Source organism: Delphinapterus leucas, chromosome 17 (genome assembly GCF_059928025.1).
Source record: "Delphinapterus leucas isolate spDelLeu-1000000601 "Yukka" chromosome 17, BTC_Dleu_Yukka2, whole genome shotgun sequence".
Classification (NCBI taxonomy): Eukaryota; Metazoa; Chordata; class Mammalia; order Artiodactyla; family Monodontidae; genus Delphinapterus; species Delphinapterus leucas.
The window spans coordinates 72,457,405-72,579,300 of record NC_143145.1 but is presented as its reverse complement, the minus strand read 5'-3'; the positions used below and the strand labels follow the sequence as shown (position 1 = coordinate 72,579,300).

The following is a 121,896-nucleotide window of genomic DNA, read 5'->3' as shown; positions in this document are numbered from 1 at the left end:
TTCAGGTTATCAGTGATGGTTATGCTCTTAGGTGTTCTGGCAGAATAATAATCTGAATTATTAAATAGAATTAACAGTACTTTTGGGGATATTCCATTCTTAACTAGTGCATGTTTCTACTTAAGTAGTTCATTTAAAATACAGATGAGAAAACACTGGGACTTCCCTGGTGGCGCAGTGGTTAAGAATCCGCTTGCCAATGCAGGGGACACGGGTTTGAGCCCTTGGCCGGGAAGATCCCACATGCCGCGGAGCAGCTAAGCCCATGCACCACAACTACTGAGCCTGCGCTCTAGGGTGTGTGCCTAGAACCCGTGCTCCAAAACCTACAACGAAGAGTAGCCCCCGCTCGCCACAACTAGAGAAAGCCTGCGCACAGCAATGAAGACCCAATGCAGCCAAGATAAATAAATAAATTTATCAAAAAAAAAAAAGAAAAAACACTGACACCAATAAAGATATTATGAATTACAGAAATCCAGAAAGTGGCGAAAGAAAAGGAAATCTACTCTGTTGCGGTCTGCTTTAGGATAACTGCTCCCTTCATTCTAACTTTCATGTTTACTAATATAAATCTTTTTATTTTGATAGCACATCATGGTTAGGAGACAGGGAACTCATCACTGGAGGCCTCAATGATTGCTTTTTTTTGTTTTTCGTTTTTCCACAAGAAAGAGCTTGTGAAGGAACCTCTGCTGTCTGGAGATCTTCCCTCGGAAACTGCTGCATAATAAAAAGTTACTGGCTAAATCTGAGGAGCTCAGGAAGCATCTATAGGAAACATCGTTAAGTGCACTAGCGTAGTATTTGAGATGTAGCTATAGATATATAGCCATAATTACGTGTGGGTTGTAATCCACATAATTATACGAGGATTAGGAAGGCAAACTGGGAGGGAGGGCTGGCTCGCTTCCATCTCTTCTTCCTGTCAAAAGCTAAAGGTTTGCCCCAGCCTCTGGGCGTCTGCACCTTGGGAGTTTCCGGCTGAATTCTCCTCCCGTCGACTTGCTCCAAGCCAAGCCAGACCACCTGAAGGAAGGCAACTTCATGTTCGTGGCAGACCCTCAGACTCAAGCACCTTCTTACAACTCTCCCCATCTCGGACCCTGAGCTAGCGGGGCAGCGCAGCAGGTGCGAGGAGAGGCTCAGAAGGGGCGGTGGGGACGACCCCCTTTCGAACTGCCTTTGTAGCTGCCAAGGAGTAGCCAACAAGCGCCAGATTTATGTGCACTTTGAAAGAAGCACCTTCACCATTGGCTTTCGGAGCGGCGCTGTCGCTAGGGAGCAGCGGGCAGGGCGAGCAGAGACTGGGGAGAAGCCCGGGCGGGTGTTCCCGTAACCTGGGAGAGCGGGCACCCACCGTCGGCGCGGACACGCACGCACACGCACGCTCCCCGCGAGTTCGAGCCCCGCGGCCCCGGCCCGCCCGAGGGCGCCCCCCTGCGCCGTTCTAGGCAGAGCCGCGCCTCCCGGCTCGCCTCCCGCCCCCTGATTCCCGCCGCTGCAGCCCAGAGAGAAAGGAACCTGGAACCTCTGCTCCAGGTGCCCCCGCGCGGGCGCGGCGGAGAGCCGTGGGGCTCGGGGAGGAGGAGAGCGCGATGAATGAGTGCTCCCTTCGCCTCCGAGTTGTCTGAGTTGGCGGCGCCGCGCCCCGGCTTCCGGCTCTCGGCGCCCCACGCGCTCGCGGCTCCAACGGCTGCAGCCCACGTCCGCGCCGGGAGCCGAGCTCGCCGCGCCGCGCCGCGCCGCGCCGGGGGAGCCCGGGCTCCCGAGCTCCTGTCCCAGCCCGGGTCCAGGGGAAAGCAGGGGTGTCCCCGGGCAGAGGCGCACGGCCGCGCGGTCTCCCGCACTCTCCGCGGCCCATCGGTCTCTCCATGGCCTCTCATCAGCAATCCCGGATCCAGGCTTACCTGGAGAAGAACAAGATCGGTCCCCTGTTTGAGGTAAGGCGCTGCAGGTGCGGGCGGTCCCGTTTGTCTTTGGGGGGTTCAGGACACCCCGGAGGGAAGGAGGGAGACAGAAGAGATGCGCGGGAGGGACGCCCCTGTGGCCCCAGTTCTCTCTCTCTGTCCGGGCCAGGTGTCCTGGAACGCGGCCGCGCGGGCGGTTCTTCGGTTACTTGGGCGCGGACAGGTAAGCTCTGGAGGGACAAGCCTTATCCTGGCATGGCAAGTTTGAGGTGTCTGACTGTCTTGCACCTTGCAACCACATGCACGGGGCCCGGACGGGCTGAGACAGACGGATGCACACACTCAGCCTTACACACGCTCACTTTCTTCCTGGAATTCACACTGTCTTGCGCGTTTTTCCCCAAACGTAGGCAGTAGTAGAACCCGTAAAAGGTGGAGGAAGTGCTTAGCAATGGGATGGAATAAGGTTACCTGGGAGAAAACTGAACTGGTAGGAAGTAGGCTTCGGTAGGTGCGGGCGTGTGGAATGAAATTGCCAAGCTGAGGCGCTGACATTGGTCTCTGGATGAAAGGAGAATCCTTTGCCTTGCGGCCCCCCTACCTGTGTTAGGGGGGGAGAGGGGGCAGAGAAAGGTTCGGGAAAAGCACACGCGTATTTATGGGAAGGAGACAGCTCTGAGCTGTTTTCTCTCGCCATCAAAGAATTGATGACAAAAATACAGTAGGAGAATGGAAAAGTGGGAGAACAGGAGAAAATGAGAACGGGGGACTGAAACCAGGCACCGGCAAAGCGTCCCTCCGGTTGCCAGGGCGCTGGGCAGCTGCAGAGGCCAGCGGGGAGGGACGCCCACGGTCCCCTCCTTTCCTGTCCAACCGTCCAGCTGGGCACGGACCCGCTGCGAGAGGACGTGGGAGGGTCGAGATCCCCGCCCGCCCCCCCCCGCCAAAAAAATCCGTTGTGGTCATACTTGGGCGTTTACATGACCGCGGTGTCTTAAGGCTGAAACGAGGCAGGAGGAAAGAGATAGCAGAGGATGGAACACCTTCTCCAGGACTGAAGAGAGGAGAATGATAATTGCAGAGAAAATAAGACTGCGAATTAATGTCCCAGCACAAAAAGGGAGCGGACAAGGGTGTGATCGTAACGGGTTTCACATAACCAAGATTTGCAAAATCCCTTGTTTTTCTGACCAACTTTTAAGTTAACCATGTACTGTCTTGGGAGATATGACCATTATTTCAACTGAGAATCACTGTTGTATAGTCATAAAGTCCTACAATATATGTCTTGATTCTTGTTTTTGCGAAAAGTGTTAGCAAAGGAAGTGCATATACAAAAGCAGAGTAGAATTGCTGGAGCTACTGGAATTCCTTTCTTTGCCTTTAGTGTAAAGATTAGAGACTATACACTGTATTTAAAGGAGAAATATAATAACCCTCTGTGGCAGTGTGTTAATTGTATCAAAAGAAACATAAAATAAATACATTTAGAGGGTTTCTTCTCTAGAATATAAGTACATTTTCCTAGGGAGAATACATGAATTGTTTTTAATAGATGCTGTCCTCATTTGCTGACTTTTATAATTCCCAAGATTCTCTCCAAGTGACAGTAATAGAGTTTGGAATGTATGTAAACTTTCTATATACATAATTAGGAAATAAATCCAACTTGGTTTTAAATGCTCACTTTTTCAGTTCCACTGCTGAATCTTAAGGGATGGCAGAATTGTTTCATAAAATCATTAGACCTCCTCACTAAAAAACAAACAAGGACAAAAGTATATGCTTTGTATTTTATTCATTTTTGGGGGTAACATATCACATACATCCCCATTAGCTTGGATTGCAGTGATGAGTAGTTAGTTTGTAAGGGTTGATGTGCACTTTAAATAATTAAAGGGAGAAAATGGATAAGTTCTCTTCTACTGAAATCAAGTCCTTATGCAACAGTTTTGATCATGAGAGAGCTTCGTTTTGAGAGTAGAATTACATGTACTTTACAAAACTGGCAAGTCTCCTCATACTTGAAAGCCAGTGGAACTAGTGTAAAATGGACATATTGATCTATCATTCTCCTCAAAGCTCCCAGGCCTTTGGTTAATAGTTCTCATAAAAATTGCTTCAAGAGATCAGAAGAGAAGCCTAGGAACCTGAATTTAGTAAGAAGTAGCACAAATGATGGTCACATATTTAATTCCTGGGCCACATTGTAAGAAACAGTGACATAAGCTAAAATCTCCATTTACCAATTACAAATTGAAATAGGTGGTACCAAGTTTTATTATCTGTGCTTTGTGGTGATTTTTTTTTCGTGCTGAAGCACTGGCATTAGTGACATAGCTTTACTTTAGTTTTGAAAATATATAAGACCTGACAATATGTTCCCTTTACAGATTTTGTTAGCTAGGTCTGTTTTAAGAAAACTCACTGAAGCGAGACACTTTAAAGAGAGCACATGAATGTTATTTAAAACAGTAGCAAAGGGCTTCCCTGGTGGCGCAGTGGTTGAGAGTCCGCCTGCCGATGCAGGGGACATGGGTTCGTGCCCTGGCCCAAACAGTAGCAAAGGCAACATATACTGGTATTGAGGATACTTACATCTCATTTTTTTTTAAACCTGTACAGTTTACTTAGTTTAGTTTATTTCTTACTTAGTTTATTTATTTCTAACATTTTATCATTTGAGAAGCTTATCAGAGTGCTGCACACAATATGGTGTTTCAAAAACTACTTTAGAGTGAAATTAATCTTGTTTCCAGGTGATTTAGAAGTATACATTTATACTACCTTTAACTATGTTTGAAGATATTTTGAGGCATTACAAAACCATGCCTAGAAATCGTTGCATTAGAGTCTTGGGTAATGATATTTTAATTAAATAGTATGAAGCTATAAGGTGAAAATGGCAATAATGACTTAGATTCCACAAACTCTTTGAAATGTTTGTAAGATATAATACTTTTAGTGCTCTCATTGGCTTGCTCAGGGCAGGCAAGTAGTTAGCAGTCTGGCATCAATCTATAACGAATGCTTGATGTTGCTACAATAAGTTAGAACTATAATCTTAATATAGATTTCACACATAGCTCCTCACTTAACTGGCAAGATGTGAAATGGTTTGGCTGCCACCAAAGTAGAATATTTTTGCAACATACGTAGGTAAGATACATGGGGCAAACGTAAGACTGATCTCAAAGCCTAGGGCTAGGCACCTAACAGTCAAACAACTTGGTGATCAGAAATTCTGTTGCTTATTAGGATCAAGCCATCTACTTTGTTTATATTGTAAGCAGTTTAACTTAATTCTCAAGAGGTTATATGATGTGAAACGTTTCAATAAATTCATTATTTTTAATACAAAGAAGTATACAATTTTCAGTTTCTCTCATCTTGTTAAATAGGATAATTATTTGAAAATTATGGGTTGGAATGGTGCTCAGGGCGGCCATATGTCTTGGTTCCGGCCTAGTCACACTCACAAGAGTGGGAAATCCTGCACCATATGATATCACTTATATGTGGAATCTAAAAATTGATACAAATGAACTTATTTACAAAACAGAAACAGACCCACAGACATAGAAAACAAATTTATGGTTACCAAAGGGGAAAGGGGGGAGAGGGAGGAATAAGTTAGGAGTTTGGGATTAACAGATACACACCACTATATAGAAAATAGATAAACAACAAAGTTATACCACAGGGAACTATACTTAATATCTTATAATAACCCATAATGGAAAAGAATCTGAAAAAGATTATATCTTGATAAATATATATGAATCACTTTGCTGTATACCTGAAACCAATACAACATTATAAATCAACTATACTACAATTTTTAAAAAGCAGAATGATGCGGTCTTCATACAATCTCCATAGAATTTTTAGATCTCTGTCTACTGAAGATGTGGCAAACTAAGTTCACTGCTTTTTCCCAAATGTGGTCTGACCCACTCCAAGTAGAATGGAATCACTTTATAACCTTCTGTGTTTAGTGCGTCTACTCACATAGTCTGCGTTTGTGGTAACTGATTTGGCAAATATGTTATGAGGTGGACCCATCAAATGCATGGTGAACCGTAGCAGCCAGATTTGTGTTCTAAACGATATTCCCCATTAAGTGGAACCAGGCATCCTTGGAGAAATGGTTAATTCAGGGCTTGGCACTGGGAAACACAAGGTGAACCTGGAACATCTTATTACGCTAAAAAGTAAGGAAGTGGTCAAAGAATGAAAGGAACATGTCCAAAGGACGTAGAAGCTAGCTTGAAGAGGCTCCTATTAACTAAATCTGGGACAATTTAAGAAGCAAAATAAAGAATGATAGTAACATTATCTTACTGTATAAAATAGGAATATTTTATTCCACACATTCATGGGATACATGAATGTGTTCAATTTATAGGGAGAAGAGAAAGCTTTACCTTATTATAAGTACAATGCCAATTAATAAAACTGGAAGGGATGATGGAATTAGAAAATCACTACTTGGCAACCATCTTAGTAATAATTCAGGCAAGAAACATTAATCAATGCTAAAACTAATGGGTGAAAGTTGGGTGAGGAATGAGATGTTACATAATCTCTAGTATCTTTCCACAAAATAGATGTTAATTATAAAAGGGAAAAAAGTAACTCTGTAGTGAAGAAACCTGGCAGACGCTACTTTACTCAAGTGTTGTGCCCCCTCTTAGGATGCATTTAAAACAACATGGCATCACTTCTGTAATATTCCTGCCCATCATGCATGACTTGAATTGAATAATGGGAAAATATCTGATAAGCTTGATGGGGAAATTCTGCTTATCTGGAGTCTTAAAAAATGTTAAGATCATGAAAGTCAAGGGAGGTCTCAGACTGAAGAGACGTGACAAGTAAGTGCAAAATATGTTTCTAGAGTTGATACTTTTGCTATGAAGGACATTTTTGGAAAAGTTGGCGAAACTTGAATGGGGTCTCTAGGTAAAGGGTATATGGAGTCCTTTGTGTTGTTCACATACTTTTTCTGTAAGTTTAAAATTATTTCAAAATTTTTAAAAATATTAAAAATAGAAAAGGACATCTAGGAAATGAGCATTTACAAAATAATTCATCCATTGGGTTTCTTTAAACATTAAATTATGTGAGTGTAGTTAAGAATTGTTATCAATGATTTATACGTGGCAACCAATGAATAATAAACTAAAATTCTGAGTAAAGAAAATTTACAATTCTGGTTAATTAAGCATATGCATTTTCCTCTACTCCCTCTCAAAATTTTATTGAAATATCAGCAAAAATATTAAAACAATAAATGCATAAGAGTGCTGGAACACAAGAAAGGGTACTGAGACAGAGATACTGTTTCTGTTTGTTTATGAGTGGTGGCATCTCCTTTGCACCTACATATGATCGAGTGTCATAGAGTCAATGATATGTAGTGGAAATGTTTGCAATTTCCTGGAAGGTACCTAAAATACATGGACTCAGCTGGGACATCTTCTCATATGCCTGTCCTCCTTCCTGCTGTCTGGAATGCCTCTTTGTAATACCTCCCTCCTACCCTTCTACTTCTTCCACATCCCCAGGCAACCACTGATCTCCTTTTTGTCACTAAGGTTGGTTTTCCATTTCTAGAGTTTTGTATAAATAGAATCACACTCTATGCTCCTTTTTTGGGGGGAAGGTGTATATCACTTTGTACTTGACATCATTATTTTGCAATTCGCCCATGTTGCATCCTGTATCAGTAGTTTACTTCTTTTTATTGCTGAATTAGTATTTTGTATGGATTTATACTTTTGTTTCTCTTGGGGACCTGGAATAGGTTGGATGGATCATATAGTATATAGTAGGTGTATGTTTAACTTTTTAAGACATTAGCCACTAGTTTTGAAGCTTGTACAATTTTACGTTCCTACCAACTGTGTGTGAGAGTTTCAGTTGTTCACTATTCTCACCCAAACTTGATATCATCTGTCTTTTTAATAATAGCCATTCTAACTGGTTTGTGTGGTATCTCATTGTGGTTTTAATTTGATTTTACATTGTTGCCTCACTCTTACCCCCGATCTGAGGCCAATGTCAGTGAAGACCATGTGAGAAGCCTGGCCTCCTCCCACCCCTGACAGTAGTAAGGCATTCCTCTCCCTCCCCATTGGGGTTGTGTCAGAAGAGGCCTAGAGAAGACTCAGGACTTGTGGTCCAGTGGTAACAAGGCCACCCCTGCCATGAAATCCGTGCCAAGACACATCGAAATTAAATTTCTGGGGAAGAAAGACAAGAAAAATCTTGAAAGCAGCCAGAGAAATGCAACATTCTACCCATAGAGGAAAAAGCAATTAGAATGACACCGTATTTCTCATCAGCCCATGGAGGTCCAAGGGAAGTGGCACAATATTTTTCAAGTGCTGAAAAAAAAGAAACTAGGATTCCATTAGAGAAAATATCCTTCACAAATGAAAGGGGAATCAAGAGAATTTGTCACCAGCAGGCCTTCCCCAAAAGTATGGCTAAAGAAGTTCTCTAAACAGAAAGGAAATGATGAAAGAAGAAGGAAGTTTAGAACATCAGGAAGGAAGAAAGAACATGGAGAGAGCAAAAATATGAGTAAATATGATACGTTTTCCTTCTCCTCTTGAATTTTCTAAATTATGTCATGATTGAAGCACAATTATAACAATGTCAGATGAGGTTCTAAAAGTATGTAGAGGAAGTACTTAAGAAAATTGTATTATAATCAAGGAAGGGTTAAGAGGTGCAAAGAAGGCAAGGTTTCTATACTTCACTTGAACTGATAAAATGACAATACCTGTTGACTAATTGTATATGTATAATGTAATACCTAGAGCAAGCACTAAAAAAACTATACAAAAAGATGCCCTCAAAAACGGTAGATAAATAAAAATGGAATTTAAAAAATGTTCAAGTAACCACCAGGAATAGGAAAAAGAAAAAACTAAAGCAGAGAGAACAAACAGAAAAAAAATAAATAACATGGCAGACTTTAGCCCTAATATGTCCCTAATTCAATTAAATGCAATGGTCTAAGTACACCAGTTAAAAGAGATTGTCAGAGTGGATTAAAAAAGATGACCCAACTAAGAAACTCACTTCAAATACAAAGATACAGGCAGGATAAAAGTAAAAGAATGGAAAAAATATTATGCAAACATCAAAAGAAAGCAGGAGTGGCTATGTAAACGTCAGATAAAGTAGACTTTAGAGGATAGAAAATTATCCGAGACAGGAATTGTCATTTTGTAATAATAGAAGGGTCAACCCACCAAGAAAAAGAGCAATCCTGAGTGTGTATGCACTGAGCAGCAGAGCTGCAGGACGTGTGAAGCAGAAACTGATAGAACTAAGAAGAGAAATAGACAAATCTGTAATTATAGTTCAAGACTTCAAAACCCCTCTCTTGACAATTGAGAGAACAACTAGGCAGAAATTCAGAAACACCATAGAAGAACTCAACAGCACATCAGACAACAGGGTCTAGTTGACATTTGTAGACCACTCCATGCAACAGTATCAGAATGCACATTCCTTTCAAGTGGCATGGAATGCATACAGAGATAGACCATTCCCTGAACCACGAAACAATCCTCAATGGAAAACATACAAGGTGTTTTCTCCCACACAGTGGGATGAAACTAGAAATCAGTAATAGAAGGAACACAGGAAGATTCCCAAAACACTGGGAAACGGTGCAACACACTTCTACATAATCTACTTGTCAAAGAAGAAATCACAAGGAAATAAAAACCCATCTAACAATGAAAAGGAAGGTGTGTCAAAATTTATGAGACACAGCTCAAGCAGTGGGGAGAGGGAATTTCACAGCACTAAAATGCATAGGATAAAAAAGTGGACTGGGACTTCCCTGGTGATCCAGTAGTTAAGTCTCCGAGCTTCCAATGCAGGAGCCACAGGTTCGATCCCTGGTCAGGGAAATAAGATGCCACATGCCATGCAGTCAAAAAAAAAGTGGACTGATGTGTGTGACTGGTCTGAATAGGGCCTCTGCTTTCTATACCATTTTTCTGTGCACTCCCAATAGCACAGCACAGTCTATCCAGAGGGAGAGAGGACCGTTCCACAGTGAAGGATGTGTGTGCATCAGTAATCTGCAGACAATAGGTATCAGTTCATATATTATGTCACGTCTTGTATCTAGAAGTAGATATTAAATTTTTATGTATTTATTTATTTTGGCTGCATTGGGTCTTCTCTGCTGCGCGTGTTTCTCTAGTTGCGGTGAAGGGAGCTACTCTTTGTTGCAGTGGGCGGGCTTCTCAGGGTGGCGGCTTCTCTTACTGTAGAGCACGGGCTCTAGGCCCACAGGCTTCAGTAGTTGTGGCTCGCGGGCTCTAGAGTGCAGGCTCAGTAGTTGTGACGCACGGGCTTAGTTGCACCAAGGCATGGGGGATCCTCCTGGACCAGGGCTTGAACCTGTGTCCCCTGCATTGGCAGGCGGATTCTTAACCACTGAACCACCAGGGAAGTCCCCAGCATTACTTTAACTGTCAATCCTAAACCCAGTCCATTCCTGGTGGCAAGAATCGGACCGTCTATTATTTATTTATTTATTTATGGCTACGTTGGGTCTTCGTTGCTGCACGCGGGCTTTCTCTAGTTGCAGGGAGCTGGGGCTACTCTTTGTTGCGGTGCGCCGGCTTCCATTGCGGTGGCTTCTCTTGTTGTGGAGCACAGGCTCTAGGTGCGTGGGCTTCCGGGCTTCCGTAGTTGTGGCTCTTGGGTTCTAGAGTGCAGACTCAGTAGTTGTGGCACACCGGCTTATTTGCTCCGTGGCATGTGGGATCTTCCCGGACCAGGGCTTGAACCTGTGTCCCCCCGCATTGGCAGGGGGATTCTTAACCACTGTGCCACCAGCGAAGCCCCTGACCATTTTTTGATTGGATTGTTTGTTTTTTTAGTATTGAGCTGCATAAGCTGTTTATATATTTTGGAGACCAATCCTTTATCCATTGATTCATTTGGAAAGATTTTCTCCCAGTCTGAGGGTTGTCTTTTCATCTTGCTTATAGTTTCCTTTGCTTTGCAAAAGCTTTTAAGTTTCATTAGGTCCCATTTGTTTATTTTTGTTTTTGTTTCCATTACTCTAGGAGGTGGATCAAAAAAGATCTTGCTGTGATTTATGTCAAAGAGTGTTCTTCCTATGTTTTCCTCTAAGAGTTTGATAGTGTCCAGTCTTACATTTAGGTCTCTAATCCATTTTGAGTTTATTTTTTGTGAATGGCGTTAGGGATTGTTCTAATTTCATTCTTTTACATGTAGCTGTACAGTTTTCCCAGCACCACTTATTGAAGAGGCTGTCTTTTCTTCATTGTATATTCTTGCCTCCTTTATCAAAAATAAGGTGACCATATGTGCATGGGTTTATCTCTGGGCTTTCTATCCTGTTCCATTGATCTATATTTCTGTTTTTGTGCCAGTACCATACTGTCTTGATTACTGTAGCTTTGTAGTATAGTCTGAAATCTGGGAGCCTGATTCCTCCAGCTCCGTTTTTCTTTCTCAAGATTGCTTTGGCTATTCGGGGTCTTTTGTGTTTCCATACAAACTGTGAAATTTTTTGTTCTAGTTCTGTGAAAAATGCCATTGGTAGTTTGATAGGGATTGCATTGAATCTGTAGATTGCTTTAGGTAGTATAGTCATTTTCACAATGTTGATTCTTCCAATCCAAGAACATGGTATATCTCTCCATCTGTTTGTATCATCTTTAATTTCTTTCATCAGTGTCTTATAGTTTTCTGCATACAGGTCTTTTGTCTCCTTAAGTAGGTTTATTCCTAGGTATTTTATTCTTTTTGTTGCAGTGGTAAATGGGAGTGTTTCCTTAATTTCTCTTTCAGATTTTTCATCATTAGTGTATAGGAATGCAAGAGATTTCTGTGCATTAATTTTGTATCCTGCTACTTTACCAAATTCATTGATTAGCTCTAGTAGTTTTCTGGTGGCATGTTTAGGAGTCTCTATGTACAATATCATGTAATCTGCAAACAGTGACAGTTTTACTTCTTCTTTTCCAATTTGTATTCCTTTTATTTCTTTTTCTTCTCTGATTGCCGTGGCCAGGACTTCCAAAACTATGTTGAATAATAGTGGCGAGAGTGGACATCCTTGTCTTGTTCCTGATCTTAGAGGAAATGCTTTCAGTTTTTCACCATTGAGAATGATGTTTGCTGTGGGTTTGTCATATATGGCCTTTATTATGTTGAGGTAGGTTCCCTCTATGCCCACTTTCTGGAGAGTTTTTATCATAAATGGGTGTTGAATTTTGTCAAAAGCTTCTTCTGCATCTAATCAGATGATCATATGGTTTTTATTCTTCAATTTCTTAATATGGTGTATCACATTGATTGGTTTGTGTATATTGAAGAATCCTTGCATCCCTGGGATAAGTCCCACTTGATCATGGTGTATGATCCTTTTAATGTGTTGTTGGATGCTGTTTGCTAGTATTTTGTTGAGGATTTTTGCATCTATATTCATCAGTGATAATGGTCTGTAACTTTCTTTTTTTGTGACATCTTTGTCTGGTTTTGGTATCAGGGTGGTAGTGGCCTTGTAGAATGAGTTTGGGAGTGTTCCTTCCTCTGCAGTTTTTTGGAAGAGCTTGAGAAGGATGGGTGTTAGCTCTTCTGTAAATGTTTGATAGAATTCACCTGTGAAACCATCTGGTCCTGGACTTTTGTTTGTTGGAAGATTTTTTTTTTTTTGTGGTACGTGGGGCTCTCACTGTTCTGGCCTCTCCCATTGCGGAGCGCAGGCTCCGGACGCGCAGGCTCAGCGGCCATGGCTCACGGGCCCAGCTGCTCTGTGGCACGTGGGATCTTCCCGGTCCGGGGCATGAACCTGTGTCCCCTGCATTGGCAGGCGGACTCTCAACCACTGTGCCACCAGGGAAGCCCTGTTGGAAGACTTTTAATCACAGTTTCAATTTCATTACTTGTGATTGGTCTGTTCATATTTTCTATTTCTTCCTGGTTCAGTCTTGGAAGGTTACAGCTTTCTAAGAATTTGTCCATTTCTTCCAGGTTGTCCATTTTATTGGCATAGTGTTGCCTGTAGTAGTCTCTTAGGATGCTCTGTATTTCTGTGGTGTCTGTTGTAACTTATCCTTTTTCATTTCTAATTTTATTGATTTGAGTCCTCTCCCTCTTTTTCTTGATGAGTCTGGCTAATGGTTTATCAATTTTGTTTATCTTCTCAAAGAACCAGCTTTTAGTTTTATTAATCTTTGCTATTGTGTTCTTTGTTTCTATTTCATTTATTTCTGCTCTGATCTTTATGATTTCTTTCCTTCTACTAACTTTGGGTTTTGTTTGTTCTTCTTTCTCTAGTTCCTTTAGGTGTAAGGTTAGATTGGTTATTTGAGATTTTTCTTGTTTCTTGAGGTAGGATTGTATTGCTATAAACTTCCCTCTTAGAACTGCTTTTGCTGCATCCCATAGGTTTTGGATTGTCGTGTTTTCATTGTCACTTGTCTCTAGGTATATTTTGATTTCTTCTTTGATTTCTTCAGTGATCTCTTGGTTATTTAGTAACATATTGTTTAGCCTCCATATGTTTGTGTTTTTTACATTTTTTCCCCTGTAATTGATTTCTAATCTCATAGCGTTGTGGTCAGAAAAGATGCTTGATATGATTTCAGTTTTCCTAAATTTACTGAGGCTTGATTTGTGACTGAAGATGTGATCTATCCTGGAGAATTTCCATTTGCACTTGAGAAGAAAGTGTAATCTGCTGTTTTTGGATGGAGTATCCTATAAATATCAATTACATCTGTCTAGTCTATTGTGTTTTTTAGAGCTTGTGTTTCCTTATTAATTTTCTGTTTAGATGATCTGTCCTTTCGTGTAAGTGAGGTGTTAAAGTCCCCTGCTATTACTGTGTTACTGTCGATTTCCTCTTTTATAAGTGTTAGCAGTTGTCTTATGTATTGAGGTGCTCCTATGTTGGATGCCTATATATTGATAATTGTTATATCTTCTTCTTGGACCAATCCTTTGATCATTATGTAGTGTCCTTCCTTGTCTCTGGTAACATTCTTTATTTTATTGTCTATTTTATCTGACATGAGTATTGCTACTCCAGCTTTCTTTTGATTTCCATTTGCATGGAATATCTTTTTCCATCCCCTCACTTCCAGTCTGTATGTGTCCCTAGGTCTGAAGTGGGTCTCTTGTAGACAGCATATATATGGGTCATGTTTTTGTATCCATTCAGTGAGCCTGTGTCTTTTGGTTGGAGCATTTAATCCATTCACATTTAAGGTAATTATTGATACGTATGTTCCTATGACCATTCCATTTTCTTAATTGTTTTGGGTTTGTTTTTGTAGGTCCCTTTCTTCTCTTGTGTTTCCCACTTAGAGAAGTTCCTTTAGCATTTGTTGTAGAGCTGTTTTGGTGGTGCTGAATTCTCTTAGCTTTTGCTTGTCCGTAAAGCTTTTGATTTCTCTGTTGAATCTGAGTCAGATCCATGCCGGGTAGTGTAATATTGGTTGTAGGTTCTTCCCTGTCATCACTTTAAATATATCATGCCACTCCCTTCTGGCTTGTAGAGTTTCTGCTGAGAAATCAGCTGTTAAACTTACGGGAGTTCTCTTGTATGTTATTGTCGTTTTTCCCTTGTTGCTGTCAGTAATTTTTCTTTGTCTTTAATTTTCGTCAATTTGATTACTATGTGTTTCGGTGTGTTTCTCCTTGGTCTTATCCTGCCTGGGACTCTGTGTGCTTCCTGGACTTGGGTGGCTATTTCCTTTCCTATGTTAGGGAAGTTTTCCACTATAATGTCTTCAACTATTTTCTCGGGTTCTTTCTCTCTCTCTTCTCCTTCTGGGACCCCTATGATGCAAATGTGGTTGCATTTAATGTTGTTCCAGAGGTCTCTTAGGCTGTCTTCATTTCTTTTCATTCTTTTTTCTTTATTCTGTTCCACGGCAGTGAATTCCACCATTCTGTCTTCCAGGTCACTTATCCGTTCTTCTGCCTCAGTTATTCTGCTATTGATTCCTTCTAGTGTAGTTTTCATTTCAGTTATTGTATTGTTTATCTCTGTTTGTTTGTTCTTTAATTCTTCTAGGTCTTTGTTAAACATTTCTTGCATCTTCTCGATTTTTGCCTCCATTCTTTTTCCGAGTTCCTGGATCATCTTCACTATCATTATCCTGATTTCTTTTTCTGGAAGGTTGCCTATCTCCACTTCATTTAGTTGTTTTTCTGGGGGTTTTATCTTGTTCCTTCATCTGGTATATAGCCCTCTGCCTTTTCATCTTGTCTATCTTTCTGTGAATGTGGTTTTTGTTCCAAAGGCTGCAGGATTGTAGTTCTTCTTGCTTCTGCTGTCTGCCCTCTGGTGGATGAGACTATCCAAGTTCATCTATTTTCTTTCCTTCCATTGCTTCCATGGCTTGGACCTTCCCTTCATTTCTCTTTGCAGCATTATCTGATTCCTTCCACATGTCACTGATTCCTGTTTAAACAAAGAAACACATATTAAAAATCCAAAAACAAACCCCAAAACTGACCAGTGTAGGCCACTTCCTAGAAACTAAGAAAAAGCAAATTACTGTCTTAGATACAGCTGTGCCAGCGTACCTTCTGATCCTCATGGGTGCATATGTCTACACCTCACTCTTTGTCTTGTTGTATATTAATTCGAGGCTCTATGGTTAGAGAAAATACCTTCAGAGCCTTTGAGATTTTTAAATATGGTCCAATATGCCTTTAAATGTACTTGATAAAATTAAAAAATATTAGCTGCATTTTTCCCTGACAGGAACAAGATGTACTTGAAAGAGAAATTGAGTTTCAGTTCAGAAAAATAAGTTGTAGAGAATGAAAGAAACATGAAGAGAAATCTAGCATTTAATTATGTTTAATTGTCACTGTGGAAATTTCTGTTTACAGTATTGGCATTTAAAAAAAGATATTTTCAGAAGTGACATTTTGATTAGGATAATTTTCTGCTTCCAACATAGTGTGTTTTTATCTTTATTTGGCTCCGTGGCTGTCAAGGCAGCAAAACTGTTAATAAGCTTTTTTAGATTGGATGAATGCAGGTCCCAGATGTCTTGGTTCTAACTGGGGCTTGTTGTATACATTGCTATTTCATTGACATAAAAAACCACTTTATGCCGCACTAACTGAATTCAGTTGTACAACTTGGTGGATAGATATACTTAAGACATTGGTGAGCTCAGCAAATATTTTATATGTGTGACAATTTGGAAGGAAACTCAGGATTGAAACCCAGGCTGGGAAGAATTCAATTCAAAGCAATCAAAATTTACAACACATGTCCTTGCTTCAGCAGATGTTTTTGGGAAAAATCTTTGACTCCTTTTTGAGTGTCAAATTATGCCTTGAGGCTAAATTCCACCTGAGGGTCAATATTAATAAATTAGGTAAAAAGTGTAAGCAAAAAGATGGAAGCTAGTAAGATAAGTTATCCTAGAGAAAAGAAGGCTTTGAGGTGACGGAATTACAATTAAGAATGGTAGAAGAAACTATCATGAACTAAAGTGTGAAGGATTTCAGTTTTTTAGTACAAGAATAGGTTAATGAAAGAATACTTCAGCATTTTTTCAGCATAATAAGAAATGCAACAAAAAGCTTGACTACCTTGGCTAGTTTAATTGTCGCATTATCTGAAGGAGGAAGATTAGGCTATGATTCTCTCCAAAGAGAAAACAATAAACTTCATGAATCTGTATTCAAAAGCCCCGCTCTAAGTTTGAATCTTCCAGAGGGCCTTTGTGGGTTAACTAACCAGGCTCTAATTAATCCACCAAATCCCTGCATTTCATGTGTAGTCAGTACTGTATTATGTTGTTTTATGCTTTTAACAACGCTATTGTTTTATCATGCCTGTTTCCCATGTGAAGAATCTTAGCTCTCTAGTGTTGACATAACTTCCCCCAAATATACAGAGCATAAGTGGGGGAGATGATGTGAACCTGGGATATGTCTGAGTCCAAAGCTTATACTTTTAAATTTTTTCATTTTTAAAATATTTTCAGCTTTATTGAGATATAATTGACATATAATATTGTGTAAGTTTAAGGTACACAAAGTGTTGGTTTTATACACTTTTATATATTGTAAAGTGATTACTACCATAGTGTTAGCTAACACCTCTATCATGTTACATAATTACTACTTCTTTTTTGTGGTAAGAACATTTAAGATCTACTCTCTCAGCAACTTTCAAGTATATGATACAATGTTATTAACTATGATCATCATGCTGCACATTAGAATCCCAGAACTTGTTCATCTTACGACTGGAAGTTTATAACTCTTTGATCAGTGTCTCCCCAATCCTCCATGTCCCTTCTTCTGGCAGCCACCATTCTACTCTCTGTTTCTATGAGTCTGGCTTTTTTAGATTCCACATATAAGTGATATCATACAGTATTTGTCTTTCTCTGACTTATTTCACTTAGCATCATGCCTTCAAGGTGCATCCATGTTGTGGCGAATGGCATGATTTCCTTTTCTCATGACTGAATAACGTCCGTGTGTGTGTGTGTGTGTGTGTGTGTTTGTGTGTGTGTACACCACGTCTTCTGTATCCTTTCGTCCATGGACAGATATTTAGGTTGTTCCCATATCTTGGCTATTGTGAATGATGCTGCAGTGAACGTGGGAGCGCAGATATCTCTTTGAGATCCTGTTTTCATTTCTTTTGGATATATACTCAGAAGTGGGATTACTGGATTGTATGGTAGTTCTACTTTTAATATTTTGAGGAATGTCCATACTGTTTCCATACTGGCTGTACCAGTTTACATTCCCACCAACAGTGTACAAGCGTTCCCTTTTCTTCACATCCTCACCAACACTTGTGATCTCTTGTCTTTTTGATGATCAAAGCTCATACTTTTAGCTACTAGGCTAGTTTGCCCTCTATCTGCTTAGACTCTCCACACTGTCCAATACAGCAGCCACTAGCCACATGTGACTGTTTAAACTAAATGAAATGAAATTAAAAATTCCGTCCTCATTCTCACTAGCCGTATTTTAACAGCTCAGTAGTAACATGTGGCTGCTGAATTGACCACAGCAGACATAGATTATTGCCATTATTGCAGAACATGTAATTGGACAGCATTGCCTTAGCTTCAGAGGTATCTCCTTTTCCCATTCTCCCTGGCCTTCCAACTATTCCACGCAGTGAGATGCTGTTTTCCCTGGGCTCCTGTAACACCATCCTCTCCTAGTTTTCCTTCTGCCTCTTTAAGCCATTTCTTCTCTGTCTCCTTTGGGAACTCTTCCACCTCCACCTCCTCTTTAAATGTTGAATATTCTCAGGGCTTAGTCCTAGAGCTCATCCACTTCTATGGATTCAAATTTCGATTTGCTGACAATTCTGAATTTTCGACTTTCACTTCATATCATGTCTTCTGATATGTCTCCATCCTTGCCATTTGGATTTGTTTCCAGTTCCACCTTCCTGGGAAAGAAGGCCTCATTAGACAAGAATTAGAAAATGAGAGGATGACTCTAGTGATTAGAAGAAGAGTATTATCTTTCCCTTTGGACCAGACATTGGGTCTGGATATCTATGAAGCTATTCAGTGCAGCAGAGGTTAAGGACGGCACTGGGCCAAGAACTAGGAAATGCAAAAGACAGGCAAGATGTAGCTGTCATCCTTGGTCCAGTGCACACTTGAAAGTAAAATTATCTGAGATCATTATCATGACTGTGTTCATGGTTTTCTTACTTCATAATCTTTAGTAAAAATGTTACTGAAAATTCTGAACCTATTTCAACAGTACTGTATGGAACATATTAAGGAGAGAAACTTTTGCCTAAATTTGGGTAAGAGTTAACCATGAAATTATGTCTTCCATCCCTCCATCCTTTCATCTCCTACTTCACACCCATGTGGCAGTGACTGTGATTATCATGAGTTGCTCCAGAGGTCTATGTCTTGCTTTTGTGGTTCAGACCTTTCCCCATCATGAAACTTTCCTTCCAGTGTTAATATTGAAGTTTATAGTTTTCAATATTACTAAAAATGCACATTCCTCTTAAGCTGCCTACTGAGAGGAAATATATTTGTGTCTGGAAGATTTCTTCACGGTTTTAGATCTAATATATACATCTACACCTGCGATAAGAGGATGATGAAGCTTCTAAGTTATCACATTAAATTTGTGCTTCAAGTTGTAGAGTGTGCAGCAGAGCACCTTTCTGGGAAGAAATTAGGAAAAAACTCCCTCACCTTTCCTCCCCTTGCCTCCACCGAGCCTATCCTGATTCTTTCTATGGTCATATCCTTTCTATGGCCATCAGTATCTCCATAAATACTTTGCAGCAGTGTGCCCAAGAGAATTTTCTGGCAGTAACTATATGCTGGAAGACTACTGAATGAAGGAATCCAGGTTTATATCATTAGGCAGTCTAAATGAAGCTGTGTAGCTTTTCCAGTAGGGTGGCCGGTGTATTTCTGTTTTACTAAAAGCAACATACTAGACTTTGGGATCGATATGGGTGTATTTTAAGCAGTCTGCCATTCAGATGTGTGTCCTACTTATAAGGAGATACTTAACCACAGTGCCCTTTCCCAGCAGATACAATAGGATGGGAGGTTTTACCATTTTTATAACTTGAACTAAAGCTAAATCTTTACAGACAGAAATTGTTCAAATTCTGCTTTCTGAAACTATTAATTTAAAATTTTGTTTGCATCTCAAGTCAACATCAATTTAGACTTCTCAGCCCATTTCTTTGAAGTTTTATTGGGTTCCTTAATTACAGAGGGAACAGATATCAGCAAAAGCAATGGATCAGAAGAACATATATTCAATGACTTTTGCCAGTTTAGTATTCTACATCCAAATGTATTGCTGTTTGTATCAATTCTAGGAGATTTGCTGAGTGGCCCCAACATCATGTTTGGAATGAATGTGTCATCTGTGGAGCTGGCCTCTGCTTCTGGCTCCGTGCTTTTGTTGCCAGTGTATCACTTTACTTGTTAAATGAAAGGAGAGAAGATTAATTGGTTAATATTAAAATTCTAAGGTTTATGGTTAAGCGTGGTATAATAAAGAACACTGCGTACTAAGGAAGAGAAACAATGCTCAGTGGACGCCAGTATGAGTTTACTGTGTACAATTTACCCTTTGCTGTTGCTGGTCACTATTAGATTAATTGGCTAAAGCTGGTTGCTGAAATACAGAAAAATACTTTGACAAGGAAATTGATTCAGTTACTATGTGTAGACATCACTATTATTTCCACCTAGCCAAAGGTATTGTTCTCTCTCTCTCTCTGCATATATTTTGAAAGATTGGAAGTACAGGTTCTAATAATGTCATGGTGGGAGCAGATGGTGAGATTTTAGCAGATGACATGGAAAAAGTAGAATAATTCTACCTTTATTTTGCTGATATATTTCCTATCAAAAAATGATTATCTTTAAAAAACTGCAAAATTGGATGTTCTTGATTAAGAGGAAGCTGAAGATCTAGAAATGAGAAAAAATAATGCACTATACTTTTAATCAGTTAAAGGTTTCTTGTTCCAGAGCATTTATATCCTTCTGAATTTAAAGAACTTGGATTGAGGTCATAATAAGCTGACATCTAACCACAATTACTATGTGTCAGTCACTATTCTAAGCACCAGGATATATCTTATTTGATTCTCACAACAATCCTAATTTGTTAGCTCCATTTTAATGATAAGGGTATTGAAGCAAAGAGAGGTTAACTTGCTTAAGGTCATACATCAATCACATAGAGGAGCTAGGATGCAAACCCAGGTATTTTTATATCAATATCCCTGCTCTTCATCCCCATGCCAGACTTGCCAAGCTGGAACATAAAAGTGCCAAAGTATGGGAGGCAGGAAAAGGATTTTTAATTTTCAAGGTAGTAGGCTAGGTATATTCAGCAGAAGACAAGAATAATTGTTCTATAGTAAACTCAGAGAATTTATGATGAAATGTTGATTAATAAAATCTGTGTGCTTAGAGTGGGAAATCTGTGCCACTGAAGCCACTATGAGTTTATTGAAAACAAATCATTTCACTCTAGCTCAATCTTCCTTTCTGTTATAAGATAACTAGGCTCACTGATACGATCCATTTAGGAGACATAGCCTGAGATTTTTTCCCAGGCAATTGGAAAAGTCTTCCATATGCATAAGATGGTTATATATAAGGTAGAGAAATGTGGATTGAGTGATAGTACAGTCACTTGGAGCTTGTTGGACCACCCTATCCAGGAGGATGCACTGGTGACTGATGGGAGCCTGGAGGGCAGTACTCAATGACTTGCTGGTGCCAGAAATGTCCTGGTCAATATTTTTACCAATGACTTAGGTGATGAAAGGCAAGCTATATTTTAAAGATTCATGGATGATATAATCAGAATTTTGAAAAGCAGAGCCTGGAACTTAAGATGAACAATATGACCCTTCATAGGAATAAAGATGAAGTTCAACATTTAATTGGAAATAATCTAAATGCAATTGTCATTGCCATAATGGCTAGGATAATGAGAAATGTTTGAAATATTTAGAAATACTAAATTTAAGAAATAAAACTTAAGGGGAACATCACCTATGTCTTCAAATACATGAAAGATTATTGTATGGAACATATATTTTTGTCTGTATATGTTCAGGAGACAAAACTGGAATCAATGGGTAAAAACAACATGACAACTTCCTGATGATATTAACTGTTTAAACATTGAACGGTTTATTTTTTCCTTCTATAAGCTCCTAAGGGTTTATGACATAAGAGATTGGTTTTAGGTAACTGCCAATTCTACTTGGATCTCTGTTATGGTTTGAGAAGTGTTAAGGGATTCCCTTCACCTCTTTCCAAAATGCCTTTTACCACTCGAACTTCCGTAAACCTTTAAGCTTCCATCTTACTTATGGCATTAGGGCACGGTTTCTCAGCCCCAGCACTGTTGACATTTTGGACCAGATAATTCTTTGCTGTGGGGGAATGTGTTGTAGGACATTTAGCAACTCTACCCACTAGATGCTAGTAACACTTCTCCCAGTCGTGGCAATCAAAAATGACTCTTGACATTACCAAATATGCCCTGAGGGACAAAATCACCACAGCTTGATAACCATTGCTTGAGGGAAAGGCATTAAACGTCTTTGCAAAATGCAAATGTTCGTAGGAGGTATATAAACCAATTACCAGTCAAGAATACAAGATGAATGGGACTTCCCTGGTGGTCCAGTGGTTAATACTTCACCTTCCAACACGGGGGGTGTGGTTCAATCCCTGGTCAGGGAGCTAAGATCCCACATGCCTCACGGCCAAAAAACCAAAACATATAACAGAAGCAATATTGTAACAAATTCAATAAAGACTTTAAAAATGGTCCACATCAAAAATCTTAAAAAAAAAAAAAAGAACACAAGATGAAGGAAACATGATTTTTGGTTTTTTTCCCTAGCAGAATAAGCTGCCTCCTTCTCTAGCCTGAAGGCCCTTGCTTAGTGCTTTCAATAGGTCTTCGGAAAGTGTTCTTTGTATTACTGCTAATTATGTTTTCTCTTACCCTCTAATTCAATTAGAAGTTTATTGAGGGCAGAAGTTGTTCACTTGGTCACACTGCCCTCCCCTTCCTGCTCTACCTCAGCATCTCCCAGTGTCTTGTCCAGTAGATGCTCGAAAAAGTAGCTGTTGAGTGAGCACATGAATGAATAAGTGAATGAAGTTGCATTTGGGATGAATCTTGAGTTAGAAGAGTTTTCAGCACAGTAAGAGATTTGGGAGGTGACGGAGGCGTTCCAGGTCAAAGGATGGCATGATCCAAAGATGGGCTGCTGAGACTGGAATGTTTTCTCGGAGGAGCAGTTCGGTGTAGTTGGCTCACAGTACACGTGTATAAGGATGGTGGATGATGGTGATGGGACAATAGACTGGTCCTAGACATGTATCAACTTTAATGTCAGGCAGGAAGTAAGTACTTAAGTAAGTTACCAACTATTTAAGTTGGTATTAAGACTGGCTAGTATTTGGACTAAGTATTAAGTTAGTTAATATTTAAGTTGGTATTAAGACTAGCTAATATTTAGACTAACTATTAAGACTAGCTAATATTTGGACGTGGTCGTGCGCATCAAATTGCTGCTTTAGGAAGATACATCTTATAGTGGTGTGTGGGGTGGCTGGGATGTAGAGAGCACTAGTTGGTGTCAATTACCAAGGGAAAGATGACGATGACCCAAACTAGGGAGATGGTAGGTGCAACTGGAAAGGGAGGCAGCAGGTGGGGGCTATTAAACAGGACATGCAATTGAATAGTTGTAGAGTATGTGAGGGTTGGGTAGGAAGTTATGGAGTATGTGAGGGTTGATCAGGATCAAATGTGAATTAATGTGGATTAAAAAGGTAATGTTAGTAATAAAAATAGAGAACCTGGGCAGGGGGTGGGTGGGGGGTGGGGGTGGGGGTGGGGGTGATGCTCAGTGCTGGTGGTGGAGAGGATGATGAAAAAGGTCCTGAAGAGAAACAGAGTTCCTACAGAAGAAGACACTGAATTAGATGGAGATTTTCCACAGACTAAGAGAATTCGATTTGTGGTACTGTGTGTCTATACTCCATGTGATTTTTTTCTAAAGAAAAAAATCATACAGAAAGCCACTCTTAATGATTGGGCAGAACTAAAAACAATAAAAAGTAGCTCTTTCTTTGAGATACGTACTTCATTGTTTACTGAAGTCTAAAATAAACGCAAAACAGGCAATGGAGCACGAATGTGACATTTCTAGTGAGTGTTTCTTTTTCCTTTTTAGCTCTAATGTGTGTATTATATGTTATTTCCCCTCACTCAGTGTTTGGGCATTTAGCTTCAGTTAGTAAAAGCCGCTTCATTGCCCACAAACTTGAACTTTCTATGATAGTTGTAGGACTTCTTTGACATTTAGGGAGCTACTTTCTGACTTGCACCAACTACATTTCCTGGTAGCGAGTTCATGGAATACTTAATTGCTTTCTACTGTTGACGGTTATTTTCCACTGATCATTTCCAATAATGAGTTCCATGAAGATTGCCTCTAGTTTTTAATCCCCAAGACCAATTTTGAGGGTTTTTTTTTTTCGGATAAAACAGACAATTTATGTTTCTCCCCCCTCCCCTTTACTTATTATTCCATGGAGAAAATTCTTCACAAAGCTTGCGACAAGAGTTTGGGGATAAAATGCAATTGCATATATATTTTATTTAGCAGCTCCATCCTTTAAGCTTGCTTAACCTCATTGTGTTTTGCTCCAGAGCCTCAGTGGAGTTGAACATAGCTGTCCTTCCTTATAGCGGTCATAAGAAGTCTCATATGATCTCCTCAGCTGTTCAGCCAGCTGGAAACAACTCCTCCTCTGAGGTATAAAGTGTCTGGAACCACTTACCACCCATGTCACTATCGTATGCATTTTGATATGAGTATTTTTTTCTCTTCTATCAAATTTTAAGTTCCTTGGGAGTAGAGACCTGTTTTCCTCCTCCCCTCCATTCCCCACCTGCCCCCCCCACACACACATCGTTTAGCAGACTGAGGCAATATGGTGTTGTGATACTGAATCTACGAAGAAATGAACAAATGGGTATACATACAGTTATCTTTAAAGTTATTCTTTCTGGATACAGGTCAATGCCTTGTTGCCAAAACACAGTGCAGGCAAAGGGATGCTACAGAGGGCCAGTAACGTGGCCTGTGCTTTAGACTATTTTGAGGAGTAGAAGGACGTCATATCCTTCAAACCATCTTCCGTGGATATTGTCTTGCTAAACTGGCAGTTCTCAAAACTTGAGCGTGTATCAACGTCATCTGGAGGGTTTGTTAAAGCACAGATTCTCGGTCCCGTTCTCAGAGCTTTTGGTTTAGTGGCTGTGAAGTGGGACCTAAGAATCTGCACGTCTGGTTCCCAAGCATGTGGGTGCTGCTGGTCCAGGGATCCCACTTTGAGAACCACTGCTCTGAACTGAGCTTTAATGAGTGCCATCAGTTTCACGTTAGCCATTTCTGATGAGGAACTGTACCATAACCCTTCTGCATAGTCTATTGATAAAGTGTGCACGTAAATGATCAATTACCGAGTGTGCTGCCCACCAGAAATTCAGTGAATTGAAGCCTTATCACTGCTAATAAGATCTGGCATCCAGATTTTAGTATGCATTCCTTATATAGGGGTTTATTAAATCCTCTCTCTCTGCTGGAAAATGCAGATAGACTAGTGAGCAAAACGTTTTCTTCATGGAACCTGTAATGTATCAAGCTAAAAGGATAGTAGGTAGACAGTTATCAAATCTGAATATGCAGCTTCCATCTCAGTGATCCAGCATGACCTAGGATCAGGATCACAATTCCCACATCTGTGATGATGACACTTGCATAACTTCCATGAATTAAATGAGGCATCATAAAGTGCTTGTATACTGTCAGGTGCTACGCAGAGGTGAGGCACAAACTGTAAGAAATAAGGATGCTCCTAGTACAGGTAGGAGAGACCATGAGAGATAGAAAGAAAGATGACTGTACAGCATTGTGGTGGTGACTTATAGGCACATTTTGAGCACATCCAACACCTAAGTCTACTTGTGATCCACGTTGCTGTTCATGGCACACAGGCCTCCCTCTTTAAAGGTATGAACTTATTTTGTAATTATTATATTGTAAAAGGCATGGGTGACAATATCCTTTTGAATTATTGCTTAGGAACTCAGAACTTATCAGGCACTTGGAGACTTATTTATCCAAAGGGTTATATATTAAAAATCGAAGGTGAGACCAAATTAAAGAAATACAGTAATCTTTTGATACATAGAAGAGATGATTTGACAATTTCTCTTCTATATTTTAAAAGTCTTGGTGAACTTATGTGGATAGAAATATATTTACTTTTCACATAAGAAGAATATCTGGTTCAAGGACGGTGTCTTTAGATGGAAATTATTTTTAGGCTTATGCAATCCTGATGATGACCACTTGTCTTTGAACCTCTGTCCTAAGGTGCTTTTGTATTAAGGCATGTGAGTAAGCATTTTGGTGACCTGTTTACTCTTGAAGTTATCCCCACAGCTATAAGTGAAAAGGTGATTCCACCATTACCCCAGATTTGTGCAACTTGTTTCAAAGTTGAATGTGTTTTCCCTTTTCCCTTGCTGTTGTATCTTTCCTTTTGGCGTGGGGTCTTTTGCCATGGAAGGAATGAGGAGGAAGCAAGATTCAAGGAGAATACACTCGATTGGAGATGAGAGAGTCATGGGTTCTGCTTCTGAGTCTGCTAGTCTGTCTCCTGGACCAGTGTCCTAAAATTTTAATACCTTGGATTCCATGTCCATGAGTTAAGGACCATGAACTGAGTTTTTTCTCCTTGGAAAAGAAAAGTCTGAGAGGTAGCCAGATTTCACGGATTACATCTATGAAGTTTTTTGACCTAAGAGCTGGTGTCTGTTGCTTTCTACATAAACCACAAATGGGTCAAGAAGAAATAGCTAGCATTAAGATAATGTGTACAAAGCAAATGCCCTGGTTGTGGAAGTTAGTACAAATCAGAAGGGATCATGAATGGAGGCTGTATCACATAGAATTCTTTAGGGATCATGAATGGAGGCTGTATCACATAGAATTCTTTAAAAGTGGGACAGACTCTTGTTTTTCATCCCTGTCTATTTCTTTTTTTCCTTTTTCTCTTGCACTATGGGAATTTTAGCCAGTGTTAGAAACCCAGCTTGAGTATCTCCCCCAGGCCACAGGCTTTGGAATCATGGCATCCGAATTGAATTAAATTCTGCTGCTTATCAGTTTAGTTGTTGTTGTTTGTCTTTTATCTGTAAAATGGAGAGGAAGGTTACCTGTGAATGTGGTTGTAGTCCGTATCAGTCAGGGTGCTCCAGAGAAAACAGATCCGTTAGAGATGTATTTTGAGGAATTGACTCATGCAGTTGTAGAGGCTGGCAGGTCTGAGATCTGTGGGGCAGGCTGGCAACTTAGGCAGGAGTTGGCGCTGCAGTCTAGAGACAGATTTCTCCTTCAGGAAACCTCAGTTTTTGTTCTTAAGGCTTCAGCTCATTAGATTAGATTGTACGCGTTAACCACGTATGCAAAGCATCTTTACATGATACAGCCACTGTGGAGAATGGTATGGAGGTTCCTGAAAAAAACAAAAACAGAACTACCATACGACCCAGCATTCCCCCTACTGGGCATATACCCTGAGAGAACCGTAATTCAGAAAGACACATGCACCCCAATGTTCATTGCAGCTCTAGTTACAATAGCCAGGACATGGAAGCAACCTAAGTGTCCATCGACAGAGGACTGGATAAAGAAGATGTGGTACATATATACAATGGAATATTACTCAGCCATAAAAAGGAATGAAATTGGGTCATTTGTAGAGATGTGGATGGACTTGGAGACTGTCATACAGAGTGAAGTGAGTCAGAAAGAGAAAAACAAATATCGTATATTAACGTATGTGTGTGGAATCTAGAAAAATGGTACAGATGAGCCTAGTTCCAGGGCAGAAATAGAGACATAGATGTAGAGAACAGATGTGTGGACACAGTGGGGGAAGGGGAGGGTGGGATGAATTGGGAGATTAGGTTTGACATAAATACACTATCATGTCTAAGATAGACAGTGGGAGCCTCCTGTATAGCACAGGGAGCTCAGTTCGGTGCTCTGTGATGACCTAGATGGGTGGGATGGGGTGGGGTGGGAGGGAGGTCCAAGAGGGAGGGGATGTATGTATACATAGAGCTGATTCACTTCGTTGTGCAGCAGAAAGTAACACAACATTGTAAAGCAATTATACTCCCACTAAAAAAAAATATTGGTAACTGACAGTAAAAAAAAAAATGTACCTTTACAGCAACACCTAGATTAGTGTTAGATTAAATAATTGAGTACTGTGGACTAGCCAGGTTGACACATAAAACTAACCATCACACAGTTGTCATGTTAATGATAGTTAGTATATGGTTACTATGTGAGCTACGTGTTCACATGGATTAGTTCATTTAGTTCTGATAAAAACCACAGGAGGAGCTATTCTTATGATCTCAGGATAAAACTTGTCATTTTCCCACAGTAACTTACACAAGCATGGGAGCCAGGCCATGCATGGATCAACCAGAGTCCTGTCCCCCAAATTTTCAAATTTAAACTGGAAAAGATAATGTTTTCCTTTACCATCTCAAAGCTCAAAGCTGAACCGATGTGCTGATGGCCATGAAAGAGGCTGGTTTAAGAGCATGAGGCCAACATGCTTAGAGAAGATGACAAGAGTCAGAGAAAAGTAACCATCAATGTTTCAAGAGGTCATTCCTTTTATACGATGTGACCTTGTTAACTAGTTGTTGCTTTTCTTCCCTTAAGCAACTTTGAGTTGGGTTTCTGTCACTTGCTATCAGAGTCCAGCATGATCTGGTCATATTGCCATCCAAGTGATGGGTAACAAACAACAATAAGATCTCAGTAGCTTAAAGCACAAAAGTTTATTTCTTACAGTCAGTGGTGAGTTCTGGTTTTTACCATCTTCACTCGAGAGCCTCCACTTTCTGAAATATGACTGGCCACCGCGGCAGAGGGACGAGAGCATGGAAGATCGTGCACTGGCTCTTCAGGCTTCTGCCCAGAGTGACATAATCACCTCTCACATTTCATTGTGCAAAGTAAATCACATGGCCAGCCAGAACTGGGAAGGTGTAATCCTACCACATGCCCAGAAGGGAAAAACCAGAAAAATTGATGACTATCGCTAATACATACTGAATAGTTCATACAACTTGTCACTCATGTAAAACATATTGGATAATTTTGTTGGTAACGGGTAACTGATTTGAAGAGAATATAAATTCTGATTTCAAAATTATTAATTTCTCCATTTTTTTGCCATGATTTTTGTTTCTTATCTATAAAATATTTTCCTTTTCTGAGGTTATAAAGATTTTTTTCTTATATTTTCTTCTAATAGTTTTTTTGCCCCATTTAAGCTTTTAATAAATCTGGAGTTTATTTTTACATGGGGTTTGAATTAGGAATCTGATTTTATTTTTTTATGTATAGAAAGCAAATTGTCCCAATACCCTTTTTTAAATTGTCCATTTTTCTCCTCTGATATATAAGGTCATGTCTAAAATATATTAAGTTCCCATCTTTACTTGGGTACATAGGAGATTTTGATTTTTCTTTGCAGTGTTCTACTTATTTTATAGTAAAAAGAAAAAACTGGAAACAAAAATAATGAATGTTACTTTGGTTTTGAGTACAGATGTTTGCTGGATTAATCTTTGTAAATTTTTGTATATTTTCCCCAAATATAAAAAGTCATTTTCTGCCAAAACTGTTATCTTGCTTTTTAAAGTCGAAGATATTATAGATAAACTTCCATTACGGGGACTTCCCTGGTGGCTCAGTGGTTAAGAATCCACCTGCCAATGCAGGGGACCTGGGTTCCAGCCCTGGTCCGGGAAGATCCCACATGCCCCAGAGCAGCCAAGCCTGTGCGCCACAACTACTGAGCCTGCTCTCTAGAGCCCGTGCGCCACAACTACTGAAGCCCGCACACCTAGAGCCCATCTCTACAACAAGAGAAGCCACCTCAATGAGAAGCCCGCACACCGCAACAAAGAGTAGCCCCTGCTCGCCGCAACTAGAGGAAACCCACGCACAGCAACGAAGACCCAACGCAGCCAAAAATAAATAAATTAGGACTTCCCTGGTGGCGCAGTGGTTGAGAGTCCGCCTGCCGATTCAAGGGACACGGGTTCGTGCCCCGGTCCGGGAAGATCCCACATGTCGCGGAGAGACTGGGCCTGTGAGCCATGGCCGCTGGGCCTGCGTGTCCGGAGCCTGTGCTCCGCAACGGGAGAGGCCACAACAGTGAGAGGCCCGCGTACCACAAAAAAAAATTAATTAATTAACGAATTAATCAAAAAAGAAGATCCCACATGCCAGCGAAGATCTCACACTCAGCAATGAAAATCCTGCGTGCTGCAACTAAGACCCGGTGCAGCCAAATAAATAAATAAATAAATATTTTAAAAAAATTCCATTACAAATAATTTTGCTTACCAAATACTTTTTATCCCCAATTGTACATTACTTTAAAAAATAATACAAGTATTCCAATTAAATATGTAAAAAATGGGTAGCCTCTGAGAATCCATTTTAAAGGAGATTGACCCTAGTTCATCCTCAGTCCATTCTTGGTTTGAAGAATATGCCTGTTAGGGACTACGGTCCTATTTTCTTTCATAGGTTATTATGAATTTGAAAAGAGATAACATCATGTTCTTGGCTTCAGGAAATAAAGACTAAGCTTTGGAAAAAGCCCGAGGATTGAATGTCGACCTTGGAAATGTTTCCTAAGGGAATATATTAGAGAAACACATTACTTTCTTAATTTTGTTTAATCCACTAGCCAAAATTTCATTTCATTTGTAAAACAATGCTGTAGTTCTCACTTATGCTTTAACCTAATTATTTGGGGCTGATGAAAGATGGAAATGCTGAAAACAGAAATGGTGTATATCCATGTATTAATATTTAGTGAATTTCCTACAACTTAATAGCCTTTTTGTGAGTAACATGAGTTGAATTCAGGTATTAGTGATGGTTGCTCAAGTCTAGTCCTTCTGAAACCCAGGGAGAGTTTCAATCTCATTCTGTATATGACAAGGAATGTTGGCTATATTAATAGGATCTGATTAAATATAAAAATGTGGAGAATTGACACATTCCTCTAGGCAGAGTTGTTCATTGTTGATGAAATAAGTGGAGGATATCCTGAAGCAAAATAAAATTCACTAATAATCTCACATCTTTTGTAGAACAAGGTATGTGAGCAGATCAGTGAAAAGTGAGGCATTTTGCAGTGAACCTTCCTTCCCACCATTATGCAACAGTACTAGGTTGCAGTGACAAATCAGAAGTTATATCACAGCCTAAAAGTCAAGTTTCAGCATGACCTTTTCCCTCCCTTGGCATCCTAAGAATGGTGTAGGGAAGGAAAATGAACATTGTGGCAAAAAATAGAGAAAGGACACCTTTAGAAGATTTACCAAAGGAAAGAAAATATTTCAGTGCAGAGTTTGAGAAAGAAGTGGCAGGAGATGAAATTAGAGAATTCAGCACGAATCAGTTCACGCAGGTCCCTACAACAATCCGTGGGAGATTTTACTTGATTCTGAAGGTGATAGCAAGCCATTGAAGGGCTTTGAATAGGAGAGTGAAATAATTAGATGAGAGCAGTACAAACATGCTCTTGCTTCAGTTTGAAAAAATGGATTAGAGGGGAACAAGGCTGAAGGTGGCGATACCTGTTAGGAGAGCATTACAGTGACCTAGGGGAGAGATGATGGTGGCCAGGACAAGGGGGTGGCATCTGGATTGGAGAGGATTGATTAGATTCGAGATCTAATTATGAGGTTCTATCAGTCAGACTTAGCATTTGACTACCTGGGGGTGCAGGTAAAGGAGAAATCAAGAATAGTGCCATAGTTGAGAAATCAAGCGGGTAGTCATGCTATTTCTGAGAGAGGAAACATGTGTCCCTTAGCAATTATTGCATGGATTTAAGTGCCAACTATTGTACAAAGTAATTTTGTTTCTAAGTTTATAACACTTCCTACAATTTTAATGAGGAATTCCATCTTATTTTGGACTTATATGCTTTACAGTAAACTCATAATTTCTCATTTTAAGTAAAGGCAGTTATCTCAATAATTTAGTTCTGAAAATAATGGCATGTCTGCTGTTACCATCTAGTGGCCACCGTTAGTTATGGTACCTTTCATTTAATTTTGTGCTCAAGATTTCATTTTTCCTCTGAGGAAGAAGTAAATATTAACTATTAGAGGACCAGCATCTTTGAAAATGCAGTAGGTCTCCCTGTAGTTGAATGAATTATACCATGTATGATGTTGAGTGTTAGTGATATGAAGATACTGTTAAATTTTTTAGCTTAAATTCTACAGTTTTTCTAGAGTAGGACTTGAAACAACTTATTTTAACAGCTTTAGGGAGAATTTAGCAAAACATTCAGCAATAATTTGAACTCTTCCATATCATGTCAAGTAAGAGGATATACCTCAATGGCAAATATGTGGAAAAGGTACAAAGGGATTTTTATAACTATCAGTGTACAAATACGTAGTGAACAACTTTTGTGTGCCCAGGGATTAACACTGTCGTACTCTGAGGGACAAAAAGAGCAGAGCCTGGGATTTTCCCTGGACATCTAACTTTACAGGGGGAAGGTATTAAAATATATTACGTTTGTTCCACTCCTCTCTGAATCTAACTACTACACGCACACCTTCATGTTCTCTCCTTCTCTCTGTCTCTCTCTCTCCCCCCAGCCAATAATTCAAGATTCTGAACATCTGGAACGGGGCCTCCTGTCCGTGTTTAGATTCACTGGTCAAATACTAATTGTAAACTCCTCCATATGTCAAGGAATGTGTTCTCTTTTCTACTTCTTGTGCTTGCCTCACCGTGTCAAACAAACAAACAAAAAATTAAAACAAAAATTAACCGTCCTACTTAATCAGTACAAATCACTGCTATGTACTAGGAGAAATTTACAAATATATATGAGCCCAGATCCTTGTGGTTTAGGAACTTATGGTGTATTAAGGGACAGCCCTGTGGACAACTATTATATTAGAACTATGTTATGAGGACAACTATATGATAGAGGGGTATTGGAAGGGCCAATTAGGAAACAAGTCATCTTCAAGTATCTATGCTGGAGGTTGGTGCTGTGGGGTAGAAAACTAACATCCACATTTTGTCCAACGTTTTCAGTGCTATGAAAACTTACAGATTCTGAAGGCAGAGAAATAGAAAGTGTGCTGGGTACTTTTCATGGTACATGTTATAAAGCCATATCTATTCCTAAGTAGACAGTTCATATTTAAAGATTTCTTTCAACGTGGACCATTTTTAAAGTCCTTATTGAATTTGTTACAATATTGCTTCTGTTTTATGTTTTGATTTTTTTGGCCATGAGGCATGTGGGATCTTAGCTCCCTGACCAGGGATTGAACCTACATCCCTTGCATTGGAGAGTGAAGTCTTAACCACTGGACCACCAGGGAAGTCCTGGCAGTTCACATCTAACTGCAACAACTTTGTTTTTGTTTTTTTTTGTGGTACGCGGGCCTCTCACCGTTGTGGCCTCTCCCGTTGCGGAGCACAGGCTCCGGACGCGCAGGCTCAGCGGCCATGGCTCACGGGCCCAGCCGCTCCGCGGCATGTGGGATCTTCCCGGACCGGAGCACGAACCCGTGTCCCCTGCCTCGGCAGGCGGACTCTCAACCACTGCGCCACCAGGGAAGCCCCCAGTTTACTGGATTCTTATCCTAAAAACCATAAACGAACACTCTGAGTGGTGTTTTCATTTAGCAATTTAACTTGTAGAAAGATCCATATGAGTACATATAAACTGCTTTATTTTGCTTAATAATTGTAAAATATTCCAAAGTATAGTGTATAATTATTTCTTTAGCCAAAATCTTATCAAAAGACTTATAGTAGTGCTCAGTAAATATCCATGTATATTTCTGATTTTTGAATTGCTAGATTGGGATTCACATTTTTACTTTTGAAATGCACTGCTAAATTGTGTTGCAGTGTTTAAGAGCCATTCCTTTTGTCCTGTGAATTGTCTCTGCATATTTTTTATTGGATGTTTTTAGTCAATTTTTTTCTTTTATTCCTGGTGTATCTTCTAAAGAAAAGCAAAATAGGGCTTCCCTGGTGGCGCAGTGGTTGAGAGTCCGCCTGCCGATGCAGGGGACACGGGTTCGTGCCCCGGTCCGGGAAGATCCCACATGCTGCGGAGCGGCTGGGCCCGTGAGCCATGACCGCTGAGCCTGCGCGTCCGGAGCCTGTGCTCCGCAACGGGAGAGGACACAACAGTGAGAGGCCCGCGTACCGCAAAAAAAAAAAAAAAAAAGAATAGCAAAATAAAGAAATTTACAGCCCTGAAACATAGATTATAGAAATAAAGATACTAAAATATAGCCTATGATTTTTCTGCAGCCACTTTAACTATTAGAAGGCTACAGGGCCTCTTAATTAATTTAAAAGCCAAATGGGTATGTTTAAACAAAGCTAATTAAAATTCCCTTGCAAATGAATGAGTGATTAATATCTCTGACCACTATCCTATTTATTTTAAATATATGCTCACAGGTTGATTAGCATAGCCTGAAAGGAATGTGTAATCAAACACTTATCAGGAGCAAAGCATAGTATACTGAAATCATATTTGGAAAATCCAGTGGTGTTATCACAAAATAGAGTTATTGTTTTGGCACAGAAGAATTTACTTACATAATCTAACATCCCTATCAAAGAAATGATTTTTTAGCAGTTTGAAAAAGTTTCAAGTACTTGAGATGTTCATGCTGTATTTGAATTGTTTTGCTGAATATGCACTTTTAGCATTGGGGAAATTTACTGAAAAAGCAGTTTATAGCACAGCAGTGTCTGACTCAGCAACTCTTTACATTCCTGTAGCCAGGGCTGGCTTCATGGGCATGTGCCCTGTGCAGTCACACAGGGCCCTACATTCGGAGGTCCTCACTCTTGGTTTAATGCTCTGCTCTCACTGACTTGAAATTCTTAATAATTTTTGAATAAAGGGCTCCACATTTTTGTTGTGCTGGACCCCACAAATGTTACAGCCAGTCCTATCCTTAGTATATTTTTCAGGACGAAACTGTTTATTCGCATGTATCCTTGAATCAGTATTCATCCTAATTACAGTGAAAACTTTGGAACGAAATCTGTATGACTACATCTATTCTATTGGAAACCAATGGCCAACGCATGATGATGGCAAATGAAGTCCTCATCCCTACAGGGTCTGTGGGAGTAACCCCTGCCACCCCAGCCTTGTCTGTCTCCCCTTCCTGGTTACTGAGAAGCATCAGGCATTGGAAACCCCTTGATGAGGTTCCCTGCTAATCCAGGAGTTTCAAATCTATGCAGTTCAGTGTCTCCAAGTGCCAAATTACTGCTTGAAGACCCTCACTCAACTGGGAGCAGACATCAGTAAGGAGCTTTGTGATGTTATCTTTGCAGAAGAGGAGGTCACACCTCTTCTGTGATGTACTTTTATGCCCCTGCAGGAGGCTGTAGGGAGACAGGAGTGCCTGAATCACAGGGTGTGGTTCCCGGGGCCACCTGGTCATGTTCCATCCCTTGCTGGCTTGCTCGTTCTCACCACTGGCTGCTCTTGCGCTTAACTTTCTGGGGTTTCCTTTTTTCCCCCCTTTTTTGGAAGCCTCAGAGTTACTACGCTGAGTGAGTCAATTTGTCTTTTGACTCTGCACATTCTTTTTTTTTTTTTGCCGTACGCAGGCCTCTCACTGCTGTGGCCTCTCCCGTTGCGGAGCACAGTCTCCGGACGCGCAGGCTCAGCGGCCATGGCTCACGGGCCCAGCTGCTCCGCGGCACGTGGGATCTTCCCAGACCGGGGCACGAACCCGGGTCCCCTGCATCGGCAGGCGGACTCTCAACCACTGCGCCACCAGGGGAGCCCTCTGCACATTCTTAAGGTGATTTGAGGATCATCTGTCATTTGGGGGCTGTCATCAAAGTTAGCTTAGACTGGGCTTATTTTGACATAGAGATCTTATGTTGGATCTTCACAAGGAGCAAAGAAATACGGGTCTCTTAGGACACTTCAATCTTGAGAGCTTGGGAATACTTTCAACTTAAGAATACGGTTTATTCTAGGATCACTGGGTCTACCCAGGTCCTAAAATAAAATATTGTAAGTCTGTTACCTAACCTGATCTCCCTAAGATATTGTAAATTCAAAGGTGTAGGCAGCCTGAGTCATGGCTTTTTAGGACAGTTCTCATAGACTTGCTGTGAGAACTTGACGGTGGATTCAACTCTGGACTGGCAGAGAACATACAGCTGGCTGATTGGTTATGTGATGGGTTACAGTTCATACATCATCTAAGGTGTTTTCCAGAGAGGGTCATTTACCTCTGACAGTATTCCAGCCTATAACCACCTGCATCACATACACAGAGGAACAGCAAGACAAACACATAGGACAAAATCTGGTTATTTACCACTACTGAAAACTAACCCAGAAGAAAATAAACATTCAATTTTTGTTTCCAGTTTAACTTCTTCCCGTAATTCCTTGAAAAATTAAAATAAAGGCAAATCAACTACTTTTAAAAAATCACAAAGCAAATAAAATAAACTCTCTCTTGTTTTCCTGCTATAATGAAACCATTAGAGAATTCTTATTGTTGGATTTCCACTTTCAGATTTCCTGAATTTGTCTGACTTCTTTGGCCATGAAAAATACCAAAAAGGGCACAAAAATATTGGCTTTTGGAGGAAGGAATCAAAAGTATGGGGACAGAAAAACCATGTTACCAAGGAACAGGCACAGAATAAGATTGACAGAAAGTATTTCATTTACAGGGTGGAGAGTTGAGTGTTAAGAGGAAGGGAGTGAGGTTCTGAAACGTAAAGCAGGAGTTGGTGCTGGGGACCCAACCATGAGCTAAACGCCTGAGTGGACACAGAGAGGAAACAAGTGGGAGGAATAACATGGACTATTTGATCTGCTGGTCTGCTGGTGGCTTTAGTTTCAGTAAATTTAAACATGGTTTCCATCCTTCTTTCAGTGTACCATCATAGAACGTGGTGGAAGGGTCTGGAATCATAGAGAGGGGGTGAAGATAGGTTAGATTTGTGAATTTACAGAAGACTATGGGTATGACAGTCTGGGCACTAAACTGGGAGGCTTGTGTTTCTGTTGATGACACAGTTGGGAGAGGTGAGGCATGATGGTACCTCCTGAGAGCCTTGTGGGTGAAGGAAGGTCATCCAGTTACACTGGACCTTCTTGGGCAACACTGTTCTTTCTGCAGATCCCAGTGTTGATGTCTTGGAAGACTGCTTCTTTGGCTGGACTGGAGTGTAAGGGGCTGTGGGAGCATCTTCTTTGGGTGGAGCTGTGGTGTGGGCTTCTCAGGGAGAGGAAAGCCAACCTGCCCCAGAAGTAGGACACTGTGGAGGCTAAGCACGAGGTGTGGGGCCGCAGAGTCATGTAGAGTGACTATACCCATAAAAATGGAAAAGTAATCACCTCTTACTAAAATATTATTACCTGAAGAACTTACTAAAGGTCAAATTCTACATTAAAAAATTCTTTCTATCATTTCACCATATTTCTGAATACCTGGCTGCCTTTGGTTTTTATATTCATGTTATGCTTTTACTTAGATTCCTTTTCTATCATTGTAGAGCATTTCTTTAACTTTTTTTTTTCATGGAGGGGGGAAATAAACTCTCTGAATTTCATGTCTGAAAATATCCTTATTCTTTCCCACACATTTGATTTATATCCTGGTCCATTCATACAATTCTAAGGTCATGTTCCCCACTCACCCCAGGTGAGCATCTTAAAGTTTACAGCCCTTTTGTTTTTTAACATTGAGTTTTACTGATGAGAAGTTTAATATCACTCAGATTCTTTTTATTTTATAAGGCAGCACTTCTCCCCTCTGACATCTTTTATTATTTTATTTTTGTCTGTGAACTCATAACATTTCATCAGGGTATTTTTAGTTAAGGGTCTTTTGATTAATTCTGAGCTCTTTCAGTCTGATGCTTTGGGTATATCTCTTTAGCTTAGGGAATTTTTATTGTATTTTTCTTTGTTTTCTTATCTGCATTGTCAGTGTATTCTTCTGAAATGTTTCTTAACAGAGTGGTGGGCCTTCCATATCTTGACTTCCATACCTCTTAATGTATATTTCCCGATTTTTGTATTTTTATTTCATTTATCATTAGGTTTATTCAACTTTAGTCTTTAGATCACTACATTGCCTTGAATTTATTTAGTCCTTCCATTTATATTTTGATTTTCGCAATTCCATTTTAATCCTTATCGACGCTATATAATATTTTCCTTAGATTTCTTATTTTTCATGGCAGCAATTTCTTGTTTTATAAATGTAACACTCTTTCCAGTAGTTCCCTGAAATTGCTCTATTTCTTCTCGTCTCAGTTGTCTTGCTTATACACTTGCACAATTTTTCCTAAAATTTCTGGTGATTTCTGGTTGTCGATTCATCTGTATGAATGAAAGATAAGATTTCTTATTATAGGTAGCTTGTGTGGGTTCCTCTGTACTTGAGTAGATTCCCCATCTGACCTCTTCCTTGACTGGGAAAGCTGGGTGAATGGGCTTAGAGAGCTTAGCAATCAGACTTCCTTGTACAATATGCAAGTGGAAATCCAGCGTCCCCAAGAAAGAAGGGCCCTGCTCTGGGGGTAGAAAGCTTTCCTGTAGTTCATTCACCGGACTCTGTCCTCACCTTCCATGAGATGTGGAGCCCAGGGTTACCTCAAGTTGTACTCTGCTGCTTCTTGGAGTCTACGGCTATTCCTAGAGTCCATTCTTAGATGGATGGCTTCGGCAAAGAGTTCTCTGGGGACTTCCCTGGTGGTGCAGCGGTTAAGAGTCCGCCTGCCAATGCAGTGGACACAGGTTCGAGCCCTGGTCCGGGAAGATCCCACATGCCGCGGAGCAACTGAGCCCGTGCACCGCAACTACTGAGCCTGCATGCCACAACTACTGAAGCCTGTGTGCCTAGAGCCTGTGCTCTGCAACAAGAGAAGCCACCGCAATCAGAAGCCCTCACATCACAATGAAGAGTAGCCCCCGCTCTCCACAACTAGAGAAAGCCCGCGCACAGCAACGAAGACCCAATGCAGCCAAAAATAAATTAATAAATTAATAAATTAAAAAAAAAGAGTTCTCTGACCTCACTCTATGTAAAAGCCCCAGCTGCCAACAACATCCCTTAGAAGAGGGAGATGGGTCTCAACAAGCCCAGCTGCTCCAAATGTAGTTCTTTGATGCATTACACTGATGGCTTCTCCTCGGCCTATGGTTGGTGCTTTAGCTGGAATGGTCTCTCTGGCCCTCTTGGGAAGAAGAGAACTTCCTTCTGGTGTCTTGGGCTGTAGTGTCTCGGCTGTTCTAATGTAACCATTAGCCTTACCCCATCTGCTTAGTTCTTCATGCTTTAGAGTTTCTCAAAATTTGCAGTCCATTGATGGCACTCTTTCTTGTTTTCCCATGCTATTGTGCTTTCATTTTTTACATAACATCCTTTCTGTTATTCTAATAGGACCTTGGGGCATGAGGCTAGTCATTGTGTAGCTTTGTAAGGTCATTCCACTGTATTATACAAGAAACCAACTTGTATTTAACCTGTTAAACATTACAGAGCCACCGCTTCCAAATAGTGTTTGTGGTCTAGGTTCAGTGTTGAGGGAAAATGTTTTTGGTCAAATAAAAATATATAAGCATACACGGCATACTTCATATGTAAAACCATCTTGACAACAGCTGGCAAGATTATTCATTGCCTCAGCAGAAAATGGATTTTATTGAGTGATTGTGAATCTTTCTAAATCACCTTGTGATTTACCAGCTGCAGGGAGCCTAGTCGAACTCAGTGCGGGTTTATTGAAACTGATTGCTGTTTATTGTTCATTAAGGAATTAAGTCTTAAACACATGATGTCTGTTTTTATCAAAACATATATAACTCTATAAAGCCTACATAGAGTGTATATATATATATATATATATATATATAATCTCTCTCTCTCTCTCTAGACATATATATAGATAGATATAGGTATATATCGAGAGAGAGAGAGAGAGAGATTTTAGCACATACCTTCTGTGAATGGGGTATTAGGTGTCTGTAAAATAGAAATTTATTACCAGCAATGACTAATGATGTCAATTTTCTCTTTTACCTTCCATAAACAGTAGAGAATAGTTGATGCCAGCATGCTGCTAAATTAATTTATGTAAGAATTTCTGTCTATGCTTAATGCCATGACTTTTACTTTAATGTTGGTTTAGGACTAAATGCCTTACCAGTTAACTTATTTTTTGGTACATTGACTTGGTGTTCTGCATATTAGCTATAATTTTTCTTTGAAAATGAATATATAAATTTGTATATTCATCTAATGTTTTATAATCTTGGATTTTAATAATAAATAGTATGGTTTTTTTTCCTAGCTGAAAAAAAATTTTTTTTTAACTTTTTAGTTTATATCGGAGTGTAGCCAATTAGCAATGTTGTGGTAGTTTCGGGTGCACAGCAAAGCGACTCAGCCGTACATATACATGTATCCATTCTTCCCCCCAATTTTTTTTGCTGATGAAATATTTCTAATAAAGAGGAAACATTCGTACTTAAATGTTCTAGACTTACTGGATTTAAGGAAAAATTTTAAAATAGACCTATCTTTCAACTGTGTCATCAGATTATACTGCCTACCACCTCAGTTGTAACTTTTATAGACCCCTGGGTGGCTCCCCTATATTCCTCAATAGTTTTAACTCTATAGACGTCTGGGTGGTTTCCCTGTTTTTCTCAATAGCTTTAACTCAATATATTGCCATTCTTTCTAATACTACATCTGTGTTCATTCTTGCAATTTTTGTAGACATGTAAATGACCTTTCCATCACACTGCCCTCCTTGTTGAACTCCTCTCACCCAGCGATCTACTTTTCACCTTATTTCCTGTCTTAGCCACTCCTGTTGTTGTTACTCAATAACTGCAGTTCTCCAGAGTCTCACTTTCAAGCATCCTTCCCTCCAACCATCTTCTCCTCTTTATCTAGCTCACTGCCTCTAGTATCCCAACCCCAACTTTTCCTTGACCCCACCTGGATGTCCAATCCATTGATCCTACCACATTTTCATTTTCCCTTACCTCTTTGATGTCCTTGCTCAGCTTAAATTCTGGGGCCAGTGGCCAGTCGTCATAATTGCTCCATTGCACGTACTCCCAAGTATTGCTACCTTGCCCCTCTCTCAGCTCATCCTACTCAATTAGTTACACCATAAACCTGCCTAAATACAAATTTTTGCCTCTTTCATGCCTACACCTATGCAGCTGAACAGGGCTGGGAGAAAAACATGCTACCACACAAACCTGTCTTACTTTAAATTTGTGACAACAAATCTCAAGTGGCCAGGTAATCCTACACTCCTGGGTCACTATTTTTCATTTGTTTCCCTTTTCTCAAAGCTCCCAGTCTTCATCTCGCATTCTGTTTCTGCTGTTGACACTTGTTTCCTACTTCCAGACGATTTGAGGAGGAAACCCACAGACTGACAACTGCAGAGCAGGGATACCATTCTGTTTTGTTCACTGACCATCTGCAATGCACAGTGTCTAGTTTATAGTGAGCGCTCAATAAATATCCGATACACAAATAAAAGAGAATGATGGTCATTCTAATGTAAGCATTGAAAAATATTAATTGAAAAATTGCTGTGAACACTATCTGTCTCTTCTGTCTGGCTAGTTCACAGCTCCTTTCCCATGGTCATGTTGGAACGCTTGGTCTCCCACCACTGAAGCATCCCTTGTTCATTGCTCCGTATTATAGTGAATGGCACTGACATCAGCTCAGTCATTCAAACCCAACACCTGGGTGATTCATCTTTTTTTTTTTTTTGCGGTATGTGGCCTCTCACTGTTGTGGCCTCTCCTGTTGCGGAGCACAGGCTCCGGACGCGCAGGCTCAGCGGCCACGGCCCACGGGCCCAGCCGCTCCGCGACATGTGGGATCTTCCCGGACCGGGGCACGAACCCGTGTCCCCTGCATCGGCAGGCGGACTCTCAACCACTGCGCCACCAGGGAAGCCCTGGGTGATTTATTCTTTAGGCTGATTTGACCCACTCCTCGCCGGGTCAGGTCTACTTTTAGAAATTTATGTATAAAGTCAGGCCATTGCTTTGCACCCTCACTTAAAACACCACTATATAGTTCAGGAGTCCCTGAACAGTTTCGGCACATCTTTTCAAAGGGTGAATCAATTTCATTTCCTTAATTAACATCATTCACTAGCTTTGCATTCCGTTTAAAGTAATGTTCAGTCTATATGTCAACCGACAAAGCCCTGCAAGTTCTGGCGTCTGCCTACCTCTTCAACTCACTATTCCCTGCTAGCATTTGATAGCTCTTTAGAATATACCAAGCCCCACAACGCCCAGGACTCTTTGCATTTATTCTTCTCTCTGCCTGAACTGCTAGATTTTTGAAGGTCTGGTTCTAGTTTTACCCTCAGGTCTCAGATCAAATATCATTTCCTCAGAGAGGCTTTCTTGATCACTCCCTGTAATATATCTTACCTGCATTTATCTAATATATTCTCTGCCTTTTTTCCATAGAACTTTCCAGAATCTATATTTATTTTACTTATTGATTTTATTATTTGTTTATTGTCTTACTCTTCCAAAGAATGTAAGCTCCCTAATCCCTGGGCCATGCCAGTCTTGTTTATTCTGAGATGAGAGCCTACTATAAACATGTGATATGAAAATGAAAGATGTATCAAGGGAACTTTTGCTCTCTGTAGAATCTAGAGCATCTTATCATAAGAGATGAAACCACAGGTTGGGGACCATGTTTAGGTAGTTTTGAATGCTATGAAGGGAGGTATGTGGGGTTTGTTTGTTTTTTGTGGGGATTTTTTTTTCAGGTAATAATGCAGCTACAGAAGGGTTTTCGTAAAGTTATTGACATGATTTATTCATTTATTCATTCTTTCTTTTAGCACATGTGCCAGGAACTGTTCTTTGATCTTGGGAAACAAAGATGTCTAAGACATGTTTCCTGACCTCAAGAACTCTTCAGAGAGCTGAACTGGTAAACACATGATTTAATACAGTGGCATGAGTGTTGTGTACAACTGTATTTGTAATATTATTCAAACACTTACTATGCCTAACTAACTCTGTTTGGAGCTGATCAGAGCCTTTTTTTTTTTTTTTTTTTAATTCCATGTGGTTCCTATTATGCTGGTGACTTCTTTGAAGCTATATTTAGTAGGCATCTGTGTCATCATTTGCCCACAATTCCTTCTTCTTTTAATAAATGCCATTTTTAACATTCACATGGCAATTAAAAAGGCTATAATTTTCTTCATGTCCTTACGACTCTAGCCTCAGTCGGATAGCTCCAGGTGGGCGCCTGATCAATACGTCCACTCTATCTCTGCTGGCAATATTTATATTTAAGACCCAGAGACTCAAAGTTCACTTCTGTCTGTTGATCTAAGATGTAGTAGCTAAGTAGGTTGGCTGTGTGTGACTGTGTAGCACTGCAGTCCTGGAAGACCAGGAATCATGTTTCCTAGCAGGTGGAGAAAGCCAGATGCAAAGAAAGATAAAGGATGTGGCGAGGTGAGAGATGGAGAGAGACACGTGGCAGGTTTCAGGTGCTTGCCTCCACTTGTTCCTGAGACCCAGCATCATCACTGCACTTCCTGTAGATTGGCTGTCCAACCCATTCCAGAATCCATAAGCCAAAATATTCACCTATTCATCCAAGCTAGAGATTTGACTGAGCCATACTCTTTTTCCAATATTATCATTGTTCTCAGTTTTATTGTGATTTAATTGACGTACAGCACTGTGTAAGTTTAAGGTGTACAGCATAATGCCTTCACGTACATATATTGCAAAATGATTACCACAGTAAGTTTAGTTAACATCCATCATCTCATATAGTTACAAAACAAGAGAAAATCTTTTTAAAATCCCTAGGAAAAGCTAGATTTTTTAGAAAGAAATATGATTGAATTCCCAAAAGGAATAATGGGAAAAAAATGGAAAGTAATCCCAATATATAGATACAGTGAAATTATCTTCAAGTTCAAAAAGCAAAAAACAGACATTTCTGTGCAAACCAAAACACACAGAATTTGTCACCACTAAAAGAAAGGTATTCCTGGGCTTCCCTGGTGGTGCAGTGGTTGAGAGTCCGCCTGCCAATGCAAGGGACATGGGTTCGTGCCCCAGTCCGGGAAGATCCCACATGCCGCGGAGCGGCTGGGCCCGTGAGCCATGGCTGCTGGGCCTGCGCGTCCGGAGCCTGTGCTCCTCAATGGGAGAGGCCACAACAGTGAGAGGCCCGCGTACCGCAAAAAAAAAAAAGTATTCCTTATGCTGCTGAGAATAATCCCAGATGGATGGTTAGAGATGAATAAAGATATAAAAGCAATAAAAATGGTAACTATGTGGGTACATATAAATGTATGCTAATGGCATAAAATAAAAGTAAAAAATGCCTTGTGGGGTTTATGTGTATATATTTCATATATAATAAAATATTGTATATATATATATATATATATATATATATATATTACATATGTAATTATAGTACACAACAATAAAAATAAAAGCCAGGGGTGATAAGTGGTATCAAAGTATTCTAAATTCCTTGCAAAATCTGAGATGAGGGAAAAATACCAATTAATACTTAATGTAGATAAGTATTAATTTTATAATCTCTGGGTAACCACTAAAAGAATCTTAAAAGTGTGTATAACTTTCAGACTAACAGAGGGAAAAGTAGAATAAATTTCAATCAACCCAAAGAAAATAAGAGAAAAATGAACATAATCTTGGCAGAATAACTAGAAAGGCGATAGAAACAAAATAGGATGATTTTTTCCACAAGACATTAGAGTTATTGTATAGCTCTAGTCATTAAGATATTGCAATGATGGTATAAGATTGACAAATACATTAATGAAATAAAATGTAGTTCTAGAAATAGGCCCATACGTATATGGTCCCTTTGATTTATGACTCTTTTAGGATAGAATCAGAGTAAGGCTTACTAAGTAGTAGTGTTCACCTAGGATGGTCCAATGTATCCGTAACCAATTTGAAGATATCCTTGCCATAGAGACAGAAATGTGGACATCCTTTCCTTAGATCATCAGTTCCAAAAGGAAGTGCCGGGTGTGCACTATGAAATTTCTTCATTATTCTGTCATGCTGAGCACCCTGTTTTAGTTACACATTATTTATAAATGGCAAAAGGCTAAAATAAAGTAATTCTTACTCAACTGAGGGACAGCCTCCTTACTCAACTTCTACGTACATCTACTACTTCCATCATGGATTGATTTAGTTATTTTCTTTGAGTCATGAAGTGCTTACCTATTTCTGCTGAGTTTCACCTCTATTGTACTCCTACAGACATATTTTCAAGACGGTGGAAAGTCCTACCTAACATCAAAATAGTTGCGTTGATAGACTATATATTGAACAATATAAATTCCTTAACTAAAAGTATTTCCATATAGTATGCTAATATTTCTCTGGAGACCTTGATGTTTGTGTGGAAATTTAACTACAAGCTTGTACATTTATATGAAAACTGTTTCAAAGTGGATACTAAATATTCAATAATTAGATTAAATACTAAATCTACTTTAGCATCTCTAATATAGAGATGTCAGAGGAGGAGGGATTAATAGGTATTAGGCAAAATATTCTGTCACTTGTCATCTGCTGGTTAGATTTATTATTTGTCTATATTATTAAAAGCAGAGAGAATTTAGTATCCAAAATTCAGCTCTAGAACTTAGAATGATTATTTTTTAATTGTCGAATTTTCATTATTCTTAATCTTCATTATAAAACTACTCATTTTTTTTTTTTACTTTCCCTAACTGGATTATATTCTATAATATATAACGAGGTAAATTAGTTGCCTTTTACTGCGTATTACAAATGAGTATCATAACCTAATTTTATATTAAATGATATTTAAGAAGGGCCAAAGAGTCTTTCAAACCAGGGGTGAGAATTTCTTATTCCCTGGGCCTGTATGGTTGTGTTTGGATGCGTGGCTAAGATTGTTTGCATCGGTGGGTTGTTGGTGAGGGGCAGGTGACCTGAAATAAGCAGGGAGTTAACACACACCTTTGTAAAAGTGCATATATCCTAGTTGGGTTGTGCATCTTGTATGCATTCCTTTAATGTATAGTGAGTGGTTAAATCTATGGAATATACTTGACACTTGTGCATATCAAACTCAATAAATAACTGATACTTTGAATTATTGCTATGTTTCCTGTTGAGCTCAGCCTTCCAGTGAAATCTTAGTTCTGATTGGGAATGAGAGAATGTTTAGGGTGGGCCTGGGCATGGTCCTGAGGTGGAGGAAGGTTGAGTAACCAGAGGACAGTTTGAGTTCTGTGAACGGAAGAGTCTGACCGGAAAACATCAAACAGATGTCTGTCCCCTTCTCACTTGTGCATGGAAACCTAGATGCTGCATTGGAACCTATTTGTTGCCAAAGCCAAAACTCGTAACAGAGGCTAGAGGTGTAATGAAGCAGAAAAAAAAATTTCCTCCATTCTACTTCTATTTAGAAAAATGGAATGAATGAAAAGGCAAGGGTTCTGGTGGGGGTTTAAACCAAGTGGGATTCTATCAGTTGGGAATGCTGACATCAATTTAAAATAAGGCTGTTTCAGAAAAATAAGCTACTTTGGAGACAACTGATTTTCAAGTTGATAGTCTCTCATTTATTTGTTGACAATTCAATGCCCATTAACTACCTATTTATGAAAAACAGGTGGTGGTGGAGACGGTGAGTGTTTGGAAGGTTGTGATCTCATGCAAATTTTTAATAAGACCTAGTTAAAAAGAGAAAATTGAAACATATGCAGATTTAGAATGAATTAATTCAGCCGTCAGATCTTAATGCCAGCTTTGAACTAAAATATTCTACAGATGGTAATGTGCCACATGCCAATTAATATTTAAGATAATTATGGTGTTGAGTAAAAAATATATTTGATTGACACCACCTCCATTATTACTATAGTGTAATATCCTGTATATTTATTGATTTAACAAAAAGACTATATGATGAGAAAGTCCTGAGATTTTGGAAATGGTTTTAATTTTGTTTCCTGATAACTTTCTACTGAGGCTAGTACTTACCTCTCAGGAAATGAAGTAAGAAGTAACTTACTCCCAAGTAAGAAGTTAAGTAAGTAAGTAAAGTTTTAGGCAGAATGCCATGCTGTCTGTTTGCTGTGTGACCTGAAGCAAGGATTCTTAACCTGGAGTCAATGAACCCTTAGAGGGTTAGCCCATGGATGGGTAAACACCCAGGAATATTATGTAAGATTTGATGTTTGTGTGTATACATGTACTTTTTGGTTTTTTAACCAAGAGATTCCATAGCTTTCATCAGATGAAAAGAATCTATTAAAATGTTTTCTACTGTTGCCTGATTACTCATTCCCTTAACTACTCACACATTATTTAATAATAAATGACTATGATGAGCTACCAACTCACTCATGGTTTTGCTTTTATCTAGTGGACGTTAAAATTAAAATGTATTTTGTGACAGTCATTATTGCTATTTAGTTAGCATTCATTCTCCAACTTACTAATTATGGCCATGCTCTATATAGTACAAGGTTATAATAGCCCTAACTTCCATGTATTCACATGATGTATAATACAAATTTGCAGTCAGTAATTAATGATTTATGTTCCCTAGATTGTCTTTCAAAATTTTTAAAAATGTTATCTTCCTATATATTTATGTTTTAAAAATAAATATATTTGAATTGGTAACAAAATTATAATTAACAAAAAAGGAAACATATCAATGCAGGGGCTGTCTCAATATTCATGAAGTTAAAGACTGCAGTTTATAATAAACTGTATTAAGAGAGCATTAATTAGTTTTATAATCAGAAAAAGTAAAGCCAATAAAAAGATGCAATGTACATAGTCTATCAAAAACATATGCTATAAAAATATCTGATAAAAATGGTAATAACAGTAGTGGTAATAATAAACATATAAATATATAAAAAAATATAGAAATATATAAAAGCAATAATAAACTTGAAAATAGTAGCTAACACCACCTTTGGGTAGATCATTAAGGGGGGTTTAGTCAGGAAAACAGAAGCAGCTCCGTATCTGGGTCATATAGGGTTTAATACAAATAAGTTTGCATGATGGAGAGTTAGAAGGTCGGGGCGCAGAGGCCAGGGAAATGCTGTCTGTCACCAAAGGTGGAGGAGCCCACCCTGAAAATCACTACCTGGATATCCAAAGCAAGTGGTTTTCAATTCCTTGCCTGGAAGCTGCTGCAGTTCTCCAGTACTTTTGTACCATTCCCACAGCTATCCCAGTCTGCAGTGGAGGTTTCCACAAATTTGCTGGGAAGCTGATGTGAATCCCTCATCTGCCGTCACATCTGCTTGCAATCAACTCCAGAGAATAATTTCTTCTGCTTCTCTTACTTTCTAAGTCTTCTATGAATTCCTCACATTGGGATACTGTACTCTAAGCCAGATCATATAAAGAAGATTCTGGGAAACAGTTCCCAGCCTTAGAAGAAAATGTTAGGCCTCCCATCACAATAGGCTACATATATCCCAAGCACTTTATGAATGCTTTACGATCATTATCTTATTTAATCCTCCTGGCAACCGTATCATGTAGGTACTATTATCCACATTTAGTAGATGAAGTATTGAACGTTAAAGTGATTGAGTTTCTTGCCCAAAGTCATACAGCTACTAAGTAGAAGACGAGTGATTTGAAAAAGTGTCCATAAGATTTCATTCAAAACTTCTGTGTCTAATCGCTGGCTTATCCTGTTTCTTCTATTGCATCTTGCTTACATCGGTAATATTATTGATATCAATTAACTATGAGTTAAACCCTCTGTTGAGGACAGCTGCTAATATATTTTGTTTGCAACTTGAATGCCCCACCTTTAACTAGCCTTTGAGTGCAAACAGGGTCACATTAAAATTAATACCTTTATTTTTATCAATTCCCAAGCCTTTGGCCTAAAATTTCCACAAAGTTTTTGTTCCAGGACAGGAGTGCTATTGCCATTTCCATTGTTTCAAGTTATTTATGCCCACAGCCAAAACCTCCCAGGGATTCTCGGCTAAAGGAAAGCTTGAAAACCACCGAAGGCGCAAATGAGGAGGCGGCCCATACTACAGGCCTGATTCCTGGTTGACAGGCAAGGGTATTTGTAGAAGCTGTTCAGGCGGGGACCCTCCAAACCTTCTGGCCAAAGTTCAGGGCAGCCTCTGAGCCTAAGGCCTGAGCTCTGGGGAGGGCTCTCGTCAAGGAACTGTCAGGCGGGGACCGGGCCCTGGTCCTCCGAGCTGGGGAGCATCCTCATTGAGTCTGAGGCTGAAGTCTCTGGTGTGGGCAAGGCAGGAGGGTGGGGTTTCTGGCTCCAGACACGATTCAGTACATACAGGGATACCCTGGCACACTGCGGCCAGCTCCCGGGGCGCTGGGGTCGCCATCCAGACCGTGGCAGGGTTCCCGGGCTCTGCAGAGGGCGTCCCGGGACAGGCTTGGGGCAGCGGCCCAAAAGCCACGTCGGTGTATCTCCCTCGGGACAGCTGCGGGGGCGACTGCATTCCGGGGCAGGAAGAGGATGACACCCCAGGGACCCTTGCTGGGGAGCCTGCTCTCAGGCGCTCGGGCACCGCTAGAGCTCGGGAGTGGCGGGCGGGATTCCCCGGACCCGCCTCTGCGCCCGAGTCCGCGCCCCAGAGTGCGCCTGCGCGGGGCCGCCGTCCGGCAGAGCGGGCGGCGTCGGTCGAGCGCGTTGTTGCCGCGCCGGCTGGCGTCCGCGCGGGCGACGGGTGGCCCAGTAGGGGGAGGCCGGATGCAGCGTCGCTCTGTTGGTCAGGCTCTGACGCCCAGGAGTTCCATGGCACAACTCTTACACTCAGGGTAAGAATAGTAAATGAGCCCCGCTCTCCCTCCCCGGAAGCACGGAACATTCCCTAACGGCGTTCGGCCTCCATCCCCGACATTGGCCCGCGCTTCTGGAATACTCTTTTCCTTATGGTGGCCGGTCCCTGACCACCTTCTGCGGTCGGGTGTCTCTCTTCTACCTGACCTTCAAGGTGCGCGGCTCCTTTCTCATCTCCTCGATCTGTCGGCCCCTCGGTTCTATCTCTGTGTGTCTCAGTCCTAGTGGGGAAACCAGTCTTTTTATTGCCGGTAGCATCTTTGCAAATCTAAGGATTTAAAATGTTCACGTCTGGGAAAGAGTTTAAGTCCTCAGAATCATTAAAGTCCGAATGCCAGTGGATATACATGGATTGAGTGAGAGGCAGGGTAATTCCTCTTATAAATGCAATAATCTAGGACTAGACTCTTGATGAACCAAGATACCCAATACACCTTATTGCAAACATTAGCTCTTTTCATTTTGTTTGTGACGGTTTTTGTCCTGTGTTTTTAGTCTCGTATATTCATTCATGGAATATAAGGGTATCCAAAACTAGCTACTAGACGGATGCTATTTAAAAAAAATTAACAGTGACTACTTGGTCTATTATGACTGTATGGTCCATCTCCTAAAGACAACGTAGGGACACTTCAGTTTATTTTAAAAGGAAAAAAACCCAGAAACTTTCCATCTAACTTGAAAGTTAAAAAAAAAAAATGTGCATGAGATCTTCAGAGATTTCAGGGTAGAAATTGCTTTAGCTTTAAAGCCCTATTATCTGACCTAATTTTGCTTTATCGGAGTGCCCAGGCCTTCTGTGACAAGAGTAATCTAGTTGGTCCTTCTATTTATTTTTCTCTCTATTTTCTCATAGCTTTTGTAATGTACAGTTAATTTAAATAGAATATAATGCATCTTTTCTACAGTAGCAAAATCTAAAATGTTTTAAATTATGTTCCACTTCTGTGTAATTTTTTAATTGAACCTTGCATTGCTCTACCATGTAGAGGAATGACCTCTTAAGTTATAACCATAATAATTGAGACTTTAAATAACAGAAGTAAAGAAGACCTTTGCCAACTGGTTGTTCGCTCACCTGTTTTTTAGAATATAAAAACATCTTACGTTTGTCTGACAAATATTTTGCTTCACAGTGTGTTCATAGTAGAAATCGTTTCCCCTTTTTAGTTCCAACTTTATGTTCAGTCTGCACATTTTTGAAATACCTTGAATTACTTTATCCATGTCTCTGAGATCAACTTGGAATCTTGTCATCTATAAAATCCATTTAGCCTCTACTCAGATAAATCCATGTGCTTCTAGACTATTATAAATGTCAACAAATATCCCTGAGATATGACAGCAGTTTCTTGTGTAGGAGTTCAGAAGAGTGTGTTTTGCCGGGCTAAGAAATCTATGGATGCTTTAATTATTGTTTATTAGGACAATAAGGGATTTTAATTTCTAATATTTACCTGGGGTCAGTAAACCAAATGTTCATTCATTCATTGAACACCACCTATGAACTAGGTAGAATCTAGACCCTTAGGAGAGAGTAGAGATCAAACCAGGCCAGTTCTTGGTCTTAGTGCTGTAGTAGCAGGGGAGAAGAGTCAGGCACAAACTGATGAGCAAATATTAAATGAGATGATTCTGGAGAGTTGCTAAATACTGCGAAGAAGATAAAGAAGTGATAAAAGCTTATGAAGATTCATTAGGGTAAGCTTTTTTCAGAAGATATCATTAGAGACTGAATGATGACAAGCCAGCCATCTGAACGTCCCGGAAAAGAGCATTCAAGGCAAAGGAAATAGGCCACCAACAGAGAAAGACAATGGGATGGGGAATTTCCAGTATCCCTTCCATTAGCAGTCCTAATACCTGATACCCAGTGTATCACTAGAACCACTGCCTCTCACAGAATCTGAACTTAAAATGACAATTGACAGACTAGAATTCTGGGCTAAACCCAACATGATGAATTGTGACTAATATGAATCTAAAGTGGTGCATGCCAGTTCGCAAACCCAGTTGCACAGCACAAAGTGATGTTCAGTTGGCTTGGCAGCTGTTCATCGGAGAACAGTCTGGGGATTCTAATGGACCATAAATTGGCACTTGCTCTTGCTGTTCCTGACTGGCAAAAACAATGTGTAGATATTACCCTTAAGCAGATTTCTCCCCAATTTAAAGCATCCTTAGAGCTGTCTAAAAATGGGACTCTCCATTGCTTCACTCATTAAAAAAAAAGAAAGAAAGAACAAGAACAAGAAAGAATGAATACCCATCAGGGCTTTTGGAAAAAGGAATTTCTGATGGAGAACCAGTTGAAGACATTTTTTTGGTTTCTGTGAAGCTGTGACTTGTTACTTTCATTCCAACAACATTTTCTTCATTGAGGGATATTTATATATAGTTAAAGAAAAATGATATTGGTATATAAGGCATATGGTGAGGTTTATTGAAAAGTTAATATATAATGGCATCTCTCAAAATAGTAATGTGAAATTGAAAATTCTTTTTAGAATACATTTCTAGTATGTTTTGGGACAAATATAATAATAAAAATAAATATATCTTGGCTTTGCCATGTATTAGCTGTGTAACACAGTTTACTTCTCTGCACTTCAGTTTCCTCAGGATTTGGGCAATACCTTGTGCCTGCCTGAAAAGATTATTATGAGGATTAAATTAGTTGTAGCGCTTGGCAGTAGTAAGTTATATATACGTGTTTGCTATTGTTATTAGATGTAAACATATGCTTTACTTTGCCTTCAGGAATTAATGACCAAGTTAATTACTGAGACACCTGACCAGCCAATCCCATTTCTCATTGACCATCTTCAGTCTAAACAAGAAAACCGTGGACACCTTCAGAGAACTTTATCTGGATCTGCAGCTCTCTGGGCAGAAAGTGAAACATTAGGTAAATGAAAAATATATTTTACAGTTAACGTTAATGCATTTAAACTAAAATTTACGAAAGTCTTTCTCTTTATGATGAGTAAATCTAGGTGGTTACCTAGGGTTTCACGTATTCATCAGAGACTTCATCTGTATGCTAAAATTTGTCAAAAAATATTCTTGAATTTGAGTATATTGTTATGTATTAGCTTCAAAATATGAGCATCTTTGTATTCAGTCTGAATAGAAATAAGATTCAGATTTGCATGAAAAGCTTTCATTTCATATGAATGAAAACTAATTATTTTAAACTTATCTTTTTTTTTTAACTTCTTATCTTTTTATGAAGAATTTGAATTAAGTGCTTATGGAGCTCATCTGTGTAGAAAGGTAAACAGTAGATTTCTACAGTTACCTTTTTTGTAGCCCAAATGGATAATTACACTCTGTTTCCCTCAGTTCTTCTTTTTTTTTTTTTTTTTTTGCGGTACGGGGGCCTCTCACTGCTGTGGCTTCTCCCGTTGCGGAGCACAGGCTCCAGACGCGCAGGCTCAGTGGCCATGGCTCACGGGCCCAGCCGCTCCACGGCATGTGGGATCCTCCCAGACCGGGGCACGAACCCGCGTCCCCTGCATTGGCAGGCGGACTCTCAACCACTGCACCACCAGGGAAGCCCCCCTCAGTTCTAATTTTACCTTATATAGTAAGTTCAACCTGAGGAAGCTTTATTCACTCTATTGGGGAACCAGCCTTACCAAGTATACAATAGCCTTACCTCCCCAATAAGCACTAGTGATACAATTGGGTAGACGTGACTTCGATTTTTATTTATAAAATGTGTGTCCGACAGCTTATTTCTTCTACACCCTGGTCTGTTCGTTTGTTATTAGTATTTACTTCCAAACCCAAATCCCCACTCCCCCCAGACCTGCTGCTTGGGTAGCTGACTCCTCACCTGACTCCCATGGTATCTGACTGACAGGATTCCAGATGCTCCTGGGGATAACACCATCGCTTCTCTTCTCTTCATGCTGTATGGGATCCCATGAAAGGATTTTGGTTTTCTTTGGCTGTGTTCTCACATTGGTGCCTGAAGTGGGTAGGGAATAGGGTATCCTCTGAAGAATGTAGACCACTCTGGTGTTAGTTATCCATACAGAAGTTCTCTGCTGCACACAGGAAACTAGAATATGGGCTTCTGGCGTACAAAAGAGGGGACTCTTGGTTTCTCTTGGCCTCACTGTCTTATCGTTAGATTCTTAGTAGGGTGACTCTTAGGCATAGGCTCTGGTTTGTAGCTGCACAGAAGGCACCATTCTTCTGAAGGTGGACCAGATAAACATCTATGAGCTCATTGAAGCTGATATGAGCCCATATTTATAAATTATCATATCTGGAGAGACAGTAGTGTATTAAATCCTGTAGCTTTAATCAGCAGACATTTAATATCTCACATTTTTCACAGGTCAGAAGTCTGTGCAGGGTTTAACTAAATCTTCTGTTTAATCTGCAAAGCTGCAAATCAAGGTGTTGGAGGCTGGAATAGAATCTGCTTCCAAGCTCATTCAGGTGGTCGGCAGAATTAATTTCCTCGCAACTGTATGACTGAGGTCCCTGTTTTCTTGCTGGATCTCAGCCAGGGGCTGCTCTCAGCAAATAGGTACAACCCACAGTTCTTTGCTACGTGACTCTTGCATCCTGGCAGCTTATTTCTTTAACAAGTAAGGGAATTTCTTTCATACAAGTTTACTAAAATGGAATCTTATATAATACAGTGTAATCATGGCATTGACATCCCATTACCTTTGCCATATTCTGTTGGTTTGATGCAAGTCAAAGGTCCTGTCTACGCTCAAGGGGAGGGAATTATTTAGGGCATAACATCAAGGGACAGATATCAGGGGGGATCGCTTTAGAATTCTGACTAGCACAAGTACTTAATGACTCATTGCTTGGAGAGGGAAGGAGATTATTATAACTTCCAGTTTACTAGGGTAATGGCATAAGTGCTTGTTTAATAAAGCAAGATGGGAACACAGGACTAAATTTATGAAGACCCATAATAAGTCCAGTTCCTTTGGATGAATTTGAATTTCTTGTGGGGTATCTTAGTAGACAATTCCAGCAGGCTGTTGGATATGAGTCTAAAACTCTGGGAATGGGTTAAGGCAGGAGTCGCAGGTATGGCATTCAGGATTGTACACAATAAAACCATGTGAGTGGGAGAATGGGGGAAGTTGTGGTCAAATTTAGAATAGGAGATGGACTAGGGGAAGGCAAGGGTCTTTTGCCTTAAATTCTGCCTGTTTATTAGGAAGTGAGGTTGTTTGTTGAGGCCAAGAGGTTTGGGGATTGAATAGGGGAGATTGAAGTGAATGATATTAATTGTGAAAAGTCACCATGGGGAAGAAAAGAAGAGTTGGCAAAGGAAAATAAAAAAGACTAAAGCAGTTCTGGGGCTTCTCTGAAGTTCAAGACATGAATTAATCATGGAAACCATGGGCAAGATTGTGATTTTTTTCCCCACAGTGCCCAGAAGTGCTGGGAGGAGGGACAGAAAAGCCTTTTGAGAGACTGATGAGAACTGTAGCCGTGCCCTAGTGAGGACGGAGGGTGGAAGAGCAGTTCTGCGAAGGAGCTGAGGGTATTTGTGGGTAAATTGTGCAGGTGATCAAAGCACATGGTCTGGTATGAGAGGGTAGGGAACAAGGAAACAGTGTAGACATAAAAAGCTAGTCAGAGAGCTAAAAGCCTTTGAGAGGCCTGTGTAAGGGGAGGTGTGGTGAAAACGTGAAAGATTGAGGAGGACAGGGAAACGGTGATATTTGGGATCAAGGCCTTTGAGGTGGAATGATTCCAGATGATGCTGCGGCAGTAATGAGGATGCAGTAATGAGGATGCAGTACTGAAGATGCAGTAATGAGGATGCAGTACTGAAGATGCAGTAATGAGGATGCAGTACTGAAGAGGGGTGAGCAGTAGAGACAGGCAGCACTTACCGCAAGAGAGGAGAGACTTTGAGCTTAACTTGGACGGACCAGAAAAACGCAGTCTGTGGCAGGTGACACGTGGAGGAATGGACACCCTCCATTCCAGGAAACTGCAGAGGAGGGAGTGCCCTTGTGGAAAGAATGAGTGGCTCTCCTGACTTGAAGGAGGGGATTTGAAGATAGAGGGCTGTTTGTTTACCGTGGAACGTATGCCCCAGAATGTGAAGAGGAAAGATTTTAGAGGGAAGGGTATGGCAGGAGGGAGAAGGAAAGCATAGACTAATTCTTGGATGTGAATATTAACTGATGAAGTTTTAATTCAGGTGACAGTAAATAATGCCAGTTTAAACTGTAACTGTAATTTTGAATTATTTCTTTTGGTGCTTTTTCTGATTAGTTAGAAAATGTCTCAATCGTCAAAATATATAGGTCAGTACTTTTTGAAAGTTATCTGAAGGTGCCCGCTTTTTGCTTTTAAATGTATCCAGCATCTTGGGACATAACATCTTCTCAGAAGTCTGTCATTTAACGTCTAGGAGAAAATTGAAAGCAACGTTGTTTTTACTCATTTTTCGATATTCTGTTATTAAATACTTATGGGATTTGTTTTTTCTTTATTTCTGATATTCCAAAGTTTTACTGGGACTACATCTAGATGTTTTGTCTTTTTTCTTTAATTTTTCATTTTATTCAGTGAATCCTTTCAATTAGCAAACCCAGGTCTTCAGCCTAGAACAGTTTTCTTCTTGTGTCCTTAGTTAGTGTTTCTGTGGTGTTTGTTTTGATTTCTTCTTCAAGAAAATCAACTATGTATAAATTGAGTTTTCTTTACTTTATTGATAACTTCTAGGGAGGTTTGTCAAGCATGTTCTCTGTGTCACTGATTCAGTTTTCTGTAGTATTGGTTTTCTCTTTCTGGCTTTGTACACAAATTTAAATGTTGGTACGTATTTGCATTTTAGCTTCCTGTCAGTGTTTCCTTATCTTCTTTAATTTCTCTTAGCAGTTATATTTTTGTAGTTTTATCTCTTTTCTCATTTCTTTTTGCTTCACAGAGTCTGTTTTCTTTTAGTTTTATTAAGAAGATAAAATAGCCACATTCTAAAATTTAAAGGTTTTTTCATGGTAACTCTTTCCTCAAACTGTGAATTTCCTCTGTATTTTGAATTATGTATTTTTGTTTTTTATATTAAATCTTCCTTCTTAAAATGATATTTATTTTCTGTTTGTTTGAATTTAAATGAGGAGTGATCTGTCTAGTTTAAGGTTTGTCAATAAATAATGGAGGTAGATTCTTCTTTTTTGTTCGCTCACCATATAGCTTGGAACCGTTTCGTTTTCAAAAATTTGGGGGAGACAGGTGAAATCATGGTTGCTACTAAAATTTCCAGTATCAGTCAAATCCTGTAGGTCTCTGCTAGACTGACAAGTGACTTTCTGTTTCTCATCTCTTTTTAACCAACCAAATAAGAACAATATCATTGCTGGAATATTTAAATTAATGTGGATTTGTTTTTCTTTCCAATAGTGGAGAATTTAAAAAGCCACAAAATCCAATATATCATTGTTTCTGGCTCCTTTTAGTTTTTCTTTGTATCATGAGATGCTATGTTTTGTGTCCATGATTCTTTGTTCTTTTAGCTGTGTTGCACTAGAAGAAAGTACGGTTCTAGTTTGTATGTAAAACGACAAATTCTGATAGATTGTGAAACAATATAAGGCGATGAATCTGAGCTAGGGGCAAGCATTGTGGATGTCTAGAAATTTTTCAGTCTCCTTCTGATATGCCGATCTTTTGTCTTAATTCTATGTATGGAAATACTTCCTGGGTTCTGGCAGAATATAGACCAATATTTCTGTTCCCAGTGTTTTAGAATATTTATGCCTCTTTTGATATTTAATGGGATGTTGGAAGTAGAAGAATTGGACAACAGCTCATTAAGTACAAACTTAACATGAAAATTTGAGGAATCCCTATAATATTTCATGATGTCTACTTGGTATTTATAAGTGGGTAGTCAGAGAAAGATTTATGAGTCATCCATAGAGCTGAGATGATTTGAAGCTGTTTAAATTTAAACAAGAAGGCAGAAGGAAACCAAGGAATGTCATACAGATGAAAGATAAGGAAGCATGAATAAGACAGAGAAGGAACAGTTAAGATAGGTGATATGGGGATGAGGAGAATGTAATGCCCTGAGAATAAGAGAAGAAAAAATTCCACAATATAAGTCTGTCTAAAAATATGGAATGCAAAGAAGTTAAGAGAGATGAACTCCTGGAAAGATCATTTCATTTGGAAGTTGGTATGACACTGACCACCTTTGAAGGGGAACTACAGCTTTCAGTAAAGGTGGTTGAACTACTCTTTCTTGAACAGAACAGTGGAAAAAATGAGGGATACTGTGGAGGAAGTGTAGGTGAGCACCAGTGGTTTTATGTGCTATAGTGAATACAGATAAGGTAGCATCAAATGAGTAAAATTCACTTTAACGTTTAGCTATTTTTATTTACAACAGAATACAAGGCTTTATTCCATGACGCCCATTTATACAGTGTTATTTTAAGTAATCTGTGCCTTAAAAAGACTTTCAAATAATTTCCCAGTTTAACATGATCTTAACCATATTAATATATAAGCTAATTCATATCAAATTCAAAACAAATTTACAGGAGAAATAAAGCAAGTAATACTTTGGGACATTTGCATTATTTTGATATGAGGTGACGTAGCTTTTGCCAGGTATATCTTAATTACTTCATGGATTTAGTTTTTGACCAATCATGAAATCACTACTATTTTTATATGTATTTTTTTTTGTTTTAACAGAACATAAAGGAACAAGAAAGGAATTCAGAAACTATGATAAACCCTGGCAGTTAAATGCAAAGAAGCCTAAAAAGTCAAAAAGCGACCTTGCTGTGTCTAGTATTTCTCCACCATCACCAGAATCAAAATCATGTAAGGAAGTTTGTCATTCAGATATTACTTAATGTATGTAAGTGTGTGTTAGTAAAATGAAGAAAAGGTAAGAATTGAAGCCAAATTTTTTATCTGATATTCTGGCTATTCTAATGAATTTCACATTTGTTTCAGCATTAACACGGAGCTTTATTTATATATAGCTACTCATATTCTCAAGCATATGTAATTGATTTAGATCTTTTGGAGTATAATATTCTTTTAAGAATGTAAACTGCGTGGAGCAGGTCCCTTGCCTCTCATGAATAGTTGCAGTGTTTTATCACATTCAGAGCAATACCAACCCTACATTTAATAAAGGACATAAAAGCAAATTAAATATCTTAGAGGGAAAGCAAAGAAGATTTCTGTTCAAAACATTTAACAAAATTTTTAAAAAAAATCCTTCACCCAGGATCTCTCTGAGGCCCTACCCATTTATTACTGAAGCTTGTATATTTACTCTCTCCCACGATGATAAGTACCCCTTCTCTCTCAATGCCTCTCCTCCTTTCCCACTGCCTTTCTAGCCACTAAGTTTTTCCAGTGCTCTGTTACCACCACGTACGCATAAACATGTCATGTAGCTTAGGATCTTGTAGCAAGTCAGTTATTCTTGGAAGACAAGAGAGCTTGAAAGCTGTTCTTACACATCAGTTTCTTGTGGTTGTTACAGAGTGAGATGTTTGATTTTAATTTAAACAGGAAAAGGAATAGGTAGAAAATATTTATTTTTGTTTGAAAATTTTGAAAAATCATTATGTGCTAACTGGAATGTGAATTTGGGTCATTTGTGAAAATGACTGAAATTAACTCCTTGAGTTTCTTTATTTATATAGTGGTACTCATAAAAAGTATTGTATCAACCACAAAGTTCTTGTGAGAATTATGTGAAGTACTACAAACTACAAATGTTCTTTTAAAATTATGATTGTAGCTAAATTATCCTGCTTCACCAGTTTGGTTTATAAAATTTGGTCCCAACATTTAAAAAAATATGCAAGTTTAAAATTTAAATGTGTTGTTCACAACCCTATTCCCAGTAATGTCCAGTACAGTTCCTGGCTCAATTAATAAGTGTTAAATGAAAAAAATGTAAAGGAATAAATGAAAAATGAAATCAGTCAGTTCTCAGTCTCACATTTCCCTTTCTATCCTTGGAAATGTCTTTCTATCTGTCTCTCTCCCCCTCTCCCAGTGATAAATCCATAACCCTAGGGGCTTATTTTAAAGGGCTGAGTCCTGGATCGCATCACCTTGAGGGTAGAATTCTGTAAGGTCTTTCATTTTGCAGAGCCTTTGCTATTTATGGGATGCTGTGTAGCCACAAAATGTTACTGGTGGACTGGCATCTGATATCTTTTTCTGTTCAGGTGACCTACTCTCAACTTCTGGTTCCATCGGACTGTTAGCTCTTTAGAGGAAATTAATAACAAAGTATCATGAATGTTTAATAATATATGTAGAGATATTTATACATGACAATAAGAGTTACTGACTGGAAATGTATTGTTGAAACATAAATTATTCCTGAAGTAATAGAATATCTTTTGAACATAGACCATGGTAAGTTAAAGCTGTATTCGTAATATGTAAAGCACCACTAAAAAGAAGCACAAAAAAGCATAAATAAAAAGTTAATAAATTTATTAAAATAGGATGCCCCAAATTTTTTGATTTATTCTCCCCAAACAAAGGCAAGAAAAGAACAGAAATAAATAACAATCTCCTATTGAAATAAGTACAATCCCTATCCAAAATCTAGCAGGTATTTGACCCATGGAAATTGACAGTATTATTTTAAATTGATATGGAAAGGGAAAGAACCATGATTATCTAAAGCAATCTTGAAAAACATGAAGTAGTTTGGAGAATTTACCCTACCTGACTTCAAGTCTTATAGAACTACAGTTATCAAGACAGTGTGATTTTGGTGAAAGGATGGACAAATAGATCAATTGAATTTAATAAAGAGTCTAAAAATAGACCTACATATGAGGTCAAATGATTTTCCATAAGGACATCTAAGCAATACAGTAGGAAAAGAAAAATCCCTTCAACATTGAACATTCATATGGAAAATACACACAAGTTGATCTCTACCTTAATTCATACTGAAAATCAATCTGAGATGGGTCATAGACTTAAAGATGGAAACAAAAACAATGAAACTTCTAAAATAAAACATACAAATATATCTTTGTGACCTTGGAGAGGCAAAGAAGTTTTAGAGATGTTCTAGTTACCATGGCTTCATAACAAATCACTCTAAAATGCTTTTTTTTAGGTTAAATTAGCATAACAAAAATTAACCATTTTAAAATGTACAATTCAGTGGCATTTAGTACATTCAAAATACTGTGCTACCCTAACCTCTTTCTAGTTCCAAAACATTTCATCATCAGAAAAGGAAACTCTGTAACAAACAGTCACTCAACATTTCTACCTCCCACCAGCCTCTGGGAACTTGCTTTCTGTTTCTGTGAATTTACCTATTTTAGTTATTTCATATTAATAGAATCATATAATGTGTGATCTTTCTGTGTTTGGCTTATTTTACCCAGCATAATATTCATATTTTCACGGTTCATTCCCATTGCAGCAGGTATCAGAACTTCATTCCTTTTTTGTGGCTGAATAACATTCCATTGTATAGATATACCACATTTTGTTTATCCATCCATCTATTGTAGGGTATTTTGGTTGTTTCTACATTTTGCTATCATGAATCGTGCTGCTATAAACATTCATGCTCAAGTAACTGTTTGAACACTCATTATCCATTATTTTGAGTATATACCTTGAAGTAGAATTGCTGCTGGGTCATGTTGTATGTTCAAACTTTTGGGAGAACTGCCAGTTGTTTTTTATGAAGGCTGTACTATTTTACATTCCCACCAGCAATGTAAGAGGTTTTCAGTTTCCTCACATTCTCACCAACATTTGTTTTTTTCTATTTATAACAAGAATATTATACCATCCAAATGGGTGTGAAGTGGTATCTCACTGTTGTTTTGATTTGCATTTCTGTGATAAGTAATGATGTTGAGCATCCTTTCATGTTCTTCTTGGCCATATGTATATCTTCTTTGGAGAAATATCTATTCAGGTCCTTGGTTTATTTTTTAAAGTAAGTTGTTACTCTTTTTTTCCTTGAGTTTCAAGAGTTCTTTATATATTCTGATCCTACACCCTTATCAGATATATGATTTACAGATATTTTCTCTCATCCTGTAGATTGTCTTTTCACTTTCTTGATAGTATTCTTTAATATGCATGTTAGTAATTTTGATGAATCCCAATTTATCTATTTCTCTCTCTCTCTCTCTCTCTTTTTTTTCTTGTGCTTTTGGTGTCAACCCTTGCCTAATCCAAGACCATAAATATTTACCCCTATGTTTTCTTCTAAGAGTTTCATAGTTTTAGTTCTTAAATTTAGGTCTTCGATTCATTTTGAGTTAGTTTCTGTTTATGATGTAAGGTAGGGGGTCTAAATTCATTCTTTTATATGTGGATATTGAGTTGTCCATTTGTTGGACAGCATCATTTATTGAAAATAGTATTTTTTACTCATTAAATGATGTTCTTGGCACACTTGTTGAAAAGCAGTTGGCAATGAATGTATTTATTTCTATACTCTCAGTTCTATTTCACTATTCTATATGCCTATCCTTATATAAGTACCACACTTTTTATTACAGAAGCTTTATAATGAGTTTTAAAATTGGAAAGTGTGAGTACTTGACCTTTGTTTTTCTTTCTCAACATTATTTAGGCTATCCAGGGTCCTTTGCAATTCCATATGATATTTAGGATCAGCTTTTCCATTTCTGCTAAAGAAGGTCATCAAGATTTTAATAGGAAATACATTCTCTTAATAGATCATTTTGGGATTATTGTGATCTCAACATTGTTAAGGATTCCAATTCATGAACATGGGATGCCTTTACATTTATTTGTCTTCTTTAATTTCTTTGAACAGTGTTTTGTACTTCTCAGTGTACTAGACTAGCACCTTCTTGGTTAAGTTTATACCTAAGTATTTTATTCTTTTGTATGCTATTGTAAATGGAATTGTTTCTTATTTTCTTTTTCCAATTGTTCATTGGTAGTGTTTAGAAATACAACCGATTTTCAAGTATTGATCTTATATCCTGCAACTTTGCTGAGCTTGTTATTAGCTGCAACCATGTTTTTGTGGATTCTTTAGGCTGTTCTACATATAAGTTCATGCCGTCTGCAAGTAGAGATAGTTTTCCTTTTCCTTTTCCAATTTGAATGCTGTTTATTTCTTTTTCTTGCCTACTTGGTCTGGATAGAAATTTTAATAGTATTGAATAGAAGTGATGAAAACAGGCATCCTTTCTTGCTCCTCATCTTAAGGGGAAAATTTTAGTATTTTACTGATCTACATGATATTAGCTGTGAGGTTTTCATAAATGTCTTCTATCATATTGAAGACATTCCCTTCTACTCCTAGTTTATTGGGAGCTTTTATTATGACAGAATGTTGAATTTTGTCAAAAGCCTTTTTCTCCATCAATCAAAATAATCATTCATTTAAAAATTGATTATATTAACATAATTATTATACCGATTATTTTCTTATGTTAAATAACTTTTGCATTCATGGATAAATCCCACTTGGTCATGATGTTTAATCCTTTTTTTTAATGAGTTCACTTATTAGTTTTAGTTTTTATTGCATGGGAACAGCTTATAAATACTTTTTTAAATTTGATTTTTATTTTATATAGGGTATAGTTGATTTACAGTGTTGTGTTAGTTTCAGGTGTACAGCAAAGTGATTCAGTTATATATATACATATATCCATTCGTTTTCAGATTCTTTTCCCGTATAGGTTATTACAGAATATTGAGTAGAGTTCCCTGTGCTATACAGTAGGTCCTTGTTGATTATCTATTTTATATATAGTAGTGTGTATATGTTAATCCCAAACTCCTAATTAACCCTCCCCCCACCTTTCCCCTTTGGTAACCATAAGTTTGTTTTCCAAGTCTGTGAGTCTGTTTCTGTTTTGTAAATAGTTCATTTGTACCATCTTTTTAGATTCCACATATAAGTGATATCATATGATATTTGTCTTTCTCTGTCTGACTTACTCCATTTAGTATGATCATCTCTAGGTCCATCCATGTTGCTGCAAATGGCATTATTCCATTCTTTTTTATGGCTGAGTAATATTCCATTGTATATACGTACCACATCTTCTTTATCCTTTTCTCTGTCGATGGACACTTAGGTTGCTTCCATGTCTTGGCTATTGTAAATAGTGCTGCTATGAACATTGGGGTACATGTATCTTTTCGAATTATGGTTTTCTGTGGATATATGCCCAGGAGTGGGAATGCTGGATCATATGGTAGCTCTATTTTTAGTTTTTTAAGGAACCTCCATACTGTTCTCCATAGTGGTTGTACCAATTTACATTCCCACCAACAGCGTAGGAAGGTTCCCTTTTCTCTGCACCTTCTCCAGCATTTATTGTTTGTAGACTTTTTTTGATGGCCATTCTGGCCAGCGTGAGGTGATACCTCATTGTAGTTTTGATTTGCATTTCTCTAATAATTAGTGATGTTGAGCATCTTTTCATGGGCTTTTTGGCCACCTGTATGTCTTCTTTGGTAAAATGTTTATTTAGATCTTCTTCCCATTTTTTTATTGGGTTGTTTGTTTTTTTGATGTTGAACTGCATGAGCTGTTTGTATATTTTGGAGATTAATCCCTTGTCGGTAGCTCCGTTTGCAAATATATTCTCCCATTCTGTGGGTTGTCTTTTTGTTTTCTTTATGGTTTCCTTTGCTGTGCAAAAGCTTTTACGTTTCATTAGGTCCCATTTGTTTATTTTTGTTTTTATTTTCATTACTCTAGGAGGTGGATCCAAAAAGATATTGCTGCGATTTATGTCAAAGAGTATTCTTCCTATGTTTTCCTCTAAGAGTTTTATAGTATCCAGCCTCACATTTAGGTCTTTAATCCATTTTGAGTTTATTTGTGTTTTAGGGAATATTCTAATTTCATTCATTTACATGTAGCTTTCCAGTGTTCCCAGCACACTTATTAAAGAGACTGTCTTTCTCCACTGTATGTTCTTGCCTCCTTTGTTGTAGATTAATTGACCATAGGTGCGTGGGTTTATTTCTGGGCTTTCTGTCCTGTTGCATTGATCTATATTTCTGTTTCTGTGCCAGTACCATACTGTGTTGATTACTGTAGCTTTGTAGTATAGTCTGAAGTCCTGGAGCCTGATTCCTCCAGCTCCATTTTCTTCCTCAGAATTGCTTTGGCTCTTCAGGTCTTTCGTGTTTCCATAATCATTTTAATATGCTGCTGAATTTGATTTGCTACTATTTTGTTGAGGATCTTTTCATCTGTATTCAGAAGAGATATTGGTATGTAGTTTTCTTGTCATATCTTTGTCTTTTGTGTCAGGGCAGTGCTGGCTTTATAGAATGAGTTTAGATGTATTCCCTCCTTTTCTGTTTTTTTGGAAGTGTTTGAGAAGAATTGGTGTCAGTTCTTCTTTAAATGTTTGGTAGAATTCACCAATGAAGCTACCTTGTCCTGTGCTTGACTTTGTTTGTTGTGAGGTTGTTGATCATTGATTCCGTGTCTTTACTTATTATAAATCTTTTGTTTATTCTTGAGTAGCTTTTGGTAGTTTGTTTGTTTCTAGGAATTTTTCCATTTCATCTAGATTGTCCAGTTTATTGGCATTAAATATTCATAATATTCTCTTATAATCCCTTTTAAAAACATTTCTGTAAAGTTTGTAGGTTACAGACTTGATTACATTTCTGATTTTAGTAATTTGAGTCTTTTCCCTTTTTTCTTAGTTAATCTAGCTAAAGGCTTGTTAATTTTTAAAATTTTTCTTAAGAATCAGCTTTTGGTTTTGTTGATTTTCTCTGTTACATTTGTTTCTTCTATTTCACTTATCTCTGTTCTAATATTTATGATTTACTTCCTTCTGCTAGGTTGAGTTTAGTTTGCTCTCCTTTTTCTACTTCTTTAAGGTATAAAGATCAGTTATTGGTATAAGATGTTCCTTGCTTTTTAATGTGGGCTTTACAATTATAAATTCCCATCTGAGCACCACTTTTGCTGTGTCCTATAAATTTTGGTATGTTGTGTTTTCATTTTCATTTGTCTCAAGATATTTTCTAATTTCCTTTCGGATTTCTTCACCCATTGGTTGTTTAAGAGTGTGTTGTTTAATTTTCTCATGTTTGTGAATTTCCTGGTTTTTCTTTTTCTTTTTCTTTCCAATTCATTCCATTGTGGCCAGAGAAGATACTGTTATGATTTAAATATTTTAAAACTTATTGAGACTTATTTTGTGGCCTGACATATGGTCTATACTAGAGATTGTGCCATGTGCACTTGGAAGAATATGTATGGCTGTTATTCTGTGTATTTTTCTCTATATGTCTATTAGATCTAATTGGTTTATAGTGTTGTTCAAGTACTCTGTTTTCTTATTGATCTGTTTAGTTGTTCTATCCATTATTGACAGTGAAGTATTAAGAGTCTCCAGCTATTGTTGTAGAACTCTATACCCTCAGTTACGTCAATGTTTTTGATTCATGTATTTGGGGTCTCTGTTGTTAGGTGTGTATATGTTAAATAATTGTTAAATCTTCTTGACTGATTGACCCTTTTATCAATATATGATATTCTTTGTTTTGTAACAAGTTTTGTCTTAAAGTCTGTTTTGTCTGATACTAGTATAGCCACCCCTGCTCTCTTTGGTTTCTGTTCTCATGGAATATCTTTCGATCATTATTTCTTCAAATATTCTTTCTTCTCCTTTTTGGGACTACCATTAGGTGTATGTTGGTACATTATACAAATTGATAATGTAAGAAAAGTCATATGACATCTCAAATAATACTTGAATGGTATTTGATAAAGTTTTACATCAATTTCTTATTTTAAAACAAAACTAAATAAAAGGACTTTTAGAATAAAAGGATATTTCCTTAACTGAAGTATTGTCTGGCAGAAACATTTATGTAATACGTATAAAAAGTTTTCTAAGTGATTGTTCTCAAAAGGAAAAAAAGACAATAATGTTAAGTCATTAACTTTCATGTGGGATAAATATCATTAACATTCATTAAAACATCTCTATTGCTAAAGCTTACTTAAAAATAGATACTATATATTAATTAGGCCAGTGAAGAACAAAATAACCTGTTAGCCTATCCAGTAGATTGTGAGCTCCTGTAGAATGTCATCCCCATGAGGGCAGGGAATTTTGTTACATTTATTCCCGCTGGTTTACTCCCAGAACCTAGGACAGTGCTTTGTGCTATATACCAATGAGAGAATAAATGAGTAAATGAGAATTTAAGGATTAATTAGTGCTAAAATGTGTCCTAGTCTCATGAGATAACAGTTTAGAAGCTGTGCATTTTCAGATAACAAAAAAGCACCTTACACAGTGCAAACTGGTATAGGTACAAAGATCTGCAAGACAATATTACGTTTTTAATTTTCAATTTTGATTTGTCATAGAGGAAAAATAATGACAAATAGGGCTCGATGAAGTTTTTTCCTTTGTGGTTCAAGCATTTCTGCTATTTACCTGGCGGAGTGGTTGAGGATGATGAGCAGGATCTTGGCAGAAAGAACCAGCAGAGCATTTGTCTGTCAGTCCCTTGTGCATGACAGTGCGCACTGACTCTTTTATAGCTATTTCAAATTTGTGATCCAGATGAGAAAATTGAGGTAAGTACGTTAGCTTCAGTTAAAACCAAAAACTAAAACCAGTCCTCAGTAATTTTATTTATGCGCATTTAGCACAGCACATACAAAGAGGAATAGCTGTATATTTGCTAAAATTTTAGGAAAGAAGTGAAAAGACCATGCATGTGTATAGAAAACACAAGTTACATAGACACGAGAGAATGAAGATGGCAGAACAATGTCTGAAAAGTCCTAATATGGAAATGCAGAAGGCAGGAGACATGAAGTAATAAATTCAGTTATCAATTCTAGGTATATCTATAGTACTGGGGAACCTCCCGGCATATTTAAATGAAAGAATGGGAGAAACTTTCAGGAAGGAATTTTAGCATTTATTAAATTTTAGAAAACAGTGTTGAAAGATCTAAATAATTGAAATTATTTGGGTTCCAAAGAAATAGATAGATAGTATCTCAAAAGTTATTTGGAGGAAATGGTAAATTTATTAGTTAACCCACAGATGGAAGTTATTGGTGGAGGTATCAGTGAGTCAGCATTTGATTAATATAATAAAGAATTGTTCAAAATAGGCCCTGTTCAATATACAGTCTGCTGCTTTGTGAAGTAGTGACCTCTTTATGAATGAATGGAGCATGCCCATCTACACGGTGCTGTGGATGGGCTCCTGCTTTGCGGGTGAGTTTTGTCTCAGTGATGTTATAGGTTGTACGTAATCTCAGATTCTTTCACCTCATATGGGTCATATTATGTTGTTTATATTGTTCTGCTGTTTTCCATATCTCCTGAGGATATTTTGTAGAAAATGTATTTAAACTGTAGCCCTGAGTTTTAATACTAAGTATGACCTAAGCAAGGTTTTTTGTTGTGTTTAATATTTATTTATTTATATTTATTTTGGCTGTGCTGGGTCTTAGTTGTGGCATGCAGGATCTTCGCTGCGGCATGCAAACTTCTTAGTTGCGGCATGCGTGTGGGATCTAGTTCCTCGACCAGGGATCGAGCCCAGGCCCCCTGCACTGGGAGCGTAGAGTCTTACCCACTGGACCACCAGGGAAGTCCCTCCAGGTTTTTAATCCATCAGAAACCTTTAGAGATTCTCATCTGGAGACTGTATACTGGGCTGATGACTTCCCAAATCACCTTCCATTATTTACTGAAACATCTTTTGAAATTATCCAGTGTAGTTGATTAGACCATGATTATACTGTGGCCTTCCTTGTCCTAGATTTGGATCCTATGATAAATTGGGTATCACATGTGTAGCAAATTGTCACAAGCTACAAAAATATAAAAATAAATTTGTCTTAGTTTCTCTCAGAAGTTGCTGAGGAAAAGAGCTTGGGTGTCGTTTCATTTCTCTGTAGTGCTGTATATGACCTCCCCTAAACTCAGTAGGTTAAAACAACAATTTATAATTTCTCACGGTTCAGTGAATGGGCTGGGCAGTTCTGCTGGTCTCACCTGGGCTTGCCCACGTGGATACATTCAGGTGGAGTTCTGCAAAGGCTGCTAGGGTGGGCGGCGGGGCATGTCACATGATTATCTGGGGAGGTTGATTGGGACTGATTTTTTTTAAAAACCTATGTTCTTATTTTTGTTAATTGATGAGATCTTAATAGGATATGGTAATTTCCAGGAAAATTAGATAATGTAATGATGCAGATCAGAGAAATTATTCAAAAAAGGTTAACAAAAGTGCCAGTAAATGTTTTGAAGGATCTGGTTCAAATACAGTTTTCTCTGTCTCCTCTTCTGACCTCTTCCCTGTGCCTGGGCTTGTCCCCCCGGGAACTCCTGGGTAATGACCTGTGGCGTAATAGCAATATGCCTGGAAGTGTTTTCTAAAACCATTGATCACAATCACTGCTTCCACTGTCCACACTTGAACACTGGTGTGTTGATGTTAGCTGACATCTCCTTCCCAGAGTCCCTTAAACAAAGAAACATGGAGGAAGCAGCTGCATGTTTTTAGTTTAGATTTATTTAAATTACAGAAGTAATGTTTACTTATTTTGACAATGAAAAAAATAGAGACATGTGGAAAGATAGTCTCTCTCCCTTTAGCCCTCTCAAAGTCTACTCCCTCGGAAATAGCTTGCATCCTTTTACATCCTTTTCTTTGTATAAACTAACATAAAATGTGTGAGTTGAATTGCTTTATAAAACTGGCTTTAAACTGTACAGTACACATTCTTAAGCAACTTGTTTCTATTATTTTAAAATGTATTACGGACATATCTCCATGCAAATAAATTCAGATCTATGTTATACTTTTCCGTAAGTGCATACCTGTACCATAGTGTGAATATGCTATAATTTATTTATTCCCCTGTTGAAGTACAGTTACATTATTTCCAGAGTTTTGCCACCACAAACTTTTTGGTGAAATAAACAAATATCGTGCACTTTCCGATAAAATAAACAACCTTGTACATATATACATAAGTATGAGTGTTTTCATTTATTTATGATAATTTACCAGACAGAATAAGATTGCTGAGTCAGAGGATCAGTATATGTTTTATTATAATAAATATTTCTGAATTACTTTTAAAAAGGTAGCAGAAAAACATTTTCAGTAGGTTGAGACTGTCTTTCTTATAGCCATACCATATAAACTTTAAAAAATTATTTTATTTTAATCAAAACAAAAATATATATGGTTTAAAAAGCAAATTAGTACCACAAGGCAACGGTGTCCTTCTTTTTCTCGTGTTCTGCTTTTAATGTAGAACCACTTTTAACTCTTAGATGTTTCCTTTGGTACACAGATCTACATATGTAAATATACAAGATACTTATATAGTTCTCTTTCAGTTTTTAAATTTGAGGCATTGTCTCTTGACTTCCTTCTAAGACATTGTGCTTTATACCCAGGGCCCATCACATTCTCATAGTACAGGCAGGCAGCTACTTCAGATGTTGGTTAATGTATACTTTGCATTGATTTTTTCATGATTATGTTAATTAGCCTTTTTCACAGTAGAGCCATAAAATAGCCAACTGTTAATTTGTTTCCAGAATTAATAATTGGCTTGTTTTTCTGTTTGCTTTGCTTTCTCTGTACCCATCACTAATGCTTCACCAAACCCTGCCTTAAAGTATGTATTAAACACTCTCAATATGCTTAAATACATCGTGGTCTTCTGTCTTAGTTTATATTTTATACTTTATTTCATTTAAGAGGTTTTAGAGACTTCTCTCCTGTAGTCCTTTGTCCTCTTGCTCCAGTCTTTACTCCTTAGTTTCCAGACTTTTTCTCAGCTCTCTGCTGAGACCATCCTTTACTGTCATCCCAAGGCTTACCTTTTCCTTTTTCTTATGGGGGATTATCTGTTTCCTGAATCTCAGGTCTTTCCAGTTTTGGGTTTACTTATTTATTTTGGTGGAGCACCTCCATTAGGAGCTTTCTGTAAAAGAGCGCTTGCCAGATATAGTTCTGAGTCCTTACAAGTATCTTGATTGATTCTTTCATTGGATATAAAATTCAAAGTTAGAAGTGATCTTCAGTTGGAATTTTGAAGGAATTTCTCCTGTGTCTTCTGGGGCCAAGCATTGCTATTGAGAAGTCGGATGACCATTTGATTTGCTATTTTTGTCCCTGAAAGCTTTTAAAGATGTTCTCTTTATTACCACTGTTGTAAAATTTTGGGATAATATGCCTTACATTATGCTGTGGACATTTTATGGATCCTTCCAATCTGAAAGGCAATTATGTTTTTATATCCTTATTATTTTGGCATTGGTCCTCCTTGATTGATGCTTTCATGTTTAAATGGTATGAAATGTCCACTTTTTTGGGGCATCTCTCTCTTCAGGGACTAGGTTTCAGTATTCTCTACCTTGCTAAATCCAGTTACCACTCAGTTCATTTTGCATCTTCCAAAAACAAATGTGTAGCTATTTCTTGCCTAATGATGTCTTCTCTCTTTATTCAATCAATTCTTTGATAAAAGAAAAATACCATAATGTAATTTTAGTGGGAATTTGAGGCAAAGTGAAGGTAAATAGAAGTATTCAGTCTTTTTTGTTTTATCAGAAGACAGCAAGAATGTCTTAAAAACATTTGACTAATTGCTCATGAAGAAGGTAGCAATTATTTTTTAAGCTGCTAAAACATAATAGAAAATATACTTTGCTTGTGTTTTTCCACGATTTATATAAATTATTAGTTTTACATCAGCACCTGCATTTTCTTTGTTCTATAAACACTGTCACACTTCCTTACTTGTTCAGTTAAAACATGTCTTAAAACCCAGCTTCATAACTTCCCCTCTGTTTGCTCACAAGAAAACCATTTCCAAACATTTTTATTCTGTACACTGATCTTGATACAGTCTTTCACGTAATGATGAATAGTAAGTTTTTATCATTATGTAGCATGCTTATGAAGTAATCATTTTTTTTAAACATAGTGCCAAGGTCAGTAGATCATCCTAAGTGGAACTGGAGGACTAAACCAGAAAGCTGTGATTTTGATGAATTGAACCACATCCTTCAAGAGAGCAAGAAACTGGGAAAAGCCCTTGAGAATCTCTCTCGAAGTAAGTTTATTTACTTCATTATAATTGGAATTCCTAACCAATATTAAAGTAGAAACATTCATTACTATTACCAGTAACATATTTCCAACATCCTCATTATAACTCCATGAGGGGTTGAGGAGTTCTAAGAGCGTGAGATGGGAAATGAGGACTGATCTTGCATGTTACAGGGATTCGTGGGAAGACTAGTTTATATAGAGTAGGAGGGGCTATAGACCCCCTCCCCACAATGGCTATTTGATTCCAGTCTCTCTACGGTGTCTTTGTGCATTACCCAGGTGAGCTGGACACCTAATGGTACCTTACTCGTTCTTCTCTTTTGAACCCTGTTGTTTTGTGTCATCCCAGTTAATGCATGTACCTGTTTCTTCCATGACTTTCTGATGTCTCTAAACTTCTTAAGGATAGTGACTGGGCCAGATTCTTCTTCGAATCCTCTCAGAACCTAGCAACATACCTTTTTGTAAAAGCAATGATCTGTAATCCTAGGGCCTGGGTCAGAAGTTTTGCTCTGCCACCTGTGAGGTGAATAACATTACGTAAATCATTAAACCTCTACGAGCCTTGGTCCTCTCATCTCCAGGTCAGGAAGACATGATTCTGTGTCCCTCTTCTGATAGGTGAGAAGGTTTGAAATGATACGTTTCAAGTAAAAACTTTTAAACGTTATTGTTGTGAGAGTAGACAAACAAATATTTTGATTTGATAAATGCATTGTGTATGTAGAAATACATATGTACTTTATGGTTTTAGTAGTGAGTTCAAGGTATTTCTATCTTTCTCTGGTTCTAAGTAGCGCTTAGTTTTAAAAATTAGGCACCTTTAGATGCGTATTAATGCTATAGCCTCACTAAAATTTTCTTCTGGTATTATGGAATATTAAAGATTCTTAAATGGAAAATAGAACACTAGCAAATTGTAGTAGATTATATTTGAGGATCAGTATGTCTTGTAAAATAGCATTGTGTTACTAGTTTCATGATACTTTTTTTTTTAAAATTAATTAATTTATGGCTGTGTTGGGTCTTCGTTTCTGTGCGAGGGCTTTCTCTAGTTGTGGCGAAGCGGGGGCCACTCTTCATCGCGGTGCGCGGGCCTCTCACTATCATGGCCTCTCTTGTTGCGGAGCACTGGCTCCAGACGCGCAGGCTCAGTAATTGTGGCTCACGGGCCCAGTTGCTCCGCGGCATGTGGGATCTTCCTAGACCAGGCCTCAAACCCGTGTCCCCTGCATTGGCAGGCAGATTCTCAACCACTGAGCCACCAGGGAAGCCCCCATGATATTTTTTAAAGTTAGAAATTTCCCTTGGTATATATTTTGGGAGAAGTTTATATATATATGTATATATATGTGTGTGTGTGTGTGTGTGTTTATATATTGTATTATACTGTAATTATATATTTATATACTATATTTTATTGTATTACAATTTTATATATAGAGAGAGATTTCATTTTTTCATACTTCTTAATTTATAATTTACTAGAGCCTTTTTTATTAGACTTTTATGCAGTGAACCTGTCTCAGAAGTTAACTTGACTTATGATAGGGTCTCGTAATTTTGCCATTAGTAGAAACTCTTTGGTTGGGGTACGAGAAAATCCTGCTTCTGTCTAGATTTACTATTGGAGCAAATAATGATAAAGTGAGTTTTCAGCTAATTATTACGTTCATGAAAAGAACCTTACCTATTAATATGTCAAAGGCTTTATGTGTGTATATGTATGTATGTCTTACCCCTTTGGTCAGAGTCTGTGGCTCTTTATAGACTCTCAATTTATCTATAAACGTGAGTTTAAAAAAAGATTGAAGAAAAAGCCCAATTATTACACATCTTCACTTATAGTATTAGTCAATTTTTGTCCTTTAAAACATGACAACTACCTTTTAAATACTTGTTATATCATTGTTAATTTGTAAGAAAGCATTTGACCACTAACCAAAACTTTTAAATAAAGGAGTTTGATGCACTTGTCCAGATCTGTAGCAGACGTGTCAAGGTTCACGCTGTGGTCTGTCCCAGGAAAACCTAGCCTTAGATGGGGGCTTGCAACTGAGTCGTCTGAGCAGAAGCGAGTGGGAGCTATGACAGGGGTTCATTTAACGCAGGCAGGGAAGTCTGGAGAAATAAAATGGCTGGGGTAGCGGTTGATCAGGAGAGTAGAAGAGATGCAGGTTTGGGACATTACTCTTGGGACAGAGTCAGGGCCAGAGAAGTTGTTGGGTGAGTCCGTAGCTTGGCCAGAATACAGTGTAACATTCAGCGTCTATGTATGTGATGTGTATGATGGAGAGTTGTTTTTGGCTTCATTGATCGTTTTAAGGGGGCTCTTTTTTTTGTGGCAGTAGTGGTGGTGTTTATGTGGCATAAGGGAGCAGTTGGTCACACAGGGAGGGGTCGCTCATTTCTCTGTATGTTTTTTGAGTCTCTTTTAGAACAAGATGCTACTTTCTTGGATGACTTGAGTTTCTGTGACTTTCGCTGAGATTTAATATAACGTCTTGTCTTAGGCCCAGCATGTATCTAACTACTCAGTTATCAGTTCACCTGAGATGGTGATGTTTATGTACTGATCTCACTGCCCAGAACTGAGCTATTTAATCTCAAACTGTTCTTCCATCTTCCTGAAGGAGGATGTTGTTCATTCTTGTTTGATCTTGTTTGACTCTTATAATGGCTGTGGCTTGGTGACTCTTTCTCTAATCTAATGGTAACTTTATTAACCATTGTTTTATTTACTAGGAAGACCTAGGGAATGGACTCTTTTCTCCAGTTATAGTCAAAAGGAATGTTCATTGTCTTGTTATTGTGGACCTTTTTCTCCTGTGTCACAGGAAAGGTTGAAAGTTTTTAGTGATCTCCTAATTTTCATACAGTCTCTGATAGAATTCTCTCTGGCAAGGTTGGTCTTTGCTTTATCTTAGTTTTACTTTCTGAAAGATGTTACATACTTTTAAAGTATTTGTTATTTAGTTGAGATTGACAGCAAAAAATCGTTTATATCCCTCAAAATGGTAGAATTATCTCATCTCTACAGCTGTCAGCTTATGCAGACTGTACCATGCTGTCTTTCTGGCTTTTTGCAAACCTCTCGATGTAATGCTTTATCTTAATAAAGTCAGTCATGAACTGTGACACTCCTCATGCTGTGATTCTCTCCTCAAGGTATACGTGTTAGAATAACTTCAGTGGCTTGGAATAATGCCAGTTATTAGTTTTGTGACCTTGGGAATCTTTCTTAACCTCTCTGTGTTTGTGTCACCTTTACTGTAAAATTGCAATAATCATGGTACTATTTCTAAAGGTTTTGTGACTATCACATGAGATGCTGTATCTAAAGTGCTTGGTATGGTACCTGGTATGAAATAATTGCTAATTAAATGTTAGATACAATATTCAGCTTCTATTATTGTGTAACAAATTACCACAAACTTAGCAGCTTTAAAGAGCACAAATTTATTATTTTACGATTTCTGTGCCTCAGAAGTATGGGTGCGGGTTAGCTGGGTCCTGTGCTCAGGGTCTGGGCAGGCTGAAATTAAGGTACCGGTTGGGGCTGTGATCTCACCTGGGTTTGGAGTCTTCTAAGCTCATTCTTGTTGTTGGTCAAATTCAGAGGTTGCTCTTGCAGCAGTACGATCCCTGTTTTCTCACTGGCTGTTGGCCAGGGGCTGTTCTGAGACCATTCTCAGGTCCTTGCCTCGTGGCCTCCTCCTCTGGAAACAACAGCGCACTGTTTCTTCCTTGAAGTCACTGGGGCATATCTCTCTGAAGCTTTGCCTTCTTTTAAAGGGCTCATCTGATTAGGTCAGGGCCACGAGGATCATCTTCCTTCTCATTTACTTAGTCAGCTGTTGAGTAACTAAATCAAGAGAGTGATACCCTTTCATCTTCAGTGGTCCCACCATGCAGACTCAAAGGGAAAGGACTGCACAGGTATGTGTCTTGGGAGTCATCCTAGAATTCTGCCTGCCACAGATACTATTAGCGTTATTACTGTTTATCCCTAACAGCCTGTAACATGCTTCAGCTGAGTGCTGCCCAACAGAAATGTAATATGAGCCACATGTGTGATTTTATATGTTCGAATAGGCACATTTCAAAAACGGAAAAAGAAATTAAAATTATTAAAATATTAACCCAGTGTGTCTAAATTATTTTCAGTTTAATTTGTATTCCATGTAAAAATTATTATTGAGGTATTTTATGTTCTCTTCCTTTCATACTGAGGCTTCAGAAATCCGGTGTGAATTTTATTCTACAGCACACCTCAGCACGGACGAGCCATGTTTCAAATGTTCATTAGCCACGTGCGGCTCCCATATCGAACACCAGAGCTCTACCTAATGTTAAAACAAACACACACAAAAGCCCTTCTCAGGGCTTCCCTGGTGGCACAGTGGTTGAGAGGCCGCCTGCCGATGCAGGGGACACGGGTTCGTGCCCTGGTCCGGGAAGATCCCACATGCCGCGGAGCGGCGGGGCCCGTGAGCCATGGCCGCTGAGCCTGCGTGTCTGGAGCCTGTGCTCCGCAGCGGGAGAGGCCACAGCAGTGAGAGGCCCGCGTACCGCAAAAAAAAAAAAAAAAAAAAAAAAAAAAGCCCTTCTCTTGAGGTTGAGTTACCTCAGACAGAGGCACAACAGAATTCCTTCTTCCTCTTTCATCCAAAGTTTCAAAAGCAACAGTTAACACGCACGGTCTCCACCTGCTCCTCTTGCCCTCACTCCTCAGTGCGGTTACATAACTGCACCCGTCATTCTACTCAGACCTTTCTCACTGTGGTCACCAATTGAATCCAAGTTGTCAAACTGAATGAACACTCTTCCTCACCTTACAGAATTGCTCTGGTAGTTTTAACACTGTTGATTACTTTGTCTGCCTTCAAACTCTCCGATCTTTGAGTTTCTGGGACTTGGCCCTCATTTGATCGTTTCTGGATGCTCTCCACATCATATCTTGTAGGTTTCATTCTGACACTTCTCTTTCATTCCTGCCGCTATGAATGCTGTTCCCACAGTTCATTCTCTGCCTCTGCTCTTTCAAATGCTCTCTGTGTCCAGCCTTATCCTCCCTCAGAGATTTAACTATCACCCCTACACAACTAACTCAGATAAGTGTATTTCCCATCCAGACTGTGTATGCTTTTATACAAGATGGTGGATATCCCACTGCCGTGCTAAATTCAGTATATCTAAGTAGATCATACCTCCTTCTTTACTGTGACCTTTCTTCTTCCTGAGTTGTCTCAGCTGTTGGCATCATCAGTTACTGGTTCAGCCAGGCTGGAGCCCTTCTAGACTCGTCTTTCTCCCTAACTGTTAATAATTAATTTCCAAGTCTTGATATTTTCCCTCTATCTTGGGTATGATTTTTTTCTCTGCCGCATTAGCACCCTCTAATTCACACTCAGCACCACTGACCAGACCATTGGTTTATCCATTTAACACGTTTCCTTTTGTTTCATTTCATTCCTGCCCCGTGACAGAAAAAACAGGTGCAGTCCCTGCTCATACTGAGCTTGTGGCTGGAGGGATTGCCATGACCCTAAGTTAGGGGAGTCTTATGGCCAAATCTCTGTGGCTCAATACAGTATAAGTATTTAGTCACTCCATATAGTGTTCCAGGGTTGCAGACAGTTCTATCCTGTTATTCTCCTATCTTTAGCACCTGATCCAAGGGTCCTGAAAGCAGAAGGAGACAATAGAGGATTATGGGGGTGGTTTCTCATGCCTAGAGGTGGAAGTGCTCACATTACATCACCCACCTTCTACAACTGACTGCAAGGGAGGCTGGGGAATGTAGTCTAGCTTGTGAGCCCAGGAGAAATACGGAAATAGTTTGAAGCATGAATAACCATTCCCGTCCACACTCTTGTTTCTCTGTATCTCCAAACAGCCCTCACTGCAATCAGTGGGATGGATCTAGAGTGAAGACGTGACACCACTTGTTGCAGACGTTCAAGGGCTCCTTAAAAACCTCATAGAAGGTGCTCCATGCTCTGACCCTTAGTCATGTGTCCAGTATCATCTCTCATGACTCATCATCAGGCCACTTGTGCACCGGTAACAGGGAAGTTTTTCACACTCACTGATGTTTCTGCATTTCATATATTTGCTTACGCTGTGTCTGTACCCTGAAATCACACCCCCACTTGCCCCAAGCTAATTTCTGCTCCTCTCTTTAGCCTCAGCTCAAATTCCACTTGATGATTTAGTGCTGCTGTCTTTCTGTGGAATGGATCTGGTACCCCTCTTTCTGTGCTTCCATACTTTTCTCTGTACGCGCTTAAATGCTGTGATCTGCTTTCACAGCTCTCTGAACTCTGAGCTGCGGGGAGTCCAGGGGCACCTGGACTCTCCAGCATGCAGCACAGTGATCAGTGCATAATTCAGTCACAATTCGCTGAGCGAGTGCCACCTCTGCTTCCATTTCTTCCTGGTCCATCTTCTCTGTGACCCCTCCCTTACTCTTTCTTCACTGCAGATCTACCTTCTGCTTCTCTAAGTGTGGGCCTTTGATGTCATATTACATAGGTTTTGGTTATTACATATTTGATTTGTTTGCTGAGACCTTTGGCTTTAACTGTGGGCTGTCTGTTAAATTAAACAGATAGGTAAGCAAGTAGGAACCCGAGGCTTTTCTGAGCCTAAGGCCTTTGCTGCCTTTGGCAGTTTTCTGCGAAGGAAGGCAATGATAGGATGAGTATCTTTAGCCCAGTTAGACATTGGTCTACAGATTGTAGTTCATGTGAAACACTGGCTGGAGCTTTTCCAATGAAAAAAGCCCAGCTGTTGGGAGAACAGGGGACGATATTTATGCTCTGTGACTGATAATAGCCATCTGGACTCAGCCAAGAAAAAAATAACAGATGACTTTTTTAGTTCAGCAATCGTGAACATCCCGCAAAAGTCTTTTCTGACAAACAGCCTGAGGAGTTAGGGACTAATAGCCTATGAGTGAAAATGGAAGCAGATGTTGTGGTAATTGTTTGTTCATTGCATGCAGACCTCAAGTTTACCTTTCAGTAGGAGAGGGAGTTGTGAAAAGCAGAATTTCAAAGCCTTGTAAGGAGACGTGTGGGAGCCTTCAACAAGGAGGTTTAGGGCCAACGTGGTGAAGAATATATCTGAGTAGAGTCTGTAAGGATAAAAAGGTAAAGCTAAGGTAAAAGGAGAGTGAAGATGTGTCATGAAGTGGGAGGTTCCTGACAGAAAAGCATGTGTGTAAAAAGAAGGAAGAAAATTCACAGAAAAATTTCGGAGAAAGAAGAAAATTTTGTATTGTTGATGCGTTAAGGGTGAAGTGAGTAATAAAGTCAACGAAGGTGGAAGTCTAGGTGGCAGGGGAGTCGGGGGTGAAGATGATCCTGTGTTTCCGAACGATCACTCTGGTGCCACGTGGAAGATGGAATTGATATGGTTCATGTCTCAGGGCAAAAACCAGATGAAGAGAGCCTGAAATAGAGCGGTAGCTGTGGGATAGAAAAGAGGGAATGGTTTAAGACAGGTATTGGTACTGGTCAGCTGCGTGTTAGCAGCCAGGCCGCACGGCAGGAGGTGAGCGGTGGGCAAGCGAGCAAAACCTCATCACCCGCTCCCCGTCACTCGCATCACCGCCTGGACCATCCCCGCCCTCCCCCCGCATCCGTGGACAAATTCTTCCATGCGACCAGTCCCTGGTGCAAAAAGATTGGGGACCGCTGGTTTAAGAAGTGTAGAAGATTATATGGTTAAGACTCACTGATATGAAAGAGGTGTGAGGATAAAGAGAGAATGATGTGCTTAGATTGTTTTATTTTTTTGGTTTTGTTTATAATCAAGGTGACTGGGTGCTGCCTCTGCCTCAGATAGGAATTCAAGAGGGTTTGAGGGTGGAGGAGGAATGTTGTTTCGAACACCTTTGGTACATCCAAATGGTGTGGATAGCCCTCCTCTGTTCCCAGCAGTCAAGTGTGTGTGTGTGTGTGTGTGTGTGTGTGTGTGTGTGTGTGTGTGCACGTGCGTGTGTGTGTAAATTGCCTATTTGGAGAAGAAATTTGATTAGGGATATAGGTACAGTAATCTTTAGCATATAGGGAAAAAGAGCCCTCCCCCAAACACATACTATTAGCATTTGAGATACAGGTAGAAAAGTGATCTAGTTGACACTGAAAAGGAATTTTCGGACAGGTAGGTTGAAAACCAAGGTAGAATGCTTTCAAAAAATCAGGGAGAGAAAATATTTCAGAAAATCTAGCTGTCCGAAGTGGCAGATAACTTGGTAAAAAAAAAAGATGGCAAACACATTCATTGTGTGTGCAGCCATCTCCAAGCTGTGCTTGCATTGTTTCCTGCAATAATAGGAAAAGCTGGAAATTAAGTATCTTTTATTAGAGAAAGAAAAATGGATAAAGAAATCATGGTACATTCACACAATGGTATACTTTATAGTCATTAAAAATGGTACTGTAGAAAATATTTACTAATATAAGAATAGAGTTTTATACAAAAAGCAGATAACAAAATAGTATGTTTGCCTTTAATTTTGTTTTATATATGCATATAGAGGCATACCGCATTTGTATGTATGCCTTTATATGCTCAAAAAATTATTTGGAAGAATTCACAAGAAACTGTTATCATTATTTATGAGTGGAGACTTGTTTTCCTTTTCCCTTTATTATATTTTTTATTTTGTTCTGTGATAAATATGTATCGGTTTGACCAAATGAAATCAAATAGGCTTTTTGCAAAAGGAAGAATCGGGGTAATCTGTCTTTACAATTCTGATATCATTGGGATTTTTTCCAATAGGGAGTCAGACTTTGGAAAATAGCTACTTCCAGTTTATACCATATGAATTTTCTGATCTACTCTCATGAACTGAATTACATTGACTAAGCTATAAAGAATCATGAAAATTTGCTACTTTCATTTTTCTTAGCTACCACCTGATTCTAACTCTAGGGCTAACCTGATGCCTGGGGAAATGGAAATCTTGGTGGAGCAGGTTGCTCCTGTTTACTTGATCTAGCACAGCTTGGAATGTAAGAACTGTTTTGGAAGAAATTCTGATACCACTGAGACCTCTCTGAGGGATGGAATAAATGGAAAGGCCCATAAGTTGAAGGACACAAATGAAAGTATCCAGATAGGTTTGCAGTACAGCAGAATCAGGAACCAACCTCTGATATGCCTGTGGGAGCCCTTGCCTCTTTATCTAGAAGAGAAGCTTAGTTTCTGAAGGAACTCATTTCCCCCTGTTCATTTCCAAGAAGCCCACTTCTATCTGGGACACCATTGCTGCCCTAAGCCAAGCCTCTTTGGCTCCTCTGAAAGGACAATGTCTCCTGTAAAATCTCACTTGGGCTTTTAGGAAGACCATGTGATCCGGTATGCATCAAGAGTCCCATAATCAAATCCTGGGCCTTCTTTCCTTACAACATATTGTAGCAACCCACTGTATTTTCTCTCGCATATTCTGTTCCCCACTGCCCCTCAGTTTCTATAAAATTTTAAAATATACCTTAAAATATGATGGATTTTGAGAGTTAATGAAGTGCCTAAAAGTTGTTAATCTCATCTCAGGGAATAGCTGTGAATGTTCTGCTTGGCACTGGGAGAAATATCCTGGCTACTCAGTATGAATGGTTCTCATTAGAGCTTCCTGCTTCTGTAAAGAAGCGTGTCTTTAATATTCTTTCAATGGCTTTTAGTCAGGTTAAGCTTTGATTAAAATCGAAATACAAAAAGTGAATAATATCCTAGGCAATTTGACATGGATAATAGAGAGCCTAAAGAATTATACAGTATATAGTATTTGTTTAGATAAATTCTTAGGTAAAAATCATCAAAATATTTAAATGTTAAGAAAATATAATAATAGGTATCTGAAAAAATGTGTAAGACCAGACATTTAGAACGATTAGAGGCATAATTTCTTCCCCAAACCAAGTTCCCCATTTAGTTAGTTTGAACTTTATTCTGGGACTCATCACTTCTTATACTTTAATATGTCTTCATAGCAACCTTTTTCTTCATCTTAATTTTCCATTGGTAAAATTTCTTGGCCCTGCAAAACAGCTTCTGATACTTGCTAAAATGGACAGTGAACAGAGGATGTAGGGAGCTAGTTCACAAGTGAGGTTCAAGTTCTGTGTGACATGCATTTTGACCATTCAAGGTCATTAAGGCCTTTTGACTAACTTACCTGCAAGTTCTTGGCTACACTGTAGATAGGTGAAGTATTGCTGCTATCTTTATGAATAATGGATTCATAAGTCTGAGGTGTAAAAGAAATTTAAAGACCAACTGATAACTTTCTAAAAACTGAGTGAGGAAACTCTTTTTGCAGGGCCAAGGGCATTAATGCAGAAAGTTAAAAATAATCAAGGGAGTTTCAGAAATCTCAGACAGTTGGGTAATGGGTTATTTAATTCCAGATATCTAATTTTTATGATTTTGGATGAGAAAGAAAATTTTGTTTTATGTATCTACTCTCCCTTTCTGTCTTTTAAAATAGATTGTCTTTTAAATATTAATTTTTAAACAATATATTCAGTTCTAATCTTGAAATCATATTGGAAAGGAACATTTTTGTAATAATTGTATCAATGTAAATATAAGCATTTGAAATATATATTTGGCTTCTATAACCTGGACTGATATGTTTACATAAACCATTTGGTACTGTATAAAATTCCTACATTATCTTGAAATCTGAGTTATTCCAGGTGAGCCTGAATAATTTCATATATTTTTTAAACCCAAATATTCATAAGTGTGTGATATGCTAGACCTCTAGAAATGTTTATCATTGCTCAGAAAGCTGTGGGATCTGCCTGTCTCACAGGTACTCCCTACTATAGACTCACTAGAATATCTCAGAGTTCTTCACCACACTCACTCAGTAGTGATGCTGCCCAGCTGCAATGCTACCTTCATGAAGCGTTCTCTCCCTGAATCGTTGAATCAGGTACCTTCATAATACAGCAAGTTCCTGAATAATTGTTAAGCTTAGGTCACCGAACCCCCAAAGTCATGGCCGGACTCTGTTTTAGTGTAGTGACACGTAAAAATTCTTAATTACCAACAGTTTTTACCAAAGAAGAATTTTATAGAATATTGTTATGAAAAATTCATCTTGAATACACCTGTGTTTCTGGTTTTATCTACAAGGGGAAGAATGGTGCCATTTGTTGAGATGAAGTAGGGCATAGTATTTTTTCTGCTTTGTGTGTGGTTAATTTACTAGTTTAGTGGACTGAGATGATAGAGCAACTGGTAAAGTGTCCTCCACAGACACTCCGTACCTAAGCAGAGAGGGGATCTTCACTCAGGTTCATTTTCTTGAGACTACTTTCAGATTTTCTCTTCCAACCCAGTTCATTCTTTCTTGTGCTTTAGAGTCTGCTGAACGCTGGCTTCAGTCTGTTCTTATTTTCTGTGTTTCCTTGGACTTAAGAATTTTCCTTGTCTCTTGGCCCAGGAAGGTGATAGTCATCATGACAGCAGAGCTAGAGACTGACACCTTGGTAAAGAAAAACAGACAGAGACAGGAGAGAGCAAAAGAGCTGCTGAGAATGAAAGATAGATGCAGACAAAGATTGAAGTGGAAAAGAATCTTTTCAGTCCTACTTTCTGTTCAATTTACATTGATTTTATGAACTTCCAGGAGCCTGAGGTTTGGAATTATTATGTGGAGGTCCGTAGAAAAGCCAACCCCCAAATAAGGGCTAGGACTAGATTTGTCTGCAAAGGTTTCAATGAACCAGAAATCAGAAAGTATGCTAACCTCTGCCATCTCAGAGTTTCTCATCACTACTCACTCCTAGTCACTCCTTTAGGAATAATAAAAATCATTTCAATTAGAGGTGGAATTGTGCCATCAGTCTGTTGTTATTACTCTACAAGGAAGTAACAGAAACTGTTGAAGCATATCCTAAGGAATGAGGCTTGGTTTGAATATTCAGCAAACATTTACTGGGTTATGATCATGTGCTTGGATATGAACTGTAATGGGAGCTATGGAGATAAAAAACGATAGCTGCCTTCAAATAACTTGATGGTCATAACTCTAAATCCTTAAGTCCTGTATTATGTCTTCTGTCATATAAACCAGGCTTATACTGGAATAAACTCCATGATGAAACCAAATTATGAAAGAGACCCATAACCCTTTCCTTCCAAATCCCTTCACAAACTTCATTTCCCTGTATTTCAAGAGCTCATTAAACAAAACAGAAATCAAAATAAGCCTCATGCACTCCCTTCAACTAAGTTGAAGGAATTTAGTAATGATTAACTATGGATGGAGAAAACTAGCTTGGACCACCAGAAGATCCTACTACAGTTCTTTGGTGAATTGGACAAAAGACAATGTAGCTCAAATTCCTTCCCTCTTCACCCCACCAACCCACATTCTGACTGTATTCATTACGGTCAATAGGAAATGGTTTCTCTACAGGGTGTTCAACCATGTGAATTGTGAAGTAGAGGGAACACTCTTTTGGACACATTTTCTTTCTAATAACTTCTTCAACACCATCTCAGAGACAAGAAAACAAACTTTTTGCCGTTTAAAAAACCTTTATTTTATTTCTTTTATTTATTTTTTACAAAGAATACCCCCCACCTGGGGTGAAAAATATATCTGGTTAAGTGTAAAATATAGTTTTTGTCATACAAAAAGATATACAATCTAAAAGCAACAGAAAAATGAAACCACCTTCAGCCCACATACTTTCTCAGGAAAGGGAAGATAGAGCTTAGTGCTCTGACACAGGACCGTGAACAAAGTGCTGAAGCTGAGAGAGACTGAGCAAGTGTTAGTGGCTGCAGTGAGAGAGGGGCTGTCAACATCCCTGTCTTCTAACACTGGGCAGGAAGGGAGCCTTCATGGCTTTTGTGAAGACCTGCCCTCTAGTTTCTCATGGCAACATCAAAACAAAACAAAACAAAACAACACTGGGGTTTGACACCAGCTTCCCTCTGTCCTATGTCCTAAACCTGAGGGCTGGCCACACCTGCTCCAGTGCCTGGCCACAGTGCCTGTGTGCAACCATAAGCACAACATCCTTCAAACAGAAGGGGAAGTGAGACAATGGGAGGAGGATGTCTTTAGCCTGACGTGTTACGACTGAAATGCCCACAGGGATTCAGCAGCTGGCTCGGAAGAAAGACTGTGCTGGTGATAAAGATTTGCTGGTCATCACCATATAGAGGAATAAAAATGTCAGTGGTATGGGTTAGGTTACCAAGGGAAGTGTACCCTTGGCATTTCAGGCAAGGACTCCCTACCCCCAGAGAAGAGTATTCCTGTGAAGGAGACAAAGGAGAATAGAAAAGGTAGGGTAGCATTTCAAGAAAGAGAGTGGGGTTAACAGAGTCTCTCTCATCACAGAGAAATAAATTAAGTACTAAAACTTTTTACATTACTAACTTACAACAATTTTGGAAGAATGGTAAAGACAGAAATTGGACTGATGTACATTGAAGAGTGTGTAGATGGGAGAAGGGGAGCTTGTGAGGATAGAGAAATTAAAATACATGACCTACAACCACCTTTCTGCCTTAATGTTTTATCACTCTAGGAATCTGAATCAGTTCTTAAAAGAGAACAAAATTGTAACAGGCTAAGTTGCACTTGATTGTCATTATCACATAAAGACAACATCTCTACAGTTGTCTTTGCAAGTTAGCTCTGCATTTAATAGCCTACAAGCTGGTAGGCTTGTAGGTGCCTGTTTTGTTTGGTATTTGTTTTGTTTTTGTTGCATAATTTGCATTGTTTCAGCAGTTCACGCTGTTATAGTGACTTAAATTTCTAATTTGTTTTCATCAGTAGAAAGGATGGTACCACATTATTTTGAAGCACTCTTAAAAAGAAAAAATAGGATGGAAAATGCACTAGTTCCACAAATTGGAACTTTCGTTTTTGTTTTTAAGATTGGGTTATTAAGGATTGCTTCTAAAACTTTTTTATTTCTCTCTCTGTTGAATCCCAGGTATTGCAATTTCAGAGGAACTCGATAAGGTACGTTGAACCATCTAATGAAAATAAAATATAGAACTTACATTTTAATCCATTGTCTAAATGCTATGTTATGTTTCTGAAACATAAAGTGTTCACGTGTAATTTATTTGGTGCTAACATTTTAAAACTTTCAAAGTTATATGCTTTAAGAAAGTTATTGCATGAAATATATAATATCACCTGTTCTTTTGAGTTGAGAGTTTTAGAATTTGCTTAGAGAAAGCTGAATCACTGGAATCACTGAATCACTATATTAAAAATGAAAACTAATATAAACGATTTGGATTCTGCCTGTATCTAGATGGTGATGGTGATGGTGATATGGAAGACACTTGTACTTTTCTATAGCTACCCATTAGAAACCTTACTCAGTAGGATTTTTTTCTTTACTTCCAAGATGTCAAGGGAATATCATGGTGCCTTGGACTGGGGTGATAGTTGTGAAGGTGGTGAGAAGTGATATGATTAGGAATATATTTTAACGGTAATGTCAGTGGAACTTGCTATTAGATCAGTTGCAGAAGAAATCAGTCAGTGATGACTCCTAGGTTTGGGAGATGAGCAAGTAGGTGAATTGTGGTGCCATTTAACAGAATTGGAAAACCTGGGGAAATAGCACATTTGGCAGGTTGGGATAGCGTCAAGATTTCTCTTTTGAATTGTTTAGTTTGAGTTGTCTGTGAAACATATTTATATGAGTTCTTGCTCATGAGTGAGATTTGATTTAGAGTTATACATTTAGGAGTCATTGAAATAGAAGTTCTCATTTTTTTGGTCTTAGGACCCCTTTATACTCCTAAAAATTATGTAGAGGACCCCAAAAGCTTTAATTTATATAGGTTTCATTCATCAGTATTTGCCATGTTAGAATTTAAAACTGATAAAAATTTTACATGTTTATTCATTTTAAAAATAGCACTGATAAAACCATTTCATTAACAAAAATAACATTTTTATGAAAAATACTTTATTTTCCAAAACAAGATATTTGTGAGAAAGTGGCATTGTTTACATTTTTGAAAACCTTTTTACTATCTGGTTTAATTGAAAATTTTAGATCTTCATATCTGCTTCTGCATTCAGTCTGTTGTGGCTGAAAAAAAATCTGACATCATATTGGAAAAAAGAGAAGCACCTAGAAATAGCCATCAGTATTTGGTGAACATTGGTCCAGATGATGTCTCTCTAAAGAGAAAACATATTGAAATTTGGCTTGGTGCCTAGATATATAGGTAGAAAGAAAGTGATATATAGGTAGAAAGAAAGTGCAAAAAATGGGATTATATAAGTCATGACATTTTAAAATAATAAACTATAAGGTAATAATTATAATTTACAAAAGCAATAAAGTTAGTATCCTTCTATTCCAAATAGGACTATACCTTTTGAGTTTTGTACCAAAAAATACATTTCTGATTCACTAAATAAATGAAATTTATGAATGTACTTTAAAATATGAATTGATAGGGCTTCCCTGGTGGCGCAGTGGTTGAGAGTCCGCCTGCTGATGCAGAGGACACGAGTTCGTGCCCTGATCCGGGAAGATCCCACATGCTGCGAAGCGGCTGGGCCCGTGAGCCATGGCCGCTGAGCCTGCGCGTCCGGAGCCTGTGCTCCGCAACGGGAGAGGCCATGACAGTGAGAGGCCCGTGTACTGCAAAAAAAAAAAAAAAAAAAAAAGAATTGATAAACCATCCTAATATTTTAAAATTATTTAAATTTCAATCTGTACTATGTGCAAAACCAGATCCTGACTATATACCATAGCAAGTAGAATAAGTGGCAGGTGAGGTCTTCCAGCTTTGTCCTGCTCTTCTAGTCCTCTGCTGTCCATCACTGTCTTTGACCCAGCTCGTCTCCTCCTTGTACCGTGACTTTCCTTATAATTTGCAGAAATTTAATAATCCCTGTCTTGTATTTATTTTTTGTGTTCATTCTAAGTGCAAAGACATAATTATCACTATTTCTGGGTGCATTTTTTTGCTCCTTCCAGTATATTCTGCAAAGCCCTGCCTGCCTGAGCCATAAATTAGCTTGTGTGACTGCTTGGCCCTTGTCCTTCCCTTTTTTTCCTGGGCTCTGACCTGCAGCCTGGTTGGTTTCTACGTCAGCCTTTTTTTTTGGTGAGCTAAAGGACATACTAATTGTTCTTTGAACTGAAAATGGATTTCACCTTCATTGGAAGGTGTAAAAATGTGGAAGCCTTGAAACTTGGTTAAATATCATCCTTAGGATACATCCTCCCCCTTCTCACCTCCTCTCTTCTAAGCACTAGCTCAGCGGAGTTTCCATTTAACTAAGTTGCATAAACTGCAGATTTTCACTACTTACCTAATGTTCCCATTTTTGAAGACTTTGTGGAAATTGCTGAAATTTATTACATATTTATTATTTTTCAATAGGAAGATGCCAACTATTGTCATAAATAAGCTTTTATTGAAAAAAATTATGTCAGTGCAAAAAGATTGTTCCCACTGTCACATCTGACATTCAGGAGTGAAAAGTTATACAGAGGACACACAGGCTTCCAGAGCCAAAGCACCATCCTTTGCCTGCCCCTTGGGGGAGAGGGAGAGCCTGCCCCATGGCGCCCTCTGCTGACCATGAAGCTCACAGTCTTGCATTTTTCTCGCTAAGAAAATGTGAATCTCAGGCTGGTACTAAAACTGTAGTCAAAAAGAATGATTTAAAAACTCTTAGGGGAAAACATAGGAAGATCACTCTTTGACATAAATCACAGCAAGATCTTTTTTGACCCACCTCCTAGAGTAACGGAAATAAAAACAAAAATAAACAAATGGGACCTAATGAAACTTCAGAGCTTTTGCACAGCAAAGGAAGCTATAAACAAGATGAAAAGACAACCCTCAGAATGGGAGAAAAAATTTGCAAACGAATCAGCGGATAAAGGATTAATCTCCAAAATATATAAACAGCTCATGCAACTCAATATTAAAAAAACAAACAGCCCAACCAAAAAATGGGTAGAAGACCTAAATAGACATTTCTCCAAAGAAGACATACAGATGGCCAAGAGGCACATGAAAAGCTGCTCAACAGCACTAATTATTAGAGAAATGCAAATCAAACTACAATGAGGTATCATCTCACACCAGTTAGAATGGGCACATAAGAAAATCTACAAACAACAAATGCTGGAGAGGGTGTGGAGAAAAGGGACCCCTCTTGCACTGTTGGTGGGAATGTAAATTGATACAGCCACTATGGAGAACAGTGTGGAGGTTCCTTAAAGAACTAAAAATAGAACTACCATACGACCCAGCAATCCCACTCTTGGGCATATACCCAGAGAAAACCATAATGCAAAAAGACACATGCACCCCAGTGTTCACTGCAGCACTATTTACAATAGTCAGATCATGGAAGCAACCTAAATGCCCATCGACAGATGAATGGATAAAGAAGATGTGGTACATATATACAATGGAATATTACTCAGCCATAAAAAGGAACGGAATTGGGTCATTTGTAGAGACGTGGATGAACCTAGGGACTGTCATACGGAGTGAAGTAAGTCAGAAAGAGAAAATCAAATATCATATATTAACACATGTATGTGGAACCTAGGAAAATGGTACGGATGAACCGGTGTGCAGGGCAGAAACAGAGACACAGATGTAGGGAACAAACGTATGGACACAAAGGGGGGAAAGCGGCAGGGGGTGGGGCTGGGGGTGTGATGAACTGGGTGATTGGGTTTGACATGTATACACTGATGTGTATAAAATGGATGAGTAATAAGAACCTGCTGTATAAAAAAAATTATTTTAAAAAAAGAATGATTTACAATGGGTGTTGAGCTGACACCTGTGTCTTTAATATAGTAATAAAAATCAATACAACTTCTTCCTTTTAATCTTCCATTAACAATTTTGGGGGTTCACTAAAGATTACTTTTCTTAACCTTTATAAAGTACTGATCTTTAACTGTCATATTCTAATTCACTTATTATTTCACTGAAGTTATTTTTTCTGTGACTTTTAAAGTTAGTTTATGAATTCTGATAAAGGTAATAAGAATTATTAATTCTACTTGAGATGGAAAAATAAAACAGAAGCTAATGTTATTTTTAAGGCTTTTTAAAAAATTGTGAGACTTCAATAAATGTCTTATTCATTAGTCTTTTCCTTTCCCTTTTCTTAGCCATCGTATTGGTTTTCTACTGCTGTTGTAACAAATTGAAACAGCACAAATTGATTATCATACAGTTCTGTAGTTTAGAAGTTAAACCATGCGCCTTCCTGGGTTAAAATCAGGTGTAATAGGGCTTCATTCCTTCCTGAAGTTCTAGGAGAAAGGTGTTACCTTGCCTTTTCCACTTTCTAAAGGCTGCTGCATTCCTGGTGCATGGTCCCTTTTCTACATCTTCAAAACTAGCAGCAGTGTCTCATTTCTCTCTAAGTGCATCCCGGAAAAGCTGTCCACTTGTATGAAATCCCGTGATTAGTTTGGGGCCACCCAGCTAATCTGGATAATCTCATCTTAGCATTTTTAACCTTAATCATGCAAAGCCCCTTTTGCCATGTAATGTAACATATTTAGAGGTTTGGGGATTGGGATGTGGACATCTTTGGGAAGAGCCATTATTTTACCTACACAGCCACTATCCAAGCTCAGATGGTATTACCTTTCATATCTTTATCTAATTCTTCAGGCTCCTGCCATTCTGATTCACCCTTCAAAATGCCATATAGTAAGCCTGGCTGGTTCCTGCTCGGTTACCCTTCAGTAGGGCAGTGTGACCCATCTTTCAACTCCTGTGAATATTGGGTGCTTATGGACTCACCCTTCTCCAGAGCATGGTTTCAACTCAGTGGGAGCCATCCTGCCCAGAGATGCCTGGGTTCACCATCAACCAATGACTGACTAAAATAAGACTGAGTTGTCGTTTACATTACAGAGCTCCTTATGGGATAGGCTGAGAGTAGACTTTAGCTGAACCCATATCTTTGCCTAGCTTCTTCCCGTCTTCTCCTGCTTCCTTCAGTCTCTTACAGGTTTCACTTAAAGAGACCCCCATCAGTAAACCACTTGGTTAGCCTCGGGTTTTAGGGAACCCTACCTAGGGAATTCTGCTAAAAAATTTTCCATGACTTCCTGTTACTTCACAAATTAAGTCCAACTTTCTAAGACTAGAATTAACAGTTTCCATTTTGTCTTTCAAATCTATATCTTATGCTTCATTTTCCTCTTTTTCTCTACTCAGAGTCTGTGCTGTGCTGACAAAAGGAGCACTGTAAGGCAGCCAGACTACAGTACTTCCAAGTCATATTTTTAATTTATTTCCACATTTTTGCTCATTGTCAGTCCCTCCCCTTTCTCCAACTCTTTTCCATCCTTCAAGCTCCAGGCTTTCAATGTCTTCATATATAAAAAATTATATGTGCAGTTATTCTTTGATCAGATGATCCTACTTCTATGAGTCTATTCCAAGGACACACTGGCAAAACTATAAAAAGACCAATGTGGGTGACTATACATTGTTGTGCTACTTTAATAGGAAAAGAGTTGAAATAACTAAATGTTCATTGAAAGAAGAATAACTTATAGTACTTCCACTATAGAGTACCATACAGCTATAAAAATGAAAGAATATCTCTGTAGATACTATAGAGCGATCCCCAGGATATATTGTTGAATAAAAAAGGCAAAGAGAAGAAGTGTGTTTATAGTGTGCTATCATTTATCTCAGTAAGTGTAATGAAAATATAGATGCGTATTTGCTTATATTAAAGCCAAAACAATGGCAGAACCTGCCGTACTGTAAAACACACACACACACACACACTTACTTTTTAAACGTTACCTATGGGAGAAGGGAAGGAATAGAGTAGCAGTGGGGAAGGTGTAGAGAGGATAGGAATAGAATCTTGACTTCCTAGAATTTTATGTGAGACTTTGGAATCATTTAAATATTTTATATAATTTTTTAAAAAAACAAGGTTAAATCTTAAAACAGTGATTTCTAAGAAGCAAAAGCAAATGAAACAAATGAGAACAACTGTATTTCAGGTTGATGGCAAAACACACTGAAGTGAATTACTCCAAGTCATTATAAACACAGTTATTTGATTGTTCTCTAGTGGGATATACCCAAAGGCCCAAGGGAACAGCATCAGCTCTTAAACTGTTTTTAGTAATTGTATCATTAATGATAGTGTTGATATTATTATAAAGAGACTTTTGTGTATGCTTTGTGTGATATAGCAAAGAAGTAATTATATTGATATCCTAAGAACCAGAATTTTTGGCATAGGGGAAAGGAAATACAGATAAGAGATTATAAGTTTAAGTAACAATCCTATATCCTGTTTTGAATTGAAAGTATCATTCAGAACTCATAATATTTTTTTATTTTAAAAACAAAAATACACTATCTACAGGCAGTAAACTCAACTAGAGCCCAGATATTGTTTTCTGAATATTTTTCTCTATTAAAAGGAACCAAGTCTCTTTGGAAAAATGGCTGAATCTAGATTCAGCAGCTGAGAAAGTACAACTTGAGTCTGGATATCATTTAGCACCAGCAGGTAAAGATGAAATCAAAGAATGATGGAACATGTCAGAAAGACACAGGAACCTCCTTGCAGGAGCTCCTACTAGGAGCATTAAAGCCTGAAAATAATGATAGTAATGTGTTGTAGTCTATTGAATGAAATAAAATCCATAAGTCCATAGTGATATACCTATGTACATACATATACCTACCTACATACCAACATAAGTGGAGGTGAGGGAGAAGCTCTTTCTCATAGTAGAGTACCAACAAATACATTCAGACCGAATGGTGAAATTAGAAAATCACACATTGGCAACGTTCATAGTAATTGATGAAGACAAAGGTCAGCAAAGAATGTTAAAATTAGCTGATGAAATTTTGATGAATTACAGGATATCTACATAGTCTCACAGTGACTACTCTAGAAGATACTTAATAATTGACAAGAGAAAAGTAGCAACTTTACAATGGAGAAACATGGAAGACACCCCCTTAACCAAGCGATCAGGGTTGTCGTCATTAGTCCTGGGACAAATCAGCGTCATGTGCCTTTTGATATGAAAGGAATACATCACTTCTGCGTTATTCTTGCCAAGAATGTATAACTTGAATATAGTCGTGTGGAAAAATTTGAAAAACAAATTGAAGGACCTACTAAAAGATAACTGGTCCTTGTTTTTAAAAACCATGAAGGTCATAAATGTCAGAGAAAGACTGAAAACTGTTCCACATTAAAGGAGATAAACACATGACAATTGAATGCCATACATGATCCAGGATTTCTTTTGTGGTGTGCAACGTTATTTGAATAATTGGGGAAATTTAAACAACGTTAGTCTGTTAGTATTATATCACTATTAATTACTGGTTTTGGTAATTATACTGTGGCCATATAGGAAAATGCCCTTCTTTGTAGGAAGTACACCCTGAAGTGTTTATGGGTAAAAGAGTATTCATATCTACAAATTACCTTCAGATGGTTCTGGGGAAATTATGAGTGTGTGTGTGTGTATAAATATGTATGATAAAGCAAAATGTCAGCTAACAACGTTGACCTTATCCCATTAACAATATTTTGGCAGTCTGGGTGAAGGGTATATAGGAATTCTTTTTTTTTTTTTTTCCTCAACTTTTCTGTAAGCCTGAATTATTTCAGTTTAAAACATAGGTATTTCTTAGACCTGTCCACTATTACCAACCCCAAAACAGTAAATACCCCAAGTGTTCAGATTCTAGTCTTAAAATATATTTCCAACTAAAAAGAATCATAATCCCTTGAAATAATGGTTGCTTCCAGGTCAGGAGCAGACAGTGTACAAAATGAGCCTAAAATATCTTCTCATGCCAGAGGTAAGAACTATGGGAGACCACCAGGATTGTGTCAGGAGAGCTCAGGAGCCGGCTCAAGTAGTCTTCTGCTGGAGAGAGTTAAGAAAATTTGAACATGAATAAGAACAATAACTACAATGCAGTGAATTATACCTAATATGTTAAAATCCATATGTTCATCCAAAGAATTATTAATCTTTAGCAGGTGCTAGGGGACCAAAGTTACCATTTTAAAAAACTGGTAAAAGTAAAGGGAAAGAATGAAACTTTTAATCTTCCTTTCCCATATAAACCGTACTTTAGAGTAACCAAATATTTGATGACGGGAAGTTTCTCTTTCCAGAAGTATTCCAGCAAATAAGTGAATATGGAATTATAAAATTAGACAATTACCATTTATCAATTCCTAGTGAATTAATGGATCTAAGCAGTAATATCAATGCTGCCAAAATCACTAAAGAAGAGTCAAGGGGATGGTCTGTGCCTCCAGATGAACCTCACCATTCTCTCTGAAGCAGTATTGGCAAAAAACAAAAACTACAACAAAAAAACTTTATCCTGGGGCTTCCCTGGTGGCGCAGTGGCTGAGAGTCCGCCTGCCGATGCAGGGGACATGGGTTCGTGCCCCGGTCCGGGAAGATCCCACATGCCGCGGAGCGGCTGGGCCCGTGAGCCATGGCCGCTGAGCCTGCGCGTCCGGAGCCTGTGCTCCGCAACGGGAGAGGTCACAACAGTGAGAGGCCCGCGTACCGCAAAACAAACAAAACTTTATCCTAACTAACTACTAATTTACAGAAAGTACAAAGAGCAGAGGAACATTTTAAGCCACATCACAGGGATGCAAAGGGAAAAACCAGACTCTGGAAAACTCACAGGACAAACAAGTCGAGTTTTCTGAACAACAGCAACAGCAAAATTACAAGACAGGAAATGAGACAGAGGAAGAGAATACATAGCTTAAAAGAGGCATAAAGGACTGTTGATCAGTCACAACCTACCAAGTCTTGCTTAGAGTCTGATGTGTGCCAACTGAGATAATTCCCTGATATAATCAGGTAAATTTGGTAACTAGTTAGATATTTGATATCAGAAATATTCTTACTTTATATTTAGGTATGGTAATGGTACTGTATGTGTTTACAAAAAAAGCACTCTTACCTTTTAGAGACTACATACTGGATTATTTACAAATGATATGATATATAGTGAATGGGATTTACTTCAAAATGATCTGAGCAGAGAGAGGGGTGATGTGGGTGGAGATAAGGGTGAAGTGAGTTTATCCATGAGTTGTTAACTGAGGAAAATATGTGTGGGTACAGAGGGGCTTGCTTTACTCTTCCTTCTACTTTTGTATTAGTGTGAAAATTTCCATAATAAAGAGTAAAAATTTTAGATCATGGGTAGGAGGGTGCATAAGATAGTGAAGGAAAGGAGGAGAGATAGTACTGAACACCTATTAGGGTTAGCAGATATGCTAGGTGTTTTTTAATTTTTATTTATTTATTTTTTTGCGGTACGTGGGCCTCTCACTGTTGTGGCCTCTCCCGTTGCGGAGCACAGGCTCCGGACGCGCAGGCTCAGCGGCCATGGCTCACGGGCCCAGCTGCTACGCGGCATGCGGGATCTTCCTGGACCAGGGCACGAAACCGTGTCCCCTGCATCGGCAGGCAGAATCCCAACCACTGCGCCACCAGGGAAGCCCTATGTTAGGTGTTTTTGATATGTTATTGAATTTAGTTCTTGTACCAGTCCAATGAAGTGGTTGTGCTTTTCCTGTTTTACAAATAAGAAAACTGAAGCTAGAATGATTAAGTGATTTGCTGAAAGTCTCAGAATTAGTGGAGATGGAATAAATAAATACTCCCCTGCTAGCTTCTGATTCTTTATCTGCCTGATTCCAAATCTGTGCTTTTCCCTAGCACTATGTACTGTGTACTCCACCATAAAAGGGGGAAATCTGAAAATGAGTTGTTAAAATATATTGTTTTAACAACTTTATTGAGATAAAATTCTCGTAATAAAATCTGCCCTTTTAGAGTATACAGTTTAGTGGGTTTTAGTGTATTCAGGTAGTTGTGTAACCACTACTTCAACCTAAATTTAGAACATCCTCATCATCCCCAAAAGAAACCTCGTGTCTACCCCCCATTCCTCCTAACCCCTTAGCCTAAGACAACCACTAATTTACTTTGTCTCTTTAGATTTGCCTATACTGGAAATTTCATATAAATGCAGTCATAAAAATATGTGGTCTTTTGTGACTGTCTTCTTTCACTTAGCATAATGTTTTCAAGGTTCATTAATGTTGTAGCATATATCAGTACATCATTTCCTTTTATTGCTGAATAATGTTCTATTGTATGGATATACCACCCTTTGTTTATTCATTCATCAATTTGTGGACATTGGAGTTGTTTCCACTTTTCAGCTATTAAGAATAATGTTTCTGTGAACATTCATGTATAAGTTTTTGTGTGAACATGTTTTTTAAATTTCTCTTGGGCATATATGTAGGGAATGAAAATGCTAGAACATATGCTAACTCTATATTTAACTTTTTGAGGAACTGTCAAACTATTTTGCACGGTGACAGCACCATTATACCTTCCAACCAGCAAGTATGCGGGTTCAAATATCTCCATATCCTTGTTAACATTTGTTGTTGTCTGTCTTAAATTATAGCCATCCTCCTGGGTGTAAAGTAGTATTTTACTGCGGTTTTGGTTTACATTGCCCTAATGACTAGTAATGTTGGTAATACATATTGAAACATTGAATCATACATTATCTTAATTTTGTCATTCTTTTATTCACTCTACAAATGTTTATAAAGTACTTTCTATATGTCAGACCTTGGAAAAGAAATGACAGTTCAACTTTTGTAAGTATAGGCAACAGTGCTAGTAGCTGGTGGGTTTGGTGGTGAGAAAAGGAACAAATTCTCGGCCGATTGCTTTCATTTCTCACTGAGATAACCACCGTGATCAGCTGAGAATCAGGAGGAGACAGGAGATGTTGTAACTAACTAAGGAGGGAAAATATATCTGAACTAAAAGAGAAAAACACAACTAATTGAACTTCAGTTAATCTAGCAATATGGCATGTGCATTTTTAACTTTTACTAGATACCGCAGAATTTCTCTCAAAAGAAGTTGTGTTAATTTATACTCCCAGCAGCAGTTTATAATAATATATATCACTCCTGGTCCTTGCTGACACTCACTGTCATCAGGTATTTTAATCAAAAATGGTTTCTCGGGTGTCCCTGGTGGCGCAGTGGTTGAGAGTCCGCCTGCCGATGCAGGGGACGCAGGTTCGTGCCCCAGTGCGGGAGGATCCCACATGCCGCGGAGTGGCTGGGCCCGTGAGCCATGGCCGCTGAGCCTGCGCGTCTGGAGCCTGTGCTCCGCAACGGGAGAGGCCACAGCAGTGAGAGGCCCACGTACCGAAAAAAAAAAAAAAAAAAAAAGATTTTTCATGGATTCAATTAACAATTGTATAATTTTTTAATAGGATTGAATGCCCACTTGCCTCTTTTGCTCATGTTTATTGCCCAGTTATTTTTCTTTTCTTTAGATTTGTGTGAGTTTATTATACATTCTGGATGTCAGCTCTTGTTGTGCGTCTCAAATCTATTCTTAAATATTGAGGCTTGTCATCACTTTTTAAATAGTGCCTTCTATTAACAGAACATTTTAACATTAACTTGTAATGTTTTAAGAAATTCTTTTCTACTTGATATCCTGAAAACATTACTGTTTATTTTCTATTAAAAATTCTGTTTTTTATCTTTAAGCTACTTGAAATTATTTTTTTAATATGGCAAAAAGTTGGAACATATGAATTTCCTATAACTATTCATGGAAAAGTTCATCATTTGTCCATAAATGTGCATGCTTCTGTCACTTATCTTGTTTCTAGGCCTTCTGTTTTCTTCTTTTGGTCCGTTTGCTTGTTTCTGTTACTCCATTGGGTTTGGAATTGCTTTGTATTTTAGATTGATAGGAGAGAATTGACGTCTTTACATTTCCGAGTCATTCTATCAATGAACGAAGCATGTTTCCATTTAATTAAATATTATAGTGTTTTATGATAAAGTCATATAGTTACATTCAAAAAGAGCATGTAGATTTTTATTAACTTGATTCCTAGGTACATTGTCTTTTGGGCTCTTATTGTCAGTGGTATCTGTTTTATAAGTTACATTTTAAAACTTATTGGCATATAGGAATGAATGTTATTTTTCTAATTTTATCTTAAATTCAGTAAGCTTGCTGAACTCATATTAATTTGTAACTTGTTTCTGAATTCTCTTGGTTTGTCTGTATAAAAAATATATGTGAATGATGATAGTTTTGTTTCTTCTTTTCCATTAAGTGATGAGAATGATGTGGAATAACCACATTAAATATTCCTGTTAGAGAAGGGAAATAATGAGAGGTTTATAGAAATTGCTGGTTCGTAGCAGTTCTTAAATCTCGCTGGGCAGATGTCATCAGGTCTTCCTGTCCAGGGGGTTGGCAGGTGTTCCTTAATTAAGCCCCAGTTCTGTTCCCTGGGAGTCCCCATCTATTGTTTTCCACAGCTTCTGGTTTCTTTCTTTTTTGTTAACCTTTTGGCCACTTCTGAAGAAGGCATTGGAAAAGATGCCTCTGAGCAACTTCCTCAGTTTTCTTCCTTCGTGTAGAAAAATGGGTCCCCGAGAGCTGTTTACTTCTTGAATAGTCTCAGTCCCTTTTACTTCAGGCTGTTGCCTTTGCCAATTCAGCTCTCCCAAATGATGTTTGGGTTTACTGTGTATATGATTCCTGTCTTCTTCTGGTGCCAAAAACCACATCCACAGTTCTTTTCAAGACATGCCTCTCTCTCTAGATTTAACTGCTGGTCTTTTAGATGTTGCGAAACAACATTCTTAATAGACACCATCTTAGTTTTTTTTAGAGGTCTTAATGAAGGGTCTTATGGCAGCATCCTTGATTTTTTCTTTACCCTGCTGTATAGCACAGGGAACTATACTCAATATCTTGTAATAACCTATAATGGAAGAGAAGGTAAAAAAAGAATATACATATATATATTCTCTCTCTATATATATATCTGAATCAGTTTGCTGTACCCCTGAAACTAACACAACGTTGTAAATCAACTATATATCAATAAAATTTTTTTTAAAAATTTAAAAAAGAGAGTTAAAAAAATTGTTAATCAGTGTTGTCCATGAATTTTTTATATGAGTTTTAGACATAAAGATAATTCACTGTTTTTTATTCTTTGAATTATGTTTAATTCAATCAGGACAGATTTTTGTGCTTACTTCCTTAAATCATTGTGCTAGTTATTATGGAGGAGAAAGGAATTTAAGACATGATTCCAGCGTTCCATGAACAACTCGTTTTATTAAGACGAGAACACATTCGAATAACGTGGAATATAATCAAATGTTGTGCTGATAACCAGCGGTCAGAGCTGTTGAACTCACTGTGAGTTAGCCAGCGGGAGGGAGCAGGCTGCTTGGAGAGAGTAGGCTTCCCCTAAGGTAACTACTTCTTGGATAGGATAGCTTCCTATTAATAGGAAATATTAAGCAAATCTGTGACCTTTGGAGAATGTTTGACTACTAATGCTTTTCTTATTATTTAAGCATACTTGTTTAAGAATCTGAACATTTAGGGACCTCTAGCCTTAGGAGGGCAAAGGAATATGTATTTATACATTTCTAAGGAATCATTAGGATTTACATTGTTTAGCACTAAAATTTTAAATGTTTTATTTATCCATGTACTTAAAATATTTTCCAAAACTTGTATTCAGTGTGAAGTTTTAAAATTTCTTTTGCCATGTACTGATGTTTGTGGAACCGCTTTCTTCACTGAAATCCTTTCGTAAAGATTTATGGAGAGATTTTTACTTAGCTTAATCAAATATAAGTAATAGAACCAAAGAAAAATCTGCTGTTTTGCTCTGTTACAAGTAAATGGACTATATTCAAGAATTTTTAGAGATACAACATTCTCATAAAGCAGTAAATATAAGAATAGCTCTGTGCATTCTGAAAAATAAAAATAGTAGAGTCCCACCTTTCACCTGTAAAATATTCACTCCCTAACTCCTCTGACCCTATTTGCAGCTCTTTGTATTGCTTTGCTCATCAGCTATATCTCACTAAATTTCTGCTGCCAGCTGGAGTTAAACTGGCTGCATATCAAACTATTTATCCTTCTCTCTGTGCTCTACTTTCCAATAGCAGTGGCATCTATCATTTAATTTCCCAGTAATCAACCAAAAAGTTATTTCTGATTCTCTGCGGTTCTCAACTTTAAGATCATTCTCAACTCTATGATCATTCTCAACTCTAAATCCTGTTTCATTTTTTTCATTTATAATGCCTAAACTCACCCATTTCTGTTGTTACAGTAGTCAGTTTCTTTGTCCCAATTCTTATTAAGCCCAGTTCTGTCCCATTATGTAGAGATTGATAATGCTAAATTAATTATCCAATCTTTTTAATATACTCTCTGTAAAATAAAACTTTATAGAATGAAAACCTGTACTATCAATTCCCTGTTGTTACTCTGCCCATATTGACAACCAAGCATCTGTTCTTACCTAACTCTCCCGTTCCTGCTGTTTTGTACTATTTTTTCCCCGTTACGTCACATATTTAGAAGTAGTTTAAATACAGCCCACGTCTTTAAGTAATTGTGTCTAGCATATGTACAGAATTCTGTGGTTTACCTATGCTGCTTACTATTTCATTTGATACAGTAGGTTTTATAATTTCTATCATGACCATTTTACAGTTGGAGAGAACAAAATTCAGAGAATAAGTAACATTTCAAAGTCACACAGGCCAAAACTGATTCTGAAGCTGTAAATATGTTTATAGATTTTTTTCTCTAGAACATGTCGTTTCCTTAATCTGCTCTTAAATGCAAATATACGTTTAAAATTTAACAGTATTGCTGTTAATTTTAACTCTTGTGCTTCAAATGATATTAAATTGTGGCAGATGAATATGCCTTTCCAGTAATTGCAAAACATTAATTTGATTGCATGATTTCACAGCTGCAAGCTTTGGGAATATAAATACAGAAGGATTTCATATTAGTTGCCACATTATACAAACACTAAAATTTATCTGCTACGTTCTCCTGTAGGCTGGGGAATCAATATTAAGATATCCAGCTACTTTCTATCACTTATAATCACTTGGATAAATGTTCATCAGATATGTCTTAGTCATATTTCACATGTTGCTTTTGGTGTGTATTTGTACATTAATTAATGCTACATTGTATATATTATAATATAGTATTTGTATAATATTGAGGAGAATTGTAAAGATTCAGAAAATCAGATCTAAATTTTTAAGGAATTGTTCAAGACTCTTGTAATATTACAAATTAAAAGCCTGTGTTTCTCAGATCAAGATATTTTAAAAATACATTTTTTCTCATTTTAAGACAAGTACATATTTCTCATAGAATATTGAAAAGACATGGAAATGCCAAAAGAAGAATTAAAATTACCTGTAGTCCCTCCATTCAGATAAAACCATTACATTTTGGTGTTACCATTGTTTTCCCAATAAATCAAGCAGTATCTGGCACATAGTAGGTCATAATAAGTATAAAAGAATGAATAAATGAATGGATTAGTCTATGAATGCTGGATTGATGGATTATAGTATAAACCCTGACGGTTTTTGTTTGTTTGTTATTTTTATAATGCAAGTGCCTGACTTCAGCTTTGATTGCTGAGGCATCCACTTCAAAGATGACTATCTCTGATAAACTACTGCGGAGATCCAGGTCACTTCCCCATACTGCGGCACCTTTGTTTTAGAGTTCTTAATTGATTATTTTATTTTATTTTTCGCGGGCCTCTCACTGCTGTGGCCTCTCCCGTTGCGGAGCAGGACACGCAGGCTCAGCGGCCATGGCTCACGGGCCCAGCCGCTCCGTGGCATGTGGGATCTTCCCAGACCAGGACACGAACCCGTGTCCCCTGCATCGGCAGGCGGACTCTCAACCACTGTGCCACCAGGGAAGCCCATATGAATTTTTTAAACAAAAATTAGATCATACAATACGTATTGCTTTTTAATCTGCTTTTTTCCCATGTACCGAGATACCCGTAACAGTTGCACGTGTTCAGTATTCGTTTTAAATTATTAAATGATTTAAATATTTAAAATACCATTTTAAGAGCCACATCACATCCAAGTCTATGAAAAGAGTTTAGCATTTTTTTGAATTGTCATAGCATGCCCATCATCGATAGTGCTCTGCTTCCAACCTCTACTGGATTTCTAGAAGTCCAGAATGCTTTGCAATTGGAGGCAATGCATCCTTCCAACCCTGTCTCTTCTTGACTTTGTTCCCTGACTCCACCTCAGTTTCCTCCATATTTGAGAGCTTATGTATCATTTTCTAGCAGCACCAAGCTCTTCCGCTGTGTGGGCCTTCGCACACACTCCTCCCTCTGGCACACATGCTAATCCTGCCCCGCCATCCTGAGAACAAACATGCAGCTGTCCAAACCAGAGATTTCACTTCTGGATCCTTTCTCACGGTGGCCTTCACGAGTCAGCACAAATCATAGAGAGTAAGTCATCTAGTAGAGATGGAGAGAACTGAAATTTTAAGTCAATTCAGAAAGAAAAAAGGAACATTGTGATTTGAGGGAGCAGTTTAAAATCTGCACAAGATTATTTCCCTGTTGTCCTATTAATGGGAATATGTAATCTAAGGCACAGAAATTCTTCTCTTCTCCTCAGGAAACAGTGGCGTTTAATTCTTCTCTTCTGAGACCCCGTGTAATTGGAGAGTGGATTGGTCGAGAAGAGAATGATGCTGATCCACTGGCCGCTGAAATGCTACAGCCCCCAATTCCAAGAAGTAAAAATGAACAATGGGAAAATGAAGATAATAGCTCTAGCCCTGCAGGAAGGTGAGATGAGATGTCTTCTAAGATTCTGAATATTTTAATCATTTAAGGCAAAGGGGAAATCAAGTGCACGATTTTGATGAAATAAGTCTTGGCAATTTTATATAGAAAATGATGTTACATATAAGATAAAAATTAATTTATCTGTTTTAAAATTAGAGTTTTATTAGATTTGCTTTTATTATGGATTTGGTTTTGATTTTTTTTTCTTTACATCTAAGAAGAGTATCATCTCTTTGTTACTAAAACCAAACAGAAAAATAATTTCAGGACATAAACTGTCAGTTGAGACCTACTATAATATTGGACGGGACCTACTATATTATTGGGCTGACTGTTAAGATTGGAGAGGGAGGAATTCTGATGTACCATAAAGATCTAGTTGTTCAACAAGAAGAAAACTATTAAATGTATGATAGACTACACAAGGTGGAGTTAGATGGAATATAGAGAGAAACCTTTAGTTTAGAGTTGATAACTATGATTGAATGTAATTATTACATTCTCTATGTTTAATTTTTGAAATTATTCTTGAAACTATTGTGAGTTGTGAATTTGAAAGTCCCTAATTCATTTTACTCAGCCCTATGATACTCAAAATGGTGTCAGAAGATTTGCCTCAAGTTTCCATATGCTGGTAGAAGTGGGGTAATTTTGAAAAGTCTAGATCATATTTTTTAGAAAAAGTATCAGTATATTCAGTGTAGCCATTTCTTGTAATACTAACTGAAGTGAGTAAAATTCGAAACAAAAATGAAAACTTCTACAAGGAAGTTGGAGTGAAAAAGCATTATCGAGGCACGGCTTACACGATATTGAGAAAAAATACTCATGAATTAAAATGTGACAGGAGCTTAAACTCTCTGTGAGTGTTACTAGCTGACCACCACAGAAGAGTTTTTCCCATATACAGCATAGCCACAGTAACTTTGTATTTCCTACATTAAATTTAGCAGCAACCAATAATTATTCTTTCTCAAGGAGAAAATTGTATTTTCTACGATGTAACATGGCTTTCAGGGTTTTTTTTACTTTGACTTATCACTTGGCTGGAGGGAAGGAAATTCAGAATACTCGTTAATGCGCTTCAGGCATATAGAAAATTGATTCTATTTCCATGAGAAATAACCTTTAAATTATTTAAATAGTTGAAATGTACTGTATAAGGAGAAGAAAAGCATTTCTAAAACTCCATTTACCTTCTTTTGTGAAATGTCAGATCAATTTCACCTGTCAATGAGGGTAATTTTATTTCTAACACTAGACTAATGAAACCCACTAGACCTTTATCTTTATTCATTGCTAGATCTTTAGTTCTTAAATATAAAATAGAGAAATGTTGACTTTCATTTTGCTTTCATTTAGTCATAATAATAAATAGGAGCTGTTTATTGCAAATGTTAGTGCTTCTGTTTTCTTCCTAGCTTCAGTGAGCTCTTATTCCCTCTTGAATATCCAATAAAGGAGAATCTTTCCTGCAATCCTGGTCAGATCCATTACCCAGAAAACTTAATCCATGAAGATCTCACTCAAATATCTGTTTTGAAAAGGTGTTTTCAGTTTTATTTTTCTCTATCTTTAAATTATGAGTTGATATATTACCTATGAAATGAAGAAAGTGGTGAAATCCTGCCCAGATGCCCCATTAGAGGAAAAAACAAGAATGCATGCTTTCTGAGCTAAATGTAAAGAGTAGCAATAAAGTACAGGTTAGGAACTACATCCCATCCTCTAATATAAAACCAGGATTTCTGAATTTATACCAGGAACTCACATAGCATTAGATTTGATTTGAATGAATAAAAACAGATTGGGGAACAATTTTTTAATGATTCTAGAGTCTATAACTAGAGTATTAGCTTTTGCCCTTAAATAGTAATGATCTTGTCATTTATAACTTAACAGTCTTAAACATTAACAGACTAAATGATATTCTAGACTCTTGAAAGAGAAGACTTAATTTTCAAGGATGACTTCTTCCGTTTTTCTCTCCCCTACTGGGCCTGGTGCATTGCCGTTGTCAGTAGGCATCTGTTATGTGAGTGAAGGAGGCACATAGAAGGCCGTGAGTAGACATCTGATTAATAAAACTTATTTATAAGAAGGGTTGTTTATAGTCTATCTTAACTTTTTATCCCTTTTCCTATTATGGATTTCCCTCTTGTTAATTGCTCAAGTCTTATTTGAATGGCTGTTATTACAACACTCCATCTTTAGTACATAACCAACTTTCCCGTTCATTCAGAACAATACATACATGATTGGCTGGACTTTCACCATTAGATTAGAGGAGATTAAATAAACGGTGTAGTAAACTTTGAGATTCTTATGGGTAGACTTTGAGCCACGATTTTTTCCAGGAACTTTTTTTTTTTTAATGATATACCTTACCTGAACTTTTTCCTTAGGTCCTACAAATACAATATTGTGTGAAGAGGGTCAGCAACTTTAGTATACATAGCTGTCACCTGAAAGGTTAAGTGCTGGTTAAAATGAAGGCAATTATGAGGGCAATATGGAGAAACTAATAAAATAAGACAAGAGCTACTAACATGGAGTTCATGACCCCTACATGATCTCTGGAAGGACTCAAGAGATCTACGAGTCTCTTGAAATGATGTGCAAAATACCCTGTGTGTGCAAATGGACATTTTCCTGCCACATCTTTCTTAGATTCTCCAAGAGCTTCTAGATTAAGAGAGTTCAAGAAAGAAATTAAAGCATCTGAGCAAGAAAAGGAAGAAGGATTCATAAGGGAGAGGTGAATGTGTTAGGGAATGATTGCTGACTTCCTGTGATCATCACGTACTACCAATTGGCATCAGTTGCCATGGTTTGTTTAGCCATTTAGTGGGAAAGCATATATATTCATTGTACATTTATAGTTACTGAAATAATCACACATTGATAATATAAATGTAAATAAAAATTGAGTTAATAAACCTATATACTTCTATTTTGAGCCATCTTAATTCGACTTTGCAATAGCTGATAATAGCTTTCCTAAAATTACTTGCTAAATTATAATATGAATTTTTAAATAGGCTTACCAAGCCTTGAAAGCCTAACGAAGCTCCTCTAAGCTGAACCACTTTATTAAAATAAGAAAAATATCAATAAATATTATAGATCTTGTGAATTGGCTCTGTTCATTAAGTGAGCATTGTTATTAGATGGTAAATATGCCATAAAATGAATAGAAAATCTTACAACTTAGAAATATATATTAAATATTAGAAGCTAAATTCACTTCCCATTAAGAAGTGTTCCTTTTCATTAAAGCTCATAATTGCTTCTGATATATCTGTTAACAAACCCTAGAAATGTTCCCCTCCTCTTAGAGCTCCTCTCTTGGCAGCAAGAGACAAACAATAAACAAGCAAATACGAATTTATGACATAAATTCAAGTAGTGATAAGTGGTATGATGGGAAATAAACCAGAACAAGAAGGAAGAAAATGGATGGAGGGCACTCTTTAACGTAAGAAGCCAAGAATAAAGAAGTAACCTTAATATTGTCTAAGTTTGGCTATTGTGGACATGTTAGAAAATATACAACACATATGGCAGAGACTAAAACAGGCTTGGTAATTTAGGAATATTCTCACATGCAAATTTGAAGCACAAAGAATATTGATTAATCAAAAATGATTTTGCTAAAGTAATCAAAGAACAGAAACCTTAAGAATATCTAAAACATACAGAAATTGTAACTTATGACTCACAAATTTATCTTTAAAACCAAAAGAAGTATTGATATGTAGCTAAATCATGTGTTTCAGAATATTGATGAGGTCATTTTAATATATTCAGAATTTTTTCTCATTTATTTAGGAATTCATTTATTTAGGAAATACATATAGTAATTCAAATAATTATTTTATGAAACACATTGCTAGTCATCTTTGGACTCATAGACTCATAGATGGACTCTTATTATTAGACAGGCAACATTTTGGATTCAGTCAGTGTCTAGTTCTTATAGCCCAGCACTATCATGGCCAAACCATGTATTTTATCTTATTTTATTTTATTTATTTTTTATTTTTTTGCGGTACGCGGACCTCTCACTGTTGTGGCCTCCCCCGTTGCGGAGCACAGGCTCCGGACGCGCAGGCTCAGTGGCCATGGCTCACGGGCCCAGCCGCTCCGCGGCACGTGGGATCCCCCCAGACCGGGGCACGAACCCACGTCCCCTGCATCGGCAGGCGGACTCCCAGCCACTGCGCCACCAGGGAAGCCCTCCAAACCATGTATTTTAATGAAAACACTTGCTTCAACCTTCATGAAATGGTCTTGGTCATTGTCAGCTGGTGACTGGGAGTTACAAATTTATTATCTACCCTTTGTTCCTCATTATTCACATTCCAATCTGTTTTTCCTTCTTTTATTTCACTACCAACCTTTCCATTTCCCTGGATTTTCACATCTGTCAAGTTGGAAGACTCAGATTACATCTACTTAAATTAATTTTTATTTTATTTAGTGTGTTAGAAAAAATGAGGTTCAAAAAGAAGGAGTGAATTTGTTACATACTTATTGAGCATTAACACAAGGTGATGTGCTGGGTACTGGGTGAGACCAATATGAAAACAAAAATCCTAGATTCAAAGTACTTGCTTTAAAGCGAGGAGAATGACAAGGACATGTGTCTTATTTCTGCAGCTCAGTGCCCACAATGCCTGGTATGTAGCAAACACTTAATAAATGTCTGCTAAATAAATTATAAAACATCACATTTAGATGTGAAGAAAAAAAGACAGAGCTCTTTTGCATAAATCAAAATGAAGCTATTAAGTGTGAAACTTTCTGTTATCTCTTCAACAGCCTGGGCCTTAATAAAAGAACCCTTTAATTTCTGATTAGAGTCAAGAGAAAGGGCACAGATTTCTCTATTAGGCTGCAATGGTGAACTAAACAAGCTTAGGAGATAGTTCAAGACAGGAATCATCCAGTTTTCCACCAAAGAGAGCACATGTGGCCAGATAAAATTAATCCTTACCAACCTGTGTTCAGAGTCAGAGTGTGAAACAAAATGGAGCAAGGTCAGGCCCCCTGGAAGAGTGCAGCCAGGAGGAAGAGAGCAGATGGTAGGAGGCAGGCCATCCAGTGGGAAGAAGTGGAGGGCGTGGCCACTTTAAACTGTCCTTTTCCAGCTGATCCTTGTTTAGAACTTAAACCTTTTAGACCAAAGCAAAATGGAGTCCTATAGTGTATTGACACCACATTGAAATGTAGCTGCTATTCTTTTTCATAAAGACACTTTTTTTTTTTTAAGAATTGGCTTTTTATTCTTTTTTATTTTATTTATTTTTGGCTGTGTTGGGTCTTCGTTGCTGTGAGCGGGGGCTACTCTTCGTTGCAGTGTGCATGCTACTCATTGTGGTGGCTTCTCTTGTGGGTGTGCATGCTTCTCATTGCGGTGGCTTCTCTTGTTGTGGAGCACAGGCTCTAGGGGTGCGGGCTTCAGTAGTTGTGGCACGAGGGCTCAGTAGTTGTGGCTCGTGGGCTCTAGAGCACAGGCTCAGTAGTTGTCGCACATGGGCCTAGTTGCTCTGTGACATGTGGGATCCTCCCGGACCAGGGGTGGAACCCATGTCCCCTGCACCTGCAGGTGGATTCTTAACCAGTGCATCACCAGGGAAGTCCCAAGATATTCTTTTATTTCCTTTCTCTGTTTGTTGGGATGTGGGATGTTATGGCTCAAGAAAAGACATGTAAATATCTAGGATGCTGCCCATTGTGTTCTTTGAATATATAGTGATATTAATTACTAATTAGTAGACTGCTGTATGTGCTCTACATATCTTAACCCATTTCATCCTCTTGAGAACATTACTATTACCCCTATTTTAGGAATAAGGAAACTATGTCCCAGCATGGTTACATCACTGTCCCAAGATTGGATAGTTATTAAGTGACTGAGCCAGGCTATCTTGCTCCAAATTCCGTATGCTTAAATGCTTTGCTATACAGCCTTTCTTCAGGAAGGTATTCTAAGAATCCTGTTATTAAGATTCACGTCCGAAGTCTAAATAAGGGGACCCAGAAATCTGAGTGCTCTGAGAAAGACTCCAAACCCCACCTCTTCCCACTTACTCACCACTTGTGTGCATTAAGACCCCTACTTCCCAGTAGCAGGACCCTCTTTTCTCCTAATGATGCAGTTTTCACTTGTGCAATACACAGGGGAAGAGGGAGGTGTGAACCTTGTATCTCATTCCTGCTTACAGACCTCGCTGTCTCTCTTCTCCCTGAAATTATCAGCAGTTCTGAGTCTCATGTTTTCACACTGTGGTAATCTTCCACCTCTTCTTGTATCAATAATTTACCAAATCCTATGTCATCTCCTTTTCCATGAATATTCAAGCATCTGTCTATAGCTATTTAGTGGGAAGGCATATATATTCATGACACATTTAGAGATATTAAAATAATCACACATTGATAATATAAATGTAAAAAAAAAAAACCTAAGCTAAACATGAAACTACCATATAACCTAGCATTTGTACTCTTGGGCATTTATCTCAGAGAAATGGAAACTTTCACACAAAAACATGTACATGAATGTTCATAGCAGCTCCATCTTAATAGCCAAGAAGCTTAAAACAGCCAGATGTCCTTCAATGGGTGAATGGTTAGATAAACTGGAGTATATCCATGCCATGGAATACTACACAGCAAAGAATAGGAATGGACTTCTGATATACACAACTACATGAATGAATCTCCAGGGAATTAATTGTACTGCATGAAAAAAGCCAATCCTAAAAGATTACATACTGTATGATTTCACTTACATAACATTTCTTGAAATCACAGTATTATAGGAATGGGGAACAGACTGGTGGTTGCCAGGAATGAGGGAAGGGGAAGGAGAGTTATAGAGGGAGGTGGGAATGGTTAGGAAAGGACAACACAAGGAAATCTTGTAGTGTTTGACCTGGTCTGTACCTTGACTGTGGGGGTGGACACATGATACACAAACCCACAAAAATACTAAAATAGTCTAGAACTAAATACATAGAGAGGCACACACAAAAGTGAGTCCAATTAAAATGGGAACACGAATAAGATTGGAGAATTGTATCATTGTCAGTGTCCTGGCCGTGATATTGTGCTATAATTTTATAAGATGTTACCATTGAGGGACACTCCATCAATGGTGCACAGGATCTCTCTGTATTATTTCTTACAACTTCATGTAAATCTATAATTGTTTCAAAGCAAAAAAATTCAAGTAGAAACATAAATAATCTGTTGGAAACCACCTTGAGATTTTTGACAGTCCTTCTCCCCCAACAAGCTGTCAGCAAAGGGCATTAGCATCCCTTGATGATCCTTGCCTGAGCAGTTACTGTGTTGGTGGTTAAAACGGTGGTTTTCTGATTCCATCATTCCTTGTGCATTTATTAAATAGCCTTAACTTGGGAGAGAGCAAGCCTTCTCTCCACCCGTTTCCCTTGATCTTCTCTGTCGTGTCCAGCCTAACTTTGAAGTGAACACTGAGGTGGAGCTGACTGGTCTTTGCCCACTGATGACATACGATGCCATTTTGCCCTTTCCAGCCTTCTCTTAGACAGTGTGGAACCTGGCCCTTCTATTAAGACCGCTTGAAATGTTTTGATCCATGCCTGAAACTTACCTGGTGGTTTTTTTGTTTTTTTTTTTAAACCAAGTGCATGCAGCCTCCTCTTGCTCATTTGCCTTCTCTCCTGGACATTCTTTCTGAGCACCTTTAGAAAGGGTCCTCTCTCCTTCCTGCTTAAGAGAGACCTCCTCCTTTTCATCATGTCTTTTTCCTTCATGAGGTGACATTTGCCGTTTTCTTCCTTTGGGCAATTATATGGAAAGAAATCAGATTATAGGAAAGAGGAGAACCTTGGGACAATTTTTAAAACTATAAATGGTTGCCACGTGGACATGTAAGTTTTCCCGTCAGACACTGTCTTGGGAAGGTGGGGGAGAGAGCCATGAAAGACTGGCTCCTTTACCCAAAGGAGTCTGGCTTTATCACAAGGAAGCTCTTCCAAATTTGCAAAGACTCTTTTAGACTGGAGGGCACTGAGAGTCATTTAAATGCCAATTCTGGCTCCATCCCTCCTTCTACCCTGTCCTACCCCCAGACCTAGGCAACATGAGAGGACTAGTGAGGACATTTATTTTAGTGATGTAAATTAAAGTTTGCATTAAAAAAATGTTATTATAGTGTGTTAAAATAGTTATCCCATTACATGTGTTTTGCTTGACATGCGTTTGTTTTGTAAATCAGGGAATTTTATATAATGATCTGAACTTCCTACCTCCTCTAAAAAATTAGAAAACCATTAAAACCATGTGGCTTTAATTCCCACATGGCAACAATTGTTAGGAGCCAATTAGCACCTCCTCCCTTAAATGGGGCAGGGGTTGTTGTATTCTTCATGTATTCCAATCTAGGAAATTGTTAATGAGGTACCGAAGGATGTCTTAGAAAGAAGACAGTCTATATTTCCATTATCCTTGGGGAAAATTTTACTAATATGTGCATAGATTTGCAAAGCAAAGTAATTGAGTGAAAATTTGTTTGTAGATTTTCTTTAGTTACCACAGCTAATTGATGATGTTATCATCATTGAAAATTAACATTTAACTGTTTCTTCAGCTTAAAGGTGGAGCCCAAGACTAAAGGATTAAAACAGCAGCAACAGCAGCATAAGAAACTTCTGGCAGCAATGCTCTCTCAAGATTCTTTTGAGTCTGTCCACAGCCCCACCCCATCGGTAACAGAAGACGATATTGATAATGAAGATGATGCAATGGAATTGCTGGGTAATTTTAAAAATTAATAATTTCTCTTTTTCTTCTCTGGCATTGTAAAAGTGCGTAGTGGTTAAGAGATTTTTAAGGTTTTGAGTAGTTTTGTCTTAGGGGAAAGAAACCATTTAGCACACACTTGCATTAGACTTTCATGGAGTTGCATGCAAGAGTTAAGCTGAAATCACCTGAGCATGTGAAGTATTTGTTAGACTGTATTTTGTGCTTTGTATATGCAGCCCTTGCCTTCTGACTACTTAATCAAGATTCATTCTCTGTGCACTTGTGATACTAATTCAAGCTTGTCTGCTTTATCCTCCTATTGTGATTGCCTTGATCACATCTTTTGTCTGTAAAATGTATCCAGAGTACATATTTCAGCCCGCATTCCAAGATGTCTCCCTATCGTTTCAAGGATGTTTTAGAAAAAAGCAAGTTAAATTTAAAAGGGCAGATAGTAAATTAATGTTTTATGTCTTTCATAAATGACAGGAAAGTTGGCAGAGATTGCAGTGTTTTTATAGGCTCATACTTTCATGAAAGTTTTATACACAGGAAATCTTTTATATCTTTTAATGAAGTAAATGTATATTTTTGTTTCATCAGAAATCTCTGCATAATAGTTTTTTTAAATTGAACTTCCTTTTGTAAAACCATTTTTTCAAAAGAAGGAAATTAAATTTTGTTTCAGAGCAAATTATCCACATATAAAACACTGAGTTTTTAATTCAGTGATATTAGCTATTCTATTCTAAATAATTAGAACAATTTTCAAATACTTTGTAACAATATACTAGAAAGTGAGTAAATAATAAAATCATTTGAATGCTTCAGATAAATTTAACATATAGGAAAAGGAGCTCCAGAAGCATACAGATTTTTTTTTAATTATTTTTTTTCTAAACTAGCTTCCTTGGTTTTAAGTGTTTATGGTACTAAAATACTATCATTATAATCAATGATATAGGTCTCCATGCATAGGCCTACAAGGTGTTATTAATTAATGGTGGCAGGTTCACTGACTGATAATTTCTGATGTTATAATAACTACATTCATTCCAGCATTGAGGAGGCTATGTCGTGGCATTTTCACTTCATGCTGTCCATCTTTTTTTTAAGAACTGTTAAATCTGGGTGTTTTTTAAGGAATCTCATCTCCCTGCCTCCAAATCAGTAACGTGGCAGATGTGTCAGATATGGTGGTGGTGCCTTCGTTCAACTTCCATTCAGCGAACGTTTACTGAATGCTAGGCCCTAGACTTGGTCCTGGGGACGCAAAAATAAAATAATCATGGTTTCTGTTTGCAGGAACTTTACATTCTAGTGTTCAAGATGAAGATGTAAATATCACTCTAATATTTTTTGCTACAGTTGCTAATGTGATTAAGCGCGGAGTTGTACATAGGAATAACATCTAATGCAAAAGTAGGGGCCGGTTATCAGGGAATGTTTCCTAGAGAGTCTGATTCCTCTGGTAAGTCCCAGAGGACAAGTAGATGTAGTTCAGCAGGCAGTGTGGTCATTACCCCTGCAGGTTTGCTGTTGTAAGGATGGACTCTTGCAGTTGTGCTCCATGACTGTGCCTGTACATTGTTCCTCTGCTTCAGTCAGTAACAGTGAAGGGGGCAAGTCTGGAACCGTTAATGGATGTTGCCTATGTAACATCAGTGCTGGTGTGTTGGTACATTGACATTGGGTTTGCAGGTATCCTTCTGTCCCCCTCATTTCCTTTATACAACAGCTCATGGTCAGTTGATACCCACATGAAGGCGGTTATGCTCTATGTTGCAAAGAGAATCTTTTGAAGAAATCCAAGCATTCTCCAAATCACTTTGGGATTCCTGATAGCCTCAGGAATGTCTAGTCAGAGTGGAGGAACTCATAGAACCTCAGTAATATCAAGAGATTCTTTAAGGAGACTCAGGTGTCCACTCAGTGCTGGTATCCCTAGATCTCAGCTCCTCTGTTCTGAGGCTTCTAGTCTCCCGAGATGAAGACCAAAGGATTGGGTTTTGGAGATTACCTAATGTGAGCAGTTAACAGCTAGTCCTCACTAATTTTGTTTCATTTGACATTTTAGCCTCTGGTCTGAGCAGATTTAAGAAGGAGAGATAGCTGGAGGTTTGGACTTTCGCCACGTCGGTCCACATGTCAGCACAGGCAGCTGGTGGTGTGCTAATGCTGGGCTGTAGGCTATGAGGTCTCCCTGCGATAATACGCAATGTTCCAAGTCCCCTGGGCTGTCCCCTAAAATAATGCCGTATGCAACCCTCTTGCCTAGTTGTCTCAGTGAACAAAGGTCAGATAACAGAAAATTCTATCCACAAATTGCTTTGCCCATAAAGTTCATCAATTAAAGTAAAATGTTATTTAGATATGAAATGTATTTGTCTTTAAGGCCCTAATACTCCTACCCATGAATATTATTCTATTATTTTAGAAATATATGTTTAAAATATAGACTCAGAGTTTTCTTCAGAAGTAGAGTATATAAGTTCATGACTTATAGTGTTACGTATGCCTTTAACTAAGGTAATGAATGGCTCATGTCTTACATGAAATCAGACAGACGTACATGAATATTTTCAGTTAATGCAGGAGCTAAGAATTTTTCTGTCATGATAATAGTAATGGATAAATATGTGAAGTATGGGTATGAAATAAAATGGTTGTTAAGTTATTCAGTTTTAAAACCTTCATCTTCAATAGGCATGTGTATCTCTATTAATATTCCATTGGATATCAAGCCCTACACTAATAATTGATGCAATACTCCTAAATCAATATAGAAACTGTATAATATCTGTCTTCCCAGTCCTTTTAATATTAGATTTACATCATTTTGTTTATTATTAAAGAATTTTAAGATAATAGTTTTGAAACTCTGATTCCAGAGAAACGTAAGTGATTGTACATATGTGAGGAAAATACAGATGCTAAGTTCTTGAAAACATATTTGAAATAAAATTTTAGTGCATGAAATAATTGTAAAATGCAAGAGACATCTGGTATATAAAATATCCTTTTGAATCCACAGCATTGTTTAGAATGAATTTGCAATAGCTTATATGTTTTAAGGGTTTAACTTGTCATTGTTACCTATACCAGGTATAACTGGCTGAAAATTTTATTTATTATGCATGGGAAGCAGTCTATATGCTTTGTGCACTGTTAAATAAGTAAAAAGTATAATTATTAGTTAACGTTAATATAACAAAGGATTATTCCTAAATAAAACTGGTTGATTTGAAGGGGAAAAAAACTTTTAGTTTAGTAGTAAAACTATTGACCCTTGTTTTGTTTGTTAAGGAATCTAGCATTGTTAATACATACTGATTAACATTTAATTTTTCGCAGTTGTTTAATTGTATATTTGTGAATTTCTTTTCTAAGTGTACTGGGCATGTGAAAATACTATAATACAACATCTGTGACTTTTAAGTAGATTAACTATTTTCTGTAATTGCTTTAAATACTACTTATAAATTCATAGTACAAAAGTAGCTTAATATGGAATTAATATATACCAGAGAATAAAATTTCCAAATTTGTGGAATTTTAAGATATAACAGTTTTAAGCACCTCTGAAATTGGTGCTTTAATTACAGAAGTTGAATAAGATATCTGCCAATTCATCTCAAACTAAGTAGGTCTCAACTTCAAATATAAGATATTCTCAAATATTTTGGTAATTATGCTGGAAATTGATCACAATGAATAAAACTATGAAGAACCTGCATATTATTTTTAAAAGTTATTAAAGTCAATAACCTTTCAAAAGCAGAAAAACAAGTTACAATGGAGCAGTAAGAAATTAAAAAAAAATTCTATATATTTTACTCCATTAACTTTCACGGAAGATTTGAGGAACTTCATTAGTTTAAGAGATATTTCAGCTTGTAAATGTGAGTCCATTTTCGTTATATTACATGGACTTTTCATTTTATTTTTGATGAAATGCTGATTGCAATTATGTGTTTGATTTTTCTCTATATAATTTACACTCATTTAAAAATGTCATCAGAATTATTTAAAAACTACTTTTCTTACACATTTTAGTATATTACTTTAAAAAGTTGTTTTTAGATTTTCTCAGAATTGATGATGAGACAAATATCTAAAAATCACATTCCAGAGATGCTAAAAAAGAAAAATAGCATTAGTCATGCTTTATACTACCTGGTCTTAGCTTTTTTCTAATCATATAAAAATTAAAACTGTGTTGGCAAAAACAAACAAGGTGATTGCAGATACATTTTATTTATTTTAAATTTAATAATCAAGAACAAGTATAAGCATACTGGTATTCTTTGAAGAATACAGTAATTGAGTTTCTAAAACCCCAGTATCTTGCCAAATTATGTAAAATATAAACTTAATTTTCTAGAGGGACTCATTACATTAAGGTGATCCTTTGGCAAATTCTTTTCTTTTTAAGTTGCATGCTTCTTAAAGCAGAAATCACTCATGTTTGCAAAATAAGAACATGCATTTCACCTAGTGAGAAATGGATTCTGTCACTCGATGTTAAAAAAAAAAAAAAAGAAAGGGAGAGGGCCTTTAAATGTTTAAAAGAAAAAAATCTACCTACCTATCTCTACACCTGTATTTTAGTGATCTAAAGTATGTGAAATGGTCTAAAGCACAGGGGAACATTCATACAAACTTTATTTCTTTTGAGTATTGATTATTGGGAGCATCAGGATGACAGATAACTTGTCACTTTAGAATATTCTTTGTAAAATGATTCTTTTAAAAAGTCTGAGGATTTTCAAAAATTAAATTTATGGATCCTTTAATATTATCTGTAAGATTGCTTTAAATACCGCGTAGAAACTCATTCAGCATATACCAATGTAATTTAATATGGAATTAGTACATATTTGAGATTAAAATATCCAAATTTGTGGGTGTTAAGAGGTAACAATTTTGAGTACCAATGAAGTTAGTACTCTAAATCTAGAACATACTGAATAAAATATCTTCCAAATCACCTCAGTGTAAGTAGCTCTCATTTTAAAATATTAGATATTCTCAAAAATTAGTTATTAAACTGACAACTGATGACCACAGTTAACCAAAATAGAAAATCTGCACACATATTTTTAAATGTTCACTAAATTAATTAGCATAATTGAAAAACTAGGATGTATGTACACAGATGTGCGAAAATATTTTTCACACGCTAAATAATAAATATTTCCTCCTGTTAAGCCATGTAATATATGGTTAAAGAAATTCTGTGAAATACTTCTGCTATAGAGTTTGTCCTGTATTTCTGAATTCGGACTTTCTTGCTTTAGTGCCATCATTGCCTGCACAAATGCCAAGTGAGCTTGGGTTGAAGTGTAGCCTGAGTGGAGTTGAATAGCACAGTGCTTGTCTCTCTGAATTACAGTAAAAACATTTGAGAAAATCCACTGAAACACATTTTCATTCAGCAAGTATCATGCACCTGCCATGTGGATAGTACTAGTACATGTTAATATATAGCACTAAGAATATTGTGCCCTTTGTTTTTCTAATTATCTTGACCTCTTTAGGCTCTGAGAGAACAATGAATCTAGTGAGTGTTGGCATCTGTGTAGAACCAAACATTTTGTAGGTCTTTAGTTCAGCTCTCAATTAGTCTATTAATTCATTCATAGATTTATTAATTTCTCCACTTACAAAGTGACTCTGCATATTCCTGGGAGTTCAAATTTGCACAAATACAGACATGTTTCACGAACTGTTAACTATTCAGGGATGATTCTCAGGCTTTGGTTTGCTTAAGAATCATTTGAGAAGCTTATTTAAATGCCAATTCCAGTGGCCTTTACCCCCAATTTTTGTTTCATTAGATTTGGGTGCAGCGCATGAATCAACATTTTTCAACACAACTGCCCTTCCTCCTGTCCTCCAAGAGATTCTGTTGCAGGTGATGTGTAGAACATACAGTGAGGAATTCTTATCTTAGTCTGGGTGTGGTCAGTGCACTTTATGTTTGATGTGCTATATCCTGAAGCAAGAGGAATAAAATATTAGAAAGTCTAATTTTTACAACAGAGAGAGCATGGAATAGAGGTTTCTGAGTTAACCAGGCTCTATTGAATTGTCTCCTGGAAATAAGGAAAAGTCTTGCTAAGAAGCTATGGGTAATGCAATTTGTATTACCTTATTGTCCCTGTCTTCCTTCCTGATATCATATTTACAGGAGCGCTTGAAAAATGAACTGCTTAGAGTGGGAAAATTACATATTAGGAAATGATTCTAGCATAGACCTGAGGACATGGTTCCGATGAGCTTCTGTTTTACATTAAACCTTTATTTAGGATTCTTACTTTGCTTTCATTAGATGTGACTCATAGCCTCCTTCATTGCTTTCTGGACGCGCTCGTTTCACGTTTGGAATTGTATTCATGCTTCATTCTCTTCACGCCTTATTTGTGTTTCTTTTCAAAAAATATCAGAGCATTGCAGATGATAACTAGGGTTTGTGTGTAGAGATCGCATTTTAAATAAATACAGACTTGCATGCCACCAAAAATAGATACCATGCTACATGATTTACTTCTATGGTATTTGGTAAGAAATACTGCTTTTTTCCTTTAAAAAAATTTCTACACTGCTATATTTTAAAAAGATAACCAACAAGGACATACTGTATAGCACAGGGAATGCTACTCAATATTCTGTAATAACTTAAATGGGAAACTAACTTGAAAACTAATAGAGACATGTATACGTATAAGTGAAAATAAAAAGCTGAGCAATAAAAACAAAACAAAAAATGATCTACTTTCCACGCATAAGCAGCTTAGAGGAAAGTGGCAGCTCACCAAGGAACAAAAAATAAGAGTGAATTGTTGAGATTTTTTATATGTATAAAGGGATGAATAAACTATTTGAAATAATGAGTAAAAAAATTTTTTTTCCAATGGTAAAAGCGTAAGCATAACAGAATGAAGTCAGCAGTTTGAAAATAAAATCTAAACCCATAAACAAATTATTGACAACTGTCCTTCATCTCATTTGTATACCTGTGTGACAATTCCTTTATTTGAGAGAGAGCTGTTCTTAGTATATTCGTGGGTAGGTTGTTTAATATATATTTCTCGCTTTGAAGTAAGTTAGAAATTTTTGACATGTAACAATGTAAGTTAATGTGCTTTTTCATACTTAGGCCGTAGCTTTTCACTGATTATTTTGCAAAGGTATGAGCCACACTGTGAGATGTTTTGTGTGGTCTGTGGTCAAAGCACTTGGGCTAGAACTCTTAAGACCGGCTCCAGCCCTCATGCTGCCTCTTGTTAGTTTTGTCACCTTAGCTACAAGTAATTCATTGTAAAATGCAGATAAAAATATTCCTATCACATAGGGATGCTGTGGGAATAAAAATGAGGTATTCTCTGAAAGTGCTATAATTTTTTTTTTTTTTTTGCCTTGCCTAACAAGAATATCTGAAAAAAGACACTGGAATTTATATACAAAACTTTCCTTCCAAGTAAATTCATATCTTCTAACTTACATACATGTTGTCTAGTTATAAGCAACGAAAAAAAAAAAAGCTTTCTTTAGCATTGAGAAATTGCCTATTAACAGTAAAAATAGAAGTTTCCCACAAGACAGTAAAATCAAAAGCTTGAAGACAGAGAATGTAAAACTACAAATGTATTTGCAAGCCAAAGTATTTGCTTTATCACTACAAAATATTGCATTTATTTTTAACATGGATATTTAAGCAACAGCAAACATTAATGTGATTTGGTTAAAGATATAGAGCGAATTATTCTACTCTCTTCAATTTTCTTCCATATAAATGGTTTTTAGGAAGAAAAGAAAAATGATTTGTGCATACACATGAATGTCCACTAGCAAAAGTTGGGCTGGGAGCAGGAATAGGAGGGGGAGAGACAAGGAGGAGATATATAAGAACTAGAAATCTGTACTTATGTTTACATACTTCTGTGTAAGTAAAGTCATAAATGTATTGAAAACTCTATGAGCTTTAAAAACTCTTTTAATTATATTGATAAGTATGAAAATATTTGAAACAGCACAGTTTTGATGGTTTTACATTAATTCATTGTATAAACGAATCACAACCAAATTGAAAATCACTGTTAAATATTTTTAGGGTTTTGTTGCTTTTGAAATAAACTTGTCCATTTCAAATACTTAATAAAATGGTGATGTTATACTTCAAGATGATTTGTTTAGCTGTGGTAATGATTTTCATATAATTTGACTGAATTTGAATTAATTTTGCACTCCATGTAAGAGCCATTTGAAAGTGGTACAAAATCATGGCTTTATTGTGTTTTTTTTTTTCTTGGTTGAAAATGTGCAAAGAAATGCAATTAATTCAGCAGTTATTTGCATTTTAACATCAAAAACAATAGATATTAAAGAGGCATTAAAACTCTTCTCTGAATTGCTTAAAACTTCTTATATAACTATAGTAATCTGTTTAGATTTTCATATGTTATAATACCACTGATATCTTATTTAATCATCTCTAAATAGAAACCTTAAAATTATTGAAGTTGAACACTGAATATACATTAACAGAAGAGTGCTCACAAAATTTCCCAGTTTTCAATATCTGAAAACAGTAGTTTTTGTGAAACAAAGTTTCATTCAAAAATTTTAAAGTTATTTAATAAACATGTTTTTCAAAATTTGAAATATTTAAACTGGTCCTGTATATGAATTTCTTTTGGAATGGAAATATAATTTTCTTTTTTAATAGTCTCATGTTCAGTAATTTCAGAAAGGAAATATTCTTAAGAATAATGAATGTATTTTTTGAAAATTATTCTAAAGCTTTTAAATAGAAGAGTGCTAAAGTACATAATGGATAAAAATATGACAGTGTTCTAATGGAGGTTAATTAGATTTAGTGACTTAGATTTTACTTTTCACTTTTTTAGTTGCTTTCTGCAAGAGACGAATGAGTGCCTTATATTGGTATAGGATGAATTTGCTTGTGTCAGAATAGAAACTTAAAATTCCGTATAAAGTTTTAATTTCTTTAAAACTCAGTTTTTGAAGAATTGTCAGAAGGGGGTTCATTAGGCCAGCTATTTTTCATCTCTTAAGTGCTGTCATATTTACTTATTAATTACTGACATTTGTTTTGGGACTCTGTATTTCAAGAATTTAATGTAGAGTGTTGCTAATATCATAAAACAAAATTGAAATTAACCTTCTGAAACTGATTTTTGGAAGGTAATTTAGCATAGTGTTAGGAATAACAGCGGCATGCATGAGCTTTGTATTCAGGCAGCCCTATTTGCAGGTTTCCCCATTGCCCCGTACTAATTCTATGATTTGAGAACTGTAACGGCCTTCTCCCAAATGTCAGATTCGTCATCAGAAAAATGGGAATTATAACAATACTTATATCACACGGTTTTGTGAAGATTCAGTAAAATAATTTCTGTAAAGTGCTCAGTGTAGCTGTTAAAGGATTAGACCTAGAAAAAAAGGTTTGTTATTGTAATTCATATCATTTTTATATCAATTTTTTTCCTGTCTTCAACTAGCACAAGAGGTTTAGTATATGTGAAAAAGAAAGTGAGACCATAGGATTTTGGCCTTAGAGGTTTATTGTCTTTTGTCATGATGTTTCATCTGAATATGCTCCACATGTTTAGATATCATTTCAACAAGTACTCTCTACTTGATATTTAAGCCCTACGCATTATTTTATCTTCTCACAATTTAGAGAATTCACATCCAGTAATAAAAGCAAAAATATCAAGAGAGAAATGGGTGGGGGGGTTTTTTTCTTTCTTATTTTTCCCCAGGCTAAAATCTGATGTTCTTACCTTCTTTTTTATGGACTTCGCACATTTACGATGTGAAATCCTCAAATAACATTGTTAATATCTGATACCATCGGATTTCTAACATCTCGGTGGCTGAGTTAAGGACATCTTTTGTAGAAAGCAGTTTAAGATAGGAAACATCTCTGTTCATATACAGTTTAAACACAAAAGGGACAAACAAGCTCCAAGTAGCTCCATTTTGTTAAGGAAAATTATGAATGTGAAAGAAGTTATTCTCTGATATAAAAGCTTTTAACTGAAAGAAAGAAAATCCTAAGAACACACATTTTTAAAAAATCACAGATGCAGCATTCCTCTTACGATAAAGTTCAGATTCTTTGCTCATAAAGCGATTCCTTTTTCCACAAAGCAGCAATCATAGTTTTTTCCTTAGAAATCCTATGTTTGTTTAAAACACACTTTCCAACCATAATGTTGTCATAATATACACATTTATAAATTTATTTTTTAAATTGTATCATTGCTTTCCCTAGTAATCAGGAGTTTAAATAATTCTCAGTTTAAAAAAAAATAGCAAGAAAAGTGATATGTGCTCATTACTGGCCTTTTAATGGCTTCAAGATCTTAGCATCTCTGTGCTACTGACTGTTTAAATGTGTATACTGTCAACGTGATTACATTGCTTATTATCTTCCTGACAAGCAAAAAATTTTAGAAATTTGAACAAAGAACGATTCTTTTGGGGAAAACTATTGGCACTTATAAGTCAACATAGGCTAATTTTAGGGACTTGTCATATCAGATCTT

The 121,896-nt window shown here is 37.8% G+C and overlaps 1 protein-coding gene across 1 annotated transcript; it reads left to right on the top strand.

The window, feature by feature from the left end:
• The first annotated feature begins 1,587 nt into the window (after window positions 1-1,587).
• Window positions 1,588-111,345, top strand: C17H8orf34 (chromosome 17 C8orf34 homolog). Its single transcript, XM_022595250.3, is given in 9 exon segments — window positions 1,588-1,752; window positions 1,754-1,807; window positions 1,809-1,943; window positions 52,341-52,488; window positions 58,287-58,418; window positions 71,568-71,696; window positions 85,684-85,712; window positions 102,345-102,517; window positions 111,162-111,345. Coding segments are annotated over 9 exon segments (1,134 nt in total). The 5' UTR covers window positions 1,588-1,602.
• The last annotated feature ends 10,551 nt before the right edge of the window (window positions 111,346-121,896 follow it).